Genomic DNA, 144179 nt, shown 5'->3' on the forward strand with positions numbered 1-144179 from the left:
TTTGTCCTTTCTTTAGCTTTAGATATGCATGTTGCCTTTTTTGTCCAATGCACTTCAAAAACTTATGACATCACCAGCAGCTATTGATGAAGTAGAGGGGTATGGTGGCATGATGGGAAAGGAGGTCATTAATTCACTTATAGTATAGTATCAGTAAACACAAAATATAAGAGACAACCGTATAATTATGATCTGGAGAGCAGATGCACTGCTCCATTGGTCAATATACAACAACAGACTCCTGTCGAGGTTCACAATCAGGGGTCGGATTCAAAAATCCCAACAATGGTTCTCTGCCCGGTTGCTGGGTGGGCGTGGTTATGGTGGGCATGGCCTACAAAAACATTTTTCACCTTCCCCAGAGTCGGGAGGCTTCCCTTGGGCTTCTGGGAGGGCAAAAATGGCCTCCCCCGGGATCCAGAGGCCCTCTGGAAGCCAGAAACAGGCCCGTTTCCAGACTTCCTGAACTTCCAGGAAGGCCATTTTTGCCCCCCCAGAGCCTCCACGCGGACCCTGCACTTACCTGCATCCAAAACGGGCTGCATGGAGACTCCTGGGAGGGGCAGGGTGGCCATGGCCAGCCAGTCAGTTCAACTACTGGTTTGGTGAACCAGATGTAAATTTAACATCTGGTTCACCTGAACCGGCCTGAACCAGCTGAATTCCACCCCTGTTAACAACCACCATAGTTTATTACTCATGAATCCACATGAATTGAATGGAACATTCTGCCATCAGGCCACATAGCTGCCTTGTCATTAGAAACCCTCAGCAGTAGTGGTCACTTCAAGTCCAAGCAAGCATTTACATTATGTTTCTTTATGTGGAAGGAAATATGATTTGACCAGCCAGCCTCTCTGTGTGGATGTGGGACGGAAAAGAGGAAGGTTGATGCATAGCTAGTCAAAGAGTACATATGTTTCTGGGGGTTATGACATATTACTCAGATTCATCACTGCTGGGAGTACTTCTAAAATGGAAAGGCACTGCACATTGCATAGTGAATAATTTCACTGCTAAAGAATTTAGCAATTTAATAAATTAGAATGTAATTATATATTTTCTTTTGATAAATAATAGGACAGCAATTTAAAAAAAAAAAAACAGTAGAAAAGCTGTGGAGCTTTTCAAATGTCTTCCTTCAATATATACATTCTTACAGATTTTAAATAAAGAAAAAAAGAGCTGATTTGGGATGGTGAAAGTTATTGGGATGAATGGAAGTTGTTATCCAATGTGTGTTGAGGGACTAGGTTCAGAAAAGTGGCTTAGGCAGATAAGCCCTTACCTATAGGAATAGCCAGAGGCAAAGAGACTAGTAGATATAAACAGGAACCAGCTTTTACCAACTAATTTCATTCAGTGCAATATGTGAAAATATCTGCTTTGAATTGAAATAATGTATTTCTACTTTACATACATTCCTTTCACTGCTGTAATATCAATATCTAACATAAAATGACCCCTTGCTAAGCTAATCTCTTTGAGGCAGCTGTTCTTGTGAAAGCCCAATTACTATTATACTTGCCTTATTAGATATTTCTATGTTTTAATGATCGTGCACGAAGGCAATTGGGGCTTTTAAATAGAAGTTTAAAACATAGAGAAAATGCCTATGGTAATTTGTAAGAGAAGTTACTCAGACTCCATAATCAGTAGCAGCAGGAGAACGCTAGTGTCATGCACATAATAGTGATTTTTTTAAAAAAAGTTTATAATTGCAATAGTAGACTTTTGGGGAAAACCCTATGCAGTTGAAGGACTGGAATCCAACTCTCCATTTTTTTTTATTAAAACTGAGGCTCTAGAGAAATGATCGGTAAATTTGATCATATCAATATATTTTTTCAATACTGATCATCAGGCTGCAATTTCAAGTTTGATGAGAAACCCAGAAAGCTATGTAACTATATAATCAAAACTCATACTCATGAAATGGATAAACTGCCGTCATATTCTGGAAGGAATCGGGTTTTGTAAGAGGTTTCTCTACCAAATTTAGAATCAAAACAGACTCACATTCATGGGCATGCACAATCTACTGGACACATCTTTTCCAACTTACCAAACTATTCAGAGGTTTTGCTATTCAGAAACTCTTTTTATCATTAATTGGGCTCTTGCCTATTCTATCAATTCCTTCTGTAAATCTACCACAATCGGGCCTAGGACAAAGGTTGGTATCTCATCTAGACCTTAATATCTCATCAATTCCCTTAACTGTTGCCATCTAGTGGGACGTACTGTAGGAAGTGTGCCTTTTCCATAGCAGCCCTGTTCCATGAAATATCTGTCCCCCTGGCATCAGGCAGGCCTCCCATCTTTCAGACTGGTAGAAAAATATAAAGACCTGGCTGTTCTGCCAAATATAAGAATAGGACAATTTTGGACCTTGCAAAGGTATTGTTGGTTGCTTGGGTGAAGGATGCTTGAGGCACCAATTTTGATTGTATTGGTAGAGGCTGGTTTTTTGGTGTGTGTGTGTGTGTGTGTGTGTGTGTGTTGTGTGAACTGCCCAGAATTGTATGTCTTGATGAGCAGCTATATAAGTCTTACATATAAATAAACGTATTTCCATGAGCAGAGATGTTCTGGTCAAAGCACAGAAAAAAGACAAGATTCTTTTCTGATTCACCTAGAGAACAATATAGCCTCGTTGCCTTAATGCCCTTCATATCTGTTGATTTTCAATGTGCATCTAACTAAAGTTCGGGATGGTTGAGGAATTAAGAGACCTGAAACCCCAAACCTCTAACGTATATAGAATTGGGGTAGATATTGAACTCTCAATTTGGACAGAATGAGAGAGAACAAGTATTAGTAGTCTATGAGTGTTAAACCATGTCACTATAGTAATTCCTGAGTACAGAACAAAGTAGTTATAAAGCTGGGTAGAATTGATACTTACAAAGATCAGAAATGTTCAAGCAATGGTTGCAGGCACAGGTCTTTCCTACGGCAATTTAGGAAAGCTGAAGTTGTACTTTGAAGAATCAGGACACAACCTCAACATTATTATTAGAGAACAAGCTATTATTTCTTCCAGCAGCACATCATTTTCTTGCCACAGGCTGTCCCACAACGTCACAGCTGTCCTTAATAAATATTTAATAATTAAAATTTTATTTTGCGTGGTTGTGGCTAAACAAGTTTACTTTTTGTTTTATCAGTCTGAAACACTTTGTTCCAAAATATTTCAGACTTATCAAGGTTTTATTTTGCATACTTTAGATGATGTCTTTTGTGATGAAGTCACAGGAAAAAAATGCCCTTCTGACAACTTTCTCTTGTATGAGCAATGCTGCACGTGGACTGTGGACAACCACAACAGCGTCAGCTAAACTTTTCAGAAGCTGATTTGTAATGATCTTCGGGGGTTTGTTTGGTTATTTATTTATTTATTTGCAAATCTGGCCAATTTTCAGAAATTCTATGAATTATCTGTCTTAGTCTTCCAGTTCCTGCTTTGATTTCAATAATGTTGTGTAACTTCCATTTCTTAACAATATTTTTCATACTTGAAATGGATAGCTGGAAGTGTTTAGAGATCTTTTATAGCCCTACTGTGCTTTATAAGTGTGAATTATCTTCACGTTCAAATGATCAGACATCTGCTTAGAGGAGCCCATGGCTATTAAAAGTAGGCAGAACAACAATCACAACGTGAGAGCTAGAAGAGATAGTATTTGTTCCTCTGTGGAACTGTGTTCATCTGGATAATAGCAAACCTAATCTTTGTGGTTTTATTAATTTTCATTAAAAAGCCATCTCAATCAACTAGAATGACATTCAAAATTCACTTGCCATATTCACTATTTTCTTATTTTGAATCTATAAATAACTGAACTTGAAATGTGCAGAGATATATTGTGCTTTACCTTGTATTATGTAGAGACTGCCAGCTTCTGATCACATAGGGATTTATTGAAACAGAACAATTTGAGCCAGGTGGGTGGGTGGGAAGCAAGTTTTGCTTTAGATAATTTGCAGGCAAATGAAAGAAAAAAGAGCTGTCAGGAAGTCAACTAAAAAAGGTCAGAAACAAAGTCACAAAACGCCAGCTCAGGTCTTTAGAATTGAGTCTTTCTAAGATCCCATCCTATGAATCAGACATAAGATTTTTGTCATTTGGGGATTTAATCCTATCTCCACACAGCCTCTGAGGATCCTGGATTACTCTGTCTCCAGTTTGAAGGCATGTAAGCCACTTCTTCCTAGAGGTATGAGTTAAAGCCTGGTGTCTGCTAGATTGTCTGAGCTTATTCCTTCAGCAGAGCACCCAGAGCAAGTGTTTGCATATCAAGCTCACCTTTTGAATATCTGAAAATATTTGGGAGCAAGATTTTCACATAGCAATAAAAACTGCAGTGCACGCGATGAAACAGTAATTACTGTTCTTTGGACTTGAGCAAAAAAAGTTGTGTTATTATTATATAAGGCAATGCATTAGGAAAAAAATCAAACTTGTTTTAGTCTACTTGTTTATCTTTTATTTATTTCTTCTCAATGATGGATAGAAATACACCCCATTTGACATTTGTTAGATATAAAATGGAAGATAACACCTACAATTATCCAGTGTACATACTTATATATCCAAAGGAATTATTAGGAATGCAAACTTCATACTATATTAGTAGCCTGTAGACATTTATATAAGAAAACTTCTAAATAGATATGTATATGCTGTATCATAAAAGAGCATAGTAATATGCATCATTTATTTCAAATAACATTCCTTTGTTATTTTTATAATTAATGGTTAAATTAGGATATTGTTAATCTCAAACCTGAACAATTTTATTAATATACAGTGCTCAAAAAATAAAGGAACACTTAAACAACACAATGTAACTCCAAGTCAATCACACTTCTGTGAAATCAAACTGTCCACTTAGGTAGCAACACTGATTGACAATCAATTTCACATGCTGTTGTGCAAATGGAATAGACAACAGGTGGAAAGCAGAGGCAGTTAGCAAGACATCCCCAATAAAGGAGTGGTTCTGCAGGTGGTGACCACAGACCACTTCTCAGTTCCTATGCTTTCTGGCTGATGGTTTGGTCACTTTTGAATGCTGGTGGTGCTGTCACTCTAGTGGTAGCATGAGACGGAGTCTACAACCCACACAAGTGGCTCAGTAGTGCAGCTCATTCAGGATGGCACATCAATGGGAGCTGTGACAAGAAGGTTTGCTGTGTCTGTCAGCGTAGTGACCAGAGCATGGAGGCGCTACCAGGAGACAGGCCAGTACATCAGGAGACGTGGAGGACAACAACCCAGCATCAGGACCTCTACCTCCGCCTTTGTGCAAGGAGGGACAGGAGCACTGCCAGAGCCCTGCAAAATGACCTCCAGTAGGTCACAAATGTGCATGTGGCTGCTCAAATGGTCAGAAACAGACTCCATGAGGGTGATATGAGGGCCCGACGTCCACAGGTGGGGGTTGTACTTACAGCCCAACACCGTGCAGGACATTTGGCATTTGCCAGAGAACACCAAGATTGGCAAATTCGCCACTGGCACCCTGTGCTCTTCACAGATGAAAGCAGGTTCACACTGAGCAGATGTGACAGACGTGACAGGGTCTGGAGTGGAGAACATGGAGAACATTCTGCTGCCTGCAACATCCTCCAGCATGACCGGTTTGGCAGTGGGTCAGTAATGGTGTGGGGTGGCATTTCTTTAGGGGGCCGCACAGCCCTCCATGTGCTCGCCAGAGGTAGCCTGACTGCCATTAGGTACCGAGATGAGATCCTCAGACCCCCTGTGAGACCATATGCTGGTGCAGTTGGCCCTGGGTTCCTCCTAATGCATGACAATGCTAGACCTCATGTGGCTGGAGTGTGTCAGCAGTTCCTACAAGACGAAGGCATTGATGCTATGGGCTGGCCCACCCGTTCCCCAGACCTGAATCCAATTGAGCACATCTGGGACACCATGTCTCGCTCCATGCACCAATCCCACGTTTCACCACAGACTGTCCAGGAGTTGGGGGATGCTTTAGTCCAGGTGTGGGAGGAGATCCCTCAGGAGACCATCTGCCACCTCATCAGGAGCATGCCCAGGCGTTGTACGGAGGTCATACAGGCACGTGGAGGCCACACACACTACTGAGCCTCATTTTGACTTGTTTTAAGGACATTACATCAAAGTTGGATCAGCCTGTAGTGTTGTTTTTTTCACTTTTAATTTTGAGTGTAACTCCAAATCCAGACCTCCATGGGTTGCTAAATTTGATTTCCATTGATAATTTTTGTGTGCTTTTGTTGTCAGCACATTCAACTATGTAATGAACAAAGTATTTAATAAGACTATTTCATTCATTCAGATCTAGGATGTCTTATTTTTGTGTTCCCTTTATTTTTTTGAGCAGTGTATATCTAAATGGGAATAGCTGCCATGATTTCAAAGGTGTTATATGTTTATTTTCCAAATAGGCCCAGAGAGGAAAGTAATTAAAATAAGTCTCATTTATTTTTTTGAGCAGTGTAATTCATGTATCACACTAAGATATGGTGGTTTATCATGTTTATTATTGAATGAATCACAATTTTTTGAACTGTGTATTGCACCATTTAAGTTGGGATATCTCTTTACCTACTGACAAGATGGTTTTTCAATAACATGGATATGTTTGGATATTTATGTCAAATTTAGAAACTATCCATGTCCTTCCCAAAGATCCAGAAGGCTCAAATTTTCAGCCAGTTTTATGCTCAGGTTTTTCCCCCATTCAATCCAATTCTTGATGACTGTCTGGAGAAGTCCCTGCAGATTTTTGGGCAAAGTTTTTCAGAAAGGGTTTGCTATTGCCTCCCTCCAAGGGCTTAGATTGGTCCAAGGTCACTCAGCTGGTTTTGTACCTAAGGCAAGACTAGAACTCACAGTCTCCCAGTTTTTATATATATAATAATGCATATTTAGGAAATATTATTAGTCTCAAAACATCTAACATTTGCATTAACACTGGAATAGTAGTATAAAGTTTGGAAATAAACATAAGAATGTCAACTGGAAAACCCATTTTGTGTTCAACTGAGTTATGGGCATTAATTAGCACAGAGAGTCTGGTTTTTAACCTGCTTTTGATATAACTAGTATAAATCTTATTAAATGCCACTGATAAGATTCCCTTATCAAATATTTCATCTTACAGCCAACAAAGTTGAGGCACCAACAAATTTATAAATGTTCTATACCACTCAATGGAGAATTCATCTAAGTCTGGTATTTCACCACTTGCCATTTTTAAAATTATTTTTTGATATATCTACCTCAAATAGAAAAGCAAGTTAAGTTTTGTGTATCATATAACTATAATAGATTAATTTTATTTAAACAAGCTTTTATATCTTCATTCTCTGATCTACAATAGAATTCTGAATAAAATTTAAAAAGTGAGTTTTGATGCATTGAAGTTTTATATATTTCATCCTTTTCATCTCTAATAATTGGAATTGCCCTATGTTTCTTTTGCATTAAATGATTAGCCAAATTCTTACCAGGTTTTTCAGCACGGATGTGCGAGGTCATCTGGCTGCATCATCTCTCATCCCATTGATTAAAAGGATTGATATGACCGATCCGGTTAGACAGGAACCCTTTTCTCCATCATTGTTCCATGTGCATCCATGTACAACAGCAGAAGAGGATGACCATCCCAGAAAGACTATACCAAGGTTTGTCAACAATATACAATAGATGCGCTCCCATTAGAACCTCCAAACAAGCTGTCAAATTCAATAGTAATGATTACTGGGCAAGTAAATGAATTTCTGAGTTAAGTATGTTGTGTTAATGCAATCAGTGGTACTTCCAAAGAAACATGACTAGGATTGTACAATCAGAATAAAAATCCTTTATCAATCTTTCAGTAGACCTTTTCTTATAACACTGTATTAATGTCAACACAAGAAGCTCTGACATTTCTTCAGCTTGAGATAAATTCTATCACTACAACATATTTGTCATTGATATCAGAGCATGATTTAACAGAATAAAGTGTCTACTCTTCCACTGTGATAAGTTCTTACATATACTACTTGATCTGGTGACATAACTAACATTCTAGTATTTTTTTTCACCTATCACACTCCTCTCAGACTTTATCATTTAATAAGGTGGCTCAAAACTGGTGGCATATTTTACTATTTTGATATGTGAAAACACAGAGACTTTAATCCCTAAAAAAACTTTGCATAAATGTTTTTCTTACAGCAGACTCACTTGTCAAAAATGGTATAGTGCAAACCCACCAAAAGTCAGGTTGTAAATAATTTATAGATTAAGGCAATTGTGAAAACAGAAAACTATCTCTAGTAACATGCCTTGTAATATTTTCCTAAACTCCTAAATTGCTATGGACTGTTTGTTAGCAAATATCTTTAATACATAACTGGATTTTGATAAGCAGAGCATTATTAGAAATAAATTTAGCTGGTAACTAAAATTTGTCCACTACTTAAATTCATAAGCACTGCAGAATTAAACCCGTTCATGTTGATTTATGCACTTTATATAAAATGCTTAATCAAATTTAAGTTTATTTTTTCCATAGGAATGTTTCATAGAATATTACTTTGTGATGCCTATATACTAGAATACTGGGATATGTCCAGAAATTTTCAGTTGTGGCAGCTTACAACTTAAAATAAATACATTTTAAAACAGGGGTCCCCAACCACCGGTCTGTGGACCGGCACGTCCGTGGAACAAGTCCTACCGGGCCGCTGGTTTGCTAGGCGCCGCCATCTTTTGATGAAAAAGTGCTTCCGGTGAGCTTTTCCGGTAGAAAGCTCACGGAAGCACTTTTCATCAAAAAGATGGCGGCGCCAGCGCTTCCGTGAGCTTTTCCGGTAGAAAGCTCACCGGAAGCACTTTTTCATCAAAAAGATGGCGGCGCCAGCGCTTCCGGTGAGCTTTTCCGGGTAGAAAGCTCACCGGAAGCATTTTTCATCAAAAAAGATGGCGGCGCCCAGCTAATGCCGGTACCAGGCCGCGCCATAAAAAAGGTTGGGGATACCGGGCCGCGGCATAAGAAAGGTTGGGGATCACTGTTTTAAAACACCTCTAAATAAATTAGGATTCTTTAGAACAGGGGTGTCAAATTCATGTCGTCATGGTGGGTGTCACGTGACATATTGTGACTTTCCCCTCCTTCGTTAAACCGGACGTGGCCAGTACCTGATACAACTGGCCCACGGTTCAGGAGTTTGACAGCCCTGCTTTAGAAGAATGAAGGAACAGTTCCATACAGCTCCATACAACTCCAGCATGCAGATGAAAAACCTCATATTATAATACTTTCCTATAAAATAATCTTCTTTTTCTCCTACAAAGTAGCATATTAGGAAGAAAAACTGAGACCTTGGCCATAAATAAGCACATTTACTCAGTGCTGACAGTACAAACATGCAGTGCCAATCATAAATCTGAACTAGGAATAATCCCAATATATTACTTTAATGCAATAACAGTATCAAAAGAATGGGGATGAGATCACTTTATCAGCTAATAAATTAGATTATAAACACAGTTATTGGATTTTTAATTATATGAACTTCCTGAAGGAATCCTGAACATAAAAAAATCTAGTAGCTGCACAATACTCCAATTTACGGCTATCAGAGTCTATAATTTAGGTGATGATACTAGGAATCTCCTTTGCACTTCACACTACAGATTTTGCTTTTGACTCTGCACACTTTTGCCCTTCAAGCACAGCATGTTCCAAGTAAGCAGAAGGAATTGATGCAATTTGGATTAAATTGTTTCTGTTAGGGGCTTCCCTGCCTTGGCTGCCCACAGCTCCAAGTGAAAATTTGCATGCATAACACAGAAACACACACAAATAAAACCCAACCCTTGCAGCATCAAATATACTGCACCCAGTTTAATCTTGTTTCTAGTAGGGATAGCAATTAACCTCTAGGAAAAATAAGGTTATTAAAAACAATATCCCCCTATCCCTCCACTGCCTGTCCAAACCATTAAATATAGACTATTTAACACTAGCTTTCTATAACCTAGTGCTCTTCAGATATATTCAATTATAATATCTATTTGGTTATCTTACCAAAAAATAGGTCCTAGTTTTGTAAATATATTTGGTGTATTTATTTATCTTATTTTTATCCTGCCTTTTATTGTTTATAAATAACTCAATCCATAGTAGTGATACACAGATATATGTAAGGATTAGAGGTGTGTGTATATGGCATAAAATAAGGATAAAAAAAAGATGTTTACTTTCTAACATGTGGTGAAAAGTTTGAAGGCTCAAGTTTCAAAAGAAATACTTATATATATATTTAAGCTACATATGTAAAACCCACAGCATTGAGTTTCATACACATAAAATTAAAAACTTGGCATTTTCTCCCAAATTTGAAGCTTATGTTAATTTAGCATAGTGAAACTAATCTTAATTAGGAATTGTACATAGTGTGATAAATAAAACAATGCAATGTATGATATGAAATAATTTAATTTGAATCTTTCTATATGCAGAGTTCCTTCTATATGAATTTAGATATTCATATTCAAAATAAGGCCATCATTAGCTGTGTTACATGATTTTTCTTTTCAAAAGGTGCAGAATAAAGAACAAATCATTACAGTCCAAAAGATCTCCCTGGAAGGACTAAGTATGACAGAATCAGGGTCTCATTATGTGCCAATTTCTCAAAGCCACCACACATGACATGTTCATAAACATTCTTCCATCATCTCCTCATTTCCAAACCCCATTATTTCTAAAGAGATCTGATTGGCTAAGAGGATTGGGAACATGATATGCTGCTTTTCAATCCTGCCAATTCTAATCTCTTTCCACAGTGCAACAGCTCACCATCTCACGTCTTTAATGGACTGTGAAAATGAGCTTTGGGGCTACCTTACCAGTACAAAGCAAGTATCCACAACACCACCACCAAAAATGATCCTAAGAAAGGACATTTGTTACAGATAGGTAAGCAAGGAAAACAAATCCACACCCACCCCTCGAAAATAAAGATTCTTCTAAAGTTTGCATTGTCATTGTCTCCTTTTTTTTCCTCCTCCTTTTTCTACTTGCTTCTGTTGAATGGATATAAAGCTGCAAAATTACAAACACAGAACGTGATCTACTTCACTGGCAATTAACTTGGCAGACAACGTATTTAATTATTTGGTAATAAGAGTGCCTCATCCTAACTTTGTCAGCCAGACTGTTTCTTTCCCCTCTCCTCCAATTTGTTGTCCATTATCAGCCACAACAGTGTAAAACTCCAGTTCAAAACACTTCTCGCCAGGTTCGTGCAAAATCGTCCCCATGAAGCGGCTGGATAGGGCGGGAAGGAATCCCACTGGCGTTAGCGTGGTGAACCACTCCCGGCGCAGGCAAATATGGGAAGTCGTGTCACGGCTACATGATACTGGTGGCGAGGAATTGCTGGGTTTGGGGTGGGAAAGCTGATGATGATTTGCATCGAGACAGAGAGAAAACCCCCGATCTTCATTTCCTTTCTCCTTCTTGATGTGTGTTTGTAGTACTCTGTTCACGGCTCTTTTAGCTGGTCAGAGAACACAATGATCCCAGGGGTTAAAGCGAAAGAGTGAGCTCGCAAAGGCATTTGTGAGCAAGCCAAGTTTTCCAGCATCGTGAGAGATTTGCAGTAACAATGCCAAGAGTAAATGAAGAGGATGGAAAAAATTAAGGACTGGGAAGCAAAGAAAAAGATGGAAGGAGGAAATTATGGCCAAGAACTATATCACCGGCTAGAAACAAAGAACGCACAGAAATACTCTACGGAGAAAGGAAAAAAATGTGGAAGCAGCAAAAAAGCGAGAGAAAAGAAAAGCAATGATTCCACCCTCCTCCCCCCCCCCTTTGGGTTGGTACAAGTGAGTAGGGGGAAGGAATGGAACGTACCAATAACATTTATGGGGGGACGAAGAAGACATTGTGACATCTCCGAGATGTCCAGCTTCCCAGGAGGTGCTACGTCATCCAGACTGGGGACAGCTCCTTAGGGAATGGTCTTGAAGAAGGGAGACGCTTCGGGCGCCGCAGCTCAGCCCGCATGGGGGAAAGTCCGCCTTTCCTCCCCCCTCCTCTGGCAGGCGGGGTGGTGTGTCCCGTTCCTTTGGAGGGAGGGGCGGCGGGGGCGGTGCCTTCCCTCACAGTGACACACGGACCCGGCGCAGGGAAGAGGAGAAGGAGGCTGTAGCGGGAGCGCTCGGGAGTCGTAGCGGCGGCGGTTGGGAGTAGCTCCTAGCCTCCAGCATGGCCGGGTCCACAGAGACGGCCGTTCCGCCCGGCCGCGAGTTAGCCTCTTCTTCTCCATCGGCCCAGCATTGTTGCTGCTGCCGCCGCCGAACCATGCCTGCCTTACCCGGCTTGCTATCGTTGGGTTTGCTCCTCTCCCGCGTCTGCTGCGGTGAGTAGTGCAGAAACTTTTTCTTTTTTCCCCCGGGAAGGGGGCGGCGGCGGCGGCGGTTCGCCGGACCAAACCAGTTTCTTCCCAGAGTCCGTCCCGACGTGGAGCTCGAAGTGGGCCGCTGTTGGGAGCGGAGTGGCGGGCGGGGACTTCGGGGAAACTTTTCTTTGACCGCTCTGCCAGCGAAGTTTCGGTCGGAAAAGGGGGCGGCGGTGAGGCGAGAAGAAAACGCCTCACCCCTCCCGTTCCCGAAAGCATTTCATTCCCGCGTTAATATTTCACCCACATGTAAATGCAGCGGCGGAGAGGTGGGGGGGGGGGGCGGGCTCGGGCGGAGCGGCCGCTTCTGGGCTACGGACCGGCCGTGGCATTCGCGAGTGCAGGCGGAGAGAGGTCGGGAATCCAGCGGTGGGGTGGGGGGCAGAGAAACCAGGTGGGGGGAAAAACGGGTGCGTGAGAATAAAGAGTTGCCTTGCTCGGCCTTTCTCATTCGCGGGGCTCCCAAGCCTTAGCTGCGAAACTTGGTTAAACGCGCGTTGAATCTCTTTGCTCGGACTAACCGGGATCCGAGCTGTTAGGGATAAACATTTGTGACCGTCGCGCCCTGAAGCGTCTCTCCCGGTAGGCGTCTCTTTCCGGCGGCGATTTGGTAGGAGCTGACGAGAGCGTCGAAGCCTGCAATTCATTCTTTTAGAAACACGTGTGTGTGTGTGTGTGTCTGCCTCAGGTTTGCGTTTCTATAAGCGCGCCTCCGTGCGGTCGGGCGGGGGCGGGGGGGAAACGAAGTGTGGTGTCCCGCTGCCTTGTTATGGTTTGTTGTCGGCGCTGTTGCTGGGAGTTGAGAGCTTGTATGGGATTCCACTTGTCACTTGGAGCCGCCGCCGAGACCGTTACACGTCCAGCATTCTGGGAGGACCATGTCGGGCAGGGCTGGCTGGAAGCTGCATTTGCTGCCACGGCTGATGAGGGGCTTGCTCAAATTGTGGGGAGGGGGTGGTGGAGGACAGGCGAATGTCATTATATAGCTGGACTCCGCCCTTTTCAATACATTCCATTCCGGATTCTCTACCTTTCTCGGGATTGGGCGGGAGACGGGGGGAAAAAAAAGCCCACTAACTGATTAGGCAAATAAGTAGCTTGACGTTTATTAGCAGGTGCTGAAATGATCGCGGCTGTGTAGGACATTCGAGTTCGTTCTTTCAGAATCTTTTTTTGGTCTTAAGTATACTCCTTAAACAAATTTTTTTTCCAGCGCTGCCAGTTAGACAGACTAAAAGGGGAGGTATTGGTACTTCCGTGAACTCAGAAGGGAGTGAAAACAATAAACATAAATACCATAAATCTACTTTGGAAGGATTAAAGGTGGATTTGTGTGAAGTGATTGCAGAAAACAGCATGTAAAGATTAGTGAACTTGTGCAGTACTAATGCTGTCTTATCTGATCTTCTGGGAGCTTAATCAAAAGTAAATACTGCTGAGTTTGTTTCAGGCAAGCAAGAATGGCATTGCAACCTAATTTTCTAGCCGTTTGTAGCTGGAATATGAAGGACAGAGGATAGTTCTTAGTTGTCTGTGTCAGTTCTGCTCTGCCATAGAGTTGTAATATGAAAGGGAGATAACATCCTATGGTGAAATATTTTGGGTAAACCTGGGCATAAGGATACTGATTTCACATAATGCTTTAATAATGTAATAATGATTGTGATTTGTGATCTGAAGCACAGATTTTGAATGGAAATAAAATAGTCCTCTATATGATAGAAAGCTAATCTGTTTTTTTTTAAGTGTAGCTTGCTTATTATGCCTCTTGATTTTTCCAGGAGTAAGTTTTACTAGTTAAAATATGTTGAAGTTTGACAGGATGATTTGATATTGGAAAAGGCTGAAGAAGAATCAAGCTGAAATGCATCCTTAGAAGATTGTCATTGTATACAAATTTACAATGCATTTATGAGCATAAGAAAGCTTTTCTTGAATTTAAATCATTTGAAGTTGGGGGAAAAGAAAAAAATGTAATTTACTGTGCCTTTGTATGCAATACTCAAACAGGTTTTAATCCATTTCATGGCTTGTTATTTTGTGTAGGAGGAGATCAATACCAACTGAACTCAACCTGTGATTTACAAAGTTAATGCCACCTCCACTTTGCAGAATGAATTCAGTAGAACTTAATTTAAAATACATTTGGATAAAATTTTAAAATGTTGACAAGTTATAGGAGTTGGACATCTGTAGGAAAGCAAGGATATCCTTAACATTGTGTTTGTAATGAATAGCTAATCCCACAGTTATTTTGTAGTTTTCTTCAGAACATGAGATGTCTTTCAACATTTAGTACAGTTATTAGCTTTTATTAAATGTTTCAAACTTGTTTGAAGGCTATCCTGAATTATCCTCAGTTTCTGGAAATGATTTTTTTAGCTTTTTGCTTTATTCTAGTAAGATTTATAATACAAGCAGTAAATTGGCAGTCAGTTGTGTTTTTTTAAAAAAATAAGTGCATATTATAACTAGCTTACAAGCTATTCACCATAGAAAACCATTTATTATGAATTCACATTCTCTCTTATTGAACTTAGTTTGAAAAAGTATGAAGCTGACATATTTCTCAGCTCTATTCATGTTTTTTTCTACAAGAATTATATGAGACTGGATCAAAACACTTGTTGAACTCCAAATAACGTTACGCTAATTATTTTATCAACTAAAACAAAATTTTCATGCCACCAAGAGACTGAAATGAATTTGAGCTAAATTTGTTGCAGAATTCTTACTCAAAATGAAATTTATATAAAGTGATTTGTCTAATCAAGGATTAAGTTGGAGTGTGTGAACATTATGATATGCTTCTTTACCATTAGATTTGAATAAACATAGAGGAAATTCTTTAGCATGTCGTGCTATCCTTAGGACAGCTGACCTATACAGTCCTTGCTGCTGCTGAGTTATCTAAGCTTGAAGTAATATCTGTACTTCAGTTTATAGGATGCCTCATAATGTAAGGGAATTTAGGCACTACCAGGGATTGTGACTTAGGTTTCTGATTATTGGGTTTCTTGGCTCCTGATAATTCCAGAATGCAGTAAATCTTCCAAAAGGTAAGAATTTGTTGTATTGGGATAATTGACCTTTATTCACATGCATACTTTAATAGTTATGTGCAATTAGAGGATTATACACTACTATTTATATAAGTCATTGCTCCTTCTCTTAAATAGTCAAGTTAAATTGCAGTTGACCTTCTATTCCAGTTGAAATACTTGACAATCTGTGCATACACTTTATAGAAAATGTATGGCATGTTTGATTTAGAGAAAATTTTGAAAATTTATTTCAAAATGGATAGATACACTTATGTTTTGTGAAAAGGTGGTAATGCAAGTTATTTGCTGAATGTGATAAGAGCATATAATGAAAATAAAGTATGCTTGAAAATAGAAAACTATAGCTGAACAAGAGTAAACAATCCATAATACCGTAATCATTTAATATATGTATAGATACACATACAAGGATGCTTGTTATGATGTCAGAGATACCTTGATCGAGAATATGGATATGTGAGGATTTTTGTCTGTTGGTGAGCTTATGCTGGCTGAAAATCCAACCTATTATATAACAAACGTTAGTGTATATGGTTCAGTAAAGAATATGGATTTGAAAATATACAAAGACTGGCATACCTCTTGTTTACAAAGCAAATTGAAAGAATTGTTGTAATTATGCATACATTGTGAAAATCTACAAAACAAAAAGTAAATTTGTATACTTTTCCAGAAAGATTTCTAAAGATGAGAAAGTGATTGGAGAACTTTTTAAGGTTTCAAATTCTGACATAAAGTTAATGGTACATGTTCCGTTGCACAGAATGTTTGTTGAAAGAAGCTAAAAAGTCTGAATAAAAACTTTTGCCTATTTTCCTATATAGAAGTGAGAATTAATTGTGTCAGGAGGTGTGGTGTGACTTGAATGTATTGGAATGGAGTGAATTCCTTGGAAATTGAATAGTTAAATGACCATACTTATCAGATTGTATTCCCATTTTTCAAAAAATTAATGGATACTTGAACTGAACTTGAAGTGGAAGTATTCATAATTACTACAATTTCAATTTAAATCGCACCCATTTATCTGCAGAGTATTCAAGCTGGCTTCAAGGTGAGTTTGAATGCCATAGTGAACTTACACGTTAATAAATATACTTATGATTATAAAGTTAGAAGGCATCATGTAATCTACTAGATCTTCTTTTACATGCAGGGACACTCAATCTAAAGTATTTGCAAGAGGTGATACTTTAATGTGACCAGGAAAGAATAGAAGAATTAACCCTTATGTAATTAGCTACGTATTTATCATTAAGAAATCTTCCCTAATATTCAGTTGATGTCTGCCTTCCTGTAATTTAGGACCATTATTATATATTGTGTTTGTGAAGATGACAAGGAACAAACCATCTATGATACGCTATCTCCTTTTAAATACATTTATTCTTTTCTCAGGGTCAGATATACCAGTTTCCTCATTTGTAAAGTTGTGGTTCCAGGCTCCTAATAATCTTCATTGTATTATTTTGTATCTTTTTTCATTTTCTTTGAATGTTTCTTCTATACCGAAGGAAAAAACAGTATTATGATTATGCAGTCTGAAAAGTCCATCCAAGTTCAGGAACAAGTTTCCAGTTATGTGAACAATATAATTAAAATTGCCATTAGTGAAATGTGGTAACTAAGTCTGAATATCAATAGAACCGAGGTAATGCAAATGAAGAATAAATGCTCCAAACTTCCAAATGTGACTAGTATTGGAGGGAGGATAGAAATTGGAAGTTCAAAAGCATGCAAATAGATAAATAGGTACCACTTCGATAGGAAGGGAAGAGTGCTCCATGATGTCTTGCTGGCCACATTACTGTGGAAATATCTTTGGACAGCGCTGGCTTAATGGCCCCTGAAACGGAGATGAGCATCCATTCCTATAGTTAGCAATGACTAGCAGAGTAAAATCCACTGGGACTCCTTTACCTTTATCAGAAGATGGTGGTCATGATCAGTCTGATTATATCTTGAATTGCATGGAATCATACACTAGTGCCTGCATCTGTTTACATATCTTTCTCTGCTATTTTCTGAGTAAAGATTTTTGGAACTAAGCTCTTGTATTACAATATTACAATAATCACCTTGTGCACTGATTACTGTATTACTTTGTATGTATAAACAAAAACTGAAGCTGAAGTCTTTTGCGGTGGCACAAAAAAGAATTTATTTGCATGTAATCCTTAAGACCACAATTGTGCCTGATTTTACAATGCAAATCACTGCATTTGTTAAGCAAATCACACAATCATTAAGCTAATTGGGCTTCTTCCATTGATTTTGCTTGTCCCCCTGGGAAGGTTGCAGAATGGCAATCACATGACCCTGGGATGCTTCCGCTGTCATAAATACATGTTGGTTGCCAAGCACCTGAATTTTGATCACTGGACCATGGGGATACTGCCAAGGTGGTAAGTGTGAGTAAATCACTTTTTTGGTGCTTTGTAACTTTGAATGGTTGCTAAACAAATGGTTTTAAGCTGGGAAGTACTTGTATAGATATTGTTGTATGTGCTGTGTTTCACATTCAAAAACTAAAAGATGCTTCAAACCGTGTGGCTATAGTGCAGAGGGAAACTTTTCTGCAACTCCATATAGCAAATGTGTATTTCTTTTAGTTATTTGGTAACTACTGCATGATCCCAAAGAAGATGCATCTGCTTTAAGGAGTAAGACATGTGTCACATTCCTGATGGGAAGTTATATTATTTAGTGAAATACTAGCAATAAAACTGACCATTTTAAAGAAAAAAAGTACTGATTCATTAAGGTTTGTGTTAATACACAATTAAACCTAGAAGTAATCTGGGAAACAGAAAATCTATGATTTAGGCTTTGTCCCACGTGTCTAATAAATGACTTTAGGCAGACAACTCCAAATCTTGATAAATGAATGAATGAATGAACTGGATTGTGAGAATAATAAAACTTAATTTTTCAACTATCTTGTAAATATTTCTGATAATTATACATGTAAATATTTTTATAATATGGAAATAATACATTTGTTCTAAAATTGTACAGGGAGTCTTCAACTTACAACAGTTCATTTAGTGAACATTCAAAGTTATGACACTGAAAAAAGTGACTTATGAACATCTTTCACACTTACAACCATTGCATCATCCCCATGGTCACATGATCAAAATTCAAAATGCTTGGCAACTGGTTCATATTCATGATGGTTGCAGTGTCCCAAGATCATGCGATCACCTTTTGTGATCTTCTGACAAGCAAAGTCAATGGGGAAACCAGTTTCATTTAACAACTGTGTCACTAACTTAACAAATGCAATATTTCAGTTAATAACTGTGGCAAGAAGAGTCATAAAATGTGGCAAATTCACTTAAATGTTTCACTTAGCAACATAAATTTTGGGCTCCATTGTGGATGTAACTCAAGGACTACCTGTATTTGAAAAATTACCTGATACAAAATGCACCTCAACAATTTTGAATCAAAACTATTGCTACTGTTTTGAATGAAATTCAATAGGCTTTCTGTGCTACCTACCTGACTTGAATTTTAAAACCAATTAAATGAATAATACTTATGCAGAATACTAGCCTTCAGCATCTTCATCATTTTTAAAAATAATCTGGACACTGCAATGTCTTAATAGAATGTTTTTCTGCACAAACCTCTTATTCTCCAATGAGCCGAAGGGAGAATCCAGGCTGGGTAGCTCTACAGACCGAGTTGAAAAACTGAGGATAACCACCCCCCCCAATGGCCCCCAGTTCTTCACTTGATCTCAGTTCAATCAGACCACCTTTACAGGGCTCTGAATGATTTAAATTGTTGAAGAAATTGTTGGAAGTTTTGAAGAATATTTCTACTCCCTGGATTCTAGGTTTTTCATTGTCATTAGGAGAGAGGTTTGACAGCTATCAGGCTTTCCAGTTTAGCCATTTTTTTTGTTTTTCACACTCTTTCCTTTCGTGCCTTTTAATTTTCTTTTTATTCTTGACTTGTTTTTTGGCTGGTTACTGGGTTATTGTTGGTTTCTGGTCGGATTGAGGGCAAAAAGTGCTCCTGAGAGCCCGTGTGGCCCGGGGTGGGCTGGAGTCAGCACCGATAATTCGGTCTGTCTCCAAAGCTGTTTCCCCTTGATTTTGACAGCCACAGCAGCTGTGAGGTACTTCAGACTGCCTTTTGCGTGAGTGGCTATTTCCGACCATCGGGACAATCCTGCAGTTCGCTCTGTGTGTCCTGGTTGGGGGTATCTGCCACCTGGGTATTAGATCCAGACTCCCTTTACTAGTGACCAGAGCACCGTGACAGCTGCGAGACGCTTAAGCCTGCCTGGAGTTAATTGCGGTGCAGCCAGCACTTCAGCTCACAAGTCCCTGATCCGTAAGGGCTTGTTGCATTTTAAAAGGTCCACTTTTTTCCTTTTAACTTTTAAACTGCCTAAATTGTGGAGCTATGCTGAGCATTTGGTCGCATTTGCCTCCTGAAGTGGTGGACAACTGCTTTAGCCAGAGCAGCTAGCCTTGGGCTAAATATTTTTCAATTTAAGTTTTGAACTTTTTTTCTCACTCTGTTACTGACAGTTGCCTTTGGTGCTGAAAATGGTGGCCAGAGGAGCTGATCAGAAATTGTCAGCTTCCCAGCAGAGCAGAGAGAGAGCTGCCAGAGGATCTGCAAAGCCCAGATCTGCTGGTTTAGAGGCAGCAACCAGAATTAGAGCCAGGGTCCTAGCCCCTAAAAGATCTTCTAGGGCAGCGGAGAGACAGGCCAGGCACAGATAGAAGGCCTTGGATAAACAATTTGACAAGGCTCTGAGGGGATCCAAGATGGCTGATAGCATTTTTCCCTCAGATTCCCCATGAAAGCATGCAGCAAGACCAATTGGCAGATAATAGTATTTGACAGCCTGGTCACCTCATCGGTCATACCACTGGACGCGGAGGACGCATTGAACGCATATCAGGCTGACACTTGGGCCATCAGAGGATCCATGACTGTGTCATTTTTCACACAGGCCTCTCCGTGGTGGCTGAGGCAGTTGCAGGGCAGAATTCCATCTGAGGACCTCAGGATTTAAATAATAGCTGCAGCTCAATTGACAGCAAACACCATGCACACTGCCGCCAAATTTCCGTCCAGGGCCATTGCATCTTCTGTAACAGCATGTAGACTTCTTTGGCTACGAAATTGGCAAATGGACTCCAGGAACAAATGGAAGCTGGTGTAAGCCCCCTTTAAGGGGGAGAGGCTTTTTAGGGAGTCTCTGGACCCCTTTTTAACGGAGAACAGAGACAAATGAAAGATCCTTCTCGGGGGAGGTGTTTTGATTACTGCCCTTCGCCCTATTTCAGGAGGCCCTACTTTAGACGGGGATCTTTAGGCTGGGGCAAGCTTTCTCCATCAGAATAGGCCATTCTTCCAGGGTCTTCCTCTCAGGCCGATAGACCGGCCTTTGCTGTCAGAGGCCGTCAGGCCAAAGGAAAAGAGGTCCTTCAGAGGATCCGGTAGGCCATTTAGACACAACAAGTGATGCCAGAGACATCCCATAGGGGGCCGTCTGGGTCTCTTCTGGCAGAAGTGGGAGGAGACCACGACGGACACTTGGATTCTGACCACTATACGATCAGGGCTCTCCCTGGAATTTCATAATCATAGACACGTTGGCGGGACAAATCTTCCTCTCCCAAGAGCGTCGGGACAGCATAAAGGCTGACGACACAGATCCTGACTTCCAGAGAAGCACCCATCATCTTCTTGTCTCAACTTCTGGGCAAGATGATCTCCTGCATTGGTATTGTTCCCTGGGTCCGCTTCCATGCCTGGACTCCGCAGTGGTTCGTGCTCTCCTATCAGAGGGCAGGCAGGGGCAACTCAGCGATGAGGCTTTGAGTACCCCTGGCGGTACTATGCTCGTTCCATTGGTGGCAGTCCCGGGCCATGGATCAGGGGTGTTTGTACAGGGAGCGCCAGAGAATTTCCATCACCACCAATGCCAATCTGTCCGATAGGGGGTCTTACCTAGGAACCCAGGTTACCCAGGGGCAGTGGTTACAGTAGGAGCTCTCCCATAACATAAACTGGCCAGAGCTCAGTACGGTCTGCTTAGCTCTCAGGAGACTAAGGCAGGAGGTAACAGGAGGCATGTCCTTCTCACGGACAACATGGCCACCAAGGCCCACATAAAACACCAGGAGGGCACTCGCTCCAGATCCCTGATGCAGGAGGCAACTCAATTGTGCCGGTGGGCGGAGAGACACCTGTCATCAATATGAGCAAAACACATCTCGGGGGTTTCCAATGTGCAAGCAGACTGGTTGAGCAGGGCCACGGTCGACCAGCCAGAGTGGCACCTGCATCCCAGTCTGTGCCAGGAGATGTTGGAACGGTTCGGCCAACCGATTCTAGACCTCTTTGCCTCTCCAGAGAACTCGCAACTCCTGAAGTTTTTTGCAAGATTTCCAGCACCGGGGGTGGAGGGGGTCAACACTCTCTGATGCAGGTGGTCCCAGGGGCTATTGTATGCCCCCGTTCCCCTGATCCCAGGGACAATCAGAAAAGTACTGATGGAGAGGGCAGAGGTTTTGTTGGTAGCCCCTTAATGGCCCAGGCAACCTTGGTTCGCCGATCTGGTAGGCCTGTCGATCGCCAGACCTTGGAGAATTCCTCCGGACTGAGTCTCACTCAGCCAGAGTCCAATCAAACATCCGGAGCCAGAATGGTTCTGGTTGACCATCTGGCACTTGAGTGGGGGCTCCTGAAATGGGAGAAGTTTTCCAAAAAAGGTCATCTAGATGATCCAGGTGGCCAGATGATCTGCCACGAAGGTCAATTTTATTTCTAGAGCATAGCATTTGACAATAGAATTTTCAAATTTTCAAATTTGTTTTGTTTTCTTCAACATCCATTAGTCTTCCTCTTTTTTTGGTAAGGCTTGGCTCAACGCTATATACTTGAAAGATTCTGCAAACCAGATGTGATACTCATCCCCCATAGCAGTTTTCTGTTTAATCTCTTATGAAGGGACACAGATCCTGACTTCCAAGTGTGTAATATATCAGACTCTGAAGAACAAAAATTGACATTACTTGTATAAGAACCAATAGATAGAATGCAATTAAAGCATACAGAATGAAGTCTTAAATATGTTTGAAGATTTAAGTCACAGATCTGCTATCAGAAATGTTAAGATTGCAAAAAAGGTTTGCAGAAGGGGCATTGGTCCTACCTGACACGCCACTTTTCGGGGAATCGAAGGGAGAATCCAGACTGGGTTGTCTCAAACCTCGTAGCTCTACAGACTAAGTTGAAAAACTGAGGACACCCTCCCCCCCAGTAACAGTCCCCAGTTCTGATCAAAGCGAAGCTAAATCCGCTGTCCATCGTCCTCTGATAGTCCTCATGATGAAAATCCCTCTCCTGAGTCTGACCAGACAGACTTCAGGGGGAGACTGGATTCTCTCTTTGACTCCCCAAGAAGCAGTGTGTCAGGTAGGACCAACACCCCTTGTCCACTGAGTTCTAGACATTTGTCAAACTGCAATATGGTCGTCTGTGACCCCGTTCATCAGACATTATCGGATTGACTCTTTTGCCTTGGTGGAAGCGGCCTTTGGCAGGCGAGTCTTGTAGGGCAGTGGTCCCCAACCTTTTTTGTTCCAGGGACCGGTTTCAAGCAGAAAATTTTTGCAAGGACCGGGGAGAGAAGAGAAGGAGGCTTCGCTCTCTCGCTGCTCCACCAGCCCAGGAAGAGACTGCTTCAAAGAAGCGGGGGGTTTCCTGTCGCCGCAGCTATTCCGAGCGCCCGTTTCACCCCCACCCCGCCCGCGCTTCAATCCACAGTGTCCCGTTCTGCCTGCCTGCCTGCCTGCCTTAGTTTCTGGTTGTTTGGGAGCAGCTTCGGCTGAGAATAATAACTATTCACCTCTTTTACTCAGCCGAAGCTGTTCCGATTCAACCATTAACGAAGGCAGGCAGGCAGGCAGAACGGAGCACTGGGTTGAACCCGCGCGCGGGCGGGCGGTGGGGGTGGGGGAGAAACGGGCACTTCGGAGGCGCTGCGGCGACAGGAAAAGCCCCCCCCCGCTTCTTTGAAGCAGTTTCTTCCTGGGCTGGTGGAGGAGCGAGAGAGCGACTGAGAGAGCTGACCCAGAGAGAAGGACAGGCTTCGGTTGCTTCCTCCCTCCCCTTCTTTCATTTGTGTCCTTGATCCCCGATCCCAGCAGCATTCACCGAAGGTGAAGAAAGCCGCCATTTTTTTTAAAAAAAATTATTTGCGGCCCGGTAGAGAGTGCTCCACGGCCCGGTACCGGTCCGCGGCCCGGTGGTTGGGGACCCCTGTTGTAGGGCATACATGTAGTGGCGGGGACCTCAGACGAGACAAATTCCTGCCTGTAGGACAGCCAACAGCCAGCTTTGGTATGTCCCAGCCTGGATTCTCCCTTCGGCAAACCTTTTTTGCAATCTTAACATTTCTGATAGCAGATCTGTGACTTATATCTTCAAACATATTTAAGACTTCATTCTGTATGCTTTAATTGCATTCTATCTATTGGTTCTTATACAAGTAATGTCAATTTTTGTTCTTCACAGAGTCTGATATATTACACACTTGAAGGTCAATTTTATTTCTAGAGCATAGCATTTGTGACAATAGAATTTTCAAATTTGATAATTTGTTTTATTTTCTTCAACATCCATTAGTCTTCCTCTTTTTTTGGTAAGGCTTGGCTCAACACTATATACTTGAAAGATTCTGCAAACCAGATGTGATACTCATCCCCCATAGCAGTTTTCTGTTTAATCTCTTATGAAGCTGTTTTCAGAAATGAGCATTAAAAACCTTTTTAAAAATTGCCATTAAGATTCTATGCAACCTGGGGGGCAGAGCAGTTGGTTCTGTTGGGCATATTCTTGGTACTTCTATTTTTCATATTTTGGTACCTTCACTATTTCCAACTTGCATCTGTAGTTGTAGCATTTTCTCCACCAGCCATTTTTCTTGTCATTTCTACAATAACAGAACCATCACCATCATTCATGTCTTGTTTTTTCTTCCAACTGGCATTTGGAGATAGTTACTCCTATCATATTGGTAGAGCCCCATGAAAAAGGCAAAGAAAAAATGAGTGTGAATGCAAAGAGCTATATTTGGAAGGGGAAAAAAATCAAATGGAAGACAAACAAAGCATGGGGATTAGTTTCTCTACATACATAAAAGTACGTCTCCACAGTCACATCTTGCTTAAAAATGCCATGTCCATTAACCTGTAATGGAAGACTTTTATTATTAATGTAGTTCTATTATCTGCAAGTTGATATATGGCTTATCGTAAATAGGTACAGAATATAACATAAAACATTCTGTGAAGATTATTTGGATAATTTTTTTCTATGTATGGTTAGGCAATCATCAGTGTAGTGAATGAATATAGCTGCTTTGTTTGCTGTGATCAGAGTACATTACTTCTGTCTTGTTTTATTTCTGTTGCCTGTCTTACTAACGTGTATAACATAATAAATCATTCTAAAACATATAGTATATTAAATTCAGACTGAGCAGTATCTAAATTTGGGAGAAAAACTGTCCTATTAAAATAGAAGAATTTATTAAAAAGAAGGATTAGGTATGGAAATGCTGAAATAGAAATGCTTTCATTATATATCTATAATGGAGAAAAAAGAAATTACTTCTCACAGGAGATAATTTTATGATTGCTATAGTTATAAGAAAGTGTCAGGTCTTCAAGATAGGATAGGTTAGAAAATACACAATACAAGGGATATAAGAATTTTGTTTTATTGTTGTAGGCTTTAATAATAGAATTTAACAAATTTTTACTGAGCCTCCTTTATAGGAACTGATACAAAGTATGATTGGTTTATTCTATGCATCCATTGTTTAAATTCATTATTTTGAATATCTTCCTCATGCCTTCTCCTTTCTCAGGACTGAGTTTCTCTTATTTTCACCTAACATTCTTATGTCTTCTTCAAAGTTATATCCACATTCCACTGTAGAAAGTGTTACATATAGCTGATTCTGTAGAAAAATAATCGAGTCGATGGGAGGTGCCTTTGCTGCTGCTTGGGAAAGGAGTGTTTGAGATCCTTACATTTGTTACTGGGAGAATTCAATTTTTTGTAGTGTTACAATCTGGTTTTCTGGTTATCAATTTTTTATGTCATAAGTTTCATCAAAAAGCCTGAGTCTTATTGTGTGGTGAGTGGGAACCACTTTTTCCAAGAAGAATGTGTTTAGAGGTTTTTGTTATATTTATAATCCAATCTGTTAGCTATATTTTAAATCAACTGTAATTTTTAACTAAAGAATTATTCAGTCTAAATGTACATGATTAAGAACTATGTTCAGTCTTCTCTTGGTAGCCATTATTATTGGCCTAGTGAAGGATGAATGGCGGGGGCAATGGTCCTGGCAATTCAGGACATCTTCCTGTATGAGGAACAATAGGCTTCTTATATCTGACAGCAGAATTCCTTACCATCAATATATCTGGAAGCACACTTTAAATGGTCACTATTAGGAACTTATTTAAGCAGGATCAGATGGATTTGGCTAGATGGAAATATTGCCAGAACTGAAATAATATGGTATAGGTGCTCCAGTCTCCCTAGTTATCTGATGATCACAATGCTGATGTAAAGAAGGAATTAAACTATTTTTCATGAAGATGTCTGATTTGTTTCTTCTTCCTTTGTTTAATCAAGATATGATATAATTAAAGTAGTCAAACTGGAAAAGAGTCTGCAGAAGGAGAAGGCATTGAATTGATTAAAGGAGATACTTCTGTCCACAAGAGGGCATTCCAGCCTAGGAAACAGAAGGAGAGAATGCTTTGAGATCATTAAATAAGTTGAGTGGCATATTATTATGATTAGTTGTACATTTAGCCAGGGGTTTACTGGACTTACCATTTTTATTCACTGATTGAGCCTAACCCAAGGATCTGGGATAGGCAGTTGCTGTTTTTGATGGTGTTAAAACATCATTGTGGATATTAAGGCTGCTTCTTGTTATTGACTGATAGTTATTTTGTCAATGCCGATGGTGTTCAAGTGGTGTTCCAGTTATTATGGGATTGTATCCAAGGCATCTATTGTTATTGGTACCGACTTTGCTTTCTTTTGCCACAGTTGTTCTATTTCTGTTTGCAGGTCTATGTATTTCATGATTTTCAGTCAGAAAATTTCATGATTCTCTCCATTTCTTTCTCTGCTATTTTCCTTCTTACATATAAAGCAAGTTCTTTATCTTTAGAAGACTTGTAGTCTATTATTTAATTGCCTGCATAATTTTATATTTCCATTATGCAGGTCCACTGGCTTCTAATGCATGAATTCTCATGAATTCCGGACTTCCACTTTTTCTCTAGAATATAAAGATGGAGATGAGCCAGCATAGTAATGAGACCAGTCTTAATCTCTACGTAACCTTTTATCCTGGCTTCATACAGACTATAAAGACGAGAGAGAGAAAGTGGAATAACATTCCCAGAAAGTCCACAATTAACCATGAAGCTGCCCTTTAGTTCCACCGTAAAAAGTATGGATCGTCTCCCCAGAACTTGGATTGTCCTTGATCCTATCAAAATTTAGTAATGTCATGAAGATATGGTTCTGCCACTGTGCTTGGGGGACCAGTAATGGTTATTGACTTTTACAGTGGTTATTTTTGTTTTAAACTGGATGTTGACATTTTATGTTGTATATTGATTTTTAGCTAGTTTTTATTGGATTGTTGGTTTAATTGTCATGAGCCGCCCAGAATCACTTAGATGAGATGGGTAGCCATACGCATTGAATATTTTATTAATGTACATTAGAATTATGCCTGTTCTTCGTGAAAGTAGTTCTTGGAGATCAGTTGAATAAATTAATATTGTGACAGAATATGGGAAGATGTTTATTGTTTCTCCACATGTCAAGTTATCTAATTGTGTCTGAGTCTGTTAGCTGAGCGATGTCTGAAAGTTAATTTTTTTATTCTGTTCGGTGCATCTTTATCTCTTTAAGTTTAATAAATTACTTGCTTCAGAATTATATATAATTTGGAATGTTTAGGCTGATCATTATTTGGGTACCTTACAACCAGCAGATAGTTATGAACGTTACAGTATCCTATAGTCAGTTGATTGCCATTTGAGAACGTCATGGCTGGCTTCTGAGAAAATGGCACTAAAATCACAAGTCATGATCATAAGATGATTTGGTTAACAATTAAATGGGAAGTGGAGCCATTGCAGGTCACATAAAGTGTTGTTTAATGATCAAATCATTTAGTAATGCAGTTGCTGGCTCCAATTGTAGTTGATAAAACAAGCTATAAAACAATATTGGAGACATTTTCAACATCAGGAATACTGCCACATTTGTACAGGACCAATAATCTTATAACCTAAAGAGCTAGTTTGGCATAATGGCTAAGGTGCTGGCTTAGAAATCAGGATACTGGTTCTAGTCCCTTCTTAGTCATGAAATCCGGTTGGGTGGCCCTGGCCAGTCACACACTCTCAACCCAACCCACCTCATTGGTATGTTGGGGGGGGGGGGAAGGAGGAGGAAGGAATATTATGTATGTTTGTGGCCTTGAGTTACTTATAAAGGAAGAAGGGCAGGATAAAAATCAAATAAAGTTCTTTCTGCATTAGCAAACTGGTATTATCAACTAAGAGCAGGATGAAATGTATGGTCTGAACCAAAGAAAGATTCCAAAACAACAAAACAGCAGCTGATAGTAAAAAGAAAGCTAGCAGAAGGACTTGGGAGATTCTGGATATGATTAATGAAATAGTGCACATTAGTAATCAATCACAGAATAACTTTAGATAACCAGCTATTTTGCATGGTGGAAGTTACTAGTTTCCAGTCTTTTGGGGCTTCCTAACGTTTTGTTATACACTGCTCAAAAAAATAAAAGGGAACACTTAAACAATACAATGTAACTCCAAGTCAATCACACTTCTGTGAAATCAAACTGTCCACTTAGGTAGGAACACTGATTGACAATCAATTGCACATGCTGTTGTTCAAATGGAATAGACAACAGGTGGAAAGCATAGGCAGTTAACAAGACATCCCCAATAAAGGAGTGGTTCTGCAGGTGGTGACCACAGACCACTTCTCAGTTCCTATGCTTTCTGGCTGATGGTTTGGTCACTTTTGAATGCTGGCGCTGCTTTCACTCTAGTGGTAGCATAAGACGGAGTCTACAACCCACACAAGTGGCTCAGGTAGTGCAGCTCATCCAAGATGGTACATCAATGCAAGCTGTGGCAAGAAGGTTTGCTGTGTCTGTCAGCGTAGTGTTCAGAGCATGGAGGCACTACCAGGAGACAGGCATCAGGAGATGTGGAGGAGACCGTAGGAGGGCAACAACCCAGCATCACCTCCGCCCTTGTTCAAGGAAGGACAGGAGGAGCACTGCCAGAGCCCCACAAAATGACCTCCAGTGGGCCACAAGTGTGCATGTGGCTGCTCAAACGGTCAGAAACAGACTCCATGAGGCTAGTATGAGGGCCCGACGTCCACAGGTGGGGGTTGTACTTACAGCCCAACACCGTGCAGGACATTTGGCATTTGCCAGAGAACACCAATATTGGCAAATTCGCCACTGGCGCCCTGTGCTCTTCACAGATGAAAGCAGGTTCACACTGAGCAGATGTGACAGGGTCTGGACATTCTGCTGCCTGGGACATCATGTCTTGCTCCATCCACCAATGCCACATTGCACCCCAGACTGTCCAGGAGTTGAGGGATGCTTTAGTCCAGGTGTGGGAGGAGATCCCTCAGGACAGTGGCCCCCAACCTTTTTTGTGCCACGGCCCGGTACCGGCATCACAAAATCATCCGCGGCCCAGTACCGGCATCACAAAATCATCTGCGGCCTGGTACCGGCATCAGCACGCATGGCAAGGCGAGCCGAGTGACCGGCCAGCCAGCCGTCCCCCGCTTCTCCCCGCCACCTTCAACTCCTCCTTTGTACCTGTGTCGGTGGGCTTCGGGACGGCTTCGGGACGGTCACTTGGCTCGCCTTGCCATGCGTGCTGAAAGAATCCTCGCGCCTTAGTTTTGTTCAAAGCCGCCCCCCCCTTGATGAAACTAAGGCGCAAGGATTCTTTCAGCACCCAAACGCCGCTTTCTACCCGGAAAAGCTCACCGGAAGCACTTTTTCATCAAAACAAGATGGCGGCGCCCAGCAAACCAGCGGCCCGGTAGAAATTGTTCCCCGGACCGGTACCGGTCCGGGGACTGGTGGTTGGGGACCCCTGCCTCAGGAGACCATCCGCCATCTCATCAGGAGCATGCCCAGACGTTGTAGGGAAGTCACACAGGCACGTGGAGGCCACACACACTACTGAGCCTCCTTTTGACTTGTTTTAAGGACATTGCATCAAAGTTGGATCAGCCTGTAGTGTTTTTTTCCACTTTAATTTTGAGTGTACCTCCACATCCAGACCCCCATGGGTTGCTAAATTTGATTTCCATTGATAATTTTTGTGTGATTGTGTTGTCAGCACATTCAACTATGTAATGAACAAAGTATTTAATAAGAATATTTCATTCATTCAATTCTAGGATGTCTTATTTTTGTGTTCCCTTTATTTTTTTGAGCAGTGTATATAACTTTCAGTAGACAAATGGTGTTCTCCTTCAGTCAGATACACAAAGCAGAAACATTGGGATTTCAGATCAAGAAAAGCCCAGATTCCTCTATTTATCAGACTTCCTACGAAAATAAGGATTGGATGGCAGTCTGCCAGAGATGGTGTAGTAGATTTTTTTACTTACTAAAATTAGTCCTGTGAAGTAGTTCAGAGATGAAGTACAACCAGAAGCATTACTTCTATTGGTAGGTTACATTAACAGTATTTCTTTCCTCCTTTTCTTTTACTCTCTAGAAAACCATGAAAGGTTTCTTCTGAAATGTTTTCCACACCATCCCCCTTCGGTATGCCTTTTGTTCCAGCTGCTGCTGTCCCACCTGAGGTCATTCCAATGTACTGTTACTTTGAGCAACAGATTAGACTAGATTGCCTCAAAGATTCCTTCAAATCCTCACACTGTATAATTTCTGACTAGTCCCAGACACAAGATCCAATAGCACTATGTACCTTAATGATTCAATCCAAAGAGCTGTCACACTTGCTTCTTACTACTACTATGTTTCTGTGGTCTGAATGGAATAAGGCAACAACTAGTGCTGCAGTTGGCAGCACATTTCAAATTACTACCATGTTTTCCCGAAAATAAGACCCTGTCTTATATTTTTTTTTGAACCCCGAAATAAGTGCTTGGCCTTATTTTCGAGTGGGGTCTTATTTTTTGAGGTGCACAGCCAACACCACACTCAATTCAGCGAAGTTCGCCTCTCAAGCCATCGCATCAACAGTGACAATGCGTCGTTTTCTGTGGCTCAAGCATTGGCAGGCAGACACCAAACGCAGATGGAAGCTCGCCTCCACTCCATATAAGGGAGGCAAGCTATTCGGGGATTCTTTGGAACCAGTACTTGTGGAACCCAGAGACAGGTCTAGGATTCTTCCATTCCCCGAAGGGGCGAGAATAGATTTGTAGCATCCTTTTGTTGGTCTTTTCGGGGGCCCTACTATAGGCTGAGCTTCCAACGGACTCAGGGTCCATTTGGGCAAAGGCAGGACTTCCAGTCAGCCCAGGGCTCTTGAGACAAAAGCAAACCCCTGACCTCCTTTCGAGGGTCAGGCCTCAGGCCATTTCGTCGGTCCAGATGACTATGTTACCGAAGTTCCCATTGGTGGCTGACTACAACTTTTCACAGACCAGTGGGAACAGCATGACGGACGTGTTGGTGCGAAGCATGGCAAGATGCGGCCTCTCTCTGGAGCTGCGATTCACACCCGAGATTTTTCATCCATTGTCCCGTGCCAAGCAAATATTGATGGAGGAGGCCATTCAACATCTACTGACTATAAAAGCCATAAAGACAGTTCTGAAGCAGCAAGAGGGACACAGATTTTATTCAATCCTATTCGTCATCCCAAAGAGCTCGGGGAGTTGGAGAGCCATTCTCAATATCAGGGACCTGAATCACTATTTACCCTATCGCAGATTCAAGATGCACATGCTGTAATCCATATTAGGGAGTGTCAGGGAGGGGGATTTTATTTAACATCCATTGACCTCACGGAGGAGTACTTGCATGTCCTCATTCACCCAAACTACCATCTGTTCCTGAGGTTCTTCTACAATGGCAGGCATCTGCAATACCAAGCACTGCCATTTGGACTGGCGTCTGCTCCCAGAACCTTGCTCCACTGTTTGCCCATCTCAGAACTGTACTGGTCCAGATACAATGTTATCTGGACAACACCTTGGTGGAATCAGCATCCCTCAGTCGAGCTGAGGAGGATCTGCAAATCACTGTGCAGGTGCTGAGAACTCACGGTTTTGCTATAAACTTCAAGGATCATCTGACACCGTCAACTCGTACACTGCACCTTGGGGCAGTCATAGACTTCTCAGAGGGCATGGTATACCTCTCACCGGATCGACTGAAGGACATCAAGGGCTGGCAGCACAGATCTGAAAGGGCAGAGTTGCTCCCCTGAAATTGCTCTGTCAACTCTTGGGCAAGTGGATTTCTTACATTGCAATTGTCCCCTGGGTGCGCCTGCATGCAAGAGCATTGCAATGGTTTCTGCTCCCATTTCAGAGAGCAGGACGGAGCAATTCTCCAACAAGAGTTCGAGTCCCCCCAAAAGTCTTAATCTCTTCTGTGGTAGACATCCTCAGTCTCCAGAGAGTCTCTATTCAGAGAGCAGGATCGGCTGATGATAACAACGGATTCCAGCCTTCTGGGGATGGGGAGCACATTGTCAAGACGAAGTAGCTCAGGGCAGGTTGTCAGAGGCAGAGTTAAAATTCAACATAAACTGGCTAGAGCTACGAGCAGCACACTTGGTCCTTTGGCAATTCAAGAGCCATATTGTGGCAAAACACGTGCTCCTTCTGACAGACAATGTGGCTGCAAAGGCCCACATCAACGGGGGTATCCCAACCGTTTATGAAGGAGGCGGAGTGACTATGTCATTGGGCGGAAAGGAACCTAGTATTGATCAAGGCAGAGCACATCTCAGGAGTGCAGGATGTGTGAGCAGACTGGCTGAGCAGGTCCATGGTGGACCAGTTCAAGTGGCGCTTGCACCCAGTTCTGTTCAGGGAGATGACGGATCATTTCAGCATTCCAATAATACACCTCTTTGCGTCTCCCATGAACACCCAATTAGGTCGTATGTCAAATCTCATGATGAAGCTTGTGGCAATGCTACCATTCATGTGTGGTTGCCGCTTGCAAGATGAGCTGCAGAACAGAGGGGCCCTCTACTGCAAGGGTGCCTCACACTGTGAGCAGGGCAGGAGCTAGCAAGAGTGCATTGGAAATATCTCCAGGCACCCAGAGAGACAGAATTCCCAGCCCTCGCTTGATCAGTTGATCAGTGGGCCGTGATTAAGGGACCCAGCAGCCTTGAGGTGACCAGGGAAAGGAAGGGCTGTCTCCTGTGCTGGCCAAGCCCACCCCTTCACTATGGCTTCTTTTGGGGGGAGGGCATATATTTAGGCCCACCCCCAAAAAATCAGGCTTGGCCTTATTTTTGGGATATGTCATATTTTCAGGGAAACAGTAGGTACAAGCATGCATGAGTGCTGCTCCACTTTGAAGTGATGCATTTCTACTACATGATAGTAGAAATGTTGCATATTTAATAGCTAGCGGTCAGGAATTAGCATTAAGGTCATTTCTGGGAGGAAATGTGATTTTTTGCCTTGAGTGTATGGAGAAGTACTTTAAGATTGCAAGATAATTTGAAGATAACATGCAAGTTACTAAAATGATCAAATGTGGACTTCCTCAACACGTAATTCTGTAGAGTATTATTCCACCTACCTCTTGCTTCAGCAACTTCATTACCAAGAGGTAACAAAGAGTGCAACGTGGCAAGACAGAGAAAACTTGTGATGCTTCAAACAGAAAGTATAGAAATCGTATCTGAGGCTTTATTTTTTTGCTCTAATATGACAAATTTACTGAGCCAAGTTCTGCCCATTACCCAAGTCTACTTGAATTCTGAGGAGCAGAGTGCTTTAAGAAACTGAGGAGTTGTAAATACTGTAGCTGATGAAACAGAAACCAGTAGACCAGACATCCACATATCAACATATACATATCAACATATAAGGTGGCTTGAAGGCTATCAAGGAAAAAGCCATATAGCCATTCAGTTTGCAAGATGGAAGACATTTAGTCTCAAGTTTGAATGTATAAAAGCTCTTGACTTCTAAGTAATGTAGGCAAATCATCTTTGTATATATAGTTTTATTCTTGTCTGCAATAAAGAAGTGTATCTAGCTAGGTTGTTTTCTTATGAGTAAACTAAATTTTGCATAAAGGCGAGGTGCCTGGAGAAAACCAAGATATATAGTTATGGTATTGTGCAAAACCAAGAGATGTAATCTAGGTCACTTGAAACCAGTTTCTATTGCTTCACTGCTGAGTAGTTCCATGATTGATTGTGCAGACACATTTAAAAAAAAACATTCCGCTTTAGTTTCCTTTGTTTGCAATGGTATACAATCAGTGCCCAATGTAAATGCAATGATTAGTTAAGTTGATTTTTCAATGACCTTGTAATTTTGAATGGTCATTAAACAGGGCAGCCAAGAACTACCTATATAGTGTTCTCTTTTACAGTACTTATAAGCATTTAATTTAAAATAATTAAAAAGCAGAGACAAAAAGTATTATCTTAACTTGTTACTATCTTGCTTAAAGTAGGTAACTCCATTGTAAGTCCTTTTTCCAAATCTTCTGGTGGCTACCAACTTGTATCACTCTCATAGTTGCCATCCAAAGTATTTTTTAGTCTTTATGCTGAACTGATTTCTTCTCAATTGCTCCTCCTCTCTTCAGCTAGCTGTCTAATGAGAGATGGAACATGAACCTACAGTTTATTTGTTTACGCTCTCCAAACTTCTGTGGCTTGGAAAAACTTAAAAAAGAAAAGTCAGTTAAAACAGCAGAATGGACTAAAATATAGACTATGGAAAGTTTGTAGCTATATAAAAATGAGCAGGAGCGACCACAAGAATAAGGAAACTTGATTTTTCCCCATCTATGTTGAAAATAGCAATCCCTTCTGTAGACCCAACTAAATTTAAATAATTTTTATAAGCAATATCTCTGTCTTTTTATTCATTCTAAAATAAAATATTTAATAATTTTATTCAGTTTTCTAATCGCCTTCCACCTCAGCTCCAACACTAACCTTTAGAATCTGGGTCCAAACTATGTGTGTGTTTGCTAAACTTTGTCTCTGAGTATGTGCATGTAACATTCCAGAAATTAGAACTTCCAGAAATTAAGAGACATAATTTCTTGACAGTCTTCTTCGGAATTTGTAAGAATAAGTCATTGCTCTACCTTGTTACACATTTATTGAAAAAGTGAGTCAGGTTTTTGGCTACTTGGGACAGAGTAGTCAATTTTAATCTGGGGCATCTTGGCTTGGCTGGAGGACATTGCTTGAAATGCTAAGGAGGGAAATCTCCGCCATTGTTGTTTAGGGAAGAGGTTTCTTTCTCCTCCATGCTGCATCGAGAGCCCAGGATGGGTTGACTCCTTCCTGTGATGTCATTTAGCTGAGTCTGTACTAAGATATAAAAGCCAGCCCCCAGAAGAGACCCCAGCTTTTGACTCCGCTCCTTTCAGTCAGTAGCTGTGTCTCTGAAAGCTTCTGTTAGATAACACTCACCAGCGATCTTCAGTGCCGTTTTTCCTCATTTCAAGCAAGGTTGGGAGCAGCGTTGCCAGAGCGCTGTTCAGGCAAGTTGGGCAGTGTCTGTAGACCTCCCCCACACTTCAGCCAGCTGAGGTTCTGTAGACAGCACTCACCAGCGATCTTCAGTACCCTTTTTCCTCGCTTCAGCAGCTCCCAGGATCTGGGCAGCTGCTCTTCCAGGAGAGCAGGGTTCTCTCTCTCCTGCAGCGTTGGGAGCAGCGTTGCCAGAGTGCTGTTCAGGAAAGTTGGGCAGCGTCTGTAGACCTCCCCCACGCCTGCGGTTTGAGCAGTCATAAAAAGCGATCGGCAAACCGATACCAGCGTTAGCCAGTTGATCGTGTGGCCAGAGGCTGCCCTTTCCTTTGCTGACTTCACTCGGGGCTCTTTATAGCCTAAGAAGAAATTCTTTGATCTCAGAGCCTGTTTCCCATAGTCAGCGGCCATCTTGGATTGAAGCCTTCCACCATGAGGTGAGCAGCCATTTTGTAAGCCCGGGGGCCAATTTATACCCTAAGGGGCTTAATACAAAAAATTTACAAACAGTTTCTTTCCATCGTAAGAGCCTTTATTCTACAAATGGAGCAAGATAAGGGTCAGGCAGAGTCCCCCCCCCCAGTGGAACATTCTCTTAAGCCAATAAGAGAAAAAGTTGTAGGCAACGCACCCAATCAGTCTAGAGGGAGGTGGCTGCTAAAATCAGAGCTAAGTCTCTAGCCCCTAAGAAGGCAACTCAGGCTGAATTGAGGGCAGAAAAGTGCAGACATGCAGCTCGAGAGAGGCAGTTCAACAGAACTATTCAACAGAAGGGAGTGCAACTACAGCATGTTTCAGGTGATACCTGTGGGCCCCAACCAAGCCCTCCCAGGGGAGAAGTTATCTATGAGCCTGTCTCCTGAGGCTTTTGCAGTACAATGATCCTCAGGATCTAAGCAGATCTGGGCCTTATTTCCAACAGGCTTCTGGGCCCTATGCTCCTCCCCCTCCCTCCAGGCCTCGAACCTCTTCTCAATCTAGGCCTGAAGCCACCTTCACTCCCTCAGCAGCGGGCCTTCGGCCTTCTGCCCCTACCTTTGAGCATAGATATCCAAGATGTTGTCTCTTTGGCCATTAGGCAGAGATTGGCTGAAGGCTTCAAGCTAATCCGTCGACCTCCAGAAAGGGTTCAGGCCCTTCTCCCTTCTCAATCTATAAGTTGCCTCATCACCCTGATTTACACAGGCCCCAGGACCTCAGGGTCCATTCTTCTCTACCAGAATGGGAGAAGGTTGATGAGGGAAGGGCTTCACTATCTGAACACAGTTACTCCTCTCGTTCTGAACGTGAAGAGGGCGAGACCTTTGACTAAAATCTTTCAGAGGAAGAGGACTCTCGCCCAGAGCAGACATCCTCTGCATTGGTCTTCAATCCTCTCTTCAGGCCATTACTCAGCATGGCCTTGGTCACTGCCAAGCTATCACCAGAGGAAGTGGCTCCCGAGCCACAAGGAATTCCCTCTAGCCAGGGAGACTCAAGCCTGTAGTGCATGCAGGGGTTTTGCCTTCTCCCACTTTGTTCCTGGACATGGTCAAGGAACAGTGCGCTTCCCCTTCGGCAGGTCCTCGCCCATCTTCTCTGGATAAGTGTTTCTACAACATCAGCATAGCCCTGGACAATTCCCTGGCAGTGCCTTCTGTAGACATTCCGGTTCTGGCCTCGTTCCCATTTTCTGGCACTCTCACGTAGGCATCCATATGGTGGCTGCACCAACTCCAGATTAGATTGCCTACATCTGACCTTCGGTCTCACCAAGGCCTTAATAAGATTATCACAGCGGCGGAATTCACTGCAGATGCCACTCTCAATTCCACCAAATTTGCATCTAGGGCCATGGCATCTTCAGTAGCAGCAAGAAGACTGTTATGGCTCAGAAATTGGCAGGCGGAGTCACGCTGTAAATGGAAGCTGGTTTCAGTTCCATTCGCAGGCGATAAGCTTTTTGGCGATGCTCTGGAACCTTATCTCATCAAAACCAGAGATAAACGTAAAATTCTCTCTTCCTCTGGGAAGAGCCGACTATCGCCCAGCTCCTTATACTGGTAAACAGCCCTTTTGGGAGGGTGGGGGTCATTCCTGCTGTCGCTCTAAGTAATCCCTTGTTCTCCCCACCCATCGGAGGTCACCTAGCCTTCTTTGCCTCCAATGGGAGGAGTCAACGGCGGATGCCTGCGTGCTCAGCACTATTAAGTCAGGATTACAATTGGACTTCCTAATGCACCCCCCCCCCCCAAATTTTTTAATCTGTCTCTTGGGACATTTCAAGGCAAGAATCAGGCCATTCAACTCCTTCTTGAAATCCAAGCTATTCAAACCTGTTCCCCCCATCAATGGGGACATGGGCTTTATTCTCGCCTTTCATCGTTCCTAAAGCCTCGAGGGGGGGGGGTAGCGAACCATCCTGGATCTAAAATTTCTCAACCAATTTGTAAAATACAGGCTATTTAAAATGCAGACTCTGCATTCTATTTTAGAGAGCGTTCGGGAGGGCGATCTCCTCTCTTCCACTGATCTCATGGAGGCTTACCTCCACATCCCCATTTGGCCTCATCTTCGCGAGTTTTTCCATTTCTGTTATCAGAATACCCATTACCAGTATCGAGCATTTCCCTTCGGCCTCTCATCGGCTTCAAGGGTCTTCACGAAGGTTCTGGTAGCATTGATGGCATCTCTGCTTTCTGTCCCAGTGAGGATCCAATGCTACTTGGACAACATTTTGATTCTGTCCTCCTTCATCCATGCAGCCCATCGGGATCTGCAAATTACCCTGTCATATCTCCAGAGCCACGGATTTTTCCACTCCTGTCCACTCTAATGGTTCCTGCTTCCCTACCAACGAGCAGGAACCAGCCACTCATCCATCAAGGTCCCGCTCCCGCCACAAATCCAGAGATCTCTCAATTGGTGGTGTTCCCCGTTAATCTGGAAGGGACTCCATTTCAGGGTCCCAGACAGGCTAGTGATAATCACCGATGCCAGCCTCCTGGGTTGAGGTCCCATATGCAGGGCCAGATAGCTCAGGACATTGGTCCAGGTCAGAGCAGGCCCTTCCCATAAATTGGCTAGAGCTCAGAGCCATTTTTCTAGCTCTCAAGCATTTCAGGCACTCAGTGACCGGCTCTCATGTTCTAGTCCTTATGGACAACATGGCCGCCATAGCTCATGTCAACCGGCGGGGGGGACGAGGTCCAGAGCCCTCATGGGAGAGGCTCTACGGTTGGGGTTATGGGCAGAGCAACACCTGTTGTCGATCTCGGTGGACCACTTCTCCGGGATCAACAACTCCCAGGCCAACTGGCTCAGCAGGAGCCTAGTCGACCAGGCAGAATGGTCTATTCCTCCTTCTCTATTCAGGAACCTTTTCCTCAGATTCGGAACGCCGGAGGTGGATCTTCTCCACTCCTCAAATTGCCCAGGTCACCAGATTCTTCACCAGGTTTCCTTGCCAGGGAGAGGAGGGGACCAATGCCCTTCGGTGCAGATGGCCCAAAAGTCTCCTCTATGCCTTTCCCCCCGCTCCCATCATTCCGGCAGTAATTCGGAAGATGTTGGGAGGAACGAGCAGAGCTCCTCCTCCTGGCACCCTATTGGCCAAGGATGCCCTGGTTTGCAGACCTGGTCAACCTGTCGGTGGCTTCTCCTTGGAGGATCCCAGCCCATCTAATCTCCCTTCATCAGGGGATTCTGCTCCACCCGGAGCCCCAGTGGCTCAAGCTGACCATGTGGCACTTGAGCGGCAGCTGCTAGAGGTGGCTGATCTTCCTGAAAGGGTCATCATCACTATCCTGGCATCTTGCAAACCTCCCACAAGGCACATCTATGATGCCACCTGGAAGGCCCAGCTCCCTCAGCTCACCTGGCCCATGCTACAGACAGCACTACTACAGGGGAAGCTCACAGCACCTCTTGTGCTTGCTGTGTTTTGCAGAATGGAGAGGGAAGTCACAGACTCCAAGGGCCTGGAAGAAGACCAAGATTCTCAAGCCCCTATGAGGAAGAAACAAAGACAAAGAGGCCATTCTGCCAATAGAGATGCTGCTATTAAAATCAGAATCAAGGCCCTGGCTCCCAAAAAGACTTCCAAATCGGAGCTCAGGGCTGAGAAAAGAAGGCATGTTGCTCTGGAAAAGCAGTTTGCAAAGACATTGGCACAGATGAGAGTCCAGATCCAGCAGGCTTCTCATCCAGGGGAGGTACAGGGTTGCCCAGAGGTTTCTATAGGGAGGAGGCAATGGTCCCAGCTCTGCTAGCCACCTTTTAGCTTGGTCTCCAGAGAGGATGGAAGAACTTTTACCCCAGGATTTGAGTAGATTAGGTCCATCCTCTACACAGGCAGCCTGGGGCCCTGGTCCCTCCTTTCCTGTAGGTCAAATAATACAAGGGGGCCACAGGCCTAGACCTGAGGCAACCTTCACTCCCACTGCTGCGGGCCTGCATCCAGTGGACTCCCCCACAGGGAACAGGTCTGATGACATTAGAGAAATGGTCTCAGTGGCCATGAGGTAGGGCCTGGCTGAGGGGTTTCAACAACTCCTTCGTCCACCAGGGGGAGAACAGTCCTTGTTTCCTAACTTGTCCCAAGGAGTCTCTTCATCCCACAAAGGCCTTCCCAGACAACAGTTCAGTTTCTAGCCTACCCAATCAGATTGGGATGAGGATGAAGAGAGGAATTATACCAATCCTTCTGAACACAAGTCGTTCCTCTTATTCTGAAGAGGAGGAGAAAGGTGAGATAAGAGATCATAATTTGTCAAGAGGAAGAGGAATTTAGATCTAATCAACCTCCCTCAGCAGCGGTTTTTAAACCTTCATTATTTAAACCGCTCCTACACAAAGCTTTGGTCACGGCCCAGCTAAGGTGGCTCCTGAACCACAAGTGGCCTCTTCTAGCCACAGTGACTCTCTGTTCTCCAACCATTGGTTCATACAGAAGTATTTTCTTCCCCACTGATATTCCTTGGTTTAGTGAAGGAGCAGTGTACCTCCCCTGGGTCGGGGCCGTACTATCAGCCTTCTTTCTTCAGACCTGAATCCATCGCTCGGTTCTCCAGGGGCCAGAGGGCTTTTCTTCTCTGCCAAGATCAATGTTCTGAGGCTTCAGGCAGGCAACAACAATGGCCTTTTCAAGGGGGAGATGGTCATACATTCTGACGCTCGAATTGAATGCCCCATTTCACCCCTCCATCGGAGGCCGTTCGGCTTTCTTCGCCTCCAGGTGGGAGGAGTTGACATCAGAATGTCTGGGTGTTTAGGATAATGAGGTCGGGCCTCCAACTTGAGTTCCTTTCTCCACCCCCATGATTTTTTGTTCACTGTCCTATGTCTAGGGACGGCTCCAAACGAGCCCTTATGGAATCGACCATTCAACATCTTGTCGACATATGAGCCATAGAGCTGGTTCCAATGGATCAACGAGGATTAGATTTCTACTCTCACCTCTTCATGATCCCGAAGGCCTCGGGGGGGGGGGTGAGCCATCCTCGACCTTAAGCTCCTAAACAGATTTATCCCATACAGGCATTTTAAGATGCAGACACCCTGCATTCCCTACTAGAGAGCATTTGGGAGGGTGACCTCCCCTCCTCCATTGACCTCACGGAGGCTTACCTCCATATCCCTATCTGGCTTCATCACTGCCAGTTTCTCCGTTTCTGTTACCAGAACGAGTATTTCCAGTACCGGGCTCTCCCCTTCAGTCTTTTGTCAGCCCCCAGGGTCTTCACAAAAATCCTGGCAGTATTGGCGGCTTCTCTTCAAGCTCTACCAGTAAGGGTCCAGTGTTACCTGGATGACATCCTGATCCAGTCACAGTTGGTCCACTCCGCCCATCACGACCTTCATATCACATTGCAATGTCTATGAGACCACGGTTTTTCGACCAACCTCAAGAAAAGTCACTGCTTCCCAACGACCAGGCTGCTTCATCTCAGTGCAATCATCGATACATCACGCTGTGAGGTTTTCCTCTCCCCGGAGCGCAGGGAGAGCCTCAGTGAGTTCATCCTCCAGATTCAGTGGCAGCACAACATTCCCTTGTCTCTCCTGTCTCAACTCCTGGGGAAGAAGATTTCATGCATTGGCATCGTCCCATGGGCCTGCCTCTATGCCGGGGTGCTTCAGTGGTTCCTATTGCCATTTCAATGGGCAGCAACCAGCTACACTTCCATCAGGGTTCAGGTCCCACCACAGGTCCTTCAGGTGGTGGCAGTCTCAGGCAGTTTGGCGGGGTCATCTCTTCAAGGAACCAAACAGAATCCTGCTTACCACAGATGCCAGTCTTTATGGCTGGGGAACCCATCGGTCCGGCGAGATAGCTCAAGGTAGTTGGTCTCAGATAGACAGGGCATGCCCCATAAATTGGCCAGAACTCAACCATCTTCCTAGCCCTGAAACACTTCCAGAATAGGGTGGCGGATTGCCATGTTTTGGTCATGACGGACAATGTGGCTGCAAAGGCCCATGTCAACAGGCAAGTGGGGACCAGGTCCAGGACTTTGATGAGAGAGGCAGAGCGTCTGGGGAAGTGGGCAGAGAGACACCTTCTATCCATCAGGGTGGATCACATTTCGGGGGTTGACTATATTCAGGCCAACTGGTTGAGTCGGTCCAGAGTTGATCAATCGGAGTGGAGTCTCCACCCTTCATTGTTTCTGGCTTTGTCCCACAGATTCGAAACTCCAGCAGTAGATCTGTTTGCCACTCCTCAGAACGCTCAGGTAAGCAGATTCTTCACCAGATTTCCGACCCAGGGAGCAGAGGGGACCAATGCGCTTCGGAGCAACTGGCCTCCAGGGCTCCTCTATGCCTTTCCCCCTCTTCCGATCATTCTGGCCGTAATTCGGAAGTTGTTAGAGGAAAAAGCAGAGCTAATTCTCCTGGCACCATATTGGCTCAGGAGACCCTGGTTCACAGATCTGGTGAACCTGTCTGTAACTCAGCCATGGATCTTTCGCCCAACAGGATCTTTCTGCATCAGGGAGCTTTGCTCCACTCGGATCCTCAGTGGTTCTGCTTAGCCATTTGGCACTTGATAGGCAATCTATGAGGAATTCCAACTTCCCTGACAGGGTGATTGATACTATACAGGCTTTGCAAAAACCTTCCACCACGCGCATCTACAATGCTACCTGGAAGGTCTTCTGTTCCTGGTGCACTAAATCGGCATGAGACCCCTCTTCGGCATCTGTCACTGAGGTGTTAATGTTTCTTCAAGGCTCGATCAGGGACTCGCACTTAACACTCTTTGCCGTTAGGTAGCGGTGTTGTCTTCAGTTCTGTCCTGGGAAGGTTATGCTTCCTTATCCCATCATCCTTCAGTGCGCAGGTTCTTGAGGGGTTGCTAACCTTCACTCTCCAGTTGTACATAGGTTTCCCACATGGGACCTCCCTAAAGTTTTGCAGGCCCTTATGGGTTTCCCTTTGAGCCCCTTAGATCAGTGTCTCTCCAATTGATGACCATTAAGGTGTTTTTTTATTAGCCATTACATTGGCCAGGGGAATATCAGAACTAGCGGCTCTTTCCATCAGACAGTATCTATGTGTTTTCCCTGAGAACAGGGTAGTTCTAAGGCTAGATCGTACGTTTGTTCCTAAAATAAACTCTTGCTTCCACTGGGTGCAAGACATAGTGTTACCAGATTTTTATCCCAGGCCACAACATGAGTTGGAGCACAAGTGGAATATGCTGGATGTAAGGCTCCAGATGTACATCAAGCGGACAGCTGCTTTTTGAAAATTTGAGGCCATGTTTGTGTTATTTCATCCCACATCCTTGGGGGCCAAGGTGGCTTCATCAACAATAGGTAGGTGGATTAGAACAGGCATCTCTAAGGCCTACCAAACTTTGTTCCTGCCGGTTCCCAAGAACGTCACGGTCCACCCCACTAGGAGTGCTGCTACTCCTGACACCTGGTCTACTCAGGCATTGCTGGAGGAAATCTGCAGAGCAGCTACCTGGGCATCTCCCTTCCCGTTTATACAGCATTATCGCCTGGATTCCTTCACTTCAGCTGAGGCTTCATTTGGAAGGAGGGTGCTTCAGAAGGTGGTACCACAGTCGGAGTGACTGACCCAGATGTTGGCCCATCCCGTGGACATGCAAGCTTTGGTATGCCCCATTCCTGGACTCTCTTCACAGCGTGGATGAGAATGGGCGTTGGTATAATTACCTGAGAATGCCCGTTCTATCTATGCTGCAAGAGAGTCCAGCCCCACCCTTACACATCTGGTCCTGATTGAGGGGATGTATGAATCTAATTTCACTGTTTATTTTCTAAAGACATGTTACATCTGTCAAGCATCTTCGCCTAAAAGGGGTTGACTTTTTTATAGTGGCAGACTCAGCTCTATGACGTCAGAGGGAGGAGTTATATCCCATTCCTGGACCCTTGCAGCGTAGATAGGGCGTTCTCAGGTAATTATACCAACGCCCATTCTCATTTAGCAATTGTTAGAAATAGCAACTCAATTATTAAACAAAATGGTAATTAAGTGAGAAATATATTCACAGTTTTACATAGGACAAAATGCATTGCCTACCATGGCAACACATGACAGAGACGCTGTGAACATGTGGTTGCAAAGTTACTTTTTCACTACAGTTGTAACTGAACGCTGTCTGAGGCAGTCGCCAAATGAAGACTACCTGAACTTTATTATTAATTCTACTTAAGTGTAGGGAATATATAATGGTTTGACTGAACTTCCAGTATACACAGACTCAATCACTCCTGATGTAATAAGCCATTAGTGATATTTTCTCAAACCACATCTCAACCCCTAAGAATCTCTTTTTTGGAAATATGTCTGATCTCAGTTTCGATATTACTCCTTTTTGGGTTTGATTAGACCAACATTTTGCTCAATAATTTGCAATCTGTCCATTCAATACAGCAGTTAAATTCACTTACAGACGTTGGAAAGTCTCCTACCACATGTTGCCTTTTTTATGGTAGAATATTCACTTTAAGCTAAGAGACAAATTAAATTCAGCTTCCTTTAACAGGCATTAAGCAGGCAAGTTACACTGATGATAAATTACGTTGCTGTCAAGAAACAAATGAAACTTTATAAAGATAGAGTTTAATCTTTTAAGATTGCAAGCAGATTACCAAGATACAAGTTTGGGAGTGGTGGGGGGATCCTAATTAGAATTCTGGCAAAATGAGTTGTAGAGGCAGGAGCAGGTGCCAAGGAAGCTAGAGTACAATTTAAAGCCTTTCTTGAAAAGTCTTTTAGAAATCTTATAGGCCAGGCCAGTCCCAGATACTCCATTCCTATGTAAGATCAAGAAGTTGCTTGGTAGTTTAACAATTTCAGGTATATTTTTATCTGTTTGGCTTATCAAATTCTCCCAACACCAACTCCTCCTCCCCAGGAAAAACAATTAAAAATATAAAACAACATACACAGACTGGACTTCATCCACTATAACAGTAACAAGCAACCATAAAATGCACCTCACAGATATTTGAGTTAAATGAATCATAGATTCATTTCGTTTAAAATTTCTACTCCTTTTATTTCTTCTTTTTGGAAATCCTGGCTGGCTGAGGAACGATCACCAGCCGCGGCAGAGGCTTCCCTTCAGGCGACCCTCCTCCCTCTACGTTCTCCTCTCGCAACCCCCTGGCAGGCTACGGTGGGGCCGGGAAGGTGCGCACACGCGGGGACATCCTTAAGTGAGCAGCTGGCCACCCCACGTGTGCCTTTGTTGCGGTTTGGCTGAGTCCGGCTGCTCGCTTGAGGGTCTCCTTACACATGTGGGGGGGACAACAACACTCCAAGGCGATGGCCAGAGCCTTAGTGCAGGAGAAGCCATGTCCTGTTATGACCCCCCTTAAGTGAGCTCCCGCCAGCCCCATGTACACCTTTGCTGCGCTTTGCTGCTTGCTTGAGGAGGGTCTTCCTGCGCTTGTGCACTCTCCTGGCCCTGCCACAGCTGGCAAAGGGGCCGTGAGGGGGGAAGGAAGGTCTACAGAGATTTTCTGTGCCATAAATCATATACACTTTTGGCCTATCTGATAGGTTGAATTTCGGGGAAGCTATTTTGCATTATTTGTCTTTCCTGCCAAATATATCATGATGGTATTGGGGAAAGACTGCTTTATAAACTACTTTGTTCTGTTTAACATCTACATAGAATGCTAGTAGAAGTCATTTTGAATTTTAACGTGATGAATCTACTAATAATGTACACTGTACAGCTGTACCTTTTTGCCTGGTGCTGCTGTCAACAGAGGGAAAACTATGTACCTTCCTGAGCCAGTCAGACTTTAAGGCATCCAGAAAGTATCCACGATATCAATCACTCCGAGACATTTTCTCTCCAATTGATTTATTTAGAAACAGATCTGGTATGTCTAAGGCAATTTTCTGTCGCGTTGAGCGACCGGTCTGTTGTTTCGATCTTCTGGTTGATTGCTGAATTCCTCTCAGAACGGGACCCTCGCAAGAGTGAGATACAGAGAAGCCTCGCAAGGGCGAAGTTTGGCAAAAGCAGGACCCTATCCAGGGTGAGTTTAAAAGTGATTGCAAAAGCGAAAAGAAAAAGAACACAAGACGAAGATTTCTTTAGGTGAGGCAGCGCATAGCCTGGGGCAGATGGAATTGTCCCAGCTGAGCCTGAGACAGATGGATTGTTCAGGCTGCCTTGATTGCTCTGCGCTGTCTCCTTTTATTGTGCTGAATCAAAGAGGTGGGGTGAGGGATTACAGAAAGACAAAGAAGTTACAAACTTTATCTTTGAGACCAGGCTACGTGATACAAGTAACGAACTTTCTGACTGATAAACATGTTTTACCGAATACACATCTTTTATCTGACACAGACCTCTGTGTTAATCTTATCAACTTCAGCTTCTTCCTGTCAGTTCTTTTCCTGTCAGCTTTGTGAACTTTGCTCTGAGAGGTATACGTGCTGAGCAGGATTTGTCTTATGGAAAAATACTGAGACAGAATAGCCACAATTCCTCCTTTTCTTTATTTTTTTGTGCTCATGATTCTAGGTAGAGTCCTTTCTCCTCCCGAGTAGTCCCACAAGGTGGCAACAAACCCTTCGGTTTGTTGATGCCTTGCAGAACCAACTCATACGAGGAAAAGTCCTCATCCCCCAAATCATGGCTTGGCATAGTTAACAAAACTTTGGGAGAAAAGGAGTTATTAGTGTCTATTTCTTCCTCTGACTCTTGGTCAGAGTACCATTCCAGCAAAGGTTTTTTGACAAGGTCTTTTGATTCAATGATGGATGTGAGAAAGCTAACTGTTTTTTTGAGTATTGTTAACTTCATTGTCAAGTGTTTTCAAACTATCAGTTTTAGATGAATCATTAAGTGTAATTGCTAGCAATGTGTAAGAAGAATTAACCAACTGTACTAATGGATTCACCTGAATATTGTGTTTTTGTAGAAAAGTTGATTTCAAATTAGGATGGGGACCAACATCATAATTAGACATAGATATAGAAAGACGAATTGTAAAAATATTCCTTCATCTCCTTGACCATCCCACTGACGTCCTCCCCAAGTGAACCCAACCATCCATTGTTTTCTTGCAAGTGTCTTTCCTTGTGCAGTAAAGGTGATTCTGAGTGGATTTATTCTCTGTCCACAACAAGGCCATTGAGAGCAGGGAAGATGTGCTTGAGCACGGGTAATATGAATATAGTCATTTTTGGTAGGTGCTTCCCACCAGATATGACCTGTGGATACACAACTCCATCTTTACAATATCTGTCAACTACCCCACCGCAGGCAGAACGAGAAGTACCAGTATTGTGAGCAGGACAAAAATATAATCTAAAGTTGTCAGCAGGTGCTGGAGAACAGGAGCCTTGCTTGTCCCATGTATCAGCTTGTAGTTTTTTGTCTGCAAATTTTTCTACTCCTGTTCCCATTTCAGCAAAATCCATGAAAAGCTGAGGAAACCATGGCCATCTAGTATAATTAGTGGTGGTGTTTAAATTTTTCCTTGAAAATCAAGGATAGTCCAGGTGTAAGTTTGAGGTTGATGTTCATTTGTAGAAGATGATTGTATACTTCGAGGAGTGCGATGATAGCCAAATCTTGGAACAGCATGAGATGCAGACTGTTTAGAGATGGAGTTGTCAGCAATGAAGGCAGGATACCCAAGATGGCGAGCTCGAATGAGAGCTGTAGTCTTGCGATGGATGTCATCAGGGATGAGGTGACGTCTTCGCATCGACAGGTGGTTTGTAGCGATCAGGAACCCAGGAAGATGAATGATGCCAAATGCATTTGGTGACATCACAGGGTGGAAAGCAGCAACGAAGATGCCAGTGTAGTTTATCTCCAGGAAAAGTTGTCTCAGAATTAGCTTGAGATGGCAATGTAAGTAAAGCAGAGGATAGTGGAGGAAGTGCCACTGAAGAAGTAGAAAGCAATAGAACAGTGTGATTGAAATAAGTGTGATTGTGAAAAATCCTAAGCAAGAATAAGAACCTATAGTAAGTGGAGTAACATGTATAGTTAAAAATATTAAACAAGGAGAATAGTAATAGTAAATAGTTATGTCAGAAGTAGGAGAAAGAAAACTACCATTGTGTTGGAAAACATAATTACATGCAGAAAGAAGATTATCTTTAAAAATAAAGGTAACAGTGTCAGCAAGGAAAGCAAAAATAGCATCAGGAGATGCCCTAAATTGAGAAAAGACAGGAAGTATTGATATCAGAAGAAAGATTAGAATTAGAGTCAGGTTTGCCATGGTAAGGTCTGACACAGCGAGCAGGAACCCAAAGCACTCGATCAGGAAGTTGGACAGCAGCGTAACCTTTTCCCCAGGTAATGAGCTGTGCAGGACCTTTCCAAGCAGGATCTGGAAGCTGTCTGAAATAAACAAGAGGACGGGAAGAGGGAACTACTGGCTTGGTGAAGTGGCGAGAAGCCGCTGTGGAGGGAGGAGAGCCAGTAAGATTGAGAAAGTTAAGAGTGTACAGACAAACATTTAAGATATTTTGCAACATTGGGAGGTTCGGGGGCCTGAGCCTTTTTTCCCCAAATGCCGATCAAGGGCTTGTTTCAAAGTTAGATGCGATCTCTCCACAATCGCTTGCCCTTGGCTGTTGAAGGGTAAGCCAAACTTATGTGTTGATGGCCCACCTATGACAAAACTCAGCAAAGGGAGAACTGACATAAGCAGGACCATTATCTGTTTTGAGAATTTTTGGACATCCCAACGTTACGAATGACCGAATACAGTGATTAATAACATTTTTTGTAGCCTCTCCTCTTGCAATGTTGCTATAATAAACCCTGAATAAGTATCTACTGATACATGAATGTATTTCCAGGGAGCAAAGGGAGGATAATGAGTTACATCCATTTGCCATGTATCACAGGCTTGAGTACCCCTAGGATTAACACCTTCAGGGATACCTTTGGCCTGCAGGCTACATGTTGGACATTGTTGAATTATTGCTGTGGCTTCTTGATATGTAATTCCAAATTGTTGCACTAGGGCTTTCCTGTTTTGATGAAAATAATCATGACTCTCCCCAGGTGAAAGCTGTTGGAGAAGGGGAGAGGAGGCCATAATTTTACAAGCCTCATCTGCCATATGATTGCCTTCTGCTAAGAATCCAGGCAATTGCTGATGACTTCTGATATGGGCTACAAATAAAGGTTTCCTCGCTTTTCAGCAGTGTCTGAAGCTGTAAAAAAGTTTCATTAGAGAGGGAGGGGTAACAGGAGAAATATATGCATCAAAAATATGAGCAACCATCTGAGTAACATACATACTATCAGATATTACATTTAAAGATTGTTGTGAAAAAGAGACAACGCCAATAGGAAAGCAGCTAATTCAGCTTGTTGTGCTGATGATTGTGAAGTAGTTAAACGTTTATGCCATTGAGCATTTTCATACCATGTACATGCTCCAATATTTTTTGAACCATCAGTAAAGACAGTTAAGCCTTCCTTCAATGGCTGTTGGACAAAAGGTGATTGTAAAACAAAAGGAACTGTCAACACCTGCAATCGTGAATCAGAGGGAAGGTGGCACGACACTTGGCCACACCAATCTTCCAACGCATCCTGCAGTGTTGTGGAAGTCTGAAAAAGAGGTTCCCATTGAGTGATCTTAAAAGGAATATATAATGTAAAAATATCCATTCCCATCAGGGCTTTGGTTCTCTTATCGCCCTTTTTCTATAAGAGAAGCCATTTGTGCTGCTCTAGTAAAAATAGATATTTTTGGAGTGTGTGGTAGGTGTAACCATTCCAAGATATGAAGATTTTTTGTATTAGATATTTGAATAATTATTGCAGTCAGTAGTTGATGAGTAGAAAGAATAGCAAGAGAAGGTGGTTAAAGACAGGAAAGGTCGGGGCCAGTTTATGGTACCCAGATATTGCTGAAATTGAACCAAGGTGGGTTGAGAAGACAGAGACAGAGAGTTTTACTCAGAAAAGCGATGGGCTGGTATTGCCCCTCCCTTTCTCTGATATTTTGGTGGAATCAATCTATGTTCTCTGAAAAGAGCAGCCCACTAGGGGTCGCCTCTCATTTCTTTTTTTTCTACTTTCTTGTTTACTTTCAAACAAACATCCAGAATTCCCTCATTGCATTCACAGACATACACATCTTTCCTCTTCCAACTCATCTTCTCTTTTTCAATCCCTTCAGCTAACTCCAGAGACCTCTTCAAAGCCTCTTTCCTTCCTCCAAACAACACATCCACAAACCATCTCTCTCCTTCCTACTTCCATTTCCTTCCTTCATCTTTATCATCAAATCTCCGTGCAATAAACAATCTTAGCTTCCCACTCTTGTCTTCTCAAGTACATCAGAAATTGTGGAAAAGCAGAACAATAGAGTAGCAAGACATTATTTACATAGTATTGACACATGGTAGAGTTTTAGCAAAAGATTCCATTAATCAATAATGAGTTTTGTGTTAAGTTGAGACATAAGATCACGGCCCCACAGGTTGAACAGACACAACAGAGAAGTTATAAAAGACAGTTAAATGATTTGTTCTAAGATGGAACACACTGAGAATAAGAATGAAAAATCTGTGGGGTCCTTGAAGAATTTTGTTAAAAGACAAAGAAGGTTGAGAAGGACCTTTCTCATGATGGGATAACCCCTGCCCCCATCTGAATCTCATCCTGTGGAGTACGGGATGGCTCCTGACAAAGAAGATGGTCCAGGGTAACAGCTTGAGGAAGGCCAGCTGTTGCAACAGATTGAACTGCTAAGCGATAGTTGTGCCAAGCAGCAAGTTGAGAAGATGTCAGAGAAAAGAATCCTTTAATCAGTGCCTTCTGAAAGGTATTACTAACAGGCAAGGAGGCAGGAGAATCAGTGGAGTTGATAGGGTTAACATCAGGAATGTGAGGTGGGTTGTAGGGAGGAGGGGAAGAAATGTCAGGATATGGAGGTGGTAAGGAAGAAATTGTAGAAGTTTTTGAATGAGAAGAAGGGGAATCAGAGGAAACAGGAGAAAAGATGTTTCAGGAAGACTAGAAGATGAATAAACAATTGTTATAACAGCCATTATCGCTCTCCAAGAGATAAGTATATCCATGGGAGCTCTGGGAATTTCATGTAAATATTTCCCTAATTTTTCCCATTGAGAATGGCTAAGAGTTCCAGCAGATGGATAGGCTGGACAGTGTGCCTCAATATAAATTATAAATTTATTTAAAGATTTCTTCGAAATTGGGTACACAGTTGTACCATTAATTTTCTGAAAGGAATTAGCCTTCTTCACTAGACTATAAAGTTCGTCCCTGTGCCCTGACGAAACTTGAGAAAGTGAGGAGCCCATTACTTACGATTCGTACGAAACCTATGCCAGGTGCGTAGCAATGGGAGTGAAGGCGATGCACCTCTAGCCAGAAGTCACACCTTGGAACCAGAAAGTCGAAGAGATCCCGGACGAATCAAGGGATCCCGGATTTAGCCCCCAGCTGTCGCATTGAGCGACCGGTCTGTTGTTTCGATCTTCTGGTTGATTGCTGAATTCCTCTCAGAACGGGACCTCGCAAGAGTGAGATACAGAGAAGCCCTCGCAAGGGCGAAGTTTAGCAAAAGCAGGACCCTATCCAGGGTGAGTTTAAAAGTGATTGCAAAAGCGAAAAGAAAAAGAACACAAGACGAAGATTTCTTTAGGTGAGGCAGCGCATAGCCTGGGGCAGATGGAATTGTCCCAGCTGAGCCTGAGACAGATGGATTGTTCAGGCTGCCTTGATTGCTCTGCGCTGTCTCCTTTTATTGTGCTGAATCAAAGAGGTGGGGTGAGGGATTACAGAAAGACAAAGAAGTTACAAACTTTATCTTTGAGACCAGGCTACGTGATACAAGTAATGAACTTTCTGACTGATAAACATGTTTTACCGAATACACATCTTTTATCTGACACAGACCTCTGTGTTAATCTTATCAACTTCAGCTTCTTCCTGTCAGTTCTTTTCCTGTCAGCTTAGTGAACTTTGCTCTGAGAGGTATACGTGCTGAGCAGGATTTGTCTTATGGAAAAATACTGAGACAGAATAGCCACAATTTCCCAAAGTGAAAGTATTTTCGCACGTTACACAGAATCCACCTTCTCTCCTCCCTTGTTTCCTCTTACTTCTATACTTCATACATCACAAGAACCAATTAAATTTCTTAATACGACATACAGAATAACCTTGAACTTTCAACTCCTCCACCGCCCTTCCATTTAAATGTGGCAGCTGAATTTCAAAGCTGACGGGGTCCCCCCTTGAAAACTCCTCCTCCTAAAAGAAAAAAAAACACATACAGGAGTTAATACATTGTCCTTAACCCCCTCTCCCCCCTCCATGAGGACCCTTCGGTTTGTGGGGGAAATCCTCATGGAATTGGTTAACCAATTGATCAGCATGAACATCCCAACTCTTTACCCAACTAGCATCTGAGAGGTGGTATTGTAATCGGCCATGGTGTAATCTAGAATCAAGAAATTTTTGAATTTCATAATGTGTTTCCCCCTGTACCGTTAACGGTTTGGGGGAGCGATTGGCAGTGGTCTTATTGATGTAGTAGCTTCATAACAAATGTTCACAGTCTGTTTACTACCATTTTTAGCAATCCTTGATCACATAATATGAAAAGATCAGCTTTAGGTACTACTTAATTACTGAACACAATTTAAAATGCCATAAGGCAGTGGCCCCCAACCTTTTGGGCATCAGGGATCAGTTTCGTGGAGAGGTTTTTCTGTGGACCGGAAGGGGCGTAGTTTCACGCATTGCCTGCATCCTGCAGATGGGGCTTTGTTTGTTTGCAGGCCAGGCAGGAAAGGAATGTTCCAGACCCCTTTAGCCAAAGAATTCTGACCAGCGGAGTCCAGAGAGAGACCCTTCTCTGCCATTGATCCCACCATATGGAATGTTTTCCTGGAGGTGATGTGGACCCCCACTCTCCTGGTCTTCTAGAAGGGCATGAAAACATGGCTCTGTGGCATTGTTTGGGACTCACAGAGGAGCATGCAGCCATGGGGCTGGTTAGTTCCCTATAAGCCCTCCTGCTGCCTTTTAATTAATAATTAATATAACTTCTTTTTAAATTCTATACATTTTTTAATTTTTTATGTTTTTAATATTTTATTTATACACCTAGAATCCCTCTGTGAGGAAGATGAATGGTATTAGCTTTTGACAATTTACAGAACTGCATAGTTTGGAACTATTAATAAAAATTGAAATACTGTCTGAAATAACTCAATTTTTGAAGTTTCCTAAAAGCCAACTTGGGGGTGGAAGCAACTTGATCTTTTGGAAGGCTGTTCAAAAATAGTGATAGTGCCACGGAAAATCAGCTCTGTCTCAGCTCCCCAAATCTCTTGGAAATGTGGGTCTACAAGAGATTTCTCCTTATCTGTTGATACTAATTAGAACAGATAGTCCTGTAGGTATCTAAATGCCAAGCCGCATTATATGTCAATACTGCATCTTAAATTCTACTAACTGTACAATTTATACAATTTATAATCAGTTGAGGGGGGTGGGGCTGAAAAATCAATCTGCTGTGAACATCAGTAAGTACTTGAGGGACTGCATTCTATCTAAACCATTTATCATTTCTGAGTAGTCTTTGAGTGTGGCTCTGTAAAACACATTGCAGTACATCCCTTGACCTATGACCATAATTGAGCCCAAAATTTCTGGTGTTAAGCAAGACATTTGTTAAGTGAATTTTGCACCTTTTTACAACCTTTCTTGCCACAGTTGTTAAGTGAATCACTGCAATTATTAAAATAGTAACACTGTTGTTAAGTGAATCTGGCTTCTCTATTGACTGCTTATCAGAAGATCACAAAAGGTGACCTCATGACAAGCAAATGTCATAAACTAGTTGCCAGGTATCAAAGTTTTGATCATGTGACTATGGGGATGTTGCAACAGTTGTAAGTGAAAAATAGTGAAACATCACTTTTTTCAGTGTTATTCTAACTTTGAATGTTCACTAAATACACGGTTTAAAGATAAATCTTTCTATGCTTACATATATGATAAGCATATTTCAAGCCTAACAGTCAGATCCTCTCATGCAAGATTCTCATGTCAAGCTCAGGAATACAAAGTAAACATGTTCACTTAGGAATGGATATTTGCATGCAAGTAGTATTCACATTCACCTTAAATCTTTCCTCTCTTAGGAGGAATTTTTTTGTTTTAAATACTCAAATTAGAACTCTAAGAACTTGGAACAAGAACTAGGGCATACATTCTCCTTAACACCTCTGATAAATGGCTGGAATTAATCTGAAAAAGGGCAGTGGGAGCTCTGGAGGACTTGCTTCAGGATTCATCTTATTACTGAGGAATAGTAGAAACTCTAAATTCAATGTCCATTATATCTTTATTGTGTCTTTAACCAACTTTCAACAAAAAGGTAGGAAACAGTAATAAAATTCAAATTAAAAATGATTAAACTTATTTGCATGAATTTACTCCAATATTATAGTAGAATATTGGAATGTTTGTCGTCTTCTACAGTAGGATTTCATTAAAGTGTTATGTAATCTGATATAATATAGTGAAGTTATATTAAATGCTAACACAGATGAATGAATATAGCCTTTGTCTAATCCAGGAGTGTCAAACTCAAGTCCCCGGGACCGGATCCACCCTGCGGGGTACTTAGATCTGGCCCATGGGGCCACCTTGGAAATAGCAAAGGACCAGCCCACGGTACCTCTTGACAGCGAAAACGGAGCTCGTGAGGGCTGCGTGCAGCCCTCCCAGGTTCAGTTTCCCCTGGCAGAGGGTTGCAGGAGGCTGTCACAGACAAAAATGGAGCTTGAGAGCCCATTTTCACTGACGGAGCGCTTGGGCCACCAAAGTCACCCTGACATGAGTGACATCAAGCTGGCCATGTCCCCTGGCCATGCCCACCCCGGCCCCCTGAGATCAAATACAACCCTGATGCATGTACATACATACATCCTAGCATTTTCCAAAAATGTATAATTCAATTTTTTGGGATCAACCAAGTATTGATTCATTGGTTAAAACAGGAATTGACCATCCAGCTTGTCATACAAGCGTAATGTCATGGCTTGAGAATAGCCCAAAGGTCATCCAATTATCCTGGTGCCTTAACCACTAGATCAGACAGATTCGTTATCACCTGTAAATCACTTCATAGCATAGGGCATGAACTTATGCCCACATCATATGATCAGGCAGAAGATATATGGGTTCCTTTTATTAAACAATGTCTCTATTGGAATCTAGGAAGTGTTCCTCTGACAAAATGCCTGCCTCTAGACTAGCATCTTTGCAGAGCTTTGTATAGCTGCCACCCTGATAATCTTAAAGGAGTCTCAGAAGACCTGGCTGTTCTTCTGGTTATGATCATTGCTGAGCTTCTATAAATCTTGCTTTTTTTTTTTTCTAGCTGTGCATAAGGATTTTTCCCCCTTATTTCTTGATGTGCATAGATTTTTGAATGGCCTTCTAATTCTCACAAAGGAAAGAAAGAAAAAGATTTAATGCATTTCTAGTATCTAAGCAAATTGGCACATAAAACTGAAACAGGATTACGAACTAAAAATACTACAAAAATACTACAAAAATACTGTGGAACATGTAACTTAACTAATATTTGTCTTTATTTTTTCCCTCCTTTTTAGGTGCCTTAGCTGGACCAAGAGTTGATCCTCATGTGAAAGCAGTTTGGGGAAAGAACGTTACTTTGAAGTGCATAATTGATATCAATGAAACATTAACACAGATTGCGTGGGAAAAGATACATGGGAAAACTATTCAAAATATTGCTGTTCATCATCCTGTGTATGGATTTTCTGTTCAAGAAGAATACGTAGGAAGAGTATTATTAAAAAACACCTCACTAACTGATTCATCTATCACCTTAATTAATGTTACCTTTTCTGATTCTGGTGAATATGTATGCAAAGCAGCTACATTTCCTCTAGGAAATTCCCAATCATCAACAATTGTAGCTGTTTTGGGTAAGTATTTTATATTTATTTTACAACTTTTATCCAAAATGTTTGAAAAACCAAAATTAAAATTGATAACCATACCATGAATCAATCAATAACATTTATTTGGTCAAGGATTAGCACAAATTAAAAAAAAGATTACCATGAACAAAAGCCAAAGCTTACTATATATGTAGATTTGATTTACGTACAATGGAGATCCAGTGGAAATATCCTCTTGAAGGAAAGGTGTAGAACAATTATTGCAGATTCAAATATCTTCCTTCCAAAGCAGATATGCAAGGGCGTAGATAAGAGGGCAGAAACATTTAGAAATAATTACTTCAGCAGGAGTATTCAGTTCATCACACAATTTGGATCTTTTAGTGAATGAGCAGAATGATTAATATGTACTTTATCTGGAGAAGGAAGGCTCTGGTTTATTTTTTCATTTAAGAGAATTGCCAACAGATATACATTTTTTTGAAAATATGAAAACAATAAAAAATGCGGCAAGGATCCCCCTTTGGGTGGCTGTGACTATAATTTTTCAACCTTCCTGGGCTTTTTTTGAAGAGGAAATAAAATATATGCATTAATTTTTCAACTTATCTTTCAAATATCAATATATTTCTTCCTCCAGGAAATATACCATATGTGAATTGGTTTGTTCATGAAGGTATGGTTTTCTGTAATAATTGAGTGTTTTTGCTATGTCTGCCTCTGTGCTAATGCTGTGGGGCATAGTGAGGACAGACCTAGATCTGTAAACTCCTAGATCGTCAGTAAAAGAAAATAAAGACCTAGGTGGAAAAAAAATCCTAAATTATTTCCTTGTTAAATGTCATTGACTTTTGGATGAAGAAATGTACAGGTACTCTTTGTCCAGTGACTACCTCATGTAGTGACTACCTGATGTAGTGACCATTCACAGTCACTAAGGTGATGAAAAAGTAACTTTATGACCAGTCCTTATGCTTAATTCGTAATAACAATAAAAAAATTAAGTACATTTATTTTCAAATACTTCTCATGTGTACATATTGCAAAACATAGGTGATGACAGAAAGGATGGCTGCTATCCTGATGCGCAGTTATGCTTCAGGATTCATTTCATTTGTTGGACTACTAATTTATACATTTGCGGTAGCAAAGGCCCAATGTCTTTACTGACTAAAGAAATATCACAACAAATAAATGAGCATTAAACAGTATCTGATTTGAGAATGTCAACTGTGCAAAGACATAATATGCAAGCTAGTTCCTGCATATCTCCATCAATAATCTCTGCATTTTTTACTGTCTACATCAATATAGCCATCTTTTTGGAGGGATATTAACAAAGGCATATATGGTATTATTAGACAGTCATATATTTTACTTAATAGAAATGCTACATATACAATAAATAAAAATTATCCAGAACTATTCCAAACCATCTTTCAAACTATTTGAAGAAGACAATTTCAGCTACCATGATTGTTGGCTCTGCTTTTAGCCAAGCTGTCTTCATTTTACCATTTTTCACCAGAATTGACTGGTCAATTCAAATTCAAGTTTCTTAATCACCAACACTTCTTTAAAAAAAATTTTTTATTGATTTTTAAGACGAACATAAACAAACAAAACATAAAAACATCAAGCCATCTTCCATATATATACATACAGTGTGCCGGTTGGTTTACAAATTGTTTTGTGCTTTCATTTTGTAGTCTTCAATTACAATTACATTGTATATATTCTCGTATTTTCAATCAAGTATTAAATACATTAATATCATTGTTAATCGATCATTTGATTATACTTTTATTCATTCATGTTTTACGAAATAATCATATTTTACTTAATTTGTTTTATGACAATTCATATTATCATCTCAAATCTATCCTATAATCATTTTGTAGATATAATAAGAAAAGAATACATCTTTATATATTTATTATTTTTTAAGAATCTACATATTTCATTACCATGTTTTATTGTCTAACCATTGATAGAATAGATCCCAAATTTTATAAAATTGTATCATCTTGTTCTCTGATTTCAAATGTCAATCTACTCATTTCAGCACATTCCAATATTTTCTTAATGATTTCCTCCTGTGATGGTATTTTCTCATTTTTCCAGTTTTTAACAAATACAATCCTAGCCGCTGTTAATACATTTACAATCACGTATTTCAATTCTTTACTATATATTTGAGGTAAAATTCCCAATAAAAATATCTCTGGATTCAAATCTATATGCTTTTTTGTCATTTTTTCCAACCACGTGTGGGTTTTAGTCCAATATTTTTTAGCATCCGCAGAAGTCCACCACATATGGTAATATGAGCCAGGTGTCTGATGACATTTCCAACATTTTTCAGATTTGTTCTTGCTATTCTTGTCAGGGGGAAATGCCACCTGTAAAACATCTTATACAAATTTTCTTTATATGGCTGTTGACATTGTCATTTTATAATTTTGAGACCACAATTTTTGCCATTTCTCTAGATCAATCCCATATCCAAAATTCTTCCCCCAAGCAATCATTGTTTCTTTAACTTATTCTTCTTCTAGTTTAATTTCTAATAAATATCCATACAATTTTTTAATCACCTTTTCATCAGTACCTGTCAAAATCTTATCTAAATCAGTCAGTTTATCAAAGAAACCTTCTGTTTTAGTCTTTATCATACCTTGAATGTATTTGCGCATATGAAAACCAATTCATCTTTATACCTTGTTCCTCTTTTGTATAGATTTAAGTTCACCCTTTTCATTCAATATTTCACCATATCTAACTGTTTGTTCCTTTTTATATATTATAGGATAAGAAAATGCTTCAATAGTCGATAGCCAGACTGGAGTTTTCAAATAACATTGTCTTTTAGTCTTCTCCCAGTTTAACCACAGAGACTCCCATATATAATGTCTTCTAAAATACCCCTGTGTTTTAGTTCCTTTATACCATAGAAAAGCATGCCACCCCAACAACAGATCATGTCCTTCTAATGTCAACAATCTAGTATTTCTTAATGTTATCCATTCCTTAACCCACATCAAATTTGTAGCTTGGTAATACAACTCCCAATTAGGCAAACCAAATCCTCCTCTTATTCTGGCATCTTGCAAAAGTTTTAACTTTATTCTCGCTTTCTTACCTTGCCGTATATATTTCAACACAATTTTATTTAAATCTTCAAAGTAATCTTTTCCAAGCCTAATTGGAATTGTTTGGAACAAGTATAAAATTCTGGGTAATATATTCATCTTGATTGTTGATATTCTCCCTATTAATGACAGTTGTAAATTCTCCCATTTCGCCAAATCTAGCGCTATCTGCTGCTTAAGTTTGATAGAATTATTCTCTTTTAGCGAACTGCATCTTGCTGTCAAAATGTATCCCCAAGTACTTGATCTTATTTGTGACCTGAATTTTCAATAGATCTGCCAGTTCTTCCTTTTGTCTTGATAGCATATTCTTTGTCAAGATCTTTGTCTTATCTTTATTTATTTTCAAACCAGCCACCTTTCCATATTAATCACCAACACTTTTTGAGGGGGTTCAATAGACCTGGAATTACATTTTCTATTCAAAGGAATTGCAATTTTCAACAGTTAGTATATTTCAGTTTTTAGATACCTGAAACCATTATTCTCCCACGAGCTGCTCAGAGCATCCAGTAGTGGGAGGTGCTTCATTCTCTGCTTGTCTAGGCTGGGCTTAATTTGCGGAAGGCTCCTCCTCCACGGGACTCCTCCCCAGTGTTCCCCAGTTTTGGTTCAGCCTCGTGAGAGATAGGCAGTGCTTTTTCGTTACTCCTTGGCCGAAACAGGAGAATTCTCATTCAGGTTTGGAGACAGTCAATTTCATCTTTCAGGTTCTTCTAAAAATTGCTCATCGATTTACCGACACTGCCTTTGCCACCTGGCCATCGGGGATCGCATTATAAGGAAGCACTTCTTGCACTCCTAACTGGAGGGAAGCTTCGGCTTCGTTCCGCCCGCCCCCACTGCTAGCCCTACTCTTGCCATAGCGATAGCCACGCCGTTTTAACATACAAACGGCGTGGCTTTTCTCTTGCTCTCTCCCGAGTCGTATCAAAGATTTTTCCCCCAGAACGCCGTTTAGGGGTGGAGGTGTAATCTGGTTATTTTCACCCCTCCCAGCCGGTTTAGCCCTAAGGGAAAGCTGTTTGGAGCTAATCCCTTTTTCATGGTGGGAGATTGCTGCCGGCGCACACACCACAAATAACGACCGGTCACCATTTTTGATGTAAGGGGAACGCGTGGCCATGCTGAGTGCGAATTCAGTAGACTGTGTGAGGTAATCCTTATTCCAGATTCAGGTTTTTTTTTTAGTCAAAATCCCCCGAGGAATCATCACAACCTCGTTTCTAACCATATTCGAGGCCATTGTTAATTCTTGTGGTTGGCTTAACCCTCACAGTTCTCCCTATCCAACAGCACAACAACGAGTACCTAGGCCAGTGTCCGCCTGTGCAGGGAAGCTGTTGAAGACCTGTGGGTGATACTTTGGCTTGCTGGGTGTTCTCAGTTTGGCTGATTGGGACATCCAATATTGATATATGTTTGCATACATATATGCACTGATAATATTAATAATAACTATAATAATATTAATATAATCATAATAATCATATTATGATAATATAATACTAGTAATATAACAATAATAAATTATTGTTGAGATATGACTCAATTTTGAAACATTCATATTTATATATATATAAAAAAGAAAGGGATTCGATTTCAGGGCAACCTGTTCTTGGTCAGGTCCCTGGGCGCGCCAACCACCTACACAATACAGCATTAAATAATGAGTGTACTGTAAATTCTATAATCGAAATGGCAGGGGGTAGTGGTTCACATACCTCAACTTCAAGAGGCAAGTCTAAATCTCAACACAATCTTAAGCAAAAAAAAAAAAAAAAAAGGACTTCTAAGGCATCAGAAAAAGACGCCAACAGGCACCACAAGGCACTGGAAAAACAGATAAGTGCACACGGGAGGCACACAGGACCTCTCAAGCTTCCTCATCCCACAGCCCAGAGCCATCCTCCTCTTCCCCCCTCCTCCCCCCCCTAGATCTCTCCCTCTCATCCAGGCATCGTGGCTCCCCAGAGTCAACAGGCCCAGTCAACTCAATCACCAACCATGCGAAGGATACCTGAAGCGACGTTCACACCAACGGCTGCCGGTCTTCGACAGGAACAATCTCTTCCAGACGAAGTGCCAGAGCGAATGAAGACCTGGATGGAGATGGCTATTCATCAGGGAATCGCAGCAGGCCTGCAACATGCGGTTCTGACCAGGGATCATCCTGCACCTACTGAGTATGATTTACAATCAGTTCGATCATTGGCCAGGTCGAAGCAACACTATATCCAGGTACAGTTTCAAGGGAGTATGCTCCTCCAGGGGCCGCAGGAGGAGGAGGCGGAAGAGGTGGAACACATTAAGCAGATGGAACAGAGTGAATCAGAATCAATACATGATACTGACCCAGCCATGTCAGAAGCGGACCCCTTAGAAAGGGGGATGTCTGAGGATGAGGGCCTAGTTCCCGACCAACCTGTATTTACAGGCTTATTCCGCCCACAACTTTTCAAGTCACTCTTGTTTAAGGCCAAAAACACTACGCGTCTGGACAAGTCGGCCCCTTCTACCATTCCAATTCCATCAGAAGAAGGACCAGAGGATCTCATTTCAACCAACCGGTAGTTGAGGCAGATGTGATTCCAGTCCCTCACATGTTTGCACCTGGTACAGAAACAGTGGACTTCAGCAGTGTACCTGGCCCCCACGGGTTACAACAGGAAATACTTTAATTTGGCCCCAGATTTCTTAAAATTGTTGAATACTCCCGAGGTAGACCAACCCATTGTGGGATTAGCGTCCTCGTCCTCCATTCCCAGTGAGTCTCTGGAGGCATTAAAGCCAGCGGAAAAATGAGTTGACTAGCCCTACGCAGTCTGATGCGTGCGTGGGCCATCAGAGTGGCCACGGCCGCTTCCTTTTTTACCCGTTCTTCCCTTAGATGGCTCTGGCTATTACGGGAGCATGTCCCCAATTCTAACATTAGAGCACACCAAGACATTGCAAAACTTATAGCAGCCACTGAATTCTCAGCTGACGCAACCTTTCATGCAGATAAGTTTTCAGCCAGAGCCATTACTTCACATGTCACAGCGCGACGCTTGTTATGGTTAAAGAATTGGCAAGCGGATGTTAAGCATAATTGCAAGCTCACTTCATCTCCTCTTGCGGGAGACACTGGCCCTTCCTCGATCCGCTACTTACCGAGACTCGAAACAAAAAGAAAATTTTACCTTCCCTTTTCGGAAGTCAGACCCTAGAAACCCTCAGTCCTTTCGGAGAGGATCCTTTCAGCCCCTTTATCAGGGACCATTCTCAACCAGATACCAGAGACCCCCACCCTTCCGACCAGGGCAACAGCCAGAGAGGTCTGATTTTGGGGATAGGAACCGAAGGGGTGGCCAATCCAAGAGATCCTTCCAAGGACCGGAAATAGATCTTTCCGGTGTCCAAGATAACCCCATGGACCCAGCTCCCATTAGTGGCCGCCTTAAATTATTCACGGACCAATGGGACTCCTCTGATTCCTGGGTCAGAGACACAATCAGATTCAGCCTTGCGCTCGAGTTTCAATCTGCTCCCCCAGACTTCTTTATGTCGTGCTCTTTTTCCAGAAATCCGGTTAAATGAAATCTTAGGGAAACAGCTATTCAGCATCTGCTGGACATACGAGCCATCCAACCAGTAGCTACCAACCAACGAGGCGAGGTTTCTATTAACATCTTTTTGTTCCCAAAAGTTCAGGGAGTGGAGAGCAATCTTGGATTTGAAATGTCTTAATCAATTTTTAGTACCGTATTTATCGGCGTATAACACGCACAGGCGTATAACACGCATCTTCATTTTAAGAGGAAATTTCAGGAAAAAAATTTAAATTTCTAAATAAAAACTTTGAAGCACCGCCCAGCTCTCGCTTGCCCTCCGCTCGCACCGCCCGGCCTCCGCTCGCACCGCCCGGCCTCCGCTGCCCTCCGCTCGCACTGCCCGGCCTCCGCTCGCACCGCCCGGCCTCCGCTTGCCCTCCGCTCGCACCGCCCGGCCTCCGCTGGCTTCTTAACATTATATCGGCGTATAACACGCATACATCATTTGCCCCTATTTTCAGGGGGAAAAAGTGCGTGTTATACGCCGATAAATCTGATATATTGCAAATTCAAAATGCACACCCTGCAATCTATCTTACTTGGCATCAGAAAAGGTGACATCCTTACATCCATAGATATCTCCATTTCGAATATGTGGCTCTTCCTTTCGGACTAGCATCTGCCCGCAGGATCTTCACAAAGGTTCTCGCAGCCCTCACTGCTCATCTCTGAGGTGTCCCCATACAACTGCAATGTTACCTTGATGACACCTTAATTTTGTCATCTTCTGTTCATCAAGCAGTCATAGATACTCAGACTACATTACAATCCCTACAACTACACGGGTTCTCAATTAATTGAGAAAAGAGTCATTTAACACCTTCAACTCGATGAATCCATCTGTGCGCAGTCAGATACAGTGGAAGGCAAAGTTTTCCTGTCACCAGATAGACAAAACAGCATTCATCAATTAGTTAAGGAGATCAGGATTCATAAGAGGGTGTCCCTAGCTGAACTATCAAAATTGTTAGACAAGATGATCTCATGTATATCTATTATTCCTTGGGCCTGGCTCCACACTAGATCCCTCCAGTGGTTCCTGCTCCCATACCAGTGATCTGGCCGAAGCAACTCCAAATACAAGGTCAAGGTTCCATCACAGGTCCTCATATCTCTCCTCTGGTGGACCAGACCAGCCATAAATAGAGGTTGTATATTCAAAGAGCCCCACAGACTTACCATCACCACCAATGCCAGCCTGTTTGGATAGGGACTCCCTTTCAATTGCTCACAGCACAAGGCCGCTGGTCCTCCATACAACAGTCGTGCAGCATAAACTGGCTGGACCTTCAAGCAGTACACCTGGCTCTCCGCAGCTTCCTTCCACAGGTACGCAATCAACACATATTAATATTGACTTACAACTTGACCGCGAAAGCTCACATAAACAAACAAGGGGGAACTCAGTCGAAACACCTCATGCGAGAAGCGGAGCGCTTGTGTTATTGGGCAGAGAGCAACCTGATTTCCATCAGAGCAGAACACATTTCGGGCCTGTCGAATACACAGGCAGATTGGCTAAGCAGGGCCACGATAGATCAATTGGAGTGGTGCCTCCATCCGACCCTCTTTCAAGAGGCGGTCAGGACATTTGGGCAGCGGGTGGTAGACCTGTTTACTTCCCCCCTCAACGCTCAGCTCCCAAGATTTCTTTCCAGATACCCTTCGCAAGGAGCGGGGAATTTCAATGTGCTCCGTTGCCGTTGGCCCCTGGGGCTTCTGTACACATTCCCGCTACTTCCACTGATCCCCAAGGTCATCCAGAAGCTGCTGGACGAGAGGGCGGAGCTGCTTCTGGTAGCTCCTTACTGGCCCAGACAGTTGTGGTTTGCAGACCTCCGCAGTCTATCCGTATCACCACCATGGAGAATTCTGCCAGACAGGGTCTTGTTAACCCAGGGACCCCTTCAATGTCCGGACTCTCAATGGTTGCACCTGACCGTCTGGAAGTTGAGCGGAGTCGTCTGAAGAGCGAAAAGTTTTCCAACAGAGTTATCACCACCATCCAAGCTGCCAGACGCCCCTCAACAACTTGCATCTACAATGCCACGTGGTCCAGTTTCTGCAAATGGTGTACTAAGTCTCAAACTGATCCCATATATCCATCAGTGGTTCAAATCCTAGAGTTTCTACAAGAGGGGCTTGAGAAGGGATTATCACCGAATACGTTGAAAAGACAGGTGGCTGCCTTGGCATCGGTTGTCACTTGTGAAGGTCTACTGTCTCTTTCTCATCACCCATGCATACGGAGTTTCCTTCGAGGCTTTTCACAGGGCACAAGAGCTGATACTTCCTAACTTTTGTCCCAGGCCATCCCAAGGGTTGGAACAACAATGGCATCGGCTGGATGTAAGGTGAGCATTGCAAATATATATTCACCGCACAGCATCTTTCAGAAAAATGGAAGCTTTATTTGTGTCCTTTCAGCCCAACACTCAAGGATGCAAGGTCTCATCCTCCACAATAGGCTGTTGGCTACGGGCTACAATAGTGAAAACGTATCAGACTCAATCACTACAGGTGCCTGGGGCATAACAGCTCATTCAACAAGGAGCGCTGCAACATCAGCAGCATGGGCCACTCAGGCACCAATCACTGACATCTGTCGAGCCGCAACCTGGGCCTCTCCATCACCTTTCATTGGGTATTATAAAATAGGTGTGTTTGCATCAGCTGAGGTCTCCTTTGGCAGAAGGGTTCTGCAACAGGTCCACAGGGACCAGGAGGGGATTCCAGGACAGACGGAGTCCCTCCTGTAGGACAGACCAAGCTTTGGTATGTCCCACTACTGGATGCTCTGAGCAGCTCGTGGGAGAAAGGGCGTTGGTTACCTGACATGCCCGTTCTCTTTGAGCTGCGAAGAGCATCCAGCCCCACCCTCTTTCCGTCTGGTGGGATCCTGTTTCGGCCAACGAATTTTCGCATATTAAGGGCAAGGGTGTTTGTTTTTCTCGTCTTTGCCAAAACTGGGGAACGCTGGGAAGGAGTCCCGTGGAGGAGGAGGAGTGTTCTGCAAATTAAGCCCAGCCTAGACAAGCAGAGACTAAAGCACCTCACACTACTGGATGCTCTTTGCAGCTCAAAGAGAACGGGCGTGTCAGGTAAGTACCAACGCCCTTTTTCCAACTTGGATATTCAATTATTTCTTCTACAGATTGAATGTATAGATTTGGTTAGCTTTCATTCTACCTTTTACTACTTAAAAAAATGAATTGTTAGCATCTGTTCAGCATAAAGTAGCTAAATTTTGTGTAACTGATGAAAACAAGTTATAATACTTTTGATCTTAACAGGTTATCAGGTTAATGGGTTATCAGGATTTATAGTTTTCCATTTTTATTTTATACTTACTAATGTTATGATTATTCATCCAAGTAAGAATTATGTTAACATAGTGATGAAGGAGTGAATGCTGTATTCTGGGATTTGTTCTGCAAGTTGTTAGTCTGTTGTTCTAGTTATTTGTTTCACTCTGTTTTTGTTCTTTTAAATTTGGTCATGGAACGAATAAATATTACTGTATTGTTCGGCTTGCATCTATTAAAGATAACTTTCCAATTCCCTTGGAGGCTGCTAAAACATCCAGGCCATACTCTTTCATTTGTCATTTTAATTATATGTGTTGCTAAGCATATGCTGCAGGCAAATTAAACCTAAAATTCCTCTCTTAAAAAAAACACCATTAAAAATATGTGAATTTAAAGTATTATTCTTTTGTTTTATCCAACCATTCTGGTAGAACAATTTCTCCACTGTTTTCTGATTTAGGTTATACCACAATCTCAACTTCTCATGTGATCCAAAATCAAATTGTAATAGTTAAATAATCAAGTTTTCAAAGCAAGAAAGTATAGTTCTGATTTTAATACTCAAAAAAATAAAGGGAACACTTAAACAACACAATGTAACTCCAAGTCAATCTCACGTCTGTGAAATCAAACTGTCCACTTAGGTAGCAACACTGATTGACAATCAATTTCACATGCTGTTGTGCAAATGGAATAGACAACAGGTGGAAAGCATAGGCAGTTCGGAAGACATCGCCAATAAAGGAGTGGTTCTGCAGGTGGTGACCACAGACCACTTCTCAGTTCCTATGCTTTTTGGCTGATGGTTTGGTCACTTTTGAATGCTGGCGGTGGTTTCACTCTAGTGGTAGCATGAGACGGAGTCTACAACCCACACAAGTGGCTCAGGTAGTGCAGCTCATCCAGGATGGCACATCAATGTGAGCTGTGGCAAGAAGGTTTGCTGTTTCTGTCAGCGTAGTGTCCAGAGCATGGAGGCGCTACCAGGAGACAGGCCAGTTAATCAGGAGACGTGGAGGAGGCCGTAGGAGGGCAACAACCCAGCATCAGGACCGCTATCTCCGCCTTTGTGCAAGGAGGGACAGGACGAGCACTGCCGGAGCCCTGCAAAATGACCTCCAGCAGGCCACAAATGTGCATGTGGCTGCTCAAATGGTCAGAAACAGACTCCATGAGGGTGGTATGAGGGCCCGACGTCCACAGGTGGGGGTTATGCTTACAGCCCAACACCGTGCAGCACGTTTGGCATTTGCCAGAGAACACCAAGATTGGCAAATTCTCCACTGGCACCCTGTGCTCTTCACAGATGAAAGCAGGTTCACACTGAGCACATGTGACAGATGTGACAGGGTCTGGAGACACCGTGGAGAATGTTCTGCTGCCTGCAACATCCTCCAGCATGACCGGTTTGGCAGTGGGTCAGTAATGGTGTGGGGTGGCATTTCTTTAGGGGGCCGTACAGCCCTCCATGTGCTCACCAGAGGTAGCCTGACTGCCATTAGGTACCGAGATGAGATCCTCAGACCCCTTGTGAGACCATATGCTGGTGCGGTTGGCCCTGGGTTCCTCCTAATGCAAGACAATGCTAGACCTCATGTGGCTGGAGTGTGTCAGCAGTTCCTGCAAGACGAAGGCATTGATGCTATGGACTGGCCCGCCCGTTCCCCAGACCTGAATCCAATTGAGCACATCTGGGACATCATGTCACCATCCACCAATGCCACATTGCACCACAGACTGTCCAGGAGTTGGGGGATGCTTTAGTCCAGGTGTGGGAGGAGATCCCTCAGGAGACCATCCGCCACTTCATCAGGAGCATGCCCAGTTGTTCTAGGGAGGTCATACAGGCACGTGGAGGCCACACCCACCACTGAGCCTCCTTTTGACTTGTTTTAAGGACATTACATCAAAGTTGGATCAGCCTGTAGTTTTTTTTCCACTTTAATTTTGAGTGTACCTCCACATCCAGACCTCCATGGGTTGCTAAATTTGATTTCCATTGATAATTTTTGTGTGATTTTGTTGTCAGCACATTCAACTATGTAATGAACAAAGTATTTAATAAGAATATTTCATTCATTCAGATCTAGGATGTCTTATTTTTGTGTTCCCTTTATTTTTTTTGAGCAGTGTATATCTAAATGGCAATAGCTGCCATGATTTCAAAGGTGTTATATATTTATTTTCCAAATAGGCCCAGAGAGGAAAGTAATTAAAATAAGTCTCATTCCAGAAAGTTAGAGTTATTAAGAAAAAGTGCAAAGATATTCCTGAAAATCTGACAAGCTAAAGCTCCTATACTTATTAAGTAACTGCAATTTAGTCAAAGATGTTCTGGGGACATTAGCCTGCTGTAATATTTTCATTAACTTTTCCATCTGAATGAAATATGTAATGAAAATTAACACTGAAATAATGTTTTAAAAGTACATTAATTTTGATACGATAGTCACTTTATTAATGTTAATCTTACTGTAAAAAAGTAATGGGAGTTAAATTAATGACCAAGTGAAATTTCACTGAAATTATATTAGTACATTTAGGTTTACTTTACTCAGTGTTTTGTGATAACTTCTGAAGAGAAGTGAATCCAATAATTTTATAGAATATATAGAAAATGTAAAAGCTAATATACAATGATATATAGAAAGAATTGGCCCCAAAGGCATTTACGATTTTCTCCAAATAGTAGTGTATTTTACAGAATATAAATAATATTGTTGTATTTCAACAAGTTTAATTATATAATTGCCAAGGATAGCCAAGATATCACTGGCAAATAAGTGCAATTTATATTTAATGTCAAATGCCACCATGCCTTCTTTATCTCCTTCTAACAGAAGAAGGGAAAAGGACAGGGAGACAGAGTGACTCAATGGCTAAGATGCTGAGCTTGTCAATCAGAAAGGTCGGCAGTTCAAATCCCTAGCACCGTGTAACAGATAAGCTCCCGTCACTCGTCCCAGCTTCTGCCAACCTAGCAATTCGAAAGGATATAAAAATGCAAGTGGAGAAATAGGGATCACTTTGGTGGGAAGGTAACAGCATTTCATGCACCTTCAGCGTTTAATCATGCCAGCCTCATGACCATGGAGACATCTTTGGAAAGCACTGGCTCTTTGGCTTTGTAACAGAGATGAACACCGCCCCCAGAGCCAGAAAAGACTAGCACGTATTTGCAAGGGGAACCTTTACCTTAACAGGAGAAGTCAAGAATCAAAGAATAAAGGAGATAGGGACATTCCTTGTCAGATTTCCCAATGTAATTTGAAGGATGGAGAGTCAAATTCAATGATGATAGATAACTGGCCACAGGATGAGGATACCAGATTGTAATTAATGAACAAAAGATAAGAGAAATCCATGTTTTTTAAAAAAAACACATTTCATTAATTCAGTCTGGCTCATACACAGCCCTTTCAATATCTAACAAAATTTGATTCTCATGTATCCACAGCTATATCCATAATATCAATCATCATATGAATATTGTGAAACATTTTCTATTTTATATAAATTCAAAGAGAGATGGATCTATTATGAATGGTATAACTTTCCATAGTCTTGTAACCAATGTTAATATTTTGCCATCTACTTATAAGATGGTTCATTTCTGTAAACAGAAACTACAGTCAAAGGGAAGCTGGAAATCGTTCAAGATGTTTTTTATTTTGAAAAGTTTTTAAAGTAGTTAAAATATTTGATTTTTTATTTATTTTTTCATTTTTTCTGTAGTTGAACCAACTGTCAGCTTAACAAAGGGACCAAATCCTTTAATAGATGGTGCCAATCAGACAGTTGCAGCCATTTGTACAGCAGCCACTGGAAAACCAGCTGCAGAGGTTGTCTGGGAAGGTGATCTTGGTGAAATGGAATCTACTTCAACTTCATATCCAAATGAAACAATCACAGTGCAGAGCCAGTACAAGCTTGTTCCTACCCGCTTTGCTAGAGGAAGACGAATAGCTTGTATTGTGAGACACCCAGCGTTAGAAAAAGAGATAAGAATGCTTTATGTGCTGGATATTCAATGTAAGTAATGATACATTAGTAGGCATATATTTTGTTTTGGTATGCACGCCTACATTTTTGGACAGACTTGAACTATAGTATAAGGGTCAGGTTTCACAAGTGGATATGAAAAAATAAATCCGTTTTTTCCCTTGGTTTGGGGTTATATATCACACATGCAGGGGTGGGATTCTACTGGTTCGGACCAGTTTGAGCGAACTGGTAGTTCTGGTGATCATTTGGCCCCGCCCACCTGCCTCTGCTCTTTCCTGTGCTTTGTTTCCTTGTTTTGGAGCACAGCTGATTCATGCGGCAGAGCAGTTTTGCTGCAACTCAGCTGTTTTACTCACAAGGGCTGCAGTAGAAGGTAAGAATTATAGTTGAAAATGGGCTTTTTAAAATGGTGTGCATGTGCGCAAAGCACGTGATTACCAAACCGATCATTATACCAGTTCAATCACACCACTGCACACATGTATATACAAACTGTTCTTTCATACATTTCATGGATCAGAATGATGATGACCATTCTGATTTTCAGCAATTGTAGTTCAGACAGGGCTTCAAGCACTGTAAAACAGAGGGTTGAATTTTAGGGCCTCAGCTTGCCCAACCCTGCTTATCACTTTTCTTTCAGTAAAACTATTTCACGTTATGAATGTTAGCATAATCTAACGGACCTGAAAGGTATTGAAACATTATTATTGTTATTTGATGCTTTTTAATCAATGATGATACCTGATGACTGCCTGGACAAGTTTTTGGAAGTGGTTTGCCATTATCTGCTTCTTAAGAGAGAGTAACTGGCACAAAGTCACTAAGTTTGCTTTGTACCTAAAGTGGGACTAGAACAAACATTTTCCCAGTTTCTAGCCAAGTATCTTAACTGCTACACTAAACCGACCAGTGGTGGGATTCAATTTTTTTTTACTATCGGTTCTATGGGCTTGGCTTGGTGGGCGTGTCAGGGGAAGGATACTGTAAAATCTCCAGTCAGAGGTGGTATTGGCCAGTTCTCTGAACTACTCAAAATTTCCCTTACCGGTTCTCCAGAACTGGTCAGAACCTGCTGAATACCACCTCTGAAACTGACCCTTGAAAACAAACATTTAGGTCACGTAAAAATTGAGGCAACTTTTTAAACATGTATTTTATTACTGGTATGTAAACATGCATTGGCACTTGGTAATAGGGGCTATGACTAATTTGTCATTTGGGATTCAAATTTCTTAACCATGGGTGTGGCTTAATTTGTGGGTGTGGCTTGCTGACTGGGCATGGCTTGGTCATGTGACTTGGGTGGGCATGGCTTGTATGTAAATATTATAAATATTTATGTAAATATTGGTTTTTTTATTTAAAAAAGAGCAACTTTTATCTAAAAGCAGGCAAAGCAGGCAGGCAGGTTGAGTTCTTTAGATTTTACTCTGGACTTGATTTTAAGTACTTCCCTCATTGCTTATGCAAATGCATATAATTATATATGTTTGTAGATTCTCCTGAGGTAACAGTAACTGGATATGATGGAAACTGGTATATTGGAAGAGAGAATGTTTTGCTCAGGTGTAATGCTGATGCAAATCCACTACCAATGGAGTTTACATGGAGTCGGTAAGTCATTCTCAAAATAAATTACATTTAGCTAAATTAAATCAATTTAATAATAGTATACTATGAATATAATAGTATATTCATATCAGAATATATTGTGCAGATAATCCTCAACTTAGAACAGTTCATTTAGTAAAAATGAACAGTTCACTGAAAAAAATGAATTATGACCATTTTTCAACTGTTGCAGCATCCCCGTGGTCATGTGATCAGAATTAGGATGCTTGGCAACTGGTTCATATAGATGACTGTTGCAGTGTCCCAGGGTCATGTGATCATCTTTTGTGATCTTCTGACAAGCAAAGCCAATGTGGAAGTCAGATTCACTTAACCATGTTACTACTACACTTAATCATGTTAACAACTACAATGTTTCACTTAAGGTGGAAAGAAAGGTCATAAAACGGGGCAAAATTCACTTAACAGCTATCTCACTTAACAGCATAAATTTTGGGCTCAATTGTCATAATTTGAGGACTATCTGTATACAGCAAAGCATTTTGAATCTTCCAAAAATACAATTGAAAACAAAACTGTAGATTAATAGGCACTTTTTGTGAGCTAGCAAATCAAATGTGACAAATAGCAATGTTGAAGTGCTACAGTAATTTTCAACAAAGTTGACATAATTACATTTCCTACATACTAAATAACTTAAATATATGTACAATTTGAATAATTTATTTTTAAAAAGTTAAATAATTAAGTGTACTGTAAACACTGTTTAAAACAAGCATAAAGCTAAATCTTCCTAATTAATGGTGTAAATTAGTTTATTTTATATCCACCCTGTGTCAAGTGCAAGGAAGCAGAAACTACTTTGAGAGTAGGCCAAAATAGTTTATTTATTGTTGATCTCCTATTTACAAGAATCTTTCCAGACTAACTGCATTCTCTTATGAACAGGCAGATAAAGGCAGCAATATTTTGGTCTCTGCTACTTTCTCCCACAGAGCACTGCAAGCTAGGCTGACTCTTTTCTCTTCTCTCTTCTCTATAGTAGTTGGTGATTCCACCATCCTGATTCCACAAGTTTGACTTAAAGGACAAATAAAAATAAAATACTATGCATTATGTTTTTATTGGGGTAGTTCATACTTTATAGAAAAAAGTTCATGATTCATATAGAACTAATTAAGGATTCCAAACAGTATTCTTAGAAAATATTGGTAACCATATATACATATGTGAACCATATATAGTTCTAAAACTTCAACTTATGAAACTTATATTTTCTGGTAACTACAGTGCTAAAACCTGTTTTGTGTCTTCAGGTTGCCTGCCATTTTAAAATTAATAACAGTGTCACTTCAGAACTTCAAATGATGGTTTTTAAGTTCTTATCAGTTAGCCAAAGCTCTTCCATAGGTCCATTCAAACCTGGCTTAAGCATCTTTGTATCTATTATGTTCTATATACAGATACCGGCCAGGGAGTATTTGTTTTGCTCTTGCTCTTGCTCTCTCTCTCCCTCTCTCCTTCCCTCCCTCCCCTCCTTCCCCCTCCCCCTATATCTATCCATCTGCCTGTTTCTATCTATTAGCCAAATTTATTGAAAAATTAGGAACTGTAAAAGCACAATCAAAAAACATAAATAATGGATAGATGGATGTTAACAATATCAGAGCCCTTTACAAGTTTAACTATCCCCTGGGATCCCCAGCTTTGCTGGCATAACAGGTCTTGAAAGAGGTTCTATAATGTGGCCATCACAACAGAAAAGGTCTGCCATTGAGGGTCCAGATTGGTAACACATTGCGAGTAGCGCTCTTGGTCCAGGAATGGATGCAGTTGGCACACAATTGTGCAAAAGCCCATCTAACCATGACTGCCCCTTGCTCCAAATTATATGAGATTTCTAGGAAAGACTTGCTAGCACAGTGGTTGCCAACCAGTGGGTTGGGGACCACTGGTGGTCCGCAAGAAAATTTTGGTGGTCCGTAAAGAAATGTCCCCTCCAAAGCACTCCCCCCAAAGCAATCCAGGTTGAGTGGGAACACAAGGCTGCACCGCCCACGTGGCCCGCCCACCCTCTGCCCCCACCCTTTGGCCGAGTGCAAACCTTACCTTGAGTAGAGCCATGCGAGCTGGAACTGGAAGGTAAGACCAATGGCGGGGGAGGGAAATCTGTCCCAGGGTGGCTTGCTGACGGTGGTGGAAAAATTGGTCCCATATTCCAGAGCTGCAGTAGTCACAAGACTGGTCCTTTGGTCTTCCTGGAGCAGCTTCTCCAGTCCAAGGCAGGCCAGTGCACCCAAGTGGAAGAGCAGCTGCTCCAGATGACCAAAGGGCCAGTCCTGTGACTACTACAGCTTTGGAATATGGGATTGACTTTCCCAACCAATGTCAGAAAGCCACCGTCAAGTCAAAATTCATATTAGTGGCCTGTGGGATTTAAAATTATGAGTTTGGTGGTTCCTGAGGTCCAAAAGGTTGGCGACCCCTATGCTAGCATGTTTTCTTCTTTTTTCAATATTTGTTATGTTTTCCTATCATTTAGCTAATATAGCATTTACATGCATAACCTGTATATGCCAAGCAACAGATTTCAGAATATGAATGCTGTAAATAAAGCTAGCTATAAAGATGCTTTTAAAAATATGTAGTTTGATTTCCATAAAAAAGGTTTTATACATGTTTTTGTACACTTTTGGTGTTTCTTTGATACTATTATTACTCTAGATAACACTTCTGGAAGTGATTAGACACCTTTGTAAATAGCACTTGCTTGTCCTGTATTATTTCATGACAAACTAATGATCCTGTTGAATTATTTTGTTAGTAGCATAAAATTCAATATTTATAATCATTGGTTTCATGAAAGTGAACATATTTCTGTTCTGGAAATTTAGAACAATCAATATTCCAAATGAAATATTATTTGAAAAATGCTCATATTGCTCTAAATATTTTACAATTCAGGCTGGATGGACATTGGCCTGAGGGATTACAGCCTTCCAACAATACTTTGCATTTCAACAGTCCTTTGTCTTACAATTATACTGGAACATACATTTGTAAAGTGGCCAATTCACTTGGTCAAAAAAGTGATCAAAAGACTATTTACATATTAGGTAAGTTTTCCCCCTCCCCTTTGGTTATTTTCCCCCTTCCTCTCCCTTACATTTTATTTTTTTCTTAAATGTTATATCAGAGTATTGTCTAATATAGTTGATTTTTAAAAGCATTTTTCAAGATATGGTCCCTACGGCATCATTTACTTAGCTGCATAAGACCTGGGTTTTTTCACCTAAGCCCTTCCCATTGAAAGGCAAAAAAAAAAAAAAATCTTTTCAGATTTTTTTTTATTTTAAATATGCTTAATGTTTTATTCTATATTTTATAGTTGGTATTGCCTTGTTATATCTCTATTATTTTTTGTTTATTTAAAATGTTTTATAGGAAGTAGCCGATAAACAATGCAAATCAATAATAAATTGTATCATAGATAATTACTTAACATTTTATATATTGACTTGAAAAACAACACCTTCAAATTATTTATACATTAAATGAAATTAAATGCCAAGAACTCTTGTTCTTCTTGAGTGACATCAGGTTTACTTCAACCTAATTATGATTTTAAAAGTATGTATATCTCTACACAACAATGACAGAAATGGCATAATTATCATTACAGTACTGGTACAAAAAGCAGATCACAAATATGTGTACACTCTTGAGTAGAAAACTTGTGTAGCATAAGGCTACTTGAAATATGAAATGGAAAATATTTGTACCAAGAGTTAATTCTGTCTTTATTTCAATTATTAACAAGCCAGTCTGTCTCAGTTTCAGCCCCACTACTTAAGTAAACATAGGGATAATTGGGTGTGAAAATGATCATGACATGAAAAGGATCATTTCAAATATTATGGAAACATTTCAGATTCAAACTGATTTATTCTACGCTCAAAACAATATTTGAATGCCTTTTGCACTAAAAAAAGGACTTTCAACTTCCAAACATGCAGAATTTTGCACATATAAAAGCAAAATATTTTTCACATTTAATGATATACAGTTGATCTGTTTTACTAAGTTATAAAAATATGACAAGATACTATATGCAAAATATTTTAAACCTGTGCTAAATCTTCAAGTAAATAACTTATTTTAGATTCCAGGCAGGTAGGATATGAAACAGCATGGTTTCTTCCACCATTTTTCAGCCTATCTAGAAGGTTATTTAGTAACTTTGTGCATGAGCTGGAAGTTAAACGAAGAAATATTATGTGCTGAATTTTCATCCATAAAGTGTGGATATAATGTAATGTAGTGTTCAATAATATCCTTTAAAATCTTGAACTATGTTAGCTTTTTCCCTATCAGTTTTTCTTCCTCTGACAGGAATCCTGCTTGTTCAGATCAGCATCTATTTTGTCTATTCTATTTCCCAGTGAGATATAAGCAAAACATGAGACCAAAGAATGACTTATAGACTATTTTAAAATGCAAATAAAATAGTAGGAGTGGATGAGTTTTTCTGGGTTTTATATGTCACCAGACTAAAGTAATCTAACATCACTTTATATTAAATCAAAAAAGAGACCCATTACTGCTAAGCCAAACCTAAAAATATCACGTAGCAAACAATGCCATCAAAAACATAATTGGGCTCTAGTTCCACTCTTTACATAGCAATGATAAGGAATCAAATAAATCTTTCCCTGGATGCCTAATCCACGTTGCTCTTTTAACAGCATCCCCTCTGCTGGGATGGTGAAAATAAGGCTTTCACATCTGTTGAATGTTGAAAGCCAGAAGCATCCTTAATGCATCTGATATAATGATTGAATCAAGTTCCATGCTTGGAAATGTCCTTAGTATTTAAAATATGGAGATAATACATTAGTGATACAAGAGCAGAAAGTATCAATAGAGAAAATTATTCTCTCGTATTAGCTGCAAAATCAGCAAGCATTCTTTCACAAAGAAGTGGGAAATAAAAATAATGCAAGGGTACTTTTCCTGTACTTTTAAAAAAAGGCTACAATATATGCATTTAAATTTAGAAAATGACTGCTTATTTACAGTGAGTGGGAAGGGATTCCCCCCCCCCCCCTTTCTCTTACCCCTCCATATTAATTTGAAATTCGGTTACCTTGGTGACATTTCACTGTTAAACAATTCTGATTATAATGACTGCTTCTTGAATCAAAGGCAGTATATCTTAAACCTTTGACCTAATCCAGTAGATCTATTCTTATGACTTTTCAACTATTTGATTTTTATATGATCTTTTTGTCTTGTCTGTTTGCTGCTACTTTTATATTGTATACTACAATGTCCTTCTGAATCTTTCCTGGAAATTTATTTGGAGGGAAGGATTAGTGTCTTCATAGGTAATTCCTGAAATGATGAAGAAATAATTGTATAACTGTAAGTTTTTGTTAGAATTAAAATTTATATTAAGGTTTTTAGTTAAATTTATAACACATTCTTACAGATCTATAATAAAATCAGTTTCAATTTAATTGAAATTTAACTGTTTGCAACACAAATCTTTTTCTAAAAATTCAGCAGAATACAAAGAAATTAATTGTGTGAAATTATTTCAACATTGTTTTTAAGATGTTTGTTTCAGTTCCTGATATGTTAATTTAGGAATTCTGGCAACTAAATCAAATAATTTTTAAAAATCATATTATTTATGCGATAGTGATAACAAAGAAATGTTACATATAAAAAGCGAACATAGTTTTTTTCTAGTATATTGGTTATTCTTAACTTTAATTGGAAATTCTCCCAGACTAGAATCTAATTGGATGGCACTTAATGAAATTCTGAGTTTGGGGTATGTTACCCATCTTGAGATAATTCCTGAGATAAATTTGGTGTATAATAATAGGATATTAAATTCAGATTTTAAAGAATGGAAATATTAACTGTTTCACCTATGAAACAGCATTTTAACTCCTACCATATCCAATCTAGTCTAGTAAATTAGAGGGTTATTTGAAATAGATTTGTAGTGTTTTTAGAATGGAAAGGGGAGAATAATGGGAAATTCAATTGTTAAGCAGAAATCTGTTTGCATAATAATGAAGAATTCTAGATAGCCTAGCTAATCTCAAGGAAGAAAGATTTTGAAAAGGAACATTTGCATGCTCTAGGTATGTTACTGTCCCCATTTATTTATTTACTTTATTGAATTTGCATGCTACCCGTTTGTCTACTAAGCATGGATTCTTCTCTTTTTTAATTCCAGATTTTAAGTATGGCAGAAATTATTTGCATAATCTGACCTCTGTTTTATGCCCATATATGAATCTTCCTCACAGAGGAACTCTGTGAAATATACAATAAAATATAAAAGCGTATATAAAAATTTTAAAAGGAAATGGATGTTAAATGATTAAAAGATAGGGTATCAACCTCACAGCTGTGTGCTCATCTATCATGTTTTTATGACTTTATGGAAGGCCAGCAGAGTGGGGGCCCTTTTCCATTGTGGTGGAGGTAGCATTCAGAATTCGGTAATCAGTCACCTCTTGCTGATTGGACTGAATCTGTCAAATCTTTGAAGACACTCTCCCTGTTGCTAGGGACGTCCCAGAAATTGACTCAGTCAGCTAGCTGGACGACGTGTTAATTTTGCTCCTACAAATATTCAAATTTAAAACCAAAATACTTCGAAAATTAGAGAAAAATACAAATCCTGAATTTTATCTTCCACTAAGAACCGGTCTACCCATTTGACAGCTGTCAAAGACAGCTCGGTCGGGACTTCGGCCCAACCCGTCAGATGACAGATCGGCTGAGGGCCAATCTACAACATAAAGGTATTTCAGCGGGAGGTATGTAGAAATACGATCCACACCATTACCCCGCGTTTGGCTTGGGAGGGCTTTTGGCGCCTTAAACGGCCGCCTCAGAAGCCTTTATTATCACAGCTACAAGTAAAGGGGGCAGAAGACTAGCCACAACAGTAAAAAGCGTTTTACAGCTTTGAGTGCTCAATTTGACCAGATGTTCCAGCCAGCACCGCAGTAAAAAAGCTGAGGCTATAACATCCTAGAAAAGCCCGAATTTAGCGTCGGGGGACAAAATGGTGGATTCTCAGCAAACCGTTAGCTGCGCAAATCGGACAGTGGAGAAGACAGCTTGCAGGCCATCATGCTCTCTTAGCCCTATAGCCCCAGATCGATCAATCTCCTCTGAAAGCCCCAAGCCAAGGTATAGAGCTGCAGGAGCTCGAAAGAGCTCCAAGGCAGCAGAGCGTGTTGAGAGGCGCAGAGACAAGGCTCTAGACAAATTGTGGGCTAGAGAGGACGGAGGGGGGGGGGGGGGGGGGTTGGGGGTGGGGGGGGGGGGGGGGGTTGGTGGTGTTTTTTTGTTTTTTTTTTTGGTTTTTTTTTTTTTTTTGGTTGGGGTTGTTTATAGGGTTTGTGTTTTTAGGAGAGGGGGGGGGGGGGGGGGGGTTTTTTGGGGGGGGGTTTTGTTTGGGAGCAAAAGCCACCGCTCGCTTAAATTTATCTTTTTTTGTTAATTATTAGGGGGGGCGGAGGAGGGGGGCGTGCCAGGCAGGCTGGGGGCTTGTTCCGGGGGGGGGGGGGTGGGGGGGGGTGGGCGACGGGCCGGGGGGAAGGAAGAAGCCCAAAAGAAGGCAGACATGGCGCCCACAGGCTCAGGAGCAATGGCTGAGAAACCTCTCTTCCTGGACCCCACTAGTTGGAATTATTTAGCTAATGGGTCCACTACATGTCTTCACTGTCTGGGTTGATGTAACTGAATGAAGATGGTTCATTAGGTAACCTGGCCCCTTGTTTTCTAAATTGCAGTGGATATTTTTTTGATGTTTTTAAGTAAACAACGTGTTTTTTCAATAGATAAAGTGACATAACAAACTACCATTATATAGTAGTTTTATATAGCTTTAACTAGAACTGTTTAGAGACTCTTTTCTGTTTCACTCCTCCCTTACTCAAGCAATTTCTCTCAGTACTTTTACTTAGGGTCTCACTCATAGGTAGTGGTGGAAAAGGGAGCAGAAGAGGCAAACATTGCTTTTTGGGCTTTGGGGATTCTGGCATATTTTGGAGGGGGCGTTCTCATAAATATTTTCCAAAAGTTGTAGTCCTTTCTATGTGTCAAACTTCTTTGTAAATCTGTCCCTCGGTCCTGCTTGTTCCTGTTGCGTCTTAACGGTTCATCTGTAGTCCTCACCATACAAATACAATCCAGAAATGTTCAGTAACCTTGTTTCCCATTGTTTAACTCTTCTGCCTTTTAAATATTTAAATATCTTGAACTATAAGACAGATTTGAAAGACTGGATAGTTAGCCATTGTTTATCAGTTTCTATTAGAATCAGAGGGTAGATGAGAGCAACAGAATTATGACACCTAATAGATAATGTAATAGATAATGTACTGTAGTGTGACTTACCTGGAAAAGAAAGCAATTTGAAAGACAGGAGGACAAAAAGCAAAAAAAAATGTTTTATTTTATTTTATTACTTTATTAGTCATCATGATTCTTTGTGGCTTTTAAATGGTATAATCTGCAAACTTGACAAATAAGAATGCTGCTTTATGCTTATAAGATACAGCAGAACATAAAAGCTTGTAACAAATAGATGTTATTTTTAAGGAGCTCAAGAGTGTATTTTTGTTATTTATAAATTGCCGCTTTAGAACTTCTTTCTGAAGTCAGTTTTCTTTTAAGACCTTTTCATAGGTTATTTTCTTTTTTGTCCCATTCCCTTATTTTTTTTCCATTACAGTTATCCAGAATATATTTTTAATGCTTTACATATGGGACTTCTGTTAAAGTATGAGGGTATCTATTGCTTTGTAAATTAAATCTATTAATGCCCTAATTGGTTGATTAATTATGTACTTCCTGACCAGTGTTAACTCTTACTGGTCATATAGAAAGACTTTCAAAAGAGGTAACCACATAGGATAGACCTTCTCCAGAATGATGACTCTCCAACCTGGCTTTTCCCAAAAACACGCTCATTATCATTGTAACCCAGTCCATCCTATTGCTGGCCTTTTTTTTTTTTTTCTATTTCCTTGCAATACAAAGTTCTCAGTGGGAGGGTCTCTTCATAATGTGTACAAAATATAATTCGAGCCTAATTATTTTTGCCTTCAGTGGGAGTAGTTAGATGTTCTAAAATCTATGCATTTTAGATGTTCTAAAATCTATCCTTGGCTAGTCACTATACTCTCTTTTGTTTTTGGTGTAAGTTTTCTCCAAAATTCAAAAGTGTTAGTATTCCTTTTGTCTAGCTTCTTGATTCCATTTTCCTAAGGACATTTCACATTTGACATGGTTCACACAGTTAAAGGCCTTTGTGTAATCAATGCAGCGTGTATTTGACTTCTTTTTGGTATTCTTTGATTTTATTAATTATCTAATGTATATCAGCAATAAAATCTACCATGTTCCTTAGTCTTATTAAAACCCACCCTAAATTTCGGGCCACTCTATTTCCATGCAGGGCTCTAATTTGCCTTCATAGTTTGTACACAGTGTTAAATCTCTCTTTGGATTGGTATGTTGACCAACCTCTTTCAGGCTGTTGGACACTGTCATTCTTCAGATTTCCTGACTTAATATGCTTTGAAACTATAGCTTCTTGTGTTATTTTCTGTAATTTTTCAGATGTTCCATCAGTTTTACCTTCTTCAACTTGATAATGCTATCTGGCCTCATGTTCTTCTACCAGGGAATACCTCCTAACTTATCTTGAATGTTGACATCTCTACTATACATAATTTCAATTTGTTCTTCTTTCAATGAGTGGACTATCTGTCCATTGGCATCCTTTAGAATGGAATGCAAACCAATTAGAAGCTGGAATTTTCTCCTAATCTTGCAATCACTGGAAGAATATTCTTTTTTTTCTAGTATTTTCCCCCATAATCAATGTCTTTACAAATGTTATTGCCATTTTTTTCCTTATTTTTTTCTAACAACACTCTGAAATGTTTTGCTGTGTTGCTTTCTGAGTTCTTTGTCTTACTTAGCTTTGACTTCCTCTTCGTGGTAATTTCCACTTTGTATTTTGACATCTATGTTGTCTTCTTTTATTTCTTGCTTTTTGGCAATCTCTTTTCATATTGATCCTTAATAGACCATCAGTGAGAATCAGAACTTTGAAACCATTTCTGATATTCTTCTTGAAAATGGTGGATTTCTGGTTGAAACATGTATATAAACAGTTCATAATCTGTTCTGCAGTCAATCCTGGCCATGTCTTGACTGTTATAACTTAGTTTTACCATCTCCTTATTCCAATAATATAGTCAATTTCATTTAGTCTACATTTGTACTATATCCATGTATAGAGGTATCATTTGGTTGTTTAAAGACAATGATGGAACCATGTGATTAATAGAGTATTTTTATAAGATCATGATCATGTTTGTCACTTTTTTTAAGAGACAACTTTTGAGATACTTTTGTTTGAAGAAAATGCAGACAGCTAGGTTTTGAGTTTTGCTTGTTTTTCAGTTGTAAGATGGTGATGGGAATCAGTTGTTTTCATTCATTTTTTAAAATTAAACATGTTATAGACCCATTCATTTTTGTAGTATCTCCGTTCATCTGTTTTATTTTTCATTTAATACAGTTTAATATGGGCATAATTTACAAATTACATAATGAGGATGATTAAGTTATATATGGTGTAGATAGACCTAACAATTTTTAACGAAATGTATTTTTAACTTACTATGAATTTTTTAACTTTATAGCAAGGCATTACAAAAATAAGCTCAATAGGCTGTTCAATGAAATGAAATATTGAATTGGATTAATTGAAATATTCGGTATATGTTAAATTCAGTTATAATCATCCCAGTAATTAAAATAACTTCGTTTCTTACATTGAGCTTAGATTTTGTCTTGCTACATTGCTCATTATACCTTTGAATGTAGTTTAAACATTATTCTTAACACTTACTAATAGCTTTCTGCAGTTAATAATATCCTGCTGCTCAGAAGATTATTTATAAAACCTCTCTAAATGACCATCATCTTTTTTTAATACTTGTATTTTCTTCAAAATACTTTCCATAATATGTACAATTTAGTTTTACATGAATCATAATTGTTAATATTCAATAGATACTAGAGATCCAAAATTTGCTGGCATGTTTAGCATATTTTAATCCATTTTTAGATACACTGGTAATGTCATAGACTAATAAAAGTAACATTCTTTTGTCATATAGCCTTATAACAGAGCTATTGCTTCATATGTGCATAGCTTTCTAGTTTGTATCTTTAGCTTTTAACATACCATCTAAACATAGAAAAGAATTCCAATACTTCAATTTAAATATGCATTCAGTTTGCACAATTAGTCCCGGATAAACCGGAGCAATGCTGATACTCCACATTGTTCCTATGTATTTCTTAGACTTAAAACAACATTCCCACACTAGAAAAGCCTTTGTTTTATGTCAAGTAGACATTATATACATTTCATATAAACTTTAAAAATGATTTTAATTTTATAATTGTTCCTAAGGTTTAGTTTTATTTTTTGTGTTTGATTAACTATTTAACCAGACATCCAGAATATCAGAAGCATTGCAATGAACAACCAACCAACCAACCAACCATTAATGCACTGATTTCTAAATCCTAACTATAAATCATACTATATTTTGGAGGCAAGGTTTATATTACGTTTAGCTAACTTAGCATGTAGTTTATTTTTTTTTAAGTTTTTCATTCTTTAATATTTTCTAAGGAATATATAATCCATGAGGGCTTTCATTAATTTATTTTGAACCCTGACTAGGATAATAAGGAATTGACTAACTTCTCAGCTGATGGAATTGTTCCATGTTTGCTACAAAACGACATGGAAGCATTGCCTGATTAAATTATTTTAATACTATATATATATCTATATCCCAGAAGCTGTACATAATTGTATTTTCCACCAATGGTTAACAGTTTTACAATAAAATAAAGAATGAAAAACCATGTTAAAGTACATTTTCTTACTCATCAACTGTGCTTTCTTATCAGCTCTTAACTTAAAATAGTTTGCATTGACATTTTCTGCCTTTTCTGTCTTGTGTATCTCTTTGCTCTTTCATTAGATCCTCCCACTACTACCACTTCACCATTCACGATTCCATGGCTTCCTTCAACTGATGGCAACACAGGTTTAGCAACTCAACCAAAACTAAAGCTTTTTCCAACATCATCATGGCCAGAAATACAGGAAGACAATTGGGGCACCATCATCGGTAGTGCAGTGGGCGGGGCTCTTTTCCTGATACTTGTGTGTGTCCTGGTTGGAGCTGTCTGGTATAGGAGAAGGAGGACGTTCCGTGGTGACTACTTCGCTAAGAACTACATTCCACCATCAGATATGCAAAAGGAGTCCCAGATAGATACCCTGCAGGTTGAGGATGTGGATTCTTACCCTGACAGTGTGAAAAAAGAAATAAAACATCCTGTGAACAGTCTCTTAAATAAAGACTACATGGGAGAAACTGAAAAAACAGACTGGAATAAAGTAGATACTATTAACAGATACCAGGACAGGTATGAAAGACCAATGGATTACTATGAAAGCGGAACTCTGGGAATGAAATACTTGGGTGATGAATGTTATGATGAAAATGAAGATGACTTAGTATCACATGTAGATGGCTCTGTAATATCTCGGAAGGAGTGGTATGTGTAATGGTAACATCCACTTTCGTGTCTTGACTATATATAAAGTTCCTTCGTTAGCTGATCACTTTCAGATTGTTTATACTTTTTCTTGAGGAGTAAGCTTTTCCAAGTTGATTTTCAAGCTTTTTATATTCTAACTTGAAATGTAAAAACCTCATTTAAGTGTACTGAAGCTGCTTTATGATTTTTTTTCTCAATGCTGTACTACTGTCTTTCATAAAAAGGAATTTAATATAGTGCTCTATTTGGCGTATAGCACAAGATAAGAACAACCTGCTACGTTTAAAAAATGAAATTCTTATAAAAAGTTTGAATTGAAACAGCTGTCTTGTTATTGTAAATTTATGATAAAAATGACCTTGATAGAACTTTCTGAACTATAGTTCTACTTAATGGCAACCTGATGATGATTCGGAATCAGAGCTGATCTAAGGGACATTTTGTTTACAGAAATGACTTATATATATATATAAAATAATCGGATGGCACAGTTTTTTCAAAGCTTTATTGTTAGGTTTTCTGCACAGAATGTAATACCTCCACATTTTTGAGCCTTGCCATAATTAGATACTGTACCTTTTACAGATGACTTGTTGCACTGAACCTGCTGCAATGGACATTTCAATGAACAGAACTTGCAATGTAACAGGAACATTATATTTTTTTACATTGCATCTTATTTCCAAGCACTGGAATATGAGAATTCAAATCTTTTAGTTAAATTTCCAGAACAATCCCTTTCATAAGGTTTATTATATATTATTTCAATCAAACGGTTTTCCTTAAATATTGTTCAGAAAAGACTTAAGTTTCCCTAACCATTCTACTGAATATTTTGTTAAGCACAAACCTATAAATGCATTGAATCTCAAATGCAGCTTCTATATTCTATGAAGGTGCATTTTAAGAAATAAACATTTGACTTATCACAGAATTTGGTGGTGTTTCAAGACATATATGGGCTATATAAACAGTTCTTACAGAGCAGGGGCCACTTTAAATGCAAGAGTAACTTTATGTGTATGGTAAGCTGCAGTCTTGGGTCATTTGAAAAAAGAATGAAAAGGCAACACAGACAAAAAATATTGCTTAAGAGAAATATTTCCTAAAGTAAATTTCCTGTGAGATATTTGGGGAAATGTATGTTGTTTGAAAAAAAAAAGGTTGTAGAAGCTTACCTAAGGAGTTGAATAGATGGGAGGAGCAGAGATATATAACAAAAAGGATATATGATCTCTGTTGAAAAAGAGTAACTCTGGTGTTTTAAAAATTCTATCAATAAATTTAGAACTTAGTTCATTGTACAAAGGATAATGCAGTGCAATCAATAAGAATCAAATAGTAGTTTTAAGCATATGTGCTTAGAAGCAAAATCCATTGAAATCAGTGGAATTTTTCTTTTTGTTTACTATAAAACTGAAAAGGTGAGTGTGTTTAAAGAAGTTGAAGTAACTTTAAAATATTAGTTGAATTTGACAGCATGAATATATGAAAAAATAGCGCTGCTTAGCAACTGTTTTTCAATATATACTTGGATTATTATGAACACATTACAAAAAGATCCACAGTATTGTAGAGCTTTTCAGCAATTATGGTATCTATAAAGGTGCAGTTTTGACAGTACACTGTGATTTGGTTGCTATGTCTTTAAAAATGTGACTGCAGCTTAGTAGTTATTCATTAAACTGGTTCTCTACATATCTCTCTCACATTGCTAATTCAAGTGTTAACATTTTACTTGACCAAAATCTCTCTTCAGTGTTTTTGGAAGTTAAATTATTACACCATATTTTCTGTGAACTCAAGTGAGTTTTTTGTGATCTTATTTCTAATCAAAGTTAGCCTTTAGTCAAATGCTAAAGCTAACAGTAGATTCTAAACTCTGCTTGGTTGGAGGAGGCAGTAATTTGGTTTTGGATTTTGTTTTGAAGGATTTTTTTCCCTTTTGGATTTGAACATAGCTTGTGGTCCTAGGAACATCTCCATTGTAATACGCTCTGTATGCCCTCTAAATGCTGTTTTGTAACACAAAAATCTAGAAGTACCCAATATTCTCTGTTTTTTTATTATAATTTGTTAAATTTATCAAGAGTTTTACAGTTGAATATGAACAGATTCATAATAGGTTTACAGTGTTCAATGTTGCAGTGTTTCTTAATGTATGTTTGGTGTAAATAGAGAAATTTATTGTAAGTATGAATAGTTGTGTCAAATAAATCTTTTGTTAAATTAACTTCTTGAATGTAGGTCATATGCATAAATGACTGAAATGGATATAAATAAAACATCTATATTCAGCAAGTGGGGTAGGATGGAAAACCATAGAATAATATAGAAAAATAGTTTCAAGTATTTTGGCATATATTAAATATGGCAATTATGAAGAAGTTATTAAACAATTCTGGAAACCACTTATATAGTTGAATTTTACATAATTTACACTGTTGCACAGAACAAGTGTTTTTTTCAATGCTGTTGTATAATTCTCAGTATAATTATTTGTTGACTATTTTAAATGAAGAGGAAAACATGTAAGAAAGTCACCCATGGGTAAAATTTTAACAATCTTCAAACACATAAAAAGAAAGCAAGTTCTGTAGTTGGGCTATATAGATGAGCAGACATACCACCAGCAGGACATGAGCACAATAGCTTTTTCCTGTTTGTATTGTCCAACAATAATTGTTGAAATGTACTTTAGAAGTATTATGATAGAAAAATAGCCATTGTTAAATGTATCCTCTGTTAATTTATATAATGGCATTCTTATTTAGTTTCTCCAGGGATTTGAAACAAAAGTGGCAATTGTCTTTGCAGAAAATATAGGAAGTGGACTATTATAAAACCTATGTTACCTTTATTTTAGTAAGTTGGTAACCTTTTCAGAATGCTTTATTAAAATAGTGCTACTAGAAGTTTCACTTTAAAGAACACACAAAATTGCCAGCTTATGCTCAATAGGAACTATCTACAAAATATAAAAATTCATAGAAGGAATTATATAATTTGTCGAATCTTAATGAACAATCCTGTAGTTATTTATTTCACATATTCCAATTCCTCAAAAGTGCTGAACTTGAAGCTTACACATAACTGTCCTATTCAAATAGTTTTAAACAGTCTGATCTCTGTTCAGCTTCTGTAGTAAAATTGTCATTAGATGTTAATTTATCAGCTTGGGTAGTTTAACATAGGAAATGCATTCTGCATATGCTCATATATGGGATGTTTTTAAAAGATCAAAGTATTCTTTATAAATGATAGTATTGAAATTTGAAAATACTAGATTACTGGAATGTTGCCTATATAATACTTAATACAATATGCTATTTCCATAATCCAAAATTAGAGCAAGTATTGAAATATTCTGAAGAATGATAGGGAAAATTTGATTTCAAATTATGTGTGCCCATTTAGTAAATGTAAGGCTCTCTAATACATTACTTAGGCTCTAATTTTCATACTTATATATTTATATTTTAAAAATAATGTTTTACCTATATACAGGTGAAACTCGAAAAATTAGAATATCGAACTTTTGTTCATTTATTTCAGTAATGCAACTTAAAAGGTGAAACTAATATATGAGATAGACTCATTACATGCAAAGCAAGATAGTTCAAGCCGTGATTTGTCATAATTGTGATGATTATAGCTTATGGCTCATGAAAACCCCAAATCCACAATCTCAGAAAATTAGAATATTACATGCAATCAATAAAACAAGGATTGTACATAGAATAATATTGGACCTCTGAAAAGTATAAGCATGCATATGTACTCAGTACTTGGTTTGGGCCCCCTTTGCACCAATTACTGCCTCAGTGCGGCGTGGAATGGAAGCTATCAGCCTGTGGTACTGCTGAGGTGTTATGGAAGACCAAGATGCTTCAATAGCGGCCTTGTTCTGCATTGTTCGGTCTCATGTCTCTCATCTTTCTCTTGGCAATGCCTCATAGATTATGGGGTTCAGGTCAGGCGAGTTTGCTGGCCAATCAAGCACAGTAATCCCACGGTCATTGAAACAGGTTTTGGTGCTTTTGGCAGTATGAGCAGGTGCCAAGTCCTGCTGGAAAATGAAGTCAGCATCCCCATAAAGCTCGTCTGCAGAAGGAAGCATGAAGTGCTCCAAAATCTCCTGGTAGACGGCTGCGTTGACCCTGGACTTAATGAAGCACAGTGGACCAACACCAGCAGATGACATGGCTCCCCAAATCAACAGACTGTGGAAACTTCACACTGGGCTTTAAGCATCTTGCAGCATGTGCCTCTCCATTCTTCCTCCAGACTCTGGGTCCTTGGTTTCCAAATGAGATGCAAAAGTTGCTCTCATCAGAAAAGAGGACTTTGGACCACTGAGGCAACAGACCAGTTCTGTTGCTTCTGACGTTTGTTGTTCAGGAGCAGCTTGACAAGAGGAATATGACATTTGAAGCCCATGTCCAGGATCCATCTGTGTGTGGTGGCTCTTGATGCACTGACTCCAGCCTCAGTCCACTCCTTGTGAAAGTCCCCAACACTTTTGAATGGCCTTTTCCTGACAATCCTCTCCAGGCTGCGGTCATCCCTGCTGCTTGTGCACCTTTTTCTTCCACACTTTTCCCTTCCACATAACTTTCTATTGATACAGCAGTTTGGGAACATCCAACTTCTTTTGCAATTGCCTTTTGAAGCTTTCTCTCCTTATGGAGGGTGTCAGTGATGGTTTTCTGCACAACTATCAGGTCAGCAGTCTTTCCCATGATTGTGATTCCTACTTGAACCTGACTGAGAGACCATTTAAAGGCTCAGGAACCCTTTGCAGGTGTTATGGCTTAATGAGCTGATTCGAGTGGGACACTTTGAGCCTAGAATATTGAACCTTTTCACAATATTCTAATTTTCTGAGATTGTGAATTTGGGGTTTTCATGAGCTGTAAGCCATAATCATCTCAATTATGACACATCACGGCTTGAACTACCTTGCTTTGCATGTAATGATTCTATCTCATATATTCACCTTTTAACTTGCATTCCTGAAATAAATGAACTTTTGCACAATACTCTAATTTTTCAAGTTTCACCTGTAAATGCATTACTGTAAGGTTAATCCATATTTTCAGTTAGTACAACACCAAACTTTGTTACCAAAATACTGTACTATCTTCATATATTTATGGAAATAGGGTAATTTGTAAAAATCCATATCTGTTATATGGATAAAGAATATACATATAGATAGGATAGAAAGTAGATAATTCAGATACAATAACAATGATTTTGCTGACAATGAATAAAAAAGATTGGTTGGTTAAATATAACTAGTGCTTTGTATATTTTTTGTTTATAAAATTTAATATAATGGTTTATCAAATATTTCAGTGTCTCATGCAATATATATAATATATATATATATATATCAAAATCCAAATTTTTGCTAAGCTAAAATATACTAGAAATTTGTAAAGGCAATTTTCTCAATGTTTTGAAGGCTTGGCACTGAATTTTTCCCCCATTTTTTTATTTTCAGCATTTTAAATTTTTGACCTAAACAATTTTTTTTTATAGTACAAGACTTAATGCAAATGCAACAAAAACAATTGTAGATTCTGTGAAATATTTTTAAAGGCAGAAAACTACATTTTATTTATATAATTTAAGATACATTAACCACATTGTTTGTAACAATTGGTGACTTACATTTCAGATGTGCCATATAAGCAGTCATCATCAGTAGCTGTAGCTGGGGCTGTAATAGGCGCAGTACTTGCTCTCTTTATCATTACCATCTTTATAATAGTGTTACTGACTCCCAGAAAAAAGCGATCATCTTATTTGGACAAAATGTAAGTTGTCTGTGGTATTTTTTTTCAAACTTTATTCAAGTTCTTGTTTGTAAAAGTATAAACTCTGCTTTAAATACATGCTTTCACTTTTATCCTGAATTCATATTGGGTTCGGAAACCCAGATACTAAAATTAGTAATGCATAAGTCAGAATGGGTTTGTTTGTCGTAGAAATTATCTTACTCTGAAGTACAGTACCTGCTTTGTAGAGATCAGTTACTTGGTTTTCCTTAAGCAAATGGCAATTATTGTATTAGCAGTGAAAGGTAATTGCCTATTCTATGTAAAATTAGCCTTTATATCTCTTACAAAAAAAGTTCAAGAGAGCTGGGGGGCGGGGGAACCTACAATGCTATGTGCATGTAATTTCTTATAAAAGTAAAGTTATGACTAGGCATCAGAATTAGACTGCTTATAAAAGTTGTCCAATTCAAAACTTCTCTTGAGCAGCATGCACTGTTAAAAACATTAAAAATAATTATCAAAAGATGGAGCAACATAGAAGTAAAGGCATGAATCCTTAGTAGGCTTTTGAAGGCTTTTCTTACTGCAGAATTTTGCAGATGTTACTCACCTGTATTAGATAGGAAATGATTGGGCAATTAATGATTTCATTGCAAAAATGTTGAATTGGTATAGTTCTTTCTTTGCACATTATTATTATGATCCATAAAAAGCTAATGAAAGAGACCTCACACAATGAGAAATTCTTAGATGAGTATAAAGGGCAGAATTGCAAAAATCTTTTCAAAAAGTTTTGATGACGTTTTGCCATTGTATAGAACAATGGAGGAGTGAGTGAAGTGTAGCTTTACTGAGGTGATTTAGGGAGAATCTCAGCCAAATTGTTATATTTGCTGTTAAATAATATATTAGAATCATTCCAAGATATTATTTCCTTTATTTAAGTGAGGCAGTTGCATTAAAAATAAAACCCATACATAATGATTGTTGAAAATATATGAGAATATTTCTGATGAAATTCTAAGTGCATTTTCTCCAATTTCATTAATTTCTTACATTGTTTTCAGTTGTTTTGGTTGATATTTGTTATGCCAGTTTAAAAGAAGATCAAATACAGAATTTGCAAGATTCCATCAATGTAAAATTATACTACTACATTAGAAAAGAGGAGTATTTATTCAATTTCAACTCTAATATGAATTGATTTTTTTTATCAAGCAGTGATAATTACTAAATCATACATTTTTAAATTTAGGATTGATCTTCCACCAACACACAAGCCTACATCTTCCTATGAGAAAAGAAATATTTCTCGTTCTCAGAAAGAAATAATCAATGCAGTAAGTTGTTAAGTAAAGGTCACACTTCTAAAGACTCAGTACACTCCTACAGTGTACAATATCCCATATTTGGAATTTATAATTTCATTTGTAGTTAACACTTGAATGACACATAAACCTTCTGTGAGTCTGTAGCTGATTAACTAAAACTTTAGATTAAGAAAGACTTACTGGGATTGTCCCAAGTTATTTGAAGAATTGTTATTGAGGGATGTGATATGTTCATAAAGTGTACCGTGTTTCTCCAACAATACGGCCTCCACCAATAGGAAGCCCCACCATGTTTTATTGGCATAAAATCAAATTAAGCCCCTCCCCCCAAATTAAGCCCCATATTAAACATGCGAAATGGGGGGGAGAGCGGGGGGGGCTTGTCGTCAGTAAGTACTTTTGTTGCATGCCCGGATATGGTGCTGCCTTCGTTGGTGGGGCACTTCATATCGGGAGACCTTCCACCGTTGCTTCTCCCTTCTCCCTTGCTGCCCCTTCTCCCTTGCTGCCACGGCGTTTGGCGCAGCCGTGCGGCCAGTCAGGGCTCCTCCCTGCAACCGGAGCCCTGAGGAGACACTGCCCAGCTCAGGCGCTCCCGTCTTCCCTTTGCTTTCGAAGGTAAAGCGAATTATTTTACAAAGCCTCCCCTGCCCGAGAGGGCAGCCCAACCCACGTGGGAGGCTAATTTCCCGGGGCCTCTTCCGTTCCTCCCCCGACCTCCCTACGCTGCGCGCCTCTGACGCGCCGCTCCCTTCAGCCCAGCAAGCTCTTCCACCTCAAAGAAAGGCCAGGCGGGCGGCTGCAGGAGCAGCAGCAGCGGGTCTGAGCCGCTCACAGCGGAAACAGCCACCACCCGTAGCCCGGCGGGAGAGCGAGCAAGGTTAGCGCCCACCAGCCCAGGCGAGATTTGGGAACGAGGGGCAGGAGGAGGCACGCACACACCTGCGGCTCACTTTCCCAGCTTTGCCCAGCCCTTACGGCTCTGGCGCGGCCCTGGCAGGATGAGCGGAGGGTCCGGCGGGAGGCGCTCGCTGCCCGCCAGGGCCGCGCCAGAGCCGTAAGGCTGGGCAAAGCTGGGAAAGTGAGCCACGGTGTGTGCGTGCCTCCTGCCCCTCGTTCCCAAATCTCGCCCGGGCTGGCGGGCGCTAAGCTCGCTCGTTCTCCCGCGTCGGGCTACGGGTGGTGGCTGTTTCGCTGCGGCGGCTCAGACCCGCTGCTGCTCTGCAGCTGCCCGCCTGGCCTTTCTTTGAGGTGGAAGAGCTCGCTGGGCTGAAGGGAGCGGCGCGTCAGAGGCGCGCAGCGTAGGGAGGTCGGGGAGGAACGGAAGAGGCCCGGGAGATTAGCCTCCCAAGTGGGTTGGGCTGCCCTCTCGGGCAGGGGAGGCTTTGTAAAATAATTCGCTTTACCTTCAAAAGCAAAGGGAAGACGGGAGCGCCTGAAGCCAAGTGTCTCCTCAGGGCTCCGGTTGCAGGAGGAGCCCTGACTGGCCGCATGTGGCTGCGCCAAACGCCGCGGCAGCAAGAAAGAAGGGAAAGCAACGGTGGCCCAAACCCGAAGGTCTCCCGAATATCCAAGCTGTCGCCGCCCGCCCACCCACCCACCCGAGGATGCAAGGGGAGAATTAAGTCACCCCCGAAAAGACGTCCTAGCCGTTTTTGGGGTCAAAAAAAATAAGGCCCGGCCTTATTATGTGAGAAACACGGTAGTTAGCGCCATCTTTTTCCCTTTTTCTCCTGATATACAGTAATTACATTGTTAACACTGACCTTTAACATGTCAGACAAACTCTTTATAACTGAACCAAACATAGAAGGTCAGGATTGGAAGAAGTAGCTTTTAGGCATTCTAGATGGGTTTCTTACTTTGAATAGCTACAGCACCAGAAGCTGTGGCCAGTAATGGGCTCACTTCTTTTCTATCAAAGAATCAGACTAGCAAGGGAAGGAGCAGAAGCCAGCAACATCAGATGCCTAATTCTCTCCCATCCGCATTGCTGAGGTAGCATTTCAATTCAAGCTATGCCAGGCAATTCACAGCATAGACACCGTAAGCCAGACTAACTCCTGGCTGTCTTGAAGTGGGATAAAAGCCCTCTCCATGGGCCTCTGAAGTACCCAGACATCTTTTTACAAATTCAGTTCTTCAAACAGGACTATGTGCAAGGGACAAGCTCGTTGAAGAGAGCCGGTTGGCTCAATGAAAACCGGAGCCGAAAGGAAAAGATACAGGAGTTGCATGCTTTTTCAGTAGGTAGGTTTGCTTCTAAAGCAAATGTTATCAAAGTAATATTTTGTATCAATATCCTATTTTGAAGTTTTTATTACTTAAAACACCTTTCCTATGTGTTATTAAATGGCACATTTGCAAAAAAAAAATCATGCTCATGAATAAGATAATTTTAGGTGGCAAAATATTACCACAATTGAGGTTCTATGGTAACACATCTAACGTACTCATAATACTCTACATGTACTCATGGGTATCCATGGATATCCATGGATAAGCTGACTCCACTTTTTAAGCAAATACTTGAAAAATGGTTAAATCAGTTATGACAATTGTTAAGACTCAGTTTATCTGCAGGTGGAAACATAATGTTTTAGTAAAAAAGTTGAAGGCCAACTTATTGGCAGATGGGCTTATATGTAGAGAGCAAGCTTAGTGTAGTACCGTATATACTCTATAAGCCGAGTTTTTCAGCCCATTTTTTGTGCTGAAAAAATCCCCCTCGGCTTATACTCGAGTCAGATTCCCCTCTGAAAAAAAAATGGTGTGGAGTCGCTGCCGCCGGCGCGCTCCCAGTCCCGCCGCCTCGGGAAGGGAAAGGCAAAGCGCTTTTTGCCTTTCCCTTCCCGGCTGGGGCTGTTGGGAGTCGCTGCCGCCGGCGCGGCCCCAGTCCCGCCGCCTCGGGAAGGGAAAGGGAAAGCGCTTTTTGCCTTTCCCTTCCGGCTGGGGCTGTTGGGAGTCGCTGCGCCGGCGCGGCCCCAGTCCCGCCGCCTCGGGAAGGGAAGGCCACGGCTTGGAAGGCCGCCGCTGGAGCGAAGCTGCGCGCAGCCGCTGCGCTAGCATCGGATCGGGCGCGCCAGGCGGTTCTGACCGAGCCCCGGCGTTGTCTTTGGTGCCCGCCCAGCGCTGCGGAGCTCCTGTACCGGGAGAAGGGGAAGACCCCCGGGCGGGGCAGGAGAGGAGCTTCTCCCGCCCGCCCCTCTTTCCGCGCCCACGGTGTCCCGCAGGGCGACCCCCACCCCACAGTCGCCGCCACTTGAAAGAGATGGGCCGGGGTGGGTAGAAAGGCACCGGGCGCCCTTGGAGGAGAAGGTCCCGCGTTCGCCTGTCTGCCCGCGGATGTCAGCAGAGCAGCCGCTGCTACGGGAACAGTTTACTGCCATCGCCCTCAAAGGGGGCAACCGGACAGGAATCCGAGGGCAGCACTCGTTGCGTGCCGGAGGCGACAAGCCCGCTCGGGTGGGCGTGTTTGCCCAGAGACCCCAGCGAAGCAGCGGCAAAGCTCCGCTGACATCCGCGGGCAGACAGGCGACGCGGGACCTCCTCAAGGGCGCCCGGCGCCTTTCTACCCACCCCCGGCCCGTCTCTTTCAAGCGGCGGCGACTGGGCGGGGGTGCGTCCTGCGGGGACACCGGTGGCGCGGAAAGAGGGCGGCGGAGAAGCTCCTCTCCCTGCCCCGCCCGGGGTGTCTTCCCTTCTCCCGGTACAGGAGCTCCGCGGCGCTGGGCGGGCGCCAAAGATGACGCTCAGGGCTCGGTCGGAACCGTCCGGCGCGCCCGATCCGATGCTAGCGCAGTGGCTGCGCGCAGCTTCACTCCAGCGGCGGCCTTCCAAGCCGTGGCCTTCCCTTCCCGAGGCGACGCGGGACTGGGGCCGCACCGGCGGCAGCAACTCCCAACAGCCCCAGCCGGGAAGGGAAAGGCAAAAAGCGCTTTGCCTTTCCCTTCCCGAGGCGACGTGAGATAGTGAGATCGTTTCCCAAATTAATTATGTTTATTTTTGAAATTTACCAGTAGCTGCTGCATTTCCCACCCTCGGCTTATACTCGAGTCAATAAGTTTTCCCAGTTTTTTTGTGTAAAATTAGGTGCCTCGGCTTATATTCGGGTCGACTTATACTCGAGTATATACGGTACTTAAAATGCTAGCCTAGAAACCAGAAGACTGAGTTTTAGGCCTTCTTGGGTATGAAGTCACTTGAGTGATTTAGGACTCAGCTCAACCCACCTCACAGGTGTTGCACATTCTTTGGAAGGGCTTCATAGATGGGTAAAAGTATCACCTCTAAAAAAAGAAGTATCAACTCTAAATATCAGGCTGACTGATCCATCATAATAACATGAATAGAATGCTGACTAAGGAAAAGCATTACACGATCAATTTCTACAAATGGAAAGTAGATAAGGATAAAACTTGACAATGATTTACAGCTGGAAGAAAGATTTTGGCTGCCAAAGAGCAAGTTGTTCAAATTAATTCAATCAAGGTCAGAATTTTAAAAAATCAAATGATTTAAAGTGCAACCCTAACCTTAATATCTGCGCATATACTATGCTAATACATGAGGACACCCTAAATTCTTGGGAAGAACTCGATGGGAATGAAGGCCAGCACTATCTAAAGAACTGGCAGCTATGATTTCACGTTGTATATGTACTAATAATAAACCATTTAATTTTTAAAGGCTTTGATAAAGTTATAAATTAGTACTTTAATATTGCTAATTTTACATTTTTACAGTTAACGTTTACTAAAATCCAAACAGGCATGAAGAATAGTGTGTAAAATATTTTAATCAAACCATCTCAAATTCAAAATTTCCAATGTTGAGTGCAAAGTACAGTTTTGTTATGTGAAATTAGACATTTTCAAATGGCTTTTCTGTAAGAGACCTGTTCTGTGTTTGAAAAAGGTTGCAAGGTATTTAAGTTTAAAACATTTTGCACATAAGAAAAACAATCGTATTTATTTTAGTTTATGGTCTATAATTGTAATCATTTATTGAACTAATATATAAAATATACCGTAATTATGTCTGCATTTTTAAATTTTTCATTTAAAAGACCTTTCAATAAAGACATAAATTAGCATATATGTCAAATTTATATAGTCACTATTTCACCCAAAATAATTCTGGGAAGTGTACAATAAAACCTATTAAAGATGCTACAAAATTATTAAAATAATTAAAACTATAAACAAATAGAAACAAAACCATAGTGGAAAAATATTACACATAATACAACGCATGGGCTCCTTATAAGAGGATTCCCAGACATGCCAGAGGGGTGGGAAAAGTTTTAGGGCTTTACTGGAAAGTGATGGCGGAAGGCCGTATTAATGATCTTAGTAGTAATAAAATAAGTTATAAAGAAAAATTATAACTTATGGTTAGATTAGAAATCTAACTGATATGGCGTTCCTAATCTCAATGGTGATTTTGGTCTACCAGTGAACTTCATAAACGGAAAATTGTCAAAGAGCTATGTTGAATTCACATAAAACATTTTATTGCAGCTTCTTTAAGCAGATGCGTCTTCTCCAGGAAAATGTATCTGTCACAAGTAGTTTCTTAGTTGCCATTAGTTTTCCTAAGCTTCTTAAAAGCCACCTAATCCAATAACAGTATTATTGTGGTGCAGGAACAAAATCTAAAAAAGGAAAGTGAAACATGAAAGATCAAAAAAGATTGATTTATGATATCCATTTGTCCTTTTTCCCCTAGAAAATGATAAATTGCAGCCGATTTAGCTATGAAGATGAAAATCCTGCATCTCAAAACAGAGATCAACAAAAGTACCCAGCACCGAAAGAAACAAATTGCAAAGATTGGATCAATAAGAAACATCCACATATAGGCAATGGAAGAATATATATCAATCCCAGGGAACATTATGTATGATTGTTTGCGAACTAATGTTGAAAGATATATTACTTTGTCTAATCATAATTTTACCTAACATTTTATAATCTCTGTGTTTAAGTTAGTGGTTTGCTTTTTTGTGAAAAAATATAAATGTTTAAAGTATGTCATCAACCATTCTTTGTTCAGTTTAAGAAATGTCAGTTTATTATCTGTTAATTATATGACCATATAACAATGGATAGAATCTTTTCTACCTATTCCTCTGAATTATTTCTACCTGAAACCTTATTTATTAGCATAGCATTCTTCTCCCTTCTATATAGGTTTTGCATAGTTGTTAAACTATACCAGTGATGGTGAACCTTTTTGTTGTGGTGTGCCAAAAGTGCAAGCGTGCACAACAGCACCCACAATGAAATGCGCTCCATCCCCCCTGCGCATGCGTGCGCAACACCCCCGCCTTGCCCCCTTACCTGCACTGCATGTGTGTGCCTCCCAGCTGATTTTCTGCCCTTTTGAGGCTGTTTTCGCCCTCCCGGAGGCTCGAGGAAAGCCTCTGCAGCCTCGGGAGGCTGAAAACGGGCCCATTTTGGCACTTCTGGTATTTCCGGAAGGCCGTTTTTTTGGCCTCCTGAGACTGCAGAGGCTTCCCTCGAGCCTCTGGGAAGGGCGAAAACGGCCTCAAATGGACAGAAAATCAGCTAGGAGATGCGCGCGTGCGCAATGCAGGTAAGTTTGGCTGAGGCTCGTGTGCCTGCACAAATGGCTCTGTGTGGCACATGTGCCACAGGTTCGCCATCACAGACCTATTCCATTCTGTAGTAAGAACATGGGATTCCTTTGATATTAGTTTTAGCCCTGACTACAGTGATTTGCTTCAGGAAAAAATGGTTTGTGTGTCATGCAAATATTGATAAGTGTTGCCCACTTCATATATCAACTATACTTGTGCCCTTTTGCTAATGTAGGGTTGACACTGGCCAACATACCTTGTCATATCTTCAAAAATACAGTACTATTACTTAAACCTATGGATTGAAACTTTTAGAATTAGTTGTAATATAAATTATTTTTAAAAGCTCATGCGTTGCCCATGTTGGAAATAACAGTTGGAGATTAAAAGAAAAGTTTTAAGTGTTCCAGGAAAAAAAATATGCAAAATGTAAGGATAACAGGTATAAGTTGTTTTTGTTTGTGCACTCATTGAATTGAGGGTGGGAAACCGTTTAATGGGCAGCCCAATTTCATTCAGCATTTCTTCTGTTTTCCATATGAATTTATTCTGTGCTAATCCTAGCACAATAGTATATAATCTCATACGCATAAAAAGCTCCCACATTCAGTGTTTACATCCCACTGCAAGAAACATCCAGCAGTTACTTTGCTTCTTCAGTATAGTTTAAGATTAACTTCACCTAATGTGCCTTTTCTTCTTATAGATTGACAAACACAAATGGGGAAGGTTTTTTTCATGCTGATAGTAACAGGGTAATGACAGAAATATAGATCCAGACACCTACATTATGCTGCTTTTTTGTTGGTTTTCTTATTGTATGATGCTGTTTCATGGAGTTTATAGAAATGCAAATAGCTTTTGAACAGTTTTGAGTGTATAGCTGAAGATAACTAGAATAAATTACAAAATAACTTTGAAATATAAATCAAGTACTAGCATATATGTAAGGATAACGTAAATATATGATTTAACTGGTATATAGTGGAAAGGCATGAACAATACTATAGTATCTACTAGGTTGTAGTATATTTGCCTATATGATTTTGTAGTACAAATACATGACTAAGGAAAAATGTATAGAAAAGTTATAGGAAGATAAGAGAATTTGGAACATAATGCACATTTTCGAAAAACATTAATTTGACATTTTTAAAAAAGGAGTTAAGTGTTGGCATTCTGTTGAAATACTAAAAATATGTTTGTATTTTATTAGCCTGAAACTAATATTGATTCTGAATTAAATCAAGAACATGTATTTGCATTTATATAATTTATTTCAAGACAAAATGTTTAGATAGAGTTTTTTAATTCAACTATTCTAAATGTGCATGGTCTGAATTAATAGTTGCAGTATATATTCATTATACTCAAATGAAGGAAAAGGAAAGTTGGAAATGTTTTGGCAAATGCTCCCAATTCACCAATGCAACTTTGAGCTTTATTTCTATGGATCAGTTCAGATTTTTCTTTTTTTCTGTAGTCAAACAAAATGAGAATAATGAAGATTTACAATAATACCTAAAGCTAAATTGACCTTATCATGTTCCTGTAACTACTAGTAAATCGAGTAAGAAATGCAATGGTATTTTGGATGCAAGTGCAGTTATCACAACATTCAATTGAAGACATGAATTGCATGTGCAAAATTATGTATTGCCCAATATTTTAAAAAATGAATGGCACATGGTTATTTAATTCTTGATTTTATGTGCCAACTAGTAGATTTATAAATCACCGGCACACGATTTATTGAGCTTTTTGACTCCTGGTAGGCCAACCATATATAAATCCCAGAAAAAAGTTTCAGAAGAAAACAATGCTTAATGGTACGTGGGCAGATTAATTTGCTTTCACTGCTGACGAGACTGATTTACCAGTGTGCTTAACATGTGAAAAATTGGCAAACAACAAAAAGTTGAATGTTGCAAGACATTTAGAGAATAAACACTTAGCCTTTGCTGAAAAATATCTGGATAGAAATGAGAGAAAAAAGCCATTTCGGAACTGATGTGGAAGGTTGATCTGAGCAAAAATCATTTCAAGAAGTGGATGAAGTCTGCAAATGCAAGTACATATGCTAGTTTTGTGGCTGCTCAGGAAATAGGCATGGGAAGCCATTCACAGATGGACATTATATAAAAGAATCATTAAGATTTCAGAACATCTATTCTCAGACTTCAAAAACAAGAGTGAAATTGTGCAGAAAATCAGATATGTCTCTACAAAGACTGTCAAAGACAGAACCATAAAAATGGCAGAAAACATCACCAGACAGCAAATTAAAGACTTCAATTAAACTGGTGTGCCAATTGCCTGTAATGAGTCCAAAGAAAAAGGTGATATTGAACAAATAGCGCTGTTCTGCTGATATGTGAACTCTGCTGGGCCACAGGAAGAAATGATTGAGTTGATACCATTAAAAGACCAAACACAGGGGAAGGACATCTGTGAGGCTGTCTTGGAATATCTAAGAACCAAAGAAATAATCACCACCCACCTGGTGTTAGTGGCTACTGATGGGGCACTGAGTATGACAGGAGCACAGAAGGGCTTTGTGGCTTTACTGCAGAAGTTGCTGCTGACATTTCACTATCCTGCATCAAAAGGTGTGTGCTCAAACATTTCCTCCTGAATATATAGAAAAGTAATGAATGTTGTCATTCAGGCTGTCAATAAAATAATGGCAAATCACTGTCAGTTCCATTTGCTACTGGACGAAGTGGAAAGCATGTATTCTGATCTACTGCACACAAAGTCCGGTGGCTGTCCAGGGGGGAGGTGCTGAAACACTTTGCCATGTGTCTGGAAGAGGTGAAAACTTACCTGAGCAGCAAAAGGCTCACTCCTGAGCTGGAATGGCCAGAGTGGCTGGAAAAGCTACACTTCATGGTAGATATGACAGCACACCTAAATACGCCGAACACAATTCTTCAGGGGAAAAGAGGCACAACCCTGCGCATGCTGGAGGAGATTTTGGCATTGAAGCTCAAGTTGACAGTGTTCGCCAGAGATTTATAGAGAGGTACACTGTCTCACTTCCCCTCTTTGAGAATGTTCCAACAAGCTCACAACATGATAAATTGAGATAAATTCGATCACCTCAATGCAAACATCATTTGGGAAACGATTTCCATGAGTTCAGAGAAAAAATACACATCCTTCCCTGTCATTCCTCTGACCATCGATCCATCCCTATTGAATATGACTGCATTTGCAGGTTTAAGTCAACCCGATCTTGAGATGAAACTGGCCAAAATAGTTGACAAAGATATATGGGTGTCCAAGTTCAAATGCTTGACAGCTAATCTTGAAGGTGTTGCCCATCAGAAGCCCATTCTTGCTCATTATCACAAATGGAGTGATATTGAAAACCTTCCCAAACCGAACAAACATTCAAAACATGAAATGCCATCCCTGATACTTATATGAATATGAAAAAGTATGCATTTAGAGTCCTGTTGATCTTCAGATTTATATACCTATGTGAGCAGGTCTTCTCCAACATGAACTATTACTATATTAAAAACAATCACTCAAGCCTCAGACGACAGCTTACAATCCTGTGTGAAGTGCAGACACTTCATCTTCATACAGGCTGCACATCTTACAGCCCTGATGTGCAGATGCTGTGCGCTGAGGTTCAGAAGCAAAAATCACATTAACCCTCCAGTATATGCGATAAAAGGATGATGGCACACAGAAGCAGGTGGCATTTTGGTGCAGGTGGATAATTTAAGTTCGGCTTTTTATTTCATAAATACGAGGATTCGAATAGACACTGAGTATTTTATTTCAAAGTAACCTTCAACCCAGCATCTTTTTTTTCAGAGTTCAAAATGTTTTTGTTGCATACAGAAATAAAAATTGGATTTCATAAATGCAACTCACTATAGATTTTTTTTATACATAGCATAAAGATAAAAATGACATATGCAGTGTTATCTTCATTTTATATGTCAAAAGGGTTTTGTGGCTCCCAGAGTTTTTTGTGGGAAACTGGTCCAAATGGTTCTTTGAGTGTTTAAGATTGCTGACCCCTGAGCTAGGCTAAAAAAAGTTTCCTGAAGATGGGATACAGCATAAGTACAAAACCTTGGAAGATAAAACCTCTGTGACCGACCCATATTGGATCCTGCAATATCCTGGGACACCTATCCTTCATTCATAATGGCTTTGAGTTTTTGGATAGATATAATTCAGTCTGATATGAACTAATATATATTAAGTTCACACCAGATTATGGAAATTAAATGTGTTGCTGGTAGTAATAATTTAAAATGCATTGTATAACTGATGCTGTATTTTATAACTTTATGTTAAAATAATCATGGATACTTTTGGAACATTGGGTAATATGGCATTAACTTTGGATAATACGGAATTTTGTGAGTTTGGGTAATATGGAAGCAAAAGCTTGCACACATTTGTTAAGCATAGTTGCTGTTCGTTTTATGTCATATTTAAACAATCTTAATGTCAACTTGTAAAGCATTCCTGGACTGCTCTTGAGTTGCGATAGGCAGGAGGGGAGAGAACTGATGGAGCAGCTTGGTTGCTATGACCAGAAGCACATTCCATGCATATCTTTCTCCAGATTGTATCCCAGGTTACTAGAGCGAGCCCGAGAGGCATGTTTTCTACAGTTCACAAAAGTGCTCCATTGGAGAATGTGATTTATGACACACACTGGGAGGAGGGGAGAAACAGGTTTGTAGGTGGGCAGTAAATTATGTGGGGCAGAACTGATTGCACTTGGGAAAGTGCCGACATGTTGCTCCTAATAAATAATTGGATTTCTTTGGAAACTTGGCTCGAGCTCATGAATTAATTAGGGCATCCATCAGAACTCTTGACACTTAAATTCTTCAATCTTCTATTTATTTTTAAACTTGCATTCCAATGGAATGTTTTTTAAAAGAAGAGTTGGAGGAAAGGAACATGGGACTCCTGTCTGTCAGTAGGACACTTCCAAAAACTGAACAGGACAAGTTCAAATTGATACGGTTGTGGGAGGTTCAAAAATTAGCCAGATACAGGTGTGTTTTTTGGGGGGGGGAATGAAGGGAAACCTGGCTTTAATGAAGTTTTTGTTGGAATATTGCTGACTGCTGCACTCTATGCCCACCTAGACAAGAAACCCAGAATGAAACTTTTGCAGTCCACCCAATATTTCCCAGTGCACACATACCCAGATACAACCAAAGGGAAAAGCAGTAAAATAAAAGGGCAAAATACATAATTTCATTACACAGAAGAAAAAATAAATACACCCCCTATGGCTACTGCTGATAAAAGATTAGCAAGAATTTCAAAAGCCACGCTCTGGATATATTCCCGAATTTGCTTTTACAATTGTTCTTGTGGAACAGAAGAAAAAATAAATACACCCCCTATGGCTACTGCTGATAAAAGATTAGAAAGAATTTCAAAAGCCACGCTTATGGATATGTTCCCGAATTTACTTTTACAATTGTTCTTGTGGAATCTGCTGCCTTTTAAACACTCTTTTAACAATGTTTATTGCCCTTTTAAAAATGATAATCTCTCCTGGAGGTTTGGTAGATAAATAGACAGCATATAAATATTTAAAATAAATAATGCTCCTAATTAGTATGTAATTGTAGGAACACTAAATTAAATGTCATTTTTCAATATAGTTTGGGGCAATGAAGTAGAAGTTAGAGAATGCATCAACTAAACAAACAGAAAAATTAAAAATTAAACAACAAAGTTGTGTATAAAAATGAGCAAAGCATTAAGTATTGTTGAACTCAAGGGTATTATGCATCTTAGAATGATCTGCAGAATATTATGCCCACTAACCACCAGTTTTTACCAAACAAGTGGTGGCTATCCATCCTGTTAGATCTGGCAGGAGATGTATTCCAGATTCCATCCATGAGAGAGAGTCCTCTGTTGCAACCAGTGCTGTCCACTGTCTGGAATATCATTCCCCAACTCCAAACCCCCATAATCAAACTTGACCCTATCCTGCTGACCTTTTTACAAGCAACTCAGGACCCTGAAAGTGTGGGTGAACCTGTTTCATTGTTAATTTGCTATGAGTCTTCTTGGCTGATGTTTTATGCTATATCTATTGCTTTTAATTTTGGTTGTTCTAATGCTTTTAGTATGTTTTAATTGTTAGATGCCCAGAATCATGTACTGTATATGAGATGGGCAGCCATATGAATTTAATTTTCTTTTTTAAAAAAGTTACTAATAGTGCTGGTTAAAAAATAACATTACTGGATAAGCTTCCATCATAATAGCACTTAGACTTATATACCGCTTCACGGTGCTTTAGAGCCCTTTCTAAGAGGTTTACAAAGTCAGCATATTGCCCCCAACAATCTGGGTCCTCATTTTACCGATCTTGAAAGGTTGGTAGACTGAGTCAACCTTGAGCCAGTGAGACCCGAACTGCCAAACTCCTGGCAGCCAGTGATCAGCAGAAGTAGCCTGCAGTACTGCATTCTAACCACTGCACCACAGCGGCTCTTTATAGCACTAAATAATTCTACAGAATTAGAAAACCTTTTTCTGTTTATTTTAAGATGATCATCATGTTATCTTCCATGCCCATTGTGGCACATCTTGGAAATACAATGGTGTAACAAAGTTGAATTTGCATTGATCTCATTTAGGATAATTGAATATCTATTTGCTCTGTACATAATAATTCTATGTACAGTGCCTATAATAAACTATATTAGATAAAAGACTATGATGGCTGAACTCTGACTTTGGTTATGCATAAATTGATTCCTTGATAAAGTAGTTTCTCAGTGTCTCACTTAGCAGTTCTATTAATAATCCTAAACATCCTTAACTGTCTCTAGCAACTTTAAGACGAAAACTGTTGTTCTAGTTCGTGTTATTATTTTCTAATTAGTCTTGTTCCTCTCTGCTCACTCCAAAATCATTTATCAAATTAGAATTAGAAATGTGTTGGATTTGTTTAATAAAATTAAATAAGTTTCATTTAAAAACACAAGCTCTTTATGAAGGCTAATTCCAAATTTGGAAATCCCACTTGTTTTTATTGCAAATACACAACATTTTTAACTTTCTATTTCTCTTCTAAACTATTTTACTATAGTAACAATCAGTAAGAATGTGTGTGTTCATTTATCCAATTTCAAAGATGGTATTTACAAGTTTTTAAAAAAATGTATCAAGAGTACATCAACAATTTCCAAATGAACAAATCTAACCATTTAACCATCCTTCTGAACTGCCTACAGGAATTGGAGGTTGGGGAATTGTATTGCAGTCATTGTGCTCAGGGGGTGGGGGGAGATCACTCTGAATGTCACGCATTGTATCCTATTTTCTCTCCTTTTTAAATATTTAAATATTAACTTGGTGGGAGAGGTCATCTTAAAGGTTTGGGTTTCAATATTGTCAATATACTTTTCAGTAGCTGTTCTGGTTCTGTGGAGCAATCTCCACGTAAACAGTTGATCACTCTCACTGCCTTCCTTAAATTGCTCAAAGAAGATCTTTTTCTGAGGATATTAGAGCATTGAATCTTCAGTTTTGTTATATTTAGGTTTATATAATTTAACGTTATTCTGTTTCTCAGTAGTTTATTGTCTACATTTGTAGTTTATTGTCTTTTATTTGTATACATTTTTATGTAGTGTGACTCTCAAAGGTGACTGGTTGATAGTAGACAATGAAAGTAAATGGGTCCTAAAGTTTGAGAGCAAGTTTGCTCTTCTCCTAATGGAAGTACTCATCTTCATCATAGTGCCAGTTCTATACATTCAGTTCTACACGATATCTGTGAGATAAGTGGCCATATGTATTTAATAAATGAAATATCGTCAGTGATGAGGCTTGAATGAAGATGCCTCCTTTATCAGAAGCTTCTTTTATGGTGAGTGGGAGAGAGCTGTCAGATGATATGGTACCGCCTTTGGGATTTGCCCACTCTGTAAAGATGTATTTATTTCATAAGATGTAAAGCAGGGCTGTCAAACTCATGGCCTGCAGGCCGCATTTGTCACATGCCACACCCACACCCAGTTTAGCAAAGGGGAGGAAAGTCGTGATACGTCATGTGAAGATACCATGGCAACACAAGTTTGACAACCCTGCTCTAGGGTGATTTTAATACTTAATCGATGGATAAGTTTAATTTGTATCACTAAATGTTGTATATTCTGCTTGCATTTTAACATTTGGTTATCTACCTGAACAAATTATCATAGCAGAAAATTTGAATTTAATTTAAGTAAACAAAAAGAATAATTATTTTATTCCTATCCAAGATGAAGGATGAAATAAACAAACATGTATGTTAAAAAGTAAGTTTGCAACCAGGGATGTAACAGACCAATGGTCATCTGACTATTGAATTCAAAATCAGTTGATTATGCTCAAACATTAATCCAAAGGTTGGTATTAATAAATAACAAAGTATTTTTTTAAAGTAAAGAAAAAGTAAATAGCTAATAAAAATAATTGTTTTTGATGGAAAATGAAAAATTCTTATTGGCCCTCATAATGCTTGCCATGAATTTTACATAAGCGAGAATAACCCTTATACTGCAATGTACCAATTTTACCTGTATGTACATTTATTGTTCTCAATGCAAGGAGTCTCAATTGTTTTCAACAGGCTTGTCCTTGCAGGAAACTATCACATTTCATAATAAATATTTTCACATGCAACGAGATCTAGAACAGGTTACATGCAATTGTGAGTTGTGTGAACACATTTTCACTACTGTCCAAGATTCAGTGGTAAACAACAAGTTCTCTTTTATGTTAAAAACAGCTAATGGCTTTTCAATGTGGCTTTTCAATGTGGAATTCTGAAATCTGCTGGTAAGGCTTATTTATAGAAAAAGCTGTTGCAAAGGCGGACTTGATTATTGGCTGATGTTCAGCTTTTAAGTGAGCCACTTTGTTTATAAAAATTATACAGATACCCATCTTAGAACAAAAACCCTGGGTGACTCAACAATTATTAAAACCAAAATATTGCAAAACTGAGCAACACTACTATCATCTGTTCTCATTAAATGCCATGAGGCATATAGACATCATTTTAAAAAAAAAAGTGGGTGGATACACCCCAATACTTCTGAAGTGTTTCGATCTGCTTAAGACAAAAGAAGGACTGAGATGGAGCATTCTAAGGAGTTCCAGAAAATGATAACAGGGTTTGGGGTGGGGGCAGATCAAAACAATAGGGTTTAGGACCAGATGTGTCACCATGCCGATCATTTTATTAAAGTGTTCTCAAAACTCCAGACCATCACAACCACCACCCAAAATGTTGCCCATACCTACTTTTTTTTCTAGTTTTCATAACTGATAAATATCCAACATTTAAATGTTTGTCTGAATGTTTTAATCAGTAAGACACCAAGCCATCTGTAGAAATGTAGCTAGAAAAGAAAGTGCAAGTGAGAGGGAAAATATAGAAGAAAGACAATACAACAAAACTTAAATGGAACATACTGTATCACTCCTATTAATCCTAAATATTATGTCTGTAAAACTGAAGCAATTATAACTGGTGCCCTCCACATATTTAAACAACCCAAGGAAAGACAGAAGTAGAAACTTAACCTATTATTATTTATCAGATATTATTTATATCAAGTTCAGCTATATAAAACCTACAATTATCAAGGCACCAGGAGTTTCTATTTCTGATATATTAAGATGAAATGTTTTCATTTTAAAAAAATAACCTGTAACATCCAAAATCAATAGACTGCATGCTAGGACACAATTAACTAGATGGATTTCTCATATTAACCTATTTTTATGGAGCAGTTAAAAGTATTTGACTAGAAATAGAAAGACTGAAATCGAAATCTAGTCTATGGGAGTGGACTAGATGATTCTCAGATCAAATCTCAACTCTGAACCAGTTAATATTTGTTAATTCATTTCACCTCACAGAATTGTATTAGAAGAAAATTGGAAGAAGCAAATTGTAAGGATACTATCTTGACTTCTTGGAGGACAGATGGAATTTAGTAATAAAATTTATTTTTTTATGATTAAGACTAGGTCTACACATTGAGGTAACTACAATGACGGCTCACACATAAATGAATCTTTATGAATACAGAGGTTTGTTAACAATGAAATGAAGTGAAATTCATCTTAAAATGAATGTTATTCTAACTAATTAGGACCATGGCAATGAATTTTTAAGTTTTTAATCATGTAATAAAGTGTAGCTGTTTTACATCTACTAGTTTAGAAAGCTGGCACCTATTCCTGCCATAATTTCTATCGAAAAACAATTTTCTCCAGGGTTTTCTAAAGCTCTGTGTGTAATTGCTGCCATGTAAAATAGCAAAGAACCCTGTAGATCTTAGTCATAGTAATTGTATAATTCCTTGTTAATGCTAACCAACAGCTCAGCATGTGAATTAACGAATGTTTCATACCTTTTTGCCTCCATTAAAAGTCTTGAAAATGTGCACTAAGCACCAAAAAAATGCCCTTGCTACATAGGACATTGGAAGACAGTGGAATTACCTTTGCTGTTGTCTGTAGCTCACTTATAGCTTTGCCATTTGGTCAAACTGCCATATACCTTTGTCAAACTACATTTCATTGTTGCTTTAACTTCTGAATTATTTGTTTCCTCATTTAAAATCCTGTGTTCTCTCTCCATTCATCAGTCTTCACTGTAATTTATAGAATCTTTGACTCTTAGGTTGAAGAGCATGAAATATTAAGGTCATGGAAATAAATGGCTCTATTTCTTCCCATTCTGTTTATTGCATATAGTCTGCATTTATTACCAATAACTAACCAGGTCAGAGTGAAGGAAGGTTTTAAAGGTTTGGAAATGAATTTAAATGGCTTTCTAAACACTCTTTACAAGACAGAAGGATTTACAGCTCAGTGATAACACCCTCAATTTCCAGTTGCTTTTTCTCCTCCTATTGTAGCCCAATACAGATAGTCCTCAATTTACAACCGTTAGTTTAGTGACCATTTGAAGTTATAATGGCACTGAAAAAAGTGACTTATGACCTATTCTCACACCTATGATTGTTGTAGCTTCCCAATAGTAACACGATCAAAATTTGGGCACTTGGCAAACAGCATGTTTGTACAATGGTTGTAGCATTTCAGGGTCCTGGAATTGTCATTTGAAACCTTCTTAGGGTGCTTCTGATGAGCAAAGTCAATGGGAAAACCAGGTTCACTTAACAAATGCATGATTTATTTCACTATTGCATGATTCAACTATAGCAAAAAAAAAAAGTTACAAAATAGGGTATGACTCACCTAACACTTACTTAACAACAGAAATGTTGGGGTTAGTTGTGATTTTAAGTGGAGAATTATCTGAATATTTGAATCATGGTGAAGGGCCAAACATTCGCCCTATTTTACTGAGCGATCAGTTATTCGGATATAGCAACACACAAGTATGACCGGTGACCACTGGATATTTTCTAACTGCCCCTTCCCTACCAGTTTGGTCCCTTCTGCAAAAGCTTCATCTTTGTAGGCTCACTGAACAGCAAATTGCATTATTTATTTAACACATGACAATGGTACAATTAACAAGGAGACTACAATGTTAATACATAGTAGTTATATGGCTGCCAAATAGTACTAGTCCGTTTAGTTTGTGCTCACGCAGTTACCCGGGGGTGCACCACAGGGGGGAAACTAGCTCTGCACCAGAAAGACGAGTGGCATCCTATGGCATCATCCAGAGGCTTCTTTCACCACTGATGTCTCCTTGCAGTCAAGTATCGTATCTGAGCAGGTCCAACACCGACAGGGGTTTGACCATCTCCATGAAACACCACCATGTTTCTCCCTAAAGTAGTACCTATTTATCTACTCTCTCTCTCTCTCTCTCTCTCTCTCTCTCTCTCTCTCTCTCTCTCATCTCCTCTCTTCTCTCTCTCTCTCTCTCTCTCTCTCTCTCTCTCTCTCTCACACACACACACACACACACACACACACACACACTTACTTTTGCTCTGGAATGTCTCACACAGTGATGAACAATCAGCTTTTCTAAGTAAACATCCAATCTGTATTGAATCTTAGAGTACATATAAATAAAATTAGTGGCAATTCTAATAAGTGCTTTCATACTCCAGGCATCCACTTAAAAGCAGATGAATCATTTTAATAGTTATGTTCAAATGATGTGCACTAGTGCCTATTGGTATAATCTGCAGTTTGACAAAGGAGTCACTGCTTAAAGTTCTGTTCTACAAAATCAATAATTCAAATTTAATCAACCTAGAATATGCTGTATGTCTTCAACATTTTTGTTCATTTTTGCCTCTTTCTGCAAAATAAAAGACTCTGAACAGTCATTCTGTTTGATTCTGGTGTTTAATGTTGATCCATGGTGCAGATTAAAAGTCAGCAATCTGGTAAGAACAACAAAATGCATGTAACCAAGCACGTAAGTTGGATGTCTAACAGGAAATATCAGAGCTAATTGTTGAAAGTGGTCCCATGTAATTTCAGCACATCCTTACAATGTAATGCCAGCAATTTTGCCAGAGCTATAATTTCTCAAACATAATGAGTTGGCCATTACATGTGTAATGGATGCATATATTCAGGCTAATAGAAGCTGTACAGCTACAGTCAGAGTTTCACTGTTTTATTTGACTTTATCTAGTCACTTTAAAAATGAAATGTGTGTGAGAGAATACTGAACAAAAAGGCTTAGACTTTGCACTCCCACAACTTGAAACATTCTATCTTGCATGCAGAGGGAGATTAGATTATTTGAGCAGAACTTAATTTGCCTTCTAAATACCACAGGCTTTTTTTCCTGGTCTGGATGTTCAGAAGAAAAACCTAAAGACAGTAATGACATAATAGCTTCTTTTTCCAATAACGATGTAATAATTCTGCAAAGGTGATCTACAGGTGATCACTATAAAACTTAGTGATCTATATGATTTTGGTTACATGGGACCTATGTCACGGCATTTTCACATGATGTACCCAGACTTTTTTTCCCTTCGCTAAACTGGGTGGAGGCGGGGCCAGTATGCGATGCATCCGGCCCGTGGGCTGCGAGTCTGACAGTCCTGATCTATGTAATGAAAGCTACTCCATACACAAAGAGGAGGCTTCAATCCCTCTGCAATCCTCTGCTTCATGGAAGTTTCATTCCACCACACACCCTCCAGCCTGTACAGAAGTATGTATGTAGTTGACAGATCCAGAAATAATTATTTTTAACTTGCTATGGATTTCCAAAACTAAATAGATAAGAAGGGTGGAAGCTAAGTTTGGTTTTGATGGATTCAATTAGAATTAGGCTTCTACTACACTAAAGAAATATATATATATTAACCAATAATATATTAACCAAACTATTTGATATAGCTTAGGTGATCATCTGAATTCCCAAACATTGTTTTATGTCTGTCTGTTTGCATGGTATTGATATCCCTAACATCCTGGAAATCTGGCATTCAGACAAAGCCATGCAAAAAGTGACAATTAAAAAACAGCAGAAAGAAAAAGACTATAACATAGCTCTTCCAACAGCCAACACTGAAATAAGCAGGGATCAAATAATAGACAAAAGATCAGGCAGAAAACCAACTCCAATCCAGGAACCAATAAGGAAAAAAAACCACATCCCCACCGATAGTAGCATGGAAAGGCTCTGTTTATAAACAGGAAGCAAACCTCACACTCACATGCACGGAAGTTATGTAACAAAGCATCTGCAAGTAAACAACTCCAGAGAGTTCATAGTTCAACGCTGAGCTACTCCCTTCTATTTGAAACAATTATTATTTTAGTGAGTGGTTTATGCTTCTAGAAATAATTTGCAAGTAAGAGATGTTCTAATAAAGAAACCTGTCAGAACCTCTTAAAAATTCATTGAACAGTTTTATATAAAAGGAAATGGATGCATAGCAAACAGTTTTCCCAACCTATTATCCCTGAATAAGATGGAACTACAGCTCCCAAAATTTCTATCTGAACTTTCGCCAAGCCATTTTTAAATGACAGATTCTAGGAATTTCAGTCTTTAAAACATCCAAGGAGTGAATATTGAAGGAAATAGCTATATTTGTACATTAGGCTTGTGCTCTACTCACTACACGAAACAAATTCTATGCATTTCCCCACAAAGATAAATTCAGGGGTGCGATTCAACCAGTATAACAACTGGTTCAGGTGAGCGTGTGCTTCACGCATGCATTGCACGCTTCACGCACTTGAGCACCAAATGCACCCTCTGTGAGTACAATCCATATTTTTGAAAGCCCATTTTCTACTTCAACTGCAGCCCCTGTGAATAAAACAGCTGAGCCGCGGCAAACTGCACTGCCACGCCAATCAGCTGTGCTCTAAAAACAGGAAATAAAGTACAGGAAAGAGCAGGGGTGGCCGGACTCACAGCGAACTGGTTTGGAGCCAGATGGTCATTGGAACAACCAGTCTGAACCAGGAGAATCCCACCCCTGGATAAATTTTTAAGATGCTTCTACAAACTAAGAAAAGATGTTAAAGCAATAAAAAAAAAAAGTTAACCATGCCTGCTGCCTTGCTACATTAAGAGACAGCTGTTAGACTCTGCTGCTTGGTTTGATGGCCAGGAAATCATAGCATTTTCTTGTCACAGCTGCTTCAACCCATTTAGAGCTATTCTTTCATTATTTAACTTACTGTCTCTGCATTAACTCATTCTTCCCTCTTTCCCTGCTTAACATCATTATGTATTTGGGGTAAGCTATAGCATGGAAGAAAGCTTAGGCAATGAGAAGGCCATATGATGGCTCCTGGCAAAAATGCTCAACTCACTTACTGGAAATTATACCCCACCAGGACCAACCTGACTAGCTTTCTAATAAGTCTGTGCAATACTTTAAAGAACCATTTCACCCTGATGGTTCAAGCAAAATAATTCCTTAAAGCTGCTTTATGTAGCAATGTGGTCATCTTGCTTTTAAGAGTGGAATGTAATTTTATGTTGCTCAGCTTTGCAGACCCTCTAAGACAGGGCTGTCAAACTCCTGGCCCACAGTCTAGATACATCATGTGCTGGCCACGCCCATGCACGGTTTAGCAAAAAGGGGCGGAAGTCCCAATACGTCACATGACACCACCGTGACAACATGAGTTTGACACCCCTGCTCTAAGACATCGTCTGCAGAACTTGGCTTATGCAGGAGGACTGAAAGACTAGTTCTACAGTGAAGGATAAAGGAACCTACTGCTACAGTGTTAACTGCAGTTCTCGCATGTCCCCAAGCTGTCCAGCTGAAAGCATTTCAATCAGAGTTGGGAGAGACAGATGAGAAGCCATCTACAGCAGGGGTCCCCAACCACCGGTCCCCGGACCGGTACCGGTCCGCGGATCATTTTTTACCGGGCCGCAAAGCTTGGACGCCGCCATCTTGTTTTGACAGCGCTTCCGGGTTTTTGGTTGCTTCCGGGTTTTAGGTTGGAAAGCGGCGTTTGGGTGCTCGCGCCTTAGTTTCGTCGAAGAGGGGGGAGGCTTCGAATGAAGAGCCATCCCGATGGCGGTGGAGTCTCACGTTACTCAGGTACTGGTCCGTGGAAGAATAAATAATCGTGAAACCGGTCCCTGGTTCGAAAAAGGTTGGGGGCCACTGATCTACAGCATTGGTCTCAAGTCGTGGCACAGTAGTTAGAATGCAGTATTGCAGGCTAATTCTGCTCATTGCCAGGAGTTCAGTCCTGACCAACTCAAGGCTGACTCAGCTTTCCATCGTTCAGAGATCGGTAAAATGAAGACTCAGATTTTTTGGGGGGGGCAATATGCTGACTCTGTGAACCACTTAGAGAGTGTTGTAAAGCACTATGAGTGGATCATATAAGCCTAAGTGCTAGTGCTGGTGCTAAAGTAGTTAAATGCAACATCCATGCTTCATCAAGGTGAGTCATATCTCATTCATTGAAAGGAATCATGTTGCCTCTATAACATGAATCTTTGTCAGGTACTTCTAAATTACTTTCTGGATGAGTCAAGTTTGGCTCTGTACTGATTTGTTGCTCTCAATTTTGCTAATTGTTGAGTTAAAAAGCATACATGGATATTCCTGTAAAAAAAAAAAAAGGCAGACCACAAAAAAATGATACTGCAATTTGTTAAATCTTAAAATATGCCATCAGAGCACATCTGTATCTAGTTATTTCAATCTGTTTTGCACAACTAGAAGGTTGAACATCAAAGTAGATCCCTATTGGCATTCAATATGTAGTTTTCTGGTGATGAAATTGAAGAAATTAATCTGATGAGGTGGAAAACTATTTTAGGCAATAATTTAGCGTATTAGTCCTCATCATGGTTTCAGTTTTATTTACATCATCTTTTAGCAGGATAATTTTTGAAAACAGAACTACCTGAAAGATATTTATTGGGAATTTACATATACTATGTAATGTATAGTACCTCACACCACCAATGACATATTTTTGCAGCATCCTATCTGTATTCCATATAGAAGTTTCACACATTATTTAGCAAAAGGCAGTTTAAAAAGCTAAATTAACATCATTGCAATACATGCTGTTCCTCAAGGTTTATAAAGGGCTTGAATAGCTAAGCTTGATCTTTTTGCATTTTACTATAAATGGCTTCCTGTTACATGGAAGACTATACTCAATTATTAAAATAATTGGACATGGTGTGGCTTATGCCCATTTAGTTTCCATCTATGGACTTTGGGGCATTTTGCAAATAGTGTAATCTTGATCTTATTGCAATTATTCTCTAAAATTTCCTCTGTGCACTAATGTACAATTGAATCCAGAGGCTTTTCTTTGGGGACTAATGGATAGACAGCTAGAAAAATGCCATGAAGAGTGTGTGTGTGTGTGTGTGTGTGTGTGTGTGTGTGTAAAACAACTGCAGAAAGATTATTATTTCTCTTTTATCTAATCTCTTTATGCTCACAAAAAGATTAAAGACAATTTCTACATATATGGAAGACTGGAGCTGCAACAATCAAAATGGTACTTTTTTGACTTGGTGTTTTGATTTTTATGGGGAAAAAATAAAATAATAGAAAAAGTGAGGTGGGTAACCATAGATTAAAAGGTAATTTTATAATCATCTTTGTATTTCATTTGTATGCAAATAAATCAGAAGCTTCTTCTTTATTTCTTTTTACCCTTTTGGCCACTCAGTCTTTACTTTTTTCTCTTTGCTTCTTTTCTTTTTTTGTTTCTTTATTCTGTATGAGTTATGGTTTGTATTTTCTTTTTAAATATTTTTAATAAAAGTAATGCAAAAAAATCCTTTGTATAATACTTTGCAAGGGACCACAAGTCCTTTTTCAAACCAACTTGGGCCAAGGTTAACAGTGCAATATTGCTTGCATAAAGATTTGAAACATGTGAACCAGGTTTGGGACTGATACAATCCTGACTAACTTTTGTAGTCATCAAGGTTTATTTAGTATAATCGCCTTATACTACACTTATGACACAAACCTGTTTATATTATTTATGAATATAATGTGTGAACAGAGGAAGCAACAAACACTGTTCTAGCCCAGTCTTATCAACATTAATTTGCACCAAACCTCCAGAATTTCAAGCAGAGAATTTTTGTCCTTACTCAGAGATTCCTGGGATTGAATCCAAAACCATCTGCATCAATGCTTGTGAACCATTATGAATCATTTACAATTCTTTCACTAGAGAAGATAAATTAACATGTGAAATAGGAAAAAATACACACTACATGTTTTTAAGAAAGCAACTAAGGACCGTGTAACTGAAGTTTCTTCTCATTCCAGACAGAATGGTATGAAATGGTATGAAATCATTCTATAGAAGCTGATTATTCATTCTGATTAGCAATAAAGTAATTGCTACATTTGAAAATGTAATTGAAGTCAAGGCATCACTTGATTCATTAGTCAAAAGGGGGTTGGAAGTATAGATAATCTGCAGAGCTTCAGATAATCCCCAAAAATTGTAATCATGGTGATGAGATTGTTCTTGGGAGAATAGCATGTTAGGGTTTTCTAGGAACCCAACTCAAAATTTATTTTATAGATGATTCTGGCCAGTTTACAATATAAATATTTCAACAGTGAAACACATACTTTAAAACATTTTTTAAAATCACAAATCTATTGGATTGTAAATTATAGAAATCTAATAAATAAAATTCCTGAAATCCTAAAAGATATAGATAAATAGGTGTTCTTTCTCGCCTTTCCTCTTTCCCAAAAGATGAAACAGTACAAACTCACACAAACACAGGCAGGCAAGCTGGCTCGGACTTCACAGAGTTAATTTTTTGGAACTGATAATATTCTTGGCATTCCAACACATCCTGCCTGCCAAGTCCGAACTGATAGTAAATAAAATTTTACTCACAGAAAAGCACAAGGCAGTCCACAAAGAAAATCTGAAGTAAGGTTAAACTTTCCCCCGTACAAAGTTTCATGAGAAAACACACCCACTTTTATCCCCTGTGGGGTGTGGCTCAATGACTCAGCTCACTCTCTGACCCTCCCATGCCTCCTACGTTGCTCCTCATGTTTCTCCCTACAACGCTGCTTAGGATCGAGCCAACACTCTTCCTCTTTACTCCCTGTCAGGGGCTGCTCCGATATGCCTTCCTCCTGATTAATCTCAGGCTGTTCCTCTCGGTTGTCTGATGGAATCTGAGGCATTATCAGGGAGAAGGTCCTGGGGAAGAAGGCATTGCCAGAGAGGAAGGTCCTGGGGAGGAAGGCATTCCCAGTTCCTCCTCCTCATCTTCCAGGTCCTCTTCCTCTGACAGCATAGGCTCGGGAATCGGGGCCACAACACTAGGTTTCTTTTCTGATACACACTTTCAGTGAATCATTTTGGCAACTATGCTATATTATTATTCATCATCAGTTTGTGCAATCTACTTGCACAACAAGGTGAGTATATGATCGATTCTTATTTGCACAATCTGAATTATATGATGGCTTTTCATTTCTGACCATTTCTGATGCTTTTATTGCATGGGTGTCAAACTTGCCATGTCACGTTGCTGTCATGTGATGTATCACAACATTTTCCTCCTTCACGGAGCTGGGGTGGGCATGGCTTGTACATGACGCATCTGGCCTGTGGGCCACCAGTTTGACACCTCCTGTTTTATTGCAGGATTCATCTTTATCCCCATTCACTTCAATCTTTTGTAGAAGTTGACTGTGTAATGCTTTTCCTAGCCAGAATTCTGTTCATGGTTTTATTACATTATTTTAATATTTACTTTTTCCCCCCTGTACATTTAGTAAGTTGCAATTTTTAACTTGTATCAATGCTTGTTCTTGGCTGTCTTTTATATAATCAGACAACGCACATATTTCTTCTTTGACAATTTGTTTAATTTGAAGTAAACACCTGTGTCCATTTTTGTAGGGCAGGTATAATCTATCAATATCACTAAGGTGATGTAATGCATAGTAAATGCTCATCTATTTCTTGTTTATCAGGATAAGTTGTCCAATTCAAATAACTGTCCAGTTAATAATTCCAAGAGTGTATCATATCACAGGTATTGCCCAAGTATTGTGACTCTGCTGGTGCTTCCACTATTCAATTTTCTCCTCTTTGATATATTATTTACTAATCATCTTTTTAACTTGTCCATACTTGATATTATCCAAACATAAAAATATTATTATTTTGGGAAATAGAGGGAAAGTGGAACCTAGCAATGGATATGTCATAAACAGACTAAATAAGATATGATGAAATTGCTACTATTTCATTATTACACTTTTTGTCCTACTATTCCTACAAGATGTTCATGTCCATCATCTTACAACTCATAACTTTCAGATAAATAGGTAAGAGATGGTGTGTGTGTGTGTGTGTGTGTGTGTGTGAGAGAGAGAGAGAGAGAGAGAGAGAGAGAGAGAGAGAGAGAGTGCAAGATTGCCCACTGAACGAGCAGAAGCAAAGATATTTTGGCCATGAAATATATTGTGTTCTGAGCCATATGTGTTTTGTTACTGTTACTTTAGTACTGCTTTGTACATTTGTTAATTATTTGCCTTTAATTAATAAGGTAAAACATTGTTCACATTCACTGCATTGTTAATTTTGAGCAGATGTTTCCCTGCAGTTCAGCATCTTGAGCAGAGCTCTGGTTTGAGGACAAATGATGTTATTCTTTTAATCATAAAATAATACGTTTATGTTGTCCAACAGCACACTAACTAGGATTTTTAAAAGATCAAATGGCACAGTAAGAATGTCCTCATTTACAATTCAATCAAGTCAATGAGCTGAAAGAAGTTCAGATCAATCATCTACCTACTAATTAGTACAATTCTAAGATCTAAAGAAAAGCCCCTCAAGGCATTAATGCCTTTGCTAAATTCTTAGCATGAGTTTTCTCCCATATAGTAGGACAGACTGGGTAGAAATGTTGAATCAAAGCTTCAGTCTTTGAAGCTTAACTGTGCATTAAATACAGTGAAGAAGAAGAATACAGTGTCTGATTATACACTGAAAATAATCAAATCAAACCTTTATTATTGTCAAAGATGAGCATAAGGACTGTTGGCTACAATAATTATAAATCATAAAAATAGAACGGAATCAAATTACATATAGAAAGCTAAAAAGTATAAAAACAAAAAAAAATTCTCTTTTCTTTTACTACAACTCTTCAGCAGGTCATTTCTGCTTTCCTACTCATCAGCTAGCATTTTCTCCTTGTTCTCCCACTAGCCCTAATACCTGACTTCTTTAGTGTGGTATCATCAGGAATCTCCCATCATCTCCAAACAGCATGTTCAAAGACATCTGGTAGATAACATATTGCTCTTTGTTGGATTGAGCTGGTAGTTATTGACTATCAACATATGAATATGAAAAATATTTTTGATATACTGCAAATCCAGAACAATTTGAGCTTTTGGTCAAATTTGATCAATATTGGTTGACCATCTAATGCTGCAGTCCCCTTTCCAGCTTGGCAGCCCAGCGTGGGGGAGGAGGGGCGATAGTTCTGTGTGAGTCGCAGGTATGCATACATACACAGATCCATTTGTGCAAGCACAAGCTCCCAACACTCGTGTGAGTGGAGCTCCGTGTGTGAGTGCAAACATCTGCCGCTCACATGAGTGGAACTGCATGTACAAACACAAATGCCCACCATTCATACAAGTGGAGTTGCGCACACAGGTGTATTCACCTGCCACTTGCATTACCTGATACCAAACGGGTCATGACTAGGTAGTGGGCCACAGCCTGGGAGTTGGGGACCCTGATCTAATGGAAACTTGGTCATTATCAGGGATTCTAAAACATGAAGTATTGTTGAAGAACATAAACTGAAATATATACTGTATGTTTGGACATGACCAGAGTACTACATAGATTTGCCTGTGTCGATTTTATAGTCTAAGACAATACAAACTACAGATGTGAAAATCTCTCAATATTTGATTCAAATCATTTTTGAATCATTTTGATTAAGAAAAAAGATGGTGTTCTCATGAATAAAAAGCCACAACAGATTGCTTTTAAACTGACTCTTTCAACAAATCTACCTGGATATTACAATGCCTCAAAAGTGTGAGACCACCTAGCTTTTCAGAATATTTCTAGCTTCAATTGATTTATTTTGAAGTGAACAGGTACAATCTGCTCTGCTAGGACTTGCTATATTGGACTTCGTTTTCCATTGGTATTGCTTTTGTAAAGTAGAATAATGAAGAATTGGGAAGCAGGGAGGTATATTGTTGATTATACCCAACTATCTTTTTATGTTTAGGTTAAAGTAATTTATAGAGTATTAACTGAACTAGTGTTCATACCGACTTGAAAGAGATCAGATGGTCTCACTGTATAAATAATATTTTGCCCTATTGCAGGGCTATAAATGTAGGGCTAATAAAGTGAAGACAAGACATCTAATAGAAGAGCTGGCCAGTACAAAAGAGAAGGCCAATTAGATCTTTTATTTCCCTTTCTTCTTTCCTCCCAAATTGCTTAAGTAAGTCATTGCACTAACTTGGACTAACTCCAATAGAGAATATTATCTTATGTTGCTTCATGTTGCATGTTGTTAGAAATCCCTCTGTAATGAGATTTGGAAAGTATGGCCTCTACTACTCCTTATTAAAGAATTTGGGAGCATGCAGTCAAAAAGAAATCACCCATTTACTTTGAGAGGGCTTTTAACCATACCTAAAATTGGTAGTAGGCAACTGAATAATGCAGTTTTGATGTTTTTGGCTTGTTGGTTGAAAATAGGAAAGTTAAAAAGGTTCAAAGGGTCCAATTGCAGCAAAACAGGATGGGTAAAAATTTTGACCCTCTCACATCTAAATGAAAATTGTGTAACTCTATATTACTGTCAAAATATATAAAAATGATCCTTTCTAAGTCCAAAGCAGTTATTCATTGCATGCAAAAAACAAACAAGCTGAAAGGAAAAGATTGATAAAGGTAAGGATTTTTTTATTTTTGAAAATATGGAAAAAGTAACGTACAAAAAAGTGTTATATTTATGGGAAACTGTCAGGCAGGAGAGTCCTCAGGGTGTGGTCAAAAAAATGAAAGTGAAGGTCATGATGATGCAGTCCAAGTTCTGTTTGTTTTTTAAATTTGATGAGCATAGAAACTGCTGCTAACTTACAAACATAGATTGTGGGATTCCCAGTATATACAACAAGGATGGAGATATCACAAAAAAAAAAAAAAAGATTTAAAAATAATCTTTAAAAAAACAAACCTAAATAGCCCTGATCACTTTAAGAGAATTGATATTGTGCTTGGCTGTTAGATTAAACAATCATCTTTGCTAATGATGTTTGCTGAAAAGGAGGGAAAGATTTTCTTTCTCAAAGAAAGATCAGATTTGTTTGTTTAAACAATATTTATAATGTGCCCAAATCCATGGAAGCAACAATATGTCCATGGTAGCAACAATATGTCAAGATACAGTCTACTTATGGATGTCCAGCTTAATTAAAGAGTCAAACATGGTTAAATAGTACGATTTTATTTTGCTAACAATAGCAAGGAGGATTTGAGCCATATTTATTTCTGGAAAAGCTCTTACATAAAGTGGGAGCCAATATGGTCCACATATCAGGAATATTTAATATTGTCTGACACATCCTGGCACTGTACTATAAAAACTTTAAAGGTATCAGTAATAATATAACTCAGAAAAATGAGAAATCTGATATTTCTTGATGCTTCAGGATTTCTGTAACATGTCCAGCATAGCCTAGCATGGTGATATTCAGTTGGTATTATCAGCATATTGATAACACCTCATTCTAAGCCAATGAATAGCCTCCCACTTTTTTCATGTGTCTGTTAAATAATATAGCAGAGACAACCAAGCCTGGGAAACCCCATATTTAAGCTCCAAAGGGCTCAACATTGCCCTCCTCCATTACCAACCAGAAGGAACATTGGACAATGGTGCTCACAACTCTCAGAATTTGTAGATGATCCAGGATAATATGGTTAATGGTACTGAACATTAATAAAAGTTCTAATAGAAAATGGGTGGGGAACAGTCCTCCAACTAGTTTTTAACAAAGGTAATCTAAAGCGCAACCAACTTGGTGGCATCTGCAATTAAAGAGACAAGATGGCAGGGTGGCAAAATGCCATCACAACTTTTTGAGGAGAATGAATGATTCAGGACATCTATTGACATTCATGTCCAAAAAGACTTTCTCTGTGGGTGCCACTGATCAATTATATTTCTGTCCCAATCAGACTTGAATCCTGACTAAAGAGTATCCAAATAAGTCATTTATACAGGATCTCTATAGCTGATTTCCATAGTCTATAATCATCCCCTGGGGAAAAAGTTGTTAAATATAACTGAGTCAAAAGAAGACTTATTCAAGATAATTTGCATTGTCACCTCCACTTTAAAGGTAGGTGGCACCATGCTCACCCTCAAAGACGGGCTGATTTTCTCTATTATCCTGTTGCTCAGACTGTATCTAGCCACCTGAAGGAGTCAAGAGGGAGATGGATATAGATAGATGACAAAATTTAGTCCATAGAAAATTGCATCCATTTTCTCTGCTTTTAAAAGCTCAACAGGATCCTGGATTCTTTGCTTCCTTCATCATTATGGACTCTATTTGAATCGGTTATTCAGTCCAGAGCAGACATAAACAATGGAATCTATTAAGGAACATGTAAATTCATCTGCAATCAACGGTAGGAACTTTCTTCGCTAAAATTTATCTTTCAAAGTAAACGCATGCACTATAGTCCTACCAACTAATTAAAGATCTAACGTATAACATATAACTTGAGCACCATCTCTAATCCAGAGAAATTTCGCAAATGTGTATAGACATCAATTTAAAAACACTCTGAATTGGAGAGGTTGTTGGCCCAAAGACATGGGTGATCTAGGGAGTCTGGATGTTTGCTTAATAGTTTTCTGTTAGGTTTGAAAGTCACAGCTGCCACCTTAACACAACTGTCTTAACTCACAAATTGGTAGCCTGAAGGGCAGTTTTTTGGTCCCAGTGCTATAAAAAAATGTTACTAATGACTCCACAGCAAGAAATCCAGCTTTCTTTGTTTTTCTTCAGCTCTGACAGCTTGATGCCAGGCAATTAATAATACATCTATATCCTTAAAGTAGCCAATGAATATGAATATGCTGATTCAGTTATGCTTGCCAGTCTGTCCAAAGTAGTTAAAAATTTCATCATTTAGCAAAATTAGAAAATGCCTATTCACATTGGAGTTGGGAATCAAAATAACTTGCCAGAAATAATTGAATTGCTTTATTCCCTTATTAGATTTTAGTTGATAGTACATTAAAATAGCATTATATGCCTTTTACTAGCACTTTCAGTTCAGAAAATAAACTGTTACACAGGAAATTCAGAGTTTGCTTTTTTGCTTTTGTATACTAAAAGCAAAGATGCCTCATTGTCTAGAAATAAGAATGCAAAATAAAGATGTAACATAATACCAAGAAAATAATAAATATATTTTCTCTGTTTGCAGCAGAACTACACAGTCATTCAGATATGACCTTCCAGCATAGAAGGCCAGAAAATTGGTATTTCTAGTTATTCTCCACAAATGCCAATCTCTTTTCAGTCCATATTCAGCACTGATGAAACTGAGCTATATAGATGTACAGTACTTTCTTTCTGATCAACTGGACATGGCTGTCCCATTAAGTAGTTATACACATTCACTGAACATCAGCACACAGCCTAGTAGGTGCAGTCCAATTCCTTTAGCTTGAATTTATGAATATATATATGAATATATACAAAAATATATAGCAAATTATTTTGGTACATATGTCCATGGTAGTAATCTAGTTTAAATATATGAAAATGTACTATACTAATACTAATACTAATACTAATACTAATACTAATACTAATACTTATACTTATACTATACTATACTATACTATACTATACTATACTATACTATACTATACTATACTATACTATACTATACTATACTATACTATACTATTTGTTGTACAGATATGTAGACTGATTTGATTTGAACGGAGTCTGATATGTTTGTTTTGACTCACAACTGAAGCATACACATTTGTGGCTTAATTTTAGAGGGGGGGGGACTTCTATTGGCAGATTTGTTTATTTGCTACATTTGTATACTACTATAAACAATTTGTGTCACTTTAATTTCTTAAAAAATATTAAAAATGAAATTATATATCCTTGGCATTCTTTGGCCAACCAGAATTCAAAGAAATTGGTATGGGATGTACTGTTTTCGCTTGTGTGTCTCCTTATAATTATAGCTCCGTGCTTTGAAATTGACCTTCAAGAACTAAACAAAAGTCATTGTAATTTAAAAGCAAAAGCAATGAGGTAGCGGAATGTGTAATCTCCTTAGACAGAGAATCAGAGAATTTGAAGGAAAAATTGAACCCGTTTGTTAATGTTCAGTGGTTGCATCTACTTGCTGTTGAATTGTTAACATGTGCAGTGTGTCTCTTTTCTGTTGTGTAAAAATAACTATGCAAGTCACAGTGCACATCTAACACAAAGTCAGAAGTCTTTGTAGAAAAGGAACTTGATTTGTAGAAGGTTATATTTCTATACAGCTCCCACGGGATGGTCAGGCTTTTGTATTCACGCCTTCAAGAAAGTGATGCAAAGAAATAAACTCCTCTTTGTATGATTGGCTGCCTTGGGAATAAGCTATGGTAATTTGGAGATAGGAATTCAAGAGCATTGGTAGATTCATCTGACTAATTAAAATATTAGAATAATACCGTAAATATTCCTGAAATACAAATGTCATCCTGAATTTTTTTAAAAAAAAGAAAAAACAAGTTTCTACCCGTTACTTATCTCATATAATATCTAAAAAGAATTGAGATGATTTCTAACAATAATTTGACTTAATATTTATAAGACAACAGTCTGTTATGTTTGTTACTTCTGATTTGATTTATTATTCTGTGGTGGAACTATAGCCAATATTGCACTATCCAAGCCCAAAAAGGAAGCACCAGCATTCTGAAATTTGCAGAAGTAAACTCCAAAGGGAAACTTTATTGATGCAGACTGAATTAGTCTCAGGAGAGAAACTATGAAATGGAATTGAATGACTAAAGAGGAAGAAGACGGACACATATTAATATCATAGTAAAAAAAAAATAGTCATATAACTGCCCGCAAATATCTTCTTGGCCCTGCTGAGAAGATACTTTAAACTGATAATGCATTTTAATGTATCTGGGATATAGATAATGTAGCATAAATGGATATATTGTCATCCACCCCGAATGCAACCTTACATAGAAGAGGAAATAACATTCCAAGGGATTGCAAATCTCGCTGCAGACCAAAAATCAATACAAACATGCTCAGCTGCCCTGGAATTCTTTTTTTTTTTTTTTTACTCTTTCAGTTAAAAACAACAAGAACAGCAACTGGTCAGAGGAGTTGTTGAGTTGTCAGAGGAGTGTCTGAAACTCTGAAAAGAAGTCCTCCATTCAAATTGTTCTCAAAAGTAGGAAATGTGGTCTTTGCTGCTTCAAAAATAGTCTATTGAAGCTGGTCTCTGCATTTCTGTACATAGATGCAGCATTTAATACTGTGATATATTTGTCAGAAATAACACAATTCTGTGTATACACAAACAAAATGTCTAAATAATCAAATGCAGTTGAACTGCTATATAAGACCTAGCAGTTCAAAGCATGCAAATGTGAGTAGATAGATATATAGGTACCACTTCAGTGGGAAGGTAACAGCATTCCGTGCATCTCAGTGTATAATCGTGCTGGCCATATGACCATGGAAGTGTCTTCAGACAATGGTGGCTCCCTTGGCTAAGAAACGGAGATGAACATCGTTCCCTAAAGTTGGACACTACTGGACAGGGCAAACCTTTATCTTTATAAGAAGAAAAGAAAAGGTGGATTGACAGCAGAGAATGTGCAACAGCTACAAGATCAGTAAAATAGCAGTGGGAATAAATGTACTATATTCAAGCAGCTGGATAGTGCAGTAGTTAGAGCATCATCTTTTGACAGGGTGGACCTGGTTAAAATCTCTGATACCTACCTTAACTAGGGTCTTTGGAAAAAGCACCTTGCCTACTTTGGCTATGAGAAGGACACAAACTAAGGAAGTTTGTCACAAATTTGCTGTCACTGCAGTTTATAACAAATGATCTAATCAATAGAGCTAAACTACAGCACCGTTAGTTATATCTGGTTTTACTTTGCTCCAATATTCTCATTGACTCTTTGTATTACAAATTATTCTTGCATTTGCCTTGACCTCACACTCAGTACCATCTAAGTTTCAGTATTTAATATTCCGCACAGTGTAGATACATCATCCTGCTCTATCCACTCAAAAATATTTCAATAGACTGTCACAATATGTCTTTATGGCTTGTCAACTGTTTATTGCTTTTGGAGTGAATTCTCATGCTGTGACAATTTGCTGGTGAATGCAGTCATGGGCATGCAGAGAATTCAGAAAAGAACTGCATTTTTTCCCTAAATATCTTCAAAAATGTCATTAGTGAACTAAAAATATGTATAATCTTTCTCTATATTTATTTAAAAGCAGTACCAGACTGGCTTGCAAGTATTTCAACAGTTTTAGGTCAACTTAACATTTGATTTTTACAAAAGTAATTAAGGACATTTCATAGTAGATTTTTTTTCTCAATAAGAATTTTTGGTTAGGAAGAGAAGCCTTTTTATATTATTTTGATGTATTGTGCTCCCTCTTTTTTCTTTTTTCTTAATTAAATGAAAGCAAAAAATCAAACATTATGCCAGATTAATTCATGCCACTGTTCGTAAATATCTTAATAAATTGTGATTTTTATCACTGGTACTTCCTAGGATCGTTCATCGTAAAAATATTTGTGGTCTCAATTTGAATTTTATTTTAAGAATTTTCTGGGTGTTTTGGTGTATTTCTTTCCAATATTTAATTCCTTTTACACAGCCACTATATATGATGATATATACCCTTCTTTGATGTAGCATCGCCAAGATTTATTGCTGTATGATTGGTCCATCACATTGTGCCTTGATGTAAATATTATTGGTTTTTTTGCACAGTTTTTCCTATTATTCCACTATTACTTTTTAAAATGTTCCATCAATTTTTTATCATGAAGTGTTTGATTTGTTCTGTCTCCCTATGATATATCATAATAAATGGTCTTGGCTCTAAATAAGCGTTTCAGATTCTGCCATTTAGTTTGCTTTTTATTTTTCCAGTTATATTAACCTGGTAGTTTCCTACCTTCATTAAGCAATTCTTACTGTGCCTTTAGTTATTCTGAAGTCTAAATGCATCATACTGGCATCTAAGATCACCTCTTTCTTTATAATATAATTAACCTTGAAATTTTAAAAAAATGGTTTGATGGAAATATTAGTGTGAATCATTTGAGGTAGCCTTACTTTCAAGGGATTTCAAATTTTAACCATTTTTTCTTATATCTCTTGAAGTTCTTGTCTTATGTTTTTTTCTGTACAATATAGATATTTATGAATTCCATTGGTTAACCTGCTTCTTCAATAGTTAATGTTATTCTGTTAGGAAATGTTATCTGTTCTGTTCTGTTTTAGGTTAGACATTTTTATACAATGTAGTCTGAGAAATTCTAGTACAACATTCTATTTCTCTTTTGAGTCTTGCAAATTTTCAAATCTTATTTTTGTATTTTTCCACTCCATATAAATCTGTTGATTGCTCTTTGCCAATCCTGTAGATTTTTGTGTGGGATATGGATTTGTACTACTTGAAATGTACAAGTTTATCCTGGGTAATATGTTCATTTTCATTGCTATAAGTCCCTGCCAGGAAAGTTACTGCCATTATTTTTTTGATTATAACATTATTTTTAGTAAGATGGAGAAAGTATATACTAGGTTGCAGCATTAGTCATACCCAGGGGTGGCATGCTACCAGTTTGCACCTATTTGCTAGAAAGGGCGTTGGTACTTACCTATTCCGCCCATTCTCTTTGAGCTGTGAAGAGCATCTAGTAGTGGGAGGTGCTTCAGTCTTTGCACGTCTAGGCTGGACTTAATTTCTGGAATGCTCCTCCTCCTCCATGGGACTCCTTCCCAGCATTCCCCAGTTCTGGCGAAGATGAGAGAATAAACACCCTCGTCCTCAACGCATTAACGATTCTTTGGCCGAAACGGGACTCCACCAGACGGAGAAAAGGGTGGGGCTGGATGCTCTTCACAGCTCAAAGACAATGGCCGTATCAGGTAAGTACCAACGCCCTTTCTCCTATGAGCTGTTCAGAGCATCCAGTAGTGGGACATACCAAAGCTTGGCCTGTCCTATGGGAGGGACTCCGTCTGCCTTGGAATCCCCTCCTGGTCCCTGTGGACCCGTTGCAGAACTCTTCTGCCAAAGGAGGCCTCAGCAGATGCAAACACATCTATTTTATAATGCCCAATGAAGGGCGATGGAGAGGCCCAGGTTGTGGCTCAACAAATTTCAGTTATTGGTGCCTGCGGGGCCCATGCTGCTGATGTTGCGGCGCTCCTTGTTGAATGAGCTGTTATGCCCCTGGGCACCTGTAATGATTGAATCCGATACATTTTCCCTATCGCAGCCCATAGCCAACAGCCTATTGTGGAAGATGAGACCTTGCATCCCTGTGTGTTTGGCTGAAACGACACAAATAAAGCTTCCGTTTTTCTGAAAGTCGCTGTATGGTGAATATATATTCACAATGCTCACCTCACATCAAGCCAATGCCATTGTAGTTCCAACCCTTGAGATGGCCTGGGACAAAAGTTAGGAAGTATCAGCTCTTGTGCCCTGTGAAAAGCCAAATTAATTTTGGGTATAAACGTAGGATCAGGACGAAGGACCACCCGGTCAGAATGGAAGACACAAAGGTCTTTTCTGATCAACAAAGTTGCCAGTTCCGAAATACGACGAGCGGAAGTGATCGCTACAAGGAAAACTATTTTATACGTCAGAAATTGGAGACTTGACAATTTCAAGGGTTCAAAAGGGTACTTAGTGAGTGCAATGAGGACCTTGTTAAGGTCCCAAGTGGGATAACGGTGAACTGCTGGCGGGTGTAAATTTGTGGCTCCTCGAAGGAAACTCCGTATGCATGGGTGATGAGAAAGAGACAGTAGACCTTCACAAGTGACAACCAATGCCAAGGCCGCCACCTGTCTTTTCAACGTATTAGGTGATAATCCCTTGTCAAGCCCCTCTTGCAGAAACTCTAGGATTTGAGCCACTGATGGATATATGGGATCAGTTTGAGACTTAGTACACCATTTGCAGAAACTGGACTGTGTGGCATTGTAAATGTGGGTTGTTGAGGGGCATCTGGCAGCTTGGATAACTCTGTTGGAAAACTTTTCGCTCTTCAGAGATCTCTGTTCAACCTCCAGATGGTCAGGTGCAACCATTGAGGGTCCGAATGTTGAAGGGGTCCCTGGGTGAGCAAAACCCTGTCCGGCGGAATTCTCCATGGTGTTGATAAGGATAGACTGTGGAGGTTCTGCAAACCACAGCCGTCTGGGCCAGTAAGGAGCTATTAGCAGCAGCTCCACTCTCTTGTCCAGCAGCTTCTGGATGACCTTGGGGATCAGTGGAAGTGGTGGGAATGCATACAGAAGACCCTGGGGCCAACAGCAGCGGAGCGCATTGAAGTTCTACGCTCCTTGCGAGGGGTACCTGGAAATGAATCTGGGGAGCTGAGAGTTGAGGGGGGAAGCAAACAAGTCTACCACCAGCTGCCCGAATCTCCTGACTGCTTCTTGAAACAGGGTCGGATGGAGGTGCCACTCCGATTGATCAATCATGGCCCTGCTTAGCCAATCTGCCTGTGTATTCGACAGGCCTGAAATGTGTTCTGCTCTGATAGAAATCAGGTTGCTCTCTGCCCAACGACACAAGTGTTCCGCTTCCCGCATGAGGTGTTTCAACTGTGTGCCCCCGTTTGTTTATGTGAGCTTTGGCTGTTACGTTGTCGGTCAATATTAGTATGTGTTGATTGCGTACCTGTGGAAGGAAGCTGCAGAGAGCCAGGTGTACTGCTCGAAGCTCCAGCCAGCTTATGCTGCACAACTGTTCTATGGCGGACAAGCAGCCTTGGGCTGTGAGTGATTGAAAGTGAGCTCCACATCCAAACAGGCTGGCATCGATGGTGATGGTAAGTCTGTGGGGCTCTTTGAAGAGGCAACATCTGTTGATGACTGGTCTGGTCCACCAGTGAAGACATATGAGGACCTTTGATGGTACCTTGACCTTGTATTTGGAGTTGCTTCGGCCGGAGCGCTGGTACGGGAGCAGGAACCACTGGAGGGATCTAGTGTGGAGCCAGGCCCAAGGAATAATAGATATACATGAGATCATCTTGCCTAACAATTTTGATAGTTCAGCTAGGGACACCCTCTTATGACCCCTGATCTCCTTAACCAATTGCTGAATGCTGTTTTGTCTATCTAGTGACAGGAAAACTTTGTCTTCCACCATATCTATGACTGCCCGATGGATTAATCAAGTCGATGGTGTTAAATGACTCTTTTTACAATTTATTGAGAATCCATGTTGTTGTAGGGATTGTAATGTGTTCTGAGTATCTCTGACTGCTTGATGATTGGAAGATGACAAAATTAAGATGTCATCAAGGTAACACTGGAGTCGTACAAGGATATCACGGAGATGAGCAACTAGAGCTGCAAGGTCCTGGGGGAAGAAGCTAGTCCGAAAGGAAGGGCCACATATTCGAAATGGTGGTTATTATAACAGAATCTCAAAAATTTATAGTGGGAAGGCCAAATAGAAATATGTATGTATGCTTCTGTCAGATCTATAGATGTCAGGACGTCATCTTTTCTGATGCCAAGTCTGGGGGAGTGGATTGAAACTCCAGCGCAAGGCCAAATCTGATCGTGTCTCTGACCCAGGAATCAGACGTTGAGGAGTCCCATTGGTCCGTGAATAATTTAAGGCGTCTGCCAATGGGAGCTGGGTCCAGGGAGTTATCTTGGACGCCGGAAAGATCTGTTTCCTGCTCCTCGAAAGGATCTCTTGGATTGGCCATCCCTTCTGTTCCTATCCCCGAAGTCAGACCTGTCTGGCTGCTGCCCTGGTCTGAATGATGGGGGTCTCTGGTATCTGGGTGAGAAGGGTCCCTGATAAAAGGGCCGAAAGGATCCCCTCCAAAAGGACTGAGGGTTTCTAGAATCTGACTTCTGAAAAAGGGAAGGTAGAATTTTCTTTTTGTTTCGGGTTTCGATTAGCAGCAGGTCGAGGGAAGGGCCAAACAGTCTGTCTCCCGCAATAGGAGATGAAGCCAGCTTGCATTTGTGCTTAATGTCCGCTTGCCAATATTTTAACCATAGTAAGCGTCGCGCTGTGACATGTGAATAATGGCTCTGGCTGAAAACTTGACCGCATGATAAGTTGCATCAGCTGAAAATTCAGTGGCTGCTATAAGTTTAGCAATATCTTGGTGCGCTGTAATGTTGGAATTAGGGACATACTCCCATAAGAGGCGGAGCCATCTGAGAGAAGAACGGGTAAAGAAGGAGGTGGCCATGCCTGCTCTGATGGCCCATGCATCAGACTGATGGGTCCTGCATAGGACAAGCTCGGCCCATTTTTCCTCCGGCTTTAATGCCTCCAGCACTTCACTGGGAATGGAGGAGGACGCTAATCCCACTATAGGTTCGTCTACCTCAGGAGTATTCAACAATTTTGAGAAATCAGGGGCCAAATTGAAATATTTCCTATCATATCCTGTGGGGGCCAGGTACACTGCTGCAGACGCCACTGTTTCTGTACCAGGTCCGAAAACCTGTGAGGAACTGGAATCACATCTGCCTCGACTACTGGTTGGTTGAAAATTAGATCTTCTGGACCCTCTTCTGAAGGATTTGGAGTGGTAGAAGGGGTCGACTTGTTCAGGCGCGCAATGTTTTTTGCCTTAAACAACAGTGATCTGAAAAGTTGTGGGCGGAATAAGCCTGTAAATACAGGTTGATCTGGAACAAGGCCCTTATCCTCAGACATCCCCCTTTCTAAGGGGTCTGCTTCCGACAGGGGCTCACTGTCATGCATTGATCCTGATTCAATCTGTTCCATTTGATCAATTTGATCCACTTCCTCCTCCTCTTCCTCCTCTTCCGTCGGCCCTTGGAGGGGCGCTTCCCCTTGTAAATGTACCTGGTTATAGTGTTGCTCCTACCTGGTCAACGACCTTACCAATTGGGAATCATAATCAGCGGTTACAGGATGTTCCCTGGTCAGAACTGCGTGTTGAAGACCTGCTGCAATTCCCTGGTGGATTGCCAGCTCCATCCAGGCCTTCATCCTCTCTGGAACTTCCTCTGGAAGAATATCATCCTGTCAAAGACCAGCAGCCGTTGGAGTGAATGTAGCTTCGGGAGCCCTTCGCGTGGTCGGTGTTCCAGGTAACTGGGGCTGTTGGCTCTGGGGAGCCAAGCTGCACCTGGATGAGAGGGAGACATCTAGGGGAGGAGGACAGTAGGAAGACATAGAGGGACCTGGACTGGGGTGTGTGTGGAAAGTCCTGTGAGGCTCTGTGCATTTGCCGTGTGCATTTATCTATCTGCTTTTCTAATGCTTTATGGTGCCTGTTGGCATCCTTTTCTGAAACTTTAGAATTCCCTTTAGTCTGCTTAGGTTGGTGCTGAGATTTAGCTTTCACCTTCAAGGCTGAGGTCTGAGAGCTACTACCGCCTGCCATTTCGACTGAAGGAATTACAGTATGCTCGTTAGTCAATGAAATACTGTGAAGTCGGTTGGCACGCCCAGGGACCTGATCTAAGAACAGACCGGTTGCCCTGATGATGTTTTATTGCCCCCCCCTTTTTTATAATATCTATCTATAATGAGTCGTATCTCAGTAATAATATTTTATTGATATTAAAATATTATACCGAATATATTATTATTATTATTATTATTATTATTATTATTATTATTATTATTATTATTATTATTATTATTATTATTATTATTATTTCATCACTAATATATAGCTATATATATATTGAAAATCCAAACAGCCAAATTGAGAATGCCTAAAGGCCCAAGTTAATGAAGGTAGAGGCCTTCAACAGCTTCCCTGCACAGGCAGACACAAGCCTAGGTGCTTGCTATTGTGCCACTGGGTTGATTGGGCTGTGAGGGTTAAGCCAACAATTTAAATATACAGATAGCCTCGAATGTAGTAAAAACAAGACGAGGGTGTAATGATCCCAAGGGTTCCTAAAAGAGAAATCTCTGCTCGGGAAAGAAAGTACCTCACACAGCACGAAATGAAATATAGTCAGTGTGGCCACGAGGTCTTTGTTAAAAAAAAAAAAATGGCCTTCGGCCGTTAACCTTTTTGAGCGCTCCCCAGCAGCAAACTCCCGCTGCGTGGAGAAGTAGCCTCCGAGGGGTTTCTCCTATAAGGCTAAACAGCGGGGAAGGGTGGAAGGAACTAAGCATTTAAATCTTCTACCCCCCCAGACAGCGTTCAGAGGGGGAAAAGAGAGCGATACGACTCTGTTGTGAGCAAAAAAGCTCACGCCGCTGTTCAGATATAATAAATTCTGTGGCTATCTATTGGAATGGCAGGGGTAGAAAGAGCGGTTGTGGGGAGGGGGCGCGGAACAACACTGAAACCTCCCTCTGCTTTGGGGCGCGAATCAGCGCTTCCCTATAATGCGAGCGATCTCCGACTGCCAGATGTTAAAGAGCTAACGTCGAGAGATTGTAATGCGATTAGGAGGCTAAAGAGTCCTAAAGACAAACTGGTTAATTTTCAAACCTGCTAGTAAAAACAAATTTTCCTGTTTTGGCCAAGGAAGAATCACAAGCACTGCCTATCCCTCACAAGGCTGAGCCAAAACTGGGGAATGCTGGGGAGGAGTCCTGTGGAGGAGGAGGAGCGTTCCAGAAATTAAGCCCAGCCTAAACATGAAGAGACTGAAGCACCTCCTACTACTGGATGCTCTGAACAGCTCATAGGAGAACCGGTTGTTAACATTCTAAGCAGTTCGGAGAACCTGTTGTTAGAAGAAATTACTGGCCTAATCCTGTAAGGAAGGAAGAAAGGAAACATTCTGGTGTTGCTTACAGAAACTGCCTCTCCATTAACCCTTATTACATTCTTGGCAGGACTAGACTTCCTGTCTCAGGAACGTCTCTGGAGTTTTTTCTCCCCTCCTTTGCTGGTACTTTGCTTGTGTGGAGTGACCATTCAAAGTTACAATGGCACTGAAAAAAGTGACTTATTACCATTTCCCCCACTTACGACTGTTGCAGCATCTCCACAGTCATGAGAGGCCAGGAGAGGAGATGCGTGCCTCGATGTGAGTGATATTGAGTTGGCCACACCCAGCCAATAACATGACCACCAAGCCATGTCCACCCAGTCACATGACCACCAAGCCATGCCCACCACCTAAGCCACGCCCACAAAACCAGTTGTTAAAAATTTTGAATCCCACCCCTGGTCATACCTACACTACTTTTGCCACAATTCCTTGCTAATGGTGTTTAGCCTTTTGAAACATTTTTGGTAAGATGTCCTAAGTACAAGAAAAGATCATTTCTACTCAGTTAAAAATATTTATTACTTGCAAGAACTTAGTATCTCTTAAGTAGAGACTATTTTGCAAGCTAACATGCCCATTTCCTATTTAGTAATGACTGTAATTTCTAATTTTATTAATTTTTGATCATTCAAAATTTTATGTCACTGAAGATTCTTAGTGATATTTTAAGATTAATTATAGTCTCAGTTTTTTTAGCCACCACTGTTAGAAAACCACTTATTGTAAAAAATAACTGAACAGAAGCTGGTTATGCATCTAATTGGAATTTGAGCTCAATTATTGAATAAAGTCATACTGGAACTAACATTATTGCCAAAGCAAACACTCATTAAAATGAGGCCTTTCCAGTTTTTGTCAACATTATTTATAATGTTGTTCGCATCTTATAAGTTCTACAGTATCCATTGTAAATATGTTTAATTACTTTCAATTAAAATAAATCACTTAAAAATCAAAGGAGATTTCCCCCAAAAAATGTTATAGACATTTTAAAATCGGTGACATTCACAGATTAGCTTCTCCAGATTCATTTGCTAGCTCCAGTCAGACACATTTTAAAAGTACCCTCTATACGTCACTGATTTGGATGAGGCCAAATATTCCTTCTTGAAAGAACGCAGTTGCAGGCTATGAGAGGTCCTTCAATTAAGAATGCAATTCCTGCTACTTTTTTGTCTGATTGCAGTTCAGTTAAGTAAATATCTGTATTCCAACGTGAGTCATTTTTAAAGTGGCTCATTTAGCACAGCAGTCTCTGCACAAGTTTATCATTTCTTTCACTGTGTGTTTAGCATGAATAGGTTATTGGAATTTGACAACTCCATCGTTTTGTGAAAATGGACGATTCTCATCTCATACTAGGTTTTCTGGACGTGCCTAAAATTTTCTGTTGATTTTCTTGTAGGTTGCCTTTTATGAGTCTGTTTTATCTATAGGAATCAAAATATTTCATTTTGTTTTCTTGGTTTGGGTGCTCATATACTTGGGGCATTGCAATAGCATTGTGTTGTGGTTTGCCGGCAGCCGGTGCAGACGGCAGAGGTATTGGATAATGAGGACAAAAGGGAACCAGTCAGGGACTCTGGAGAGGACTTGGACGAAGGTCCCGCATCCAGTGCAGGGATGGGGCCAGGACCATCTGAGAGTGGGGTCCTGCCTTCAGAGCCTTCGGAGTCTGGCAGCAGTGAAGCAGAAAACCCAGGGGAGCCTGTTCCCAGTGCATGAGTGCACAGAGCTGCTAGAAGGCGACAGCAGCTGAAGCAGAAGAGGTGACTAAGGAATAAGGCTGGGAGGTGATTGCCCCTCCCATAAGGAATAAAAGTCAGACCTCGATGATGAAAAGCTTTGCAGGAAGCAAAGCAGTCCAGTCATTTCTGGGTCCTTCTTGAAGCTCTGTACTCTGGTCAGTTTTTTCTGTGTTTTTGGTTGGTTTATGTTAGCCTTAACTGGACTTTTGTTTTTTGGCAACATTCTACAGCACTGAAAAGCATGCTCTTATCTGGAGGAACTGTGTATAATTAGTTTTGGCTGGGGATACAAGTAATTCCCATTGTTGCATTAAAATAGATTTTACTTTTAAAATCAGTTTGTATTTTATTAAGTTTGACGAAGCCGGGGTCAGAACACATTGTTTTTGCACTATCTATGGATTCAAACTAAGATATTTCCTTAAATTTGTGACTCTTAAGTCCATAAGCGGCCCTCAGCTTAATCTTCTAGGTTGCGTAACCTGATTGCAAAATCTTCTACATGTGATCATTTTAAATACCTGACAGAATTATTGGTCTGGCAATGTATTATATGGGGATAGAACCAGAAGGCAGAAGAAAAAAGAATATTAGGAGAATAGATTATTCCCAAAGCAACTTGCATCTCTGTAAGAAAATGACAGTCTCATTCTGCTATAAAGTTGGACCTAAGCATGGTTATCTTATCATGACCATGAACCACCATTCTTGAACAGGGGCAGAGTGTATTTATTGTTTGAACAGGGGCAGAGTGTATTTACTGTTTTGCAAATAACTGGTACATTTTGAATTAATCTTGATTTTCTGGTGGGACAACATATTGGATTAATTTAATTCAAATTTATATAGCTTCCAATCTCACCAGGATGACTTTAGTTAGACAGGCACATGTAGTGTGGATTTGGTTAATTTGAACAAATAGACCAAACCACAAATAGAATAAAACCACATATAAAACAATATAACAGATATAAAAATCACTTTAAAAGGAGATAAAAACAGATACAGCTTCTAGGCATATGGATGATAACAATAACTAACTTAGCAATGGACAATTTGACTGCTAGCATCCTTCATTCTTTATCTGATGTTGGGAGGCAAGTGTATTTGTCTCTCAGAAGGCATCAGCTGTTTGCTATTATTTCCCACCAGAGGAATATATAGTACATGGAAGCAAGTACCTTTCTAAAAGATGGAATTTATAGATTGAATTAGGCACCTGGTTTACTTTAGGAGGAAGGTGGCAGCTCTTTGTGAGTGGCTTGTTGGCAGTGGCCAGAAAACAAAACGGAAAATCCTCCCAAAATCCAACACACAAGTACCCAGAAGACTTCCAGAAGACAAAGCACAACAAAGCAGTAATATAAGGGACTATGCATGGTAGAGTCTTTGTTGGAACCAAAATAGCTAAGTGCACGAGTGGAAAATGAGCTGATACAGAGAAGCTTGAGAGCAAAGAAGAACCTGGAAGAAGCAAGAGTATAGAGAACAGAAAGATTCAGCAACAGCTATTTCTTTTGTCTTCTGAATTAGGTACACCAGCTGCTTGAATTATGAAGCTAACTGCATTGCAGGAGAGAAGAGACAGCAAGAGTCTGCATGAATTTCAAGAAATATTTGGAGTGCCTAAGCAACAGCATCCAAGATTAAAGAGGAAAGTATGAGTCCAGAAAAATCCTGGATGATACTGCATGCAGGCACATGAGAAACTAAAAAGCAGTGAGCCAATTTCAGCAAATTGCCAATTTCCTTTAGATGTGATTCAAGGTGGTTATAACTATAACTACATAACATAGGATTCAGTTATTTGAAGAATGGCCATCTCCTGGGATGCCTGCCCAGCAATTACAGAGTCATATTTTGGGACCTAGAAAGTGTGTCTTCTCTGTCATGTTACCTATCTTCTAGAATGAAATTGTCTCTGAGTACTGGATGATGCTCTGGAGGACCTTAAAGAGCTCTCCTCTGCTGTTCTCCCAAGCTTGGTCTAGGTGGCCCATGCCCCTTGTGCAGTATGTATATGTTTTCTGTGTTGTTGGTCAGATTTCTCATTTTGTTCTCTATTTCTTTTAACTTATTGTCTACTTACTGTTTCTTCCTTTTTCATGTTTGTATTCTGTAGTAAAGGGCCCAAAGTTGTTCTGGATGGTGCACAAATTAAATAAATTAAATTAAATGGTAATTTTAAAAGATTCAGGTAGAGAACATGGGAAGGAAAGAAAATTGGAGGAGATGATGGGAGACGGTCATGTTTCTTCAACCTTTTGTGTGCAAAGTCTGGCAAATATACTGACAGTGGCAGACTTAGAGGCTTCAGAACATATCATGAGGCTCCTGGGTAAATCTGAAGAAGGCTGAAGATGACAAAGGAGTTGGTTAGAGAACCTAATAAGCATGTAGCAGAAGTTATAATGTAAGCCTAAGAAATCAAAATATATTGAGTTGCAAAATTAATATGTAAGCCTGTAAAGTATACTCCTAAATGTATAAAGAGATAATGCCTACATATATATCACATTAGAATTTACAACCTGCTTAATTCAAGAACCCAGTTTATTTACTGTATATCAATCCAGTTTGCAGAATAAAGCACTCTTTTCCATACTTTTAGAAATCCTCTATAATGTAACAGGGTTGGAAGAAGTGGCATGAGATGCAATGACAATCTAGAACAACCTCATGAAAATCTCAGGTGCTGGATTGAAGAGCTATCCTAGGAACAGACAGGTTTTAAGGGAGGTGCAAAGATGAAAGAAGCTCAGTAGTGACTGGCCGTGTCCTAAGAGGAGAAAGGGAATTAAGATAAAAAGATCCTGTTTCCTTTCCACTTCCATCCCCATGTTCCAAGCTGTCCTCAGATGTTTATGACCATAACAACAGTCATAGTCAGTGCAGCAGAATGGAAAAGAGATTAACAAAAAGAAAAAAGAGAACTTTTTATGGAAGTTGGAGCCAGTGCAGTGCAGTTGGAGCATTATGCAGTGTCAAGGGCAACCAGTCTTGGGTGGTGGGGGGGAGGTCCACTTCAAAGCAAAGTGGTAGAATGTTTCTGGAACCTTGAGATAAATAATAGAACTAGAAGAATAATTATTATGTAAAAGCTAAGATAAGTGCTGAATAGGTTAGGCAAATGAGAGTAAACTGGTTGGCAAAGGGAAAAGTATAATACATTAAAAAACCTACTTCATTGTTCACTTATTAAGCAAAATTTATCTTTTCTGATACACGTAAGGAGACAACTGTTCCAAATAAAAAATACTATGCATTTCCTGGGGCTATTCGCATCCCTGGAAGCCTTAAATAGTCAATATTAATCCTTAAAATATTGAGAAATGAAGGACTAGTTGTGCCTACAAAAAGCCTCCTATTTGAACATTAAGCCAAATGTCTGAATGATCGCCTCGACATTTTCAGATTTCAGACTTAAAGGACATTAAGTAAGCAAATGTTCCTCATTTGGCTCTATTGACAAAAATGCTAATATAAGGTATTATCTGGAGTTCATATCTGAACAAGAATTTAAAGAAGCCGGGTTGCCCTTTATTCATCCCATCACTCTAACAATTACATAATGTTATTCTAAGCCTTATAGCAGCTGTATGGGATAAGAAAGTATCGTTACAGATATCGTTGAGAATCAGTGTGGTATACAATGCTAAGATGCTGGGCTAGGATAGGCAGGAAGAAGAGGATGTCAGCGTATTCTCCAAAGCACCTGGAGGCAGGGCAAGAAACAATGGATGGAAAGTAATCAAGGAGAGAATCAACGTAGCATTAAGGAGAAACTTCCTAATAGTGAGAACGGTTAACCTTCAGAAGTTGTGGATCCTTCAGGTTTTTAAGAAGAGATCGACAACCATTTGTCTTATATAGTATAGGATCTCCTTGAGCAGGGGATTGGACTAGAAGACCTCTAAGGTCCCTTCCAGTTCTATTCTGTAACTACACTAGGCCCTATAGTTAGTTCACTGGTTGCCTTTGGACGCTTCACTGTTTTTCATTCCTTCGCAGGACTGATATTAACGCTAAAACTGAAGGAAAGAATATACCATCTAAACTCCTGAAGAAAATGTAGTAAGTAAGCAAATAAATAATGAGGGCAATCCAGCAAGTAAAATCAAGCAACTGAGAACCATGTGACTTCTTTGCCCTTGTCTTTGGCAACTGCTGCAGTTTAGAATCTGGCAGCTGCTGTGATATGTGAAATGCATCTTAGTTCATTAAGATCAAAGAAACCAGGCATTTGTTCCCAGTATGGATGTCTCCAGCCAAAAGTACTTATGCTGATTAACGGCTTTTGCTTGAATTGTTAACCTTCAAACAAGCTACCCCTTGGGGAATTGCTGATGCCACTGCCACTTGTCTCAAAATTCAGCTGTCTGTTTTTTATTCAACTTGATGTACAAATATTTAAATGATAATTGAAACACTAATTAAAAGACTATTCAGGCATTCCTAAATGAGATAAATAATCTAATGACAATTTCAAGAGCTAAAAGGCAAGGTTACAGATTGAACCATGGACAGTTCCTCATTCTTTATCTAATCACTGTCTATCAGAGTAGATTTTTTAAAAGACCTCCACAATAATAATAAAAAAGGGTTTCCTAGGATGATTTCAATATTAGCATAGCTGTCAAATTGTCCCTCCATTACAAAAGGGCAATTCAAGTGACCATTTCAGATAGTCGAGTTTCAAGAAAAAAAGTGACAGAAATGTGGCATTATCGATGATAACATCAGAATAATAATTTAACAATAAGTTTGATTATGCTTTGGGAACTAGTGGTCTTCATTGACCAAAGTGCTTCTAATGGCTTTGAAATCCTTGAACATATCAAGTTCCTGTCTCTGGGAATTGATAGTTGGTTGGTCCTGACCCTGCCAGTCTTTGAGAAGGCATTAAGGACTGTTTTTTTTCATCAGCCTTTGGGGTTGGAACTGCTATGAACCATATGGCGATTTCCATCATCACCACCCCCAGCATACATGCATTTCTATGAAGTTGATTGAAATTACATTTTTATACTTCATTTTATTATGCATTTTTATTGACCTGTCACTATGTTAATGATGAATGTTAGCCTGAGTTGTATACTAAATAGGGCAGCTACATAAATAGATTATATCAAATTCTATGGACTTATCTGAGCATGAGTAAACATTTTTGTGCTTATGGTTTAGTATTCTATATATATTTTTTTGTATTAATATCCCTTGTTTTTTTTTCTATAGGAAACTCAAGGTTGTTTTAATGCATTGTGATTATTTTACTCCATCTTTTTCCACATCATCTTAAGGAGCTATATTTGAATGTCAAAAACTATGAAGAACAAAAAAAATCTACTCAGCCTTGAACCAATCAGGTTATCCTACAATAAAGCCCTGGGAAAATAAATCGCATAGTAGAACAGGTCCTGCACTAATGCAAAGTGAACTTCAATGTTATGACTTGTATGTATCAGTTTCCAGTAGAAGTGGACTCCTTTTCCTAATGTCAAATCTGTCCCTGCTCAGATTTGGATTACAAAAATATTCTTGCTACTAAACAGACAAAATTGGAATCTTATGGTACATACAGTATATTCATTTAAAAGAAAACCATTCTAAGTCATTTATTAATACTCACAGTTCTTATCAATAGGCATTTTTAAAGGTTCCTAACTATAAACTTTGCTTTTATTTCTCAGGCCCAAGTTTCAGAACCTGCTGTAATGAATACCAATGCCACCTCATCCAATCTGTCTAGGGCATCGTTTTATCTCATTTGCTGTTCTTTTGAGATGTGCTACAGGTAAGGCTAGGCATCATCAGATACAGAAACTGATTTGAAATAATGACAGCACATATTACCTTTGGTTTGCTTTGAGGGGGAGGAAAGGCAAGAATGAATTCACAGGAGATAATGACAGATGGAAAGGCTAGTATTAGAACACAATGTTTGCTTTGTCACATAAAATCTCTGCACCTTTGAAGAGAGAAAGGAAAAATGTTTCACTCTGGTTAAAATGGAAAGAAATCTCTATACTTTTAAAAACGAATTGATGTTAGCCTTGTACAATTAAAAACTATAAGGAACACATGTGTATTTTAATTTGTTTGAAGCTGGTTTCTGACTAAAATTAATCTTAGAATTAAATTTTAGTCATTTAAGAAAAAAGTCTGATTTGATGCATTTCTTTCTTTCCTTTTTGGCTTTCTTCAGCTATTATCATGTGCATTTTATGAGATACATTTTTATGTTATGTCTTGTAATTTTTTAAAAAATTAATAAAACAGTATAAATAAATGATACATCTTCTATTTTTTTACCTTCAATTCTGGCAAAGAAAAACACTACTAGGTTCAAAAAGCAGTGAAAAAATCCTAAAGCTTGTGTGATTAGTTAGACAACTGAATCTTGTCAAAATGTCCAATATATCACTTAAGACTCTGTTATCAGGAGGTTTTTAAACATGTGATCTTATCTCATGAATTGAGTTCTCAAGAGAAGAACAGCAGCTCAATTGAGTCAAAGTTAATAAGGAGTGTAGTGTAATTTATATACCCATTTCAAATACTGTTTTTTATGAGAATTTTCACACTCAAATGTGAATGACAGAATACAAAATACAAAAATGGAGTAAGTCAATTTTTATAAGGACTTAAAATTTAAAAAATCCATTTTTATAAGTAGAATTTACTCATACAGTGATATTTGAAACAGTTCTTTGCATTAAGAAAGATTTGGCTGGTATCTTGGAGAAGGGGAAAATGAAATTTGGTGAAAGTTTTAAAAAAGAGTTTGATAAAGACAAATTGGATTTTCAATTACATATTTGAATTTGGGATTTAGCTGCCAGCCTCTCTATTCATTTTTTTCCATTTTTTTAAACCCATGTGAGTAATTTGCATGTAGTAAGCATGTGTGGTTCAACTCGACTAATTCAATATTTTCTTTTTGATATTTTTCCTAAATTTTTAATGTTCAGGATACTAAACTTTTCTAATCCAACTAAATTCTTCCTTTTGTGAATGAGTTATCCTTTTTTAAGTCATAAGGTTAATCTGCTGTAGAAGGGTACTTGCTATTGATAAACTTTTTCAAGTTATTATGACAACGTATAACCTTGACAAAATTGATGTACCTTGAGGGTGTAGTTTTAATTATTATTGTTGTTCCCTTTGGGCTCCTTTAGAAAGGTGACTCCTTGGCAAGTCCTTGGGTCAGTTTACAATGAAGAGAGATAGACTTTGTCAACTTTGATTATTAATAGGGAATTAATAGGGAAATGGTTACACATTTTACCAGATTCACAAAAGAAAATGACCTTGTTGATTTTTCAAACTGGGAAAATGAAAAAAATGTTTTAATGATTCCAGAAATTATCAAGGAATTCACAGGTTGAATCAACTGACTAGTAATGGCTATTTAGGAAATTTTGGGAGGTTACATTTCAATATAATTTATATGACTCATCTCTTGTCAGTTTTCCCATATAGACCATATAGGAAACATGACCAGATTTGCTAATTCTATATTATTATAAGACTACTTTAACAGAATCCTGAAAATCTGATAATACTTGCAAGATTTTGTTAATTGTCCACTGTTTCTTTTAGAGCCTGAAAAATTAGCTTACTTTCTAAGTTTCCTTCTGTAGGAAGTTAGCACCCACCCCTCTCCTAGAAAATTGAAATAGTCTAGGAAATATTAAAAAGGCCTCTAAAAAGTGTAGAAACTCAAGAAGCAGAAACTCACCTCAGAAGCAGAATCTCACCCCCACCTTTGTTAATGGGTGGGCCATTAAGGCCTGGTCCAGAATAGTTTACATAACAAGGAACTCCAGGTAAAGCTATAGCAATTGCCAAAAGCCCTTTTAAGGGCATAAATCATCCAGAAAGGCTAGACCAAGCCTGGAACTCAGGACAACCTACAGAGTTGCCCCGGGAGTCTGACAACCAATGGGATACATTTCTTACACAGGAACAGGAAACACTAAGGTGGAGCCCAACAAAGGTTATAAAACCCAGGCACTCTCAGCAACTCAGCCCTTCTGGACCTTCTCTTCTCACCCGTTTTATTGATCTCTTCCCTTTCACTCTGGAGCTCCAGGCCATGTGGTCCTGTCCACCATTAAACCTTCCAAGCAGCCTCCATGTTTCCAATGTCTTTTTCCCCACTTGGAACTGAACCCAGAAGGAATTTCTTTCAATACTTCTCTGTCCATTAGGCAGCTGAGAACTATGCTCTTTCTTATCTGAATGTTTCCTAGGCAGCATCTCTCCCTCCCCCCATCTCACAAGGTCATTCTCACATATCTTTACATCGCCTTTGTAATATATCCAAGTAAAATTTGTATTGTTTATGTATTGTTAAAATAACATGGCTTGGATGTTTTAGCAGAATCATTTATCACATTTGTTCATACAACTGGGAGAAAACATAGTAGCTATAAATGTGATGCTCACTTCCACTCCAAAAGTATGGATTTTGACACTTTATGAAGGAGTCCGGTTGTATCGAGGCTAGGGTTTGGCTAAGAGAATTAGTCTACATAAATGGAAAGATGACACACCAATTGTTAAAATTAATTCAAGAGATATATTCTGTGCTAATTTTTGATATGTTATATTGTAAAAAGGGACAGATGATGTTTTTTATAGCCTAGATTTAATAATTTGTTAAAAGACGGGTTCTATATTCTATATAAACTTTTTTTGAAAGCAGTTAATTTTTTGTCACTATTATATTTGTATTTTTGTTCAAACTTTGCAATGCTCTACAATAATATCTATGTGAGTTACTTGTTTTATAGTCACTATGTGACTGTTTTGCCATTGTGAATTTTTTGTTTATTATATATGTAGTTGCTTTTTGCCCCTTTGTTTTCCCTCTTCCACAGTTCTTGTGGATAGGAGGGGTCTATAAAAATTGAAATTAACTAAAGAAATACATAATAAACTTTCTTCATCCATCTGCCTTGCTGAAGGGAAAAAAATCTATATACCGGCCGCTTAAATAAACT

At 39.8% G+C, this 144179-nt stretch overlaps 1 protein-coding gene across 2 annotated transcripts; it reads left to right on the forward strand.

The window, feature by feature from the left end:
• Positions 1–10479: 10479 nt before the first annotated feature.
• Positions 10480–99119, forward strand: NECTIN3 (nectin cell adhesion molecule 3). Of its 2 annotated transcripts, XM_026663985.2 has the most exons (9): positions 10480–12423; positions 55484–55822; positions 69587–69883; positions 71356–71473; positions 74396–74547; positions 89820–89958; positions 91178–91262; positions 93404–93503; positions 96984–99119. In XM_026663985.2, exons 1-9 carry the CDS (start codon positions 12270–12272, stop codon positions 97007–97009), a joined length of 1410 nt encoding a protein of 469 aa, XP_026519770.1. In that variant the 5' UTR covers positions 10480–12269; the 3' UTR covers positions 97010–99119. The 2 variants fall into 2 exon arrangements, with proteins under 2 accessions (XP_026519770.1, XP_026519769.1); XM_026663984.2 differs by lacking the exons at positions 89820–89958; positions 91178–91262; positions 93404–93503; positions 96984–99119 and adding an exon at positions 83548–85061.
• Positions 99120–144179: the final 45060 nt, after the last annotated feature.

Source organism: Notechis scutatus, chromosome 5, assembly GCF_049901735.1.
Source record: "Notechis scutatus isolate UNSWTSFEM ecotype Mainland chromosome 5, rNotScu1.2, whole genome shotgun sequence".
Taxonomy (NCBI): domain Eukaryota; kingdom Metazoa; phylum Chordata; class Lepidosauria; order Squamata; family Elapidae; genus Notechis; species Notechis scutatus.

Excerpts from the sequence above, each read along its gene's own strand:
- NECTIN3 (XM_026663984.2), top strand. The coding sequence starts at position 12,270 with ATGGCCGGGTCCACAGAGACGGCCGTTCCGCCCGGCCGCGAGTTAGCC. Across the intron at positions 55,823-69,586 it reads AACAATTGTAGCTGTTTTGG|TTGAACCAACTGTCAGCTTA; the intron begins GTAAGTATTTTA and ends TTTTTTCTGTAG. Across the intron at positions 69,884-71,355 it reads TTATGTGCTGGATATTCAAT|ATTCTCCTGAGGTAACAGTA; the intron begins GTAAGTAATGAT and ends ATATGTTTGTAG.